The 132762-nt window shown below is 39.9% G+C and overlaps 6 protein-coding genes across 10 annotated transcripts; 3 read left to right on the top strand and 3 right to left on the bottom strand.

Moving 5' to 3' along the window:
* Window positions 1-28142: 28142 nt before the first annotated feature.
* LOC135479046 (uncharacterized) lies at window positions 28143-55581 on the top strand. Of its 2 annotated transcripts, XM_064758757.1 has the most exons (11): window positions 28143-28377; window positions 35064-35244; window positions 35830-35958; window positions 37212-37393; window positions 39884-39998; window positions 43384-43553; window positions 44223-44353; window positions 51365-51480; window positions 51760-51877; window positions 52210-52703; window positions 54062-55581. In XM_064758757.1, exons 1-11 carry the CDS (start codon window positions 28234-28236, stop codon window positions 54574-54576), a joined length of 2295 nt encoding a protein of 764 aa, XP_064614827.1. In that variant the 5' UTR covers window positions 28143-28233; the 3' UTR covers window positions 54577-55581. The 2 variants fall into 2 exon arrangements, with proteins under 2 accessions (XP_064614827.1, XP_064614828.1); XM_064758758.1 differs by lacking the exon at window positions 35064-35244 and having other exon boundaries at window positions 28243-28377.
* Window positions 55582-57319: 1738 nt separating this feature from the next.
* LOC135479517 (putative serine protease K12H4.7) lies at window positions 57320-69720 on the bottom strand. Its single transcript, XM_064759384.1, has 10 exons — window positions 69505-69720; window positions 68123-68304; window positions 66703-66842; window positions 65661-65756; window positions 63438-63585; window positions 62801-62915; window positions 61798-62002; window positions 59765-59858; window positions 58775-58989; window positions 57320-58316 (listed from the first exon to the last, which is right to left on the bottom strand). The coding sequence occupies exons 1-10, from the start codon at window positions 69718-69720 to the stop codon at window positions 58204-58206; spliced, it is 1524 nt and encodes a 507-aa protein (XP_064615454.1). The 3' UTR covers window positions 57320-58203.
* Window positions 69721-74870: 5150 nt separating this feature from the next.
* On the top strand, window positions 74871-94169 carry LOC135479200 (UBX domain-containing protein 7-like). 2 transcript variants are annotated; one of them, XM_064758989.1, is made up of 12 exons: window positions 74871-75034; window positions 75949-76010; window positions 76923-76946; window positions 79023-79091; window positions 80091-80200; window positions 81292-81438; window positions 84256-84346; window positions 84809-84862; window positions 87285-87358; window positions 89813-90209; window positions 92330-92409; window positions 93624-94169. In XM_064758989.1, the coding sequence occupies exons 1-12, from the start codon at window positions 74895-74897 to the stop codon at window positions 93780-93782; spliced, it is 1407 nt and encodes a 468-aa protein (XP_064615059.1). In that variant the 5' UTR covers window positions 74871-74894; the 3' UTR covers window positions 93783-94169. The 2 variants fall into 2 exon arrangements, with proteins under 2 accessions (XP_064615059.1, XP_064615060.1); XM_064758990.1 differs by lacking the exon at window positions 76923-76946.
* A 2288-nt stretch (window positions 94170-96457) lies between these two features.
* On the bottom strand, window positions 96458-102739 carry LOC135479567 (peroxynitrite isomerase THAP4-like). The gene is made up of 5 exons (XM_064759457.1): window positions 102495-102739; window positions 100173-100323; window positions 98677-98786; window positions 97925-98028; window positions 96458-96972 (listed from the first exon to the last, which is right to left on the bottom strand). The coding sequence occupies exons 1-5, from the start codon at window positions 102511-102513 to the stop codon at window positions 96859-96861; spliced, it is 498 nt and encodes a 165-aa protein (XP_064615527.1). The 5' UTR covers window positions 102514-102739; the 3' UTR covers window positions 96458-96858.
* Window positions 102740-102998: 259 nt separating this feature from the next.
* Window positions 102999-122107, top strand: LOC135479899 (cysteine protease ATG4B-like). 2 transcript variants are annotated; one of them, XM_064759806.1, is made up of 12 exons: window positions 102999-103028; window positions 105315-105413; window positions 106645-106716; window positions 108971-109069; window positions 109633-109731; window positions 110693-110765; window positions 112998-113077; window positions 113691-113938; window positions 116550-116628; window positions 118022-118161; window positions 118492-118654; window positions 119981-122107. In XM_064759806.1, the coding sequence occupies exons 1-12, from the start codon at window positions 103013-103015 to the stop codon at window positions 120037-120039; spliced, it is 1227 nt and encodes a 408-aa protein (XP_064615876.1). In that variant the 5' UTR covers window positions 102999-103012; the 3' UTR covers window positions 120040-122107. The 2 variants fall into 2 exon arrangements, with proteins under 2 accessions (XP_064615876.1, XP_064615875.1); XM_064759805.1 differs by lacking the exon at window positions 102999-103028 and adding an exon at window positions 103229-103334.
* A 643-nt stretch (window positions 122108-122750) lies between these two features.
* On the bottom strand, window positions 122751-131394 carry LOC135479900 (pleckstrin homology domain-containing family B member 2-like). Of its 2 annotated transcripts, none has more exons than XM_064759808.1 (6): window positions 131258-131394; window positions 130022-130101; window positions 129328-129473; window positions 128731-128837; window positions 128004-128248; window positions 122751-126548 (listed from the first exon to the last, which is right to left on the bottom strand). In XM_064759808.1, the coding sequence occupies exons 2-6, from the start codon at window positions 130068-130070 to the stop codon at window positions 126403-126405; spliced, it is 693 nt and encodes a 230-aa protein (XP_064615878.1). In that variant the 5' UTR covers window positions 130071-130101; window positions 131258-131394; the 3' UTR covers window positions 122751-126402. The 2 variants fall into 2 exon arrangements, with proteins under 2 accessions (XP_064615878.1, XP_064615879.1); XM_064759809.1 differs by having other exon boundaries at window positions 131253-131377.
* Window positions 131395-132762: the final 1368 nt, after the last annotated feature.

Here is a 132762-nt window from a genome sequence, read left to right as displayed (position 1 = left end):
GATGACTAACGTAACACTGGAACTCGCTGCAATATTACTGTGTATATATAAAATCTGTAAACAGAAAACAATCAACAATTCTGACCGCGCTTTGTATGAAAGGTTTGTGAGTGCATTTTCATCTGTTCATGCGACCGGGTTCATATTTATAAATCGATACTGACCGGCTTTTGTCCTGGCAGATGGTGTCTTCTTGACGATTTGACTGATAATATGCTCTCAACGGACTTTTCAATTGTCTAAACGACATTCTCTATTTCCCTTATCTTTAGATTAATAGCCAAAGACACCAGATAATTCCAGTTTGACGCCTGTACGTATACCATCGATAGGTTTATCTCGCCGTCTACATACATGTATATAGCCTATATATGTGGATTCTGACCTGTTGGTATATAGGCCTATATACACAGAGGCTAATAGGTCTAACAAACCAAACCATACAGCGCATCCTCGTATTAGATCTAGGATTATTTCGTGGTTTAGTGTTAAAACGCGATCAAGCAAAATGAAAAATGAATTTAAAAAAGAAAATAAACTTAAAGAAAGGAACAACTATACTATCACATTTTTAATGTAAAAAAGCCGGTGTTAAGCTAATTAATATATATTTATGTTTAATATTCAACAGGGCACTTTCATTCATGATTCAATAATCATTCATTCAATGAAATGTGATGTTTCACCAGTGCTGCCACAGACATGCGCACTAGGTATATTCCTTTCGGAGATGAATTCCGCCCAAACACAAGGCATGAACAAGGTTGTTAATTATAACGTGAAATGTTTTCACTGGGTCTCAGCACAGCGGCACTTCGTTAGAATGCATGTCTTTGTATTAGTAAGATACAGTTCCCATAACAACAGTCCCCTCCTCCCACCCCTTGTCTATGCCTTGTCTCTGAAGGCTTCTAATTATCCGCTGCAGCACTCAGCCTAAATTCCTCACAGGACACCGATGTGGTTAGAATACAGACCCGAGTTTCCTAGCACCAGTGGAGCATGTAGCCGTTGGTCAGTGGGCGGTCAAGACGCGTGTTTGGCCTCGATCCTGAGGTGACTGGACCTGTATGTGTGTAGGCCTAAAGTCTGTATAAGCCTACACTCGCAGCTGCATGATACTCTCATTTCGGATCTCCTTCGCGTTCAGTGTATAAGCGGTTATACTATCTCCATACCCTGATCTAAAGCTATATATATATATATATATATTTATTTATTTATTTTTGTTATTTTCAAGGAATATCCTTGAAAATGACATGAAGTTTGAAACTGAAGTTGGAATATAACAGAATGTAGAAAGTTAAGAAGGCGGTATATATATATATATATATATATATATATATATATATATATATATATATATATATATATATGCAGACCTATATATATAGTTAGGGATTTTGTAAAGGCTTGTATAGATGTGTATTCACAGTTTGTCTTGTTGAGCTTGAGTGTGAAGACTTGTGAGATAAACATCTGAGTTGTTACAGAGGCGAATATTAAGCCGCGTGTTTCCGGTACATACATGAATTAAGTCCACATATGTGTATACAAGATAATGAAATTTAAACTATTTGTTACGAAATGAAAAGAAACAACGCTTTGATTCTTTATGGATGTCTTTCTGTATGCTGCACGTAAATGCAAGTCTGCTAATGTTAAGAAAAATGTATAGAGGGAACTCGGTTAGAAAAATCCCATCCTGAAATTCGCTTTTGAAGTCAAAGCCTTAAAGGAGAAGAAAACCTAAAAACATGACACTATAGGCTAAAAAAAGCACATTTTTTTTCTGTCTGATGGTGCCTGCTGCATAATTTTGCCATTTTTCCTCGCCATACACGTAAAGCCTGAATACAGTGTTGCCTCTCTCAGCCAATGAGAGTCGTCAAAACTGCCGGCTTGTTCTTGTAAGCTCTGAACCTACGTTCAACATTCCGGTTTCCCGATCGTCGAGCAGAAAACGAACTGTAGGGGCCTACTGTTCGTTACCTTCTGGGAAGAAGAGTTTTACCGGAAATGTACGAACTGCACATCGTCGGTTCACGACGGCAATTCTCCTCCTAACACAGAAGATTTCAGGACTAGTTCTTAGGCAAAATGGAGTCGCCCACAGCGCATTTTGGCACTGACTATATATATTTTTGTCAACTTTACGTACATATTAGAATTTTTTATGACATGCACCCGCAAGGAGAAGCATACTCTTTTCATTGGTATTTGATTGATATTTAAATTTTTTTCTCCTTTAATGCGACTTGTCCTGTGATGGCCGCGGGGTGTTCGCAGATCCAAATAGGATCAACTGTTGATCGGCCGCAGACTTTATTGGATATTTTGCAACCAGATGCTTGGAAAGGTAATTACCGCCATACATTATATGTTCCGGAACACCGCTCTAAATTTAAAGAGCCCAAGGTTGCTATGTTGCTAGAGGCTTGGAGTTTATCTGAAATGATGCAGATGGTTTACATCCTTGAATTTTGTTGTCCTGGAGACACGCGCGCCGCCAGATCAGACTCGGCCACAAATAGCAGCCATTCCCTATTGACGTTTGTGCGTAGAAGTCGAGGTGTAAGAGTATCTGATTTGTGTTGGTGTAGTAATTCATATATAAGCTACATCTCCCCATATATCCATACTGTACCCTATATCACTGATTTATTTGACCACATATTATTCTTAGACTGGAGATTTCGTATATATGGGCTCTATATCAAATATTCCTTGATGCAACGCACAGTCTCACAACTAATGGTTCCAGCACCAGGCTGTCCGCTCTTTATACACGTTAATTATACATAGCCCAAACTCTATTTGACACTGCTATCAAATAGGGCCAAGTCACACTTCACCACGATCCATTATTGATGCTCTAGTCGTTTTCTCATTCACTGTTAATAAATCTGTCTCGAAATCACGAGAGCCTCGTTTTCAAACACAGATCTGCTATTTATAGATGAAGGCTATGTAGGGAATTCCCTCGTAAGGTTGACCACAGCACATTAATCACTGTTAGACCCATCCGTCCTTGACTTGACCTGCGTGACCTTTGTCCTTAAAACGAAAATAAGTCTCTTGTGCTTAACAATTGCAAAGCAAGAAATACTGAACGGATTTGGAATTAAACACCAAATCATCCATTTACTCTAATTATCGTTTATAAATGTTGTAGGAGCATATACTTTTGAGGGGAGAGTCTCACCCGATTTTCCCTCCCCCTGGCAGTTCACAATATGGCAGTTAAAGCATATGAATGGAGAACGTCTCAACAAGCCAGTGGAAGACCATTAGTATACAGAGCAATGTGTGACAGTAATATGGTCCAAACGCTTGATCTGATTACCATTTAGTGATGAGGTCCCCTTCGCCACTATGTATGGCGGCCCAAGTTGTTTTCTTATTGGTTGTTAATAAATCATGCATTAAGATAGCCTCGTTTTGGCAAACAGGTTAGATATTTATAGACGAATGCTGTAGGAGTATATCTATCAGTAATATCATGCACCGTACTTGACCTGAAATTCTACCTTAAAACCAAAAATAAGTCTGCCGTACAACATCATAGCTAGAAACACAAAATTTCTAACTAGGCAGTATAGGGTTTCCTTTCCTGCTAAATGCATACTCTCACAGCATAGATATAGATAATAGTTCTGTTGTGAGCCTTTCGATAAAAGTTCGATCTGAATAGAGAATGTCTCAGCCAATGAAAGAACAGCAGTTGAGCAATGGCTGTAAGCGGGACTGGGCCCCATATGTTGTTGAAACTAGGGCGGTTAATTAACTAGGGCCCATTCGCTCGAGTGAGGCGGTAAACAGCACTGAGCCCCGGATTTTTTGGGATCGAGGACGGTAAAAAGGATCCAGGCACTGGAGTGAGGTAGTAAACAGTAATTGGTCCCAAACGCTTATTATATGGAACCAGGGTGGTGACAAGGATCCAGGCACTGGAGTAAGGCGGTAAACGTTGCCGAGTCCCATATAATGTTGGAACTAGGGCCATGAACAAGAATCCAGGCACTGGAGTAAGGCGGTAAACATTACTGGGCCCAATATGTTTATGGAACTAGGACAGTAACAAGGATTCAGGCACTGGGTTATGGCAGTAAACATTGATGGGCCCAATATGTTGTTGGAACTATAGGGCCATAAACAAGGATTTAGGCACTGGATTATGGCAGTACCATATTACCAGACCCCATAGGGTTTTTGGAATTAGGGCAGTGACAGGAATCCAGGCATTAGAGTAAGGCGGTAAACAGTACTGGGCTTCATGTGTTTAAGAAACTAGGGCGGTAACAAAGGTCCAGGCTCTGGAGTAAGCGGTAAACGGTACTGGTTGTTGGAACTAGAACCATAAACAAGGATCCTGGCACTGAGGTAAGGAAGTAAACGGTACTGGACCCCATATGTTTTTGGAACCAGAGCGGTAACAAGGGTCCAGGCAGTGGAGTAAGACGGCAATCGGTGCTGGACCCCATCTGCTTTTTAGAACTAGGGCTGCAAGAAGGACACAGGCACTGGAGAACTGTTATGTACGAATGTCTGTTTAGACGCATATATTCCTTGTTCTCCCAGAAAACTTGTCTGTAAACTCTAATGAAATTCACTTTTTGGCGAGAAATGAAAGAGAAGAATATAGTAGGTAAACGTATCCTCATAATGAGAGTAATCTGACCTACAACTGTCATGGGGAAACCCATGACCATCAGCAGGTGGCTGCCAGACCTTCTCAGGTACAGCCGGAGAGAAAGCCAGTATGGGCTGGACTTGACCTCACACTACGACTGCATTGGTGAGAGGCTCCTGCCACGAAAATTGTGACACTCTGGCACGAGAATTTTTAAGGCATAGACATGTTATTATAATAAAGATGTTTGTGTCGCTGATGTTTGATTGGATGTCTTTCACAATGCCATTTGCATACACGAGGAAGAACAGCATAACTAATACTGAGCCTTTTAGTAATCCGGCCTATTGAGATTCCCTGCCATGAAGTATCAGGCACGCGTTGTTTCTTGTTTACTCAAAATTATCGATTGTTGCATGCATTCTGTCAGATAACGCAGATATGTGATAATTTAAGCAATTAGGGATCATTATGTAATAATCTGCTGAACGTCTTGCTAACATGACAAAATGCCATGCAACATGATCTCTCCTCAATTACCAAGAGCGAAACAAAATGTAATGTAAATATGTATATGTCAACTGAAAAATTTGTATTGTCTGAGCCTTAATTTTAAGTCAGAGATGCGATGTTCAACGCATGGTTTTCCCAAAATGCTAGTTACCTCATGTGATTAGATGGGCCTTTTTCACCCAGGAATGGGTTCTGGTATATACTAAGTTAACCATATTAACAGCTATGATTTCACTTCCAGCAGCAATAATTTTCATGCTACGGAGTTGAACTTTTAATATATGGGGAGAAATATGATGGCATAGTGAATAGCGAAAGTTTAGTGTTCTATATTTTTTGAGCTGATGTTGACAAATCCATGGGTTACATAAATAATAAGGAAAATCAATTCACCGGGGTAACCCATATCAGCCCATGTTAATACTGACCTATATGTAGTAAGTGTGACGAAATTATGTTATGTTAAGATGCTGACCCCGCCATACACACATCGACCTCTTCAGGCATTTCATTATGTCTGTTATCAGTTACTTACACCAGATGGATTGACGGATGTGGCTCGATCTCTCACAGAGAAGTGTTCCTTTCCATATTTGTGGCGCTAGTGTGACCTGGCCGACATAAGTACACGTATATACAATGTTAAGCAATGTCAAAATCACAAGTCGCGACATAATCTACGGCTTGACCTGTGCGGGATCGGTGGTGGCTTTAAGTCAGGGGATTGTCGGAGACCTAGCGAAAGGGGGTGGTCTTCACCTGGAATCTTCATGTTGGTTGATCGCTTTATGATATATCTCTGTGTGTGGTTTTCTTTTGTCCGTCGCTCGCTCGATCTGTACGTGTGTCTGTTTGTCCGTCGATCGCTCTGTCTGCGTGTCTGTCTGTCAGTCTGTCAGCCGCCCTGTTTGTGCGTGTGTCTGTCACTCGGTCGCTCGCTCTGTCCGTGCGTGTATCTCTTTGTCTGTCGATCGCAGTGTATGTGTGTCTGTGTGTGTGTCTGTTTGTCTGTCGGCCGCTATGTCTGTGCGTGTGTCTGTTTGACTGTCGGTCGCTCTGTCTATGAGTGTGTCGTTATCTGTCAGTTAATCTGTATGTGAGTGTGTCTGTTTGTCTAATTGTCGCTCTGTCTGTGCGTGAGTCTGTTTATCTGTCGGTCGCTTTGTCTGTGCGTGTGTCCGATTGTCTGTCGGTCGTTCTGTCTGCTCTTGTGTCTGTTTGTCTGTCGGTTGCTCTGTCTGTGCGTGTGTCTGTTTGTCTGTCGGTCGCTATGTCTGTGCGTGTGTCTGTTTGTCTGTGGGTCGCTCTGTGTGTGCGTGTATCTGTTTGTCTGTGGGTCGCTCCTTCTGTGCATGAGTCTTTTTGTCTGTCGGTCGCTCTGTCTGTGCGTGAGTCTGTTGGTCTGTCGGTAGCTCTGTCTGTGAGTGTGTCTGTTTGTCCGTCGGTCGCTCTGTCTGTGTGTGTATCTGTTTGTCTGAGAGTCACTCCTTCTGTGCGTGAGTCTGTTTGTCTTTCGGTCGCTCTGTCTGTGCGTGTGTCTGTTTGTCTGTCTTTTGCTCTGTCTGTGCGTGTGTCTGTTTGTTTGTTGATCGGTTTGTCTGTGCGTATGTCTGTTTGTCTGTGGGTCGTTTTGTCTGTGCGTGTGTCTGTTTGTATGTCGGTCGCTCTGTCTGTGCGTGAGTCTGTTTGTCTGTCAGTCTGTTTGTTGCTCAAAATTGCGATAAAAAACATACAAGGATTTTTCATCTTCCACATCAGATGCTGGTATTTTTTACATAATGCGAACATCTGAGAATTTTTATTACCTACCGTGCCATCTGTTTACACCATTGCAGATGCCATCTGCTTACCATTACAGATGGCACCACGTTTGATCATACAAAGATTAACATCGCTTTCTGTTATAATCTGAATTGTCATCGCTTTCTCTTAATATCATCTGGAATTTTATTATCTTCGTAACTGAGCCATGTAGCCTGTAGAGGATACGGGGAGTAAACTAAAACGAAGACCATATAAACCAGACGTTAACATCCGTGGTGCCCCAGAAGCGTTTTGTAGGAATGTTAGTTCAGGATATCTGGTATACTATGGTCATATATACGCATACATACACTTCCGCACAGATGTCACACCATTATGGGCTGATCACACATGATACTGACTCACCGCATTTAGATGCCTATTGTAGAGAATCAGAACAAGGAAATTTTTACGTGTTTAAGTCAGACGGAAACTAAGCGAAAGACAATGCGTTACAGTATGGAAAACGGATGCGGCCATTCGTGTTCTGTAATATAAAAACCGCGTGATTTTGCCTAATCTCGTCCCGCGGGTTTTCTGACAAAACGCGCAAGACGCGGCTCCAGAATGCGAGTGGCCGCATCCGTCTTCCATATTATAGATACATATTAGCCTATGTCTCGTTTTCAGAAAGGCACATATTGTGTTCCGTTAACGTGCAGCAAAAACCATTTGTATAATGGAGACGCCAGCGAGCTTCGTAATGTATACATATGTCTATTTTGTGTGTGTGTGTGTCTATATATATATATATATATATATATATATATATATATATATATATATATATATATATATATATATATATACACACACACAATGGCATGCAATCAGTAACATGTAAACCAAATATACGTCATCCTGTCCTACATATTTCTGGTTCATTTGTAATGCGATGAACCTTGCACTCACGTGACCAACTTATGAATGCGTTGCGTGATAAACCGTGCTAACATCCATTAACAATTCCGGGCCCCCCATGGCCAAGGTGGTTAGATTGTCAGCGCGGCGCGATGACCCAGAAGTCTCTTAACAATGCAGGCGATGTGAGCTCAAGTCCAGCTGATGCTGGCTTCCTCCCCGGCCGTACGAGAGTCGTGGTATTTGCCCCGGGTTCTGTCCGGTTTCTTCTCACCATAATGCTTGCAGCTGTCCTACATGTATAAGTGAAGTATATCTTGAGCAGGGCGTAAAACACCAAACAACAAATAAACCTAAGTGCTTGTTACACCTTCATAAGTAAGTTAACAGAAAAGAAAATGGCGCAAGAGTGTAAATTGTGGGTCAGAAGTCTTTGGGGTTTTTTTTTTTTTTTTTTTGGTTTTTGCTGGAGCATTTTGGAGCAAAACTTTTGAAACTTTTTGAAATGTGGCCATGAGTATGATGCTGCATGAGATTATTTCAGGAATATAAGGATATATTTTTAAAGTAACTGGCCACAAAAATGAGAGTTGTAGGTCAGATTTCTTTCATTCTGAGGATATGTTCGATTACTGCTTTTTTCCTTTTTCATTACCATACAAAAAAGTGAACTGCATACACCAGTGGGTATATGTATGCATAAACCACCAGTTAAGTTGATAAACAAATCAATTGCAACTCTCGTTTGTTTTGTTTTCTCAGAGTATTGGGTGAATGTGGTAATGTCACTAACAAGCACGGATGAATCCTGAGATCGCGTGGAGCTATCGGACGCGTCTGCTTTAAAATGTCCACACATTTATTTATCTGATTATTGTTTTCATGCCATACTCAAGAATTGTTCACTTACATGATAGTGACCCAGGAGCTTCTCACCAATGCGGTCGCTGTGAGTTCAAGTCCAGCTCATGCTGGCTTCCTCTCCGGCGGTAAGTGGGAAGGACTCCAGCAACCTGTGGATGGTCGTGTGTTTCCTCCGGGCTCTGCTCGGTTTCCACCTACCATAATGCTGGCCGCCGTTGTGAGTGAAATATTCTTGAGTACGGCTTAAAACACCAATCAAATAAATAAATACATGATAGCGATCTGTTTTATGCGTGGAGGAAACCGGATTACACGACGTAAACCACTGACCATTGGAAACGAACTGACGACATTTCCCACGTGCGATGTACACACATGCATGCACAACATACTCATGGAAGACAAGTGGGACTTCCGTGGCCGAGCGGGGTAGCACCAACACGGTGCAATGACCCTTGAGCCTCCCACTAATGTGATCGTTGTAAGTTCAAGTTCAGCTCATGCTGGCTTCCTGTCCGGCCGTACGAGAGAAGGTGTGCCAAAAAACTGAGGATGGTCTTGGGTTTCCCCCGGGCTCTGCCCGGTTTCCTCCCACCATAATACAGGCCGCAGTCGTATAAGTGAAATATTCTTGAGTACTACGTTAAACACCAGTCAAATAAATAAATAAATAAATGGAAGATAAGTGGCCTTCATTGAACGTTTGACTGCGCAAACGGCCAAAGGGAGAGTCTACAAAATCCCTGTCCAAGGGCGACAGTTACCTGATCAACTTCCTTCACAACCTAAAGCCCCAGGAAGTCGATCACACATGAGTGAGAGTTACGCTTTAGATCACACAGTCTGCCAGGGTCCATTTTATCCCCAGAATTCAGTAAGGAACCTCATTTCACGAGACTACTTTTTAAACAAATACGAAATGCATTTTCAGTTTGTGTTCGTCAAAGAAAGAGCTTTCAGATTCAGGTGTTAACTGCAACTATAGTCATGAAACGATTTTTTTTTTTGATTTGTTAAGTATTATTCTGGAACGGGTGGTTTGAAAGTAGGACTCGTTCGATCCTATTAGTAACAATTTTGTATAACAATTATGAAGCACGCACCAAAGGTGATCAAATTAAGTAGCCGTCAGATTACTTGTGAGAAAAAATGCGACCCAAAAAACACTTTGTACAGCATGATTCTATATTACAAGCTGTCGGTGAGTACTTTCAGATAAAGTACAATCAGGGTATATATACATACTGTGTGAGTACAACTCACAGACCCAAGCTGAAGGAACACAAAACAAGCCAACAGGACTGCCTACCTGTACAGAAACCAGTGCTATAACCCAACGTACATGATCCATAAAGTAGACACAAAGAGTCTGTATAACGGTGAACAGAACAGGTTTATTGATAACACATACACCATAGGGCCAGTCATAGGCCTGTCCAGTGAGAATGGACGCCATAGGATGATGTGACAAAACATAGTTTGTACATACAGATATCTATGTTTATATACATTATACGCAGACACTCGGACACTTGGCATAATGCGCTCAACCAGGATTTGACTGAATTCAAATGTTAAAGAGATATACTGGGCTGGATGACAACATATTATTTAAAGATGGTTTTTGTTGTGCTATATACAAACCAGTCAGTCTTGTAATATAGAGACATGCTGTACAAAGTTCTTTCTGTCGCATTATTTCTCCCTAGTTTAGTGATGCCTCCCCATACTCGAATCTACTCGTTAGATTATTCTGAATAAATATCCAAGCTGAAAATAGGTACTTGAAGCATCAACGAGGAAGAGATCAGCGATGGAGGAGATGACAGAAGATGACAGATGAATTTGGATTTTAATCATGTGATGAAGAAAATACCGAACCATCGATAGAAAAGGGAAGTTTAAGAAGAGCTGGTATATATAATAAAAATGCATTTGAAGATAATAGTTATTGCTATATATAAAAATATAGTCTTGAAATCACAGTGGAAGATTTTGTGAATGATATAGGTGAGTAAAACTAATTTAGTTGAAATACATACTGAGGATGCATTCCGTTTTCTATTATTCTAACCTAGTGAGAAAAGATGTATTTCAAAAAGAGTATTTTTGCAAGCTGCAGCATATCGCAAGTTGCAGGTGAGGTGGAAAGGTGTTACGATGGAGGGTATTCTAAAGGGTTAAGTATCGAGAAAGATATTGAATTCTGCAGAAAAGAAACTCGTGCAGAGTATATTTGTCATGTTTTTATAACAGCTTTTAAGTGAACCCAAGCCTTTGGGCCGATCCTTTAAAAAGTCATGTTGTGTTAAGTGTAAAACAGATTTTGGTTTTTTTCCATAAAGTGAATGGCAATAGCCTTCATGCAATTATGCCCTTAGGTGCAATTAATTCCTGCATGCTTCAGTAAGTCTAAGCTGTTCAGGACTATCTAGCAAGCTGTATTATATGTGTACTATTATGGCGTCATTTTACCCAACATTTTCTACAGACCTGTTATATGTCATAGACCCGTTTCTGTCTGTATATACAAGGGCATTCCGAGAATTTTGCTCGGCGCTTGGAGAATAAGCTGAGGGCATGACAAACCTTGCCACTAAGTTGTTAGACAAGGCAGTTTACAATTATCCGCAAAGGCTATCGCCGCCAGTTTTACTTTACCAATGAAGAAACGACTGTAGAAGAAAGAAAAACACTGCTCATGCTATACGCGGAGTGAAAATTCATGTGAAAGTCGTTTGTTTACTATTCAGACTTAATTTACGCCATTGTTCTGTAAATCTGAATAGTTCAGTTGTCATGTGGCTTACAACCACTGTATATATAATCACAGCTTAAGTAACTGAACGGTTCGAATAATATATAATATTTATAAAGCTGTCAATCTTGTCGAGTTCATTCAGGGGTCCATTCGTTTATCTGAGCGTGGTCAAGCACGATTACCGTCTGTTCTAACTCCAGAACTTCGTAAAATGGATCACCAAGTAAATTTAGCGTCTTCCAGTTCTAGGCCTGCATACGTCACTTTACTCTACATCTTACAGACAGATGCTTGTAACGGAATGCCAACTTTTTCGCGAGGCCGCCGCCGGCGCACGAGTTTGTAACGATGATTAATGGCTTTGTCGGCTGGTTTGTTTTCTCAAATGTTGCAATATTATACGGTCTCATGTAACACAAGACGATCTGCTACGCCAGTATATAAACTAAATACCTCTGCCATATCTTTCGTGCTAACTCACTAAAACGCCATGCTGAAGACACTACGCGTGATGCTCCAATATACTCTAACCCATGTCCAACAAGGTCTTGACCTTAGGTCGATTCCACAAAACGATTTCTGACTCGTCAAGATGTAAAACATCGTCATAGTGCTTTGGGTTGGTAATCAAGATTGGAATTTTGGTTCATTTATCTTTGTAAGACTGTCCAGTTTTTAAAGTTACACGCACACAAAATAAGCCCCTAAATTGTATTTAAAATCCTGACTTAAGTCACAAATGGTTTTGTGAAATCGGCCTTGGCATGAAAAGGGTAAAGCGCTCGTTCCGTTTGACCCGAATATAGGGCTCAAGGTCACAGTATATAGGGCACAGAACTTCCTGACTATTTATGTTGTAACTTTGTCAACTTCAATTCAAGAAATGTATACATTTAATCATTCTGTAGTACTATACTTGTCATACCACCACACGTATCTTGTATTTTTTCATTCCAGCTAGCATGACCCCCAGTTTTCTTAAAACTATATTTATGCTGAAGTGAGGTCATCACTTCGTCACCATCGTAACATCCGTACTGAGTGGTTAGCAATCTTGGGCAAAAGGCCTAAGACCTTAGTAAAGTCCTAAGGTCCTAAGGTCCTAAGGTCCTAAGCATGTAAAAGACAATTAAATACCCAACGTGTACTTCACATCAAACTTCATGCGTAAGGACAGAGAAACCTTCGGTTAAGATAGAGAACTTTCAGAGCCGACGGAGTACTTTCAGTGAAGACAGAGAACCTTCAGTGAAGACAGAGAACCTTCAGTAAAAACAGGGGCCTTTTAGTGAAGAGAGAGAACCCTGTTAAGACAAAGCACCTCATTAAGAAAGAGAACCTTCGCTCATAACAGAATGCGTTATTAAGACGGAGAACTTTCAGTCAGTACAGAGAAAATTCGGTTAAGATAGAGGAGACCCTGTTAAGACAGAGACCCTCTGTAATAGAGAGAACTTTTGGTGAAAACAGAAAAGCTTGTTAAGACAAAGAGCCTTGGTTAAGACGAAAACATTCGGTTAAGACTGAGAATCTTAAGACAGAGAACCTTGTTAAGACAAAGAGCCTTTGATTAAGACAGAGAAGCTTCGGTTAAGACAGAGAACCTACGATTAAGACATAGAGCCATGATTAGACAGAGAACCTTGTTAAGGGAAAGAATATCGCTTAAGACACAGAACCAAAGGGTTCACTGCGAAGTCCGATCATTCTTGTAAAAAAAAATCGGCACCCTCCATACATTCCTAGTTTGTCGCTCAGCTCGAGGACAAAGGCGTGGTACTGTATCAGCAAAATGATTCGCGCGATGTGAGTTTACTGTGACTGTATGGTATCATGTCTGGTGTCATGGCATTGCGTTACACTGAGACACCGGCCGTGACACGACCGGAAGAAGATGGTTGGACGTTCTACGCAAAAACCTGACTGCACCACCCACTGCTTCCTTAGTGAGAGCCCAATTTCTATAAACCTCGCAAAACAAATTTTTCGTAATTTTCCTCGTAAATATCGTCGTTTTAGAGCGCTGCAACTCAAGAAACATACGTCATTTACCAAAACGTTATTATATTTTTGACTTTATTAACGATGTGTTTTACAAGTGGCCCAAGAGCAAAAACACTTAGGGCTGAATTTGAACCTGCAATCACAATGGTATTAAAGGCAAGTTGACTTCAAGCAAACACCACTAGTCTGATCGCTCATCTAGGGATCCACGAGGTTGAGGCCAACGGCCGTGACCTCACTGAAGGCGTGACTCTGTGTGACATTCAGAGCAGACAGGGCGAGGTTAATTGGTTCCTGCATTCTGGAAAACTTGAAACCACCACATTATAACAATATATGCTTTACCTGAGAAACCGCCGAGTCCGTCATCGCTTAAATTCACATGTCAGCAAGAGTGACTTCGTCTGCAACCTTTTTTTGTCGGGTACATGTACACTGTGTAGACTAAGTAAGTATAATGTGACGGTAACAGGTAGTCATTCAGGTAGGACACACCGACAAGACGAAAAAAGGGAGGTTATTCTCATACATATTTATTTGCTTATTTTTATTTATTTATTTATTTATTTATTTATCTATTTATTTATTTATTTATTTATTTATTTATTTTTATTGATGCCTTAGACCGTGCATACTATTTCCAACTATATAACATCGAGCGAAGCTCCCAATTTTAAGCCAGAGTCGAATTAACCACGCTGGGTTTGAACTCCCGCCTACATTGATAATTTTAGCTATATAGTCGTCGTTCTTGAGAACTCATCAGACAACTCGGCCAGCCAGGGCCCTCATCTCCCACCCCATCTCCCAACTGTATGGCGAGAGTAAGGTAACATTTAAAACTATTCAAGTTTTATATTCAAAACTGGATTTGTTGTCTTGTCTTACATATATTCTAGGACAAAACACGCCTGATAATCACTCTGTTCCATATTTGGAGTTGGATCGTTCCGGATTTATGGATCTAGATTATGAGAGTAACTGATAGCGGAAGAAAAGAAATACTACAGTGATTTATCTATGTTCAAGCGCGTATACGTGGACAACGAAGTAAAATTCAGTATACGCGTACAACGGGGATACAAGACAAATAAGCGCATATCGGGAACTTATCCCTGCCTTATGAAAAATCATTTTTGAAAAAATAGATTTTGTGGGTTTTCTACAAATTTAGGTACAACTTTTTAAAAAAAATAAAGAATAGTTTTCTATTAAAACATTTTTTTTCAATTGCCTGTCGGTATGATGTTCATTAAAATTTATACTTTTTGTAATACGACTTTAAAGCATACAGAATTCAACAAACAATACCTCCTCAGACAAGTTCAAAAATGACCTACATATTTTGTACACCAGGTATGGTATAGTATGAGTGGCAAGCCAGAGACACACTAGTAAATACCGGAACTGTTGTCTTGTTAACCGGCTCTCTCGCTTTATCAAATAACTACTCTAATCCACAATTTGATCTGTTAAGCAGATAACCGACATACGTTCACAATCCAGGCCACAATTTCCAGTCGTCCGGTGTATTCTGGGTTTACCGTCGAACTTTTTCTCTGTCATATACACACACACACATATATATATATATATATATATATATATATATATATATATATACGTCATGATTGTTTCCGTCAATAAATAATACGACACAAACGTTTCCTAAATTTTACAGCTGAACAAACTGTCTAATCATCTCTACTTATATTCTTTTGTCATAATTTGGTCATAAATATATTTGTTTTGGCAATGTATGAAGATTTACTGCGTGCATATAAAAAAAATTAGATTACACTGGTGCAATAAGTGCAATAAGAAAAAATGGGTTTGAATTGTTTCCTTGATTCACAATGATTCCTAATAGCATACCAGAAAGGGTTTTAGTCCAGCTACATGGTTGTACTTAGGAATTACCAACGTCGCGACATAAACCTAATGTCTTCAGTAGGAAATGAAGACGAAATACTGGTTATACGTGGGTACACGTAGGTAGCAAGAATGTTATACTGGTTGTACGTGAATATAACAGGAAAACAATGGTAATGAAAAAAAAAAATTACCGGTACTCAACTTTAGTCTAACTCAGTGGAACTCCCCACTAAAATAGTTGGCCACCAATTTATTTATTTGATTGGTGTTTTACGCCCTACTCAAGAGCATTTCACTTATACGACGGCGGCCAGCATTATGGTGGGTGGAAACCGAACACAGCCCGGGGGAAACCCACGACCATCCGCAGGTTGCTGGCAGACCTTCCCCACGTACGGCCGGAGAGGAAGCCAGCATGAGACTCCTGGGACATTACGCTGCGCTAGCGCGCTAACCTACTGAGCCACGGAGGCCCCTGGCCACCAAGATATTACTCGTAAAAGCGCTCCTGTTAAATGGGAGAGTAACTTTATTGGAGTGAAGTCGCGAAACACGCACTTGATCTTTAATTTTGCCATGGTGAAGCAACATGCCGCCTTTCAAATCAGTATGAAAAAGCATTCGGAGAAAAGTTCGGAAACTGGACGAAATGTCATGAAGTTCGAACTGTATATGCAACTCGCTAACTCCTCAAACAATGTATGGAATTTGACTTCCATATGTTATGGAAAACAACTGGAAAACTAATCCGTAGCGGACTAAGACGAGAGTTAAACCTTCAGTCCGCTGCAGTACCTGCACAGCGCTAAGAATACGTTCTCTACTTTACAGAGGCATCTCACAGGATCTAAATGAACGAACTGAATGGACAGTGTGAGCTCCACTTCCGAACTGAATGGACAGTGTGAACTCCACTTCCAAATTGAATGGACAGTGTGAGCTCTACCTCTGAACTGAATGGACGGTGTTTTCTCCACCTGGGAACTGAGTGAACGGTGTGTGCCACCTGCAAACTGAGTGGGCGGTGTGTGCTCCATCTGCAAACTGAGTGCGTTCTACCTGCAGTGGGCGGTGTGTGCTACGTGCAAAATGAGTGAACGATGTGTGCTCCATCTGCAAATTCAGTGGACGGTGTGTGCCACCTACAAACTGATTGGCGGTGTGTGTGCCACCTGCAAACTGAGTGGATTGTGTGTGTTCCATCTACAAACTGAGTAGACAGTGTGTGTTCCATCTACAAACTGAGTGGATTGTGTGTGCTCCATCTACAAACTGAGTAGACAGTGTGTGTTCCATCTACAAACTGAGTGGACGGTGTGTGCTCCATCTACAAACTGAGTGGTCGGTGTGTGATCCACCTGCAACTTGAGTAAACTGTGTGTGCACCATCTGCATACTGATAGAGTAGGCGGTGTGTGCTCCACCTGCTAACTGAGTGGACGGTGTGTGCTCAACCTGCAAAGTGCACACCTCAACACTATGAAGAAGAGTTTCACTCAGCGTAAGGACGTTCTACAATGGGCATTCAAAAGATTATTTATATACTGAGTATTTTCACCTAAAACTTGTGTGAAATTACACAAGCAATACGAAGCGATGGCACAATAGTTCGACGCGACGATACGAGACGATGGTACGGTGGTTGGACGTGAAGATATGAGGCGATGGCACGATAGTGCGAAGCGATTATACGAAGCGATGGCACAATAGTACGATGTGATTGTGACGGTGGTAGAAAGTAAAGCTTTTTCCGGAACAGTGACACACAAGACCTCTTCTTGTGAAACTAGAAATAAAATACCTTAATTGCATCGGTAAGGTTATGATTGTCAAAAGACTGTAGCAGTTGTAGAGGTGTGACGATGGTACAGTGTTATAGAGGAAGTGGAACTAGAAATAAAATGCCATTATTGCATCAGTAATCTGACTATCAAAAGACCGAAAGATACGATGGCACGAAGCGATAGAAAGACAATAGGAAGCGATGGAAGTTGATCGACTGCAAGAAGTGAAGTGACGATGGAACGAAGCGATGATAAAATAACACGAAGCGATGAAGCAATGGTGCGAAGTGATGGTCATCATGTCATCGCTTCGTGTCATGGATTCAAACTATTTCGGGTAATACTGCGAAAAAGCGATGGTACTCTGATGGCCTTAACCGCCTTCCATACTGTCAGCTTTTGTTCTGAATCTGTCCTCTCATCTAAACGCAATTTTGGTGGAAAACAAGTGATTTTCAGCGAACGTAAAACTGAACAGATGACCTCTTATTGTTCCAAAGCCTCTGCGAACATCGAGAGCGGTTGGATCGAACAATCGATCTTAATTACTGGTGAGAAGTTAACGACTGACAGCGTTTTAGGGTTTGGGTCTGTAATCATTTGCTTTTGTACTGATACAATTTCCCGGAAGTTCTTCCCTTAAACATGGAAGTAGCTGAATGTGTATAAATAAAAGACTGATAACATCCCTTCACAAAATTTACCACACAACACTCCGTTATAACGGTATAATTATAGGATTTATGGAAATCTACCAGCCTGTTTGTCTTAGTCCTGTTATGCATACCACGTCCCGTGCAATGGAATTTATAGATCTCGAACTTACGCGTAATGGTCCCAATTTCCACTTTTCATGAAATGCACCGGAAAGTTTTACTCAGACGCTGTCCATTACCTATTTATACATTCCTTCGTCCATTCATTCATTCATTCAGTCAGTCAGTCAGTCAATCAGTCAGTATTTATTCATTCATTCATTTGGTTTGCTTTTAACAACATATACTTAAGAATATTTCACCTATGCCACTGCATTTGCTGTCAAGCTAAATCAGAACAACGTGTACAGTATAACACCAACAAACGGAGAGTGACAAAAACGTCGAGTTATTTGCTTATTTATTCGTGACCACACTCAAGATTTTTTCACTTGTTTTCCACAGACCTTCGACACAAACAGTGATAACGAAAAATCTGGAAATTCCTTGGATGTCCAGCAATGGGATTGAACCCGTATTTCGCCGTGAGCCGAAACTTAACTCATTGGTGATTCATGTCCTGCTGTTCAGATTGCGTATTTGTTTATTTTATCTGAGTTTTAGAGTTTTAGCACATACTCAAGAATTATTCCCTTATACCACGGCGGCCAGGATTATAGGGGAGTGGGGGAGAAATCGGACAGAACCCGGAGGAAACGTACGGCCATCTGCACGTTGCCGGCAGACCATCCCACTTACGAGCTGAGAAGATAGAGTATGAAGGGCTGCTTCCAAATATATGATTTTCAAGCTCCACACATTAGTTGAAACCGTTACATAATATAAAGTTTTAACTCGCTGTTGTCTCTTATGAGTTTGTATTTATATTTTAAAAAATGGTTAAAAACAATCGGGCTTGGCTACTTGGATACAGGCCCATACAAACACACGAAATACTATCACAGCTGACAAAATTGTAACAGGATTAGGGAGTGGAAACAACTACCAGTACAGATAAACAGTAAATATTTAAGATATGGACAAAACTATTTTTGTACTCAATAAAATATGAACGCCAATATGACCACTAACGCACAAATATGAGACAAGCTAGCCGAATCGACCTACATATACCTATTGTCGTGTGTTTTATTACGTGTGGAGATCAGCATATATACTTTTGGGTACAATAAATGTATCTTGTGCACAGACACCATTTTCTTTGATATATCGTTCGCAGTTTGTTTGTTTCCATAATCAGGGTTGAATGGACTGGTTGAGTGAGTGAGTGAGTGAGTGCTTAGGGTTTAACGTCGTACTTAACAATTTTTCAGTCATATGGCGACGAAGGAGTGCATGTGCCTCCTTGTTGTAGGACGGATTTACAGACGAAATAAAAAAATACAGACGAAATAAAACTGTGCAGAATTACAGGCGCACCCGTGGGCGCTGTGTCTAATCCCTGGATGACCCAGAACACGTTCGTAACAAACAAAATCCCAGTAAACTCCCGAAAGCAGACAAAGGGCATTGAACTCAGACCCGGATCGTGCGGTTGTTATGTTCCCGTCCGCGCTCAGAATAGGTGCTCAGCACAGGTTATATTGTGCAGCCCATTCTATGTCTGGGATTTTGACAGTGTAAATTTCCACTGTGAATTACGTAAATAATAACAAAAAATAAAGCCAAGCCTCTGGTCCAAGATTAAACGTCCGTCTACAGTCTTTCACTTTTAGAGAATCGCCTACATTCAACTCTGTAAAATCAGTCACACCGGCTACCAGAATTGTCTTTAGTCGGTTTCACGTAACAAGACAAACTCTACAAATTGATACAAAGAAACTGCAGTTGGAATACTTTTTTTCTAATTCTAAATTTTCTAATTTTCTAATTCATAATGTTAAGCTCCATAATCTTAGTTTCGACACCAAGAACTCATTGCTTCGGGTGGCATAATTATTCAAAAAGGTGCATGCTGGACAATGAGCGTAAAGAGTTATTTGTTTTACAATGGCTACAAATACGAGCGGTTAGAACGAACAAAAACACAGCCTACATTATTGTCCCTGTGAATGATTACATCGCTTTAATTTCCATTGCTAAAACTATACTGCCGTCAGATCATATACCACATGAGATAAAGTAAAATTCATTTATTAAGGTTATATCATATTAAAACGGGCGAACGATTTCAAATATGGCAGGGTCAGAAATAGCGTTTACACCAAAGTAACAGCAGTTTTGATAGTTGCTGTCACCCTCCTTCAAAACATATTGGACTCCGCCCAATACCCAGCATGCCACTTTTTTAAATAATTATGACGTCATCAGAGGCAATTCGTTCTTGCCGTCGAAACAGAGGGTATGGACTTTAACATTATGAATTAGAAAAAGTGTTCTAACTTCATTTTCCAGGTAAGAATATGAACTTCAAACACATCCATGTGTAGAGCTTGTCTTGTTACGTGACACTAAATAAAGGTAATTTTGGTAGCGAGAATGACTGATTTTACAGGCAGCTCAAAATAGACGACTCTATATTCTTAAAGAAATACGCTATAGACTTCACCATTGTATTATTTTACAATAATATGACGTTTAATTTTGTTGTGCAGACTTTCTCGAGTCCCAAAACCCTGGGACAAAGCTCGTTTTAAATAAAACCGTGCAAGAGGCTTCTGAACTCTTTGTAAGAGGAAGAAGATTCGAGGCTCATCCCTTGTGTGGTCATGTCTGTGACTGTAAAATTAACAATCTTACTTTTCCTGGGTGTCTTCGGCCTGATGATAAAGTAAGGTACCACTACTTATGTAGGAGTGCCTGCTAAAATCAAAGAGCCCTGTAATATAATAAAACGATAAAATCATGATAATAATAGCCTTTGTCCAATGAAATGTTCTTCATGTGTGATATACAGCTGAGTTTTCCCTTCTAGACGCCTCACAACCACCGTTTAATTGTCTGCTTTTACTGTGCAATTCAGTTATAACAGACATGTGGTGGGCTCAGGACCCTCAGGCTTTCATCTGATACTTTATAGCTTGTGACAGAGTGGTTAAGAAGCTTCCCTTTCAGTCACTACATTTGTTTATTTATTTCATTTGTGTTTTACGCCATACTCAAGAATATTTCACTCACAACGACCGCGTTGGTGACCGTTTTTGTGCCATTGTGCCTCGCAGGCACGCTAAACACCTCGGCCACGGAGCAATCAAACCCTGTTCACCCCAGACGGACAAAAATCTATGCTATTCATGAACAGTATTCTTCATCTATCCAGGCCGCTTAAGTAGGCCTAACTGAAGTATGCTGTGTTTAACGAATTTTTCACTTATACCATGGCGGTCAGGATTATGGGTCGAGGAAACGGTAGAGCTTGTGACGTAAACCATCGACCTGTGGCAAGTAAGTGACGAACTTTCTCACCGATGATGTACACCTATGCACACCACGCTAGTGGAAGACAAGCTACGTTCAACAAACAACTGCGCAAACTGCCAATCGAGTGTTGTCGAAAGCGTTCTATCACCAGGGCCCAACGAAAAGTGAGAGCGGGAGAATCCAAAAAATTTTCTGACCAAGACCGGGTTTGAACCCACACCTTGTTTGTCCTAGCAATTGAAAGACGAGCGCTTTTCACCACTCCGCCTGGGCTTTCTGCCGCTTCCAAATGTAAGCAGTGTAGGTCTACTTAGGTGTGACTTCCTGCTGGTGAAAATAGCTTGAAGTGGCATTGTCTTTGAAGAGTATTCTCCCTTTACTGTACACGAGAAAATTTATTTATTTGATTGATTTGATTGGTGTTTTACGCTGTACTCAAGAATATTTCACTTATACGACGGCGAACAGCCTGGTGGGAGTAAGCCGGGCAGAGCCCGGGGGAAACCCACGACCATCCGCAGGTTGTTGTCAGGCCTTCCTACTTACGGCCGGAGAGGAAGCCAGCATGAGCTGGACTTGAACTCACAGCGACAACATTGGTGAGAGACCAATAGCGCGCTAACCAACTGAGCCACGAGAAAATTAAAGATTGGTCTAACACAATCTTTATGTCGAAATTAATTAACAGGGGCCTCCGTGGCTTAGTCGGTTAGCGCGCTAGCGCAGCGTAATGACACAGGAGCCTCTCACCAATGCGGTCGCTGTGAGTTCAAGTCCAGCTCATGCTGGCTTCCTCTCCGGCCGTAAGTGGGAAGGTCTGTCAGAAACCTGCGGATGGGCGTGGGTTTCCCCCGGGCTCTGCCCGGTTTCCACCCACCATAATGCTGGCCGCCGTCGTATAAGTGAAATATTCTTGAGTACGGCGTAAAACACCAATCAAAAAAAAAAAAAAAAATTAATTAACAAAAGATGTGTGCTATATATAACAGAATGATATGCTGCAATAACAGAATACATACAAGCATGACTAAATGTTTAACAGAGTAATGTAATTGAGAGTAACTTCAGTTGTCGTTGCTAGTTTTGTATGATTCATTTAATTGTTTTGATTTAGTGCTGTTCAGTGACATAATCAAGGTCACTATCAAGTGTGGGGAAAACCAGAATGCCGGAAAGAAAACAATCGCCATGCAGAGCGAGCTCAGAGTTTTCGTGGAAGGAACTATTGAGGAGGAACCGGTTGTTGAATGAAGACGGGCTCATGTGGACGAGTTCTGTTTTTGACAGAATATGTAGAGAGAGAAATGTAAATGCTGACCAGCAATAGGAAAGTTGCTATAGCCTGTTTCCTCTAACCATTCGCTTATATTTTCGCCTTGTATGTCACTGTTTTTTTATGACGTCATTCGAGGCATAGTTCTTGCCGTCGAAACCGAGATTATGGAGGTCAACATTATGAATTCGAAAAAGTATCCAAATTGAATTTTCTTTGTAATAATATGGACGTCCAACACATCGATAGGCAATTTTGGTAGCGAGAATGACTAATTTTACAGACAACGAAATATAGTCGGCTGGCTACAAAAAACAGACTATAATGTGTCTGTGGTCTATTGTACCAGCTGCATAATGAGCCAGGTTGTAGAGTCCAGAATTTCCCACACAACACGGGCCACTGGCATAAAATTTATGCATAGAATTTTTCATAACATATTTCGCAATCTAGTGTCTCAGCATGATACTCTTACGGTGGCAGCGCTTTGACCACAAGAAGACACAGTATATGTATACACACACCTACATATACAGCTGAGGTCAGTGCAGAAATCCACAACTGGATTTTTGCCTGGTACCTGACAAGCTCCTAACATAAAGCCACTGTGGATATATGAAGTGCTGGATTCGAACCTCTGACCTCTATCTTCATAGACAGGGGGTTTACAACAAAATTTATTTATTTATTTGATTTGTTTTTTTATCCCATACTCAAGAATATTACACTTATGCGACGGCGGTCATCACTATGGTGGGAGAAAAACAATCAGAGCCCGACGGAAACCCACAACCATCCGCAGTTTGCTGGGAGACCTTCGGCTTGCGACAAAGGGCCGCAGACATTATTAATTTTCTTTAAGTGACAACGTTAACGAAAGCAAGCATAAAAATCTTGGCATAAGTTAACCGTCAAAATAAGGACCTTCCTATTCAACAAACTTGATGGGTTACCCATAAAAACTTCAAAGGGCAGTGACTCCCAGCCTTATCACTTCTTGACACCTTGTCATCTGTCGCCAAGAATTTCAAAATTTTCACTATACCTCATAATAAAACCCGACGGACATCACTGCGCATGATCGATAAGGAACGAAAAGGCCCGGAATCTTGTGGCAGATTAATTTTTTCTGCCGATCATTTCAGAAACGCGCATTCTGAGAATTTATTATATTAGTTTGTAACTCCATTCCATTGCAAAGAATTTCTTATAAAATGATCCTGTTAGTAAGAACACAGCTGAAAGTGCAAGTTAACTCAGCATGTGAACCCAATATACGCCCCAACAGATATATATTTATATAGTTCATTTAAACTAAAAAAATTTAAAAACAGCATATACCAAACAACTGGATTTCGTAGCTCGGACTTAGTCACACGGGAGCCTCCATGGCCGAAGTGGTTGGTGTCCCAACGTCGCGCAGTGACCCAAGAGCCTCTCACCAATGCGATCGCTTATCGGTCCAGCTTATTCCGACTTGTACATGTGCTTGTACGTGTGTGGCTTGTAGACATATATGGCTTGTAGGTGTATGTGGTTTGTGGTTGTCTATGGCCTGTAGGTGTATGTGACTTGTGGGTGTGTGTGGTTCGTGGGTGTGTGTGTGGCTTGTAGGTGTGTGTGGTTCGTGGGTGTGTGTGTGGTTGTAGGTGTATGTGGCTTGTAAGTGTATATGGCTTGTAGGTGTGTATGGCTTGTAGATGTGTGGCTTTTAGGTGTATGTGGTTCATGGGTGTGTGTGGCTTGTACGTGTATGTGACTTGTAGGTGTATGTGGCCTGTAGGTGTAGGTGTCTTCTAGGTGTATGTGACTTGCAGGCGTGTGAGGCCTGTATTTATATGTGGTTTGTAGATTTATGTGGTTGGTGTGTGTTTATGACTTGTAGGTGCATGTGGCCTGCATGTATAGGTGTATGTGCCTTTTAGGGAGTGTATGTGGCTTGTAGGTGTATGTGGCATGTAAGTGTATATAACTTGTAGGTGTTTGTGGCTCGTAGGTGTATATAACTTGTAGGTGTATGTGGCTTGTAGATGTGTGTGGTTTGTAGATATACGTGAATGTAGGTGTATGTGGCATTTGGGAGTGTGTGGCCTGTAGGTGTATGTGACTGGTAGATGCATGTGGCTTGTAGGTGTGTGTGGCTTGTGGGTGTATGTTGCTTGTGGGTGTATGTGACTTGTAGGTATGTGTGTGGCTTGTACGTGTATGTGGCTTGTAAGTGTATATGGTTCGCGCGGGGGTGTATGGCTTGTAGGTGTATGTGGCTTGTAGGTGTATGTGGTTCGTGGGTGTGTGTGGCTTGTAGGTGTATGTGGTCTGTAGGTGTATGTGGCTTGTATTTGGCCTGTATGTGTGGCTTATAGGTGTATGTGGCTTGTAGGTGTATGTGGTTCGTGTGTGTGTGTGGCTTGTAGGTGGATATGGCTTGTAGGTGGATATGGCTTGTAGGTGTATATGGCTTGTAGGTGTGTATGTGGCTTGTAGGTGTATGTGGCTTGTAGATGTGTGACTTGTAGGTGTATGTGGTTCGTGCGTGTGTGTGTGTGCTTTGCAGCTGTATGTGGCTTGTTGGTGTACGCGGCCTGTAGGTGTATGTGGCTTGTAGATGTGTGGCTTGTAGGTGTATGTGGTTCGTGCGTGTGTGTGTGGCTTGCAACTGTATGTGGCTTGTTGGTGTATGTGGCCTGTAGGGGTGTCGCTTGTAGGTGTATGTTGTTTGTAGGTGTATATGGTTTGTAGGTGTATATGGTTTGTAGATGTGTGGCTTGTATATGGCTTGTATGTGTATGTGGCTTGTAGATATGTGGCTTGTAGGTGTATGTGGTTCGTGCGTGTGTGTGTGTGTGCGGCTTGCAGCCGTATATGGCTTGTTGGTGTATGTGGCCTGTAGGTGTATGTGGATTTTAGGTGTATGTGGCTTACAGGCGTGTATGGCTTGTATGCATATGTGGCTCGTAGATTTATGTGGTTCGTGGATGTGTGTGGCTTGTAGGTGCCTTGTAGGTGCGTATGTGGCTTGTAGGTGTATGTGGTTTGCAGGTGTGTATGTGACTTGTAGGTGTATGTGGCATGTAGATGTATGTGGCTTGTAGGTGTATGTGGCTTGTAGGTGTATGTGGTTTGTACCTCCACTGAAGTATCATGCCGAAGACTCCAGGCATTACACCCGTCCAGTCACATTATACTGGTACAGGGCCAGTACTTTAGGGTTTGATATTTGATATACAATAAATGACTCTCTTCGTTATGCATTGTTTTGTTTTTGTTGGGTTCTTTTACGTGTTTTTTCACGTTTCGAGAGGCTATGAGTTCTTTGTATTGAAAATAAGCTTTTTATTGGTGTTTTATGCCGTACTCAAGAATATTTCCCTTATACGACGGCGGTCAGCATTATGATAGGAGTGAGTGAGTTCTTGAGGTTTAACGTGGTACTTATCAGAGTTTATGTAATGTGCCACCTTGTTGCAGGACAGATTTCCACCGCTGTTTTATCTGAGATGACTTACGGAAGGCAGGTAAGCCGCCTCGCCCGAGCAATTATACTGATACGGGTCAACGAGTCTTTGCACTATCCCCTTTATGCTGAACGCCAAGCGAGGAAGTTACAACTTCCTCTTTTAAAGTCTTAGGTGTGACACGACCCAGGGTTGATCCTGGCTGTACCTCTGCCCGAAGCGGAAATTCTACCCACTGTGGGGGCCGGTCATTATGATTGAAGGAAACCCACAACCACCCGCAGGTTGCTAACAGATCTTCCCACGTACGACTGCGAATGGAAGGCAACATGAGCTGAACTTGAACAGTGTGTGTTTGAGCTGAGCATGCCGACGCCCACGTGATTATGTTTACGTTGTGTTAAACCAACAGTTTATTTTATTTATTTGATTTATCATTTACGCCGTACTCAAGAATATCTCATTTAATCGACTGCGGAAGTGAACAATTAACCTCTTTCAACTATTAATTGTCAGACAGATTCTATGTTTTCTTAATTTTATTTTGATTTTCATAAAAAAAATCATAAAAAAGAAAAAATTAAAAAAAATCATGGCCTGCAACTTTTGTGTATACACATTCCATATATACATATGCCGTATATTGTATTACTCGAGAAAAAAACTGAATCAGTTTTTAAATCACCACATGTCTTTTTTCTTTTTTGGGTTTTTTTTTTTTTTTTTTTTGGTCTCGTACACGAGAGCACTGAAACATCCCCTACGGTCGGCAGTTTACATCCATACATAAACTGTGGCTCGTACGTGGCAGCCAGAAACCTGACCATGGTCGTTGGTTTCCAATCATAATGCTCGTCGCCGTCGTATAAGTGAAATATTTTTGAGTGCGCCATAAAGTACCATTCAAATAAATAAAGTGTGGCTTAACGATACATGTTAGCAGTAGTTAAAGGTCTCCAGAACACGAAGCCACTAGATCCATTAGGTTTAATTCTGTAAGATGAGTCGGAAGTTGGGGGTCACGTGATCACCCTTTCGTGTCCAAAACGAAATGGTCGCCCAATGTTAAAGCATTGGGGAAAAGGTCATTTTTTTTGCCACTTCGCCAGCGACCAGCAAGGCTTAGCTGTACAAAATAACATCACGAAAGCTCTGCAGAAATACTCAGACTATTTGGAAAGCTGAAAATTATACAAATCCAACAACAGGCATTTTCTTGTGCAATAATGTTGGAAAGACCGTTTTCTTCACTCACGGCGTTTGTTACTAAGAAGATCACGTGGACTCTAGCTTTAGATCTGTCTTACACAATAGTGACGATGAATTTTCAGCCGCATTGTTTTTCTTCTGCACCACTCAATATTGGCCGATGTCGCGTTACGTACTTGGTCCTAGTCCAGTTACGCTGTTTCTCACTTCTACCACCCGATGACGTATTTCTGGGGTATTTCTGAGGCAACGTCATCACATTTTGCGGTGCGCAGTGTTAACAGGACCAGGTTGAACGTACGGCCTTTTCTGGTCTCAGTTCACTTCTTACTCTTCGTATTATTTCGAAATTCGAGACATCCGGCCACTTCACTATTTGCACGAGGAAGCGGTAGGCAGACGACAGGGTGAAAGATTACATGTAAAGATACAGGGAAATGAACCATATTGGACGATATTCTGAGAAGTAGGCCCCTACGGCTGATAATAACAAGAAATTATAGTAAGACAACAGGCCTACGTGCACTGCCGAAGCATACAATTATTGTGAACGTCAACACAACCTGGTTTCAATGCAGAGTTTTGCATTTACCCCCTTGTTATTTATGCAATGAATTCACCGCCTGGGGTGAGCGAGTAAGCATACGTGTTGGCTCGATATGTAGCCTGTAATATTTCACATAGCTTGTGTCGGGTTGTATGTCTGAATCTTGCCTTAATAAAATGTACTGAAAGCATGGAATAGAATTTCTTGTAAACATAGTCTTCTTTAAGGTAGGAGATGTTTTGTCTCTTCGCCGTATATTCTCCACCAACCGCGTGTACACTGTTCATAACCGTGACTAACGTATACATGTATCTACGCAGGGTTTGATGACGATACGCCATGGATACCCTGTGATGAACGCGCCCCCTGGTGGTAGAAATAAGAAGCTATATGACTAGGTTAGGATGAGTGTTTAGATCTGGTGAGCGCAGATCTCGGCTAGCAGCTAGTCACTGACGAACATCTGCTCTGGCAACTCGCTTGTTAACAGGAAGTTAGTCGAGGCCATAGACTTCTCGGAGCAGTGCGAATAAGCAGGATCTATATCTGTTACGTTGAACCGTATTGTAAAAGACATGAATGGGGAAAAACAATGGGGCGGTCGGGAGTTCTGGGGAGTCGGGTTTGAGTTCGACCCGCAGTGGTTTCTGACCGAAGAAGATAAAGCTCTTCAGAGACAGCTAATGGAACTGTGTCGGACAATTCTGAGACCCAATGCAGTAAGTAAACATTTTCCTATCACATGTGTCCGGGTATGAAATATTCATAGATAATGCCGGGGTATATTTATAAATGCGTATAAAACGAGGGCTTTCACACGGAGATTGGTGGCAATAACATATAGTATTCTGTTGGCGATATGTTGATATTCTCACACCGTTGTATTTACTAAACACAGGAAGAGCTTTGATTTAGTAGGAATGAGAATATAGGAATACGGTTTACAATTAAAAGAATGCGTTGGTGAAGCGTTTGACAAGTCTGTCTAAACGTTTCTGACAACATTCTAGCTGTCATGTGCCACCAATGACATTCCAAACAGGGGGTTAAGTAAACCACGTAGTTATGGATGGGAAAGACTTGAATTAACAAGGTGGCTGAATGCTGGCTGGCCTTCCGTCCTCACAATGAGGGTCACAGCCGTGGTTATCGATCTGATGCCGGGACTGCCAGGCTGGCGACCCTCACCACAGCCTTATACATCATGTCTACACTTTCATATTGGAATACGTCTGAAGTTTTTAGGTCAAGAAAACGGACTGTAGCAGAGCTGTCTGCCGCTGGCACATTTCTTACAAGGGGCATAAACCTGTCAATTACAGCGCCTTTGTTTTGATACTTTCAATATTAAAGGAAACCATATCCAGACATTCTTTTCTAATAGCGCATAAAGATGCTTGCTGAAACCAAGTGATCAGGACCATATCACAATACAGTAAGCCAGTATCACTAAAGTTATTTCTGTAGTATAATAGTTTTTTTGGTTGTTTGTTTTGGGGTTTTTTTCTACCATTTTTACAGAGCTTTTATTTCTTTCTTTTTACAAAGAATATCGCATCGTTCCCGTGATCATAAAACCAAATAATAAATATCTCAATACCAGAGCAATGTCTCACTACAGTCACTCGCACATAGGAAGGCCTTGCAGTAACCTGCGGATGGTCGTGGGTGTCCACCGAACTGTGTAGGCCTACGTCTGTTTCCTCGCACATTAATGCTGGCCGTTGCCGTATAGGTCAAATATTCTTGAGTACATCGTAAAACACTTGTCTAATAAATAAACACTAATGTCAGATCAAGTAAGGTCGTTTCGTATCATGCACTGTGCTATTGTTGGTCCCTTTTACATGTTATTACGTATATCGGCATTCGTTTCTAATATTGTATTAGCTGAAACGAATATTGATGAACACGACACCAAAATGTAAGTCACTAAGTCAGTCTCACTAAATTCACCACTAGTACATATATTCATTGATTATTTTATTTATTTTATTTGGTTTTCTACGCCGTGGTCAAGAACATTTCACTTACACGACGGCGACCAGAATTAGTACATATATAACCGCTTTCTGACTTGTCGCTTGTTGGTTAGCTATAGGCCGGTATTTATGGACGCCATCTTTGGGCTCGGCATGTTGGTACCAGAAAGGTTGACCCTCAGCTTTACCACACAGTAACTCGTGGCCTCCTGGCTAGATACAAGTGAGGGATTTGCGGGATCGGCATGTTGCTACTAGAAAGGCTGATCCCCTGCGGTATAGAATGTTATCTTGTGAACTCAATTGATTGAAGATGAAGAGCGGCGGCTTGGTCAGACTTCCCGGTGAGGTTGCGCAATAGTCCTACTGGTGACTTGGGAGTACGATCATAAAATCCGTTTGTGGTACGTCTTACGTCCATGATTTCAAAGGCCAGCTGTTTCATTTTCTAAAATGACGTTGATTGTACCATAAACCAGCTTGGCTGGAGGATTTGGTTGGTTTATACAAAACAAGAGAAGGTTGCGGAGCAGCTGAATTGATTCGACCACGTGCTTGGTGTGCGGATGGCCGGGTTTTGTCGGCGGTGTACAGTGGAATGTGGAGATGGCTGAATGAGCCGGACATTCAGGGTTGTCGGTATAAAATCTGCACAGGGGCATAGTACAACAGAACTACTGGGTATAGAATTACACGTCTATAGATAACACGAGATACACGCGTAGTACACACGGGTACGGGACTATCAGACATATGTGATCATTCAGGCAGATATACCATAATTTATGTGATCGTGGAAGCCGTTTTGAACATACAAGTATATTAGACATTGACACTGAAATACTGAACAGTATAATGTAGTATACTGTGTCAGGGTTTTGGGCGCATAGAAATATATACAGTATAATTATCTGGACATATTGACTTCAGGAGCTAGGAAATGTTAGTCGTGGGCATTGAAATATACGTACACGACCAACGAAACATGGATTAAAATACAAGAATGTTTTTTAGATTTTACTCTAAAATACTGATAATCAGTAAATACCGCTCCTGACTGTGAAGTTGTGACAAATGTCCGTTGTTTTTCCATAGATGAAAACTATATATGGGAGTTAATAATAAACGTATTTCAATCTGAAATGGTAGTCATAAACATTGACTTAATAATAATGCCCTGGGGCCTCGTGCACAAAGCTTATTATATAGGCTAAGTCGACCGTAACTACCAAGGCAACATATGTGTTCAACATGTCTTGCCATGGTAGATACAATCAGCTTAGCCTACAATGGCTTTGTCCGAGCGGCCCCATAAGCTTTGTGGAATAAAGCATTAAAAGAAGAAAATGGCCTGACGTGAAGTCATCTAATGAACTACATGAAAATTTACCAACAGATGTCCGGTTAAAGTGTGAATGCGGTGTAGACTTTTCCGAACTGTCAATCAACAACGCACAGTTGACTAATCATAGGCAGTATTGTTGCAAAAAGGTGAGCCGGATGTCCCACATACTGGTTACAAGTAAATGTTCAATCTTTTTTTCACGTCATGACGTCATAATTGCTTTCACGGGCAATGGACTGGAAAGTAACTTTGTCATGTGAAGGGGTGATGGGACATCTGAAGTGTTGCATTCATCATTTACATCATCTTTTCGGTGGCATTTTTAAGCTGGTGGTAACGCTCAAAACCAGGTTGATTATTATAGGCCTAGCTATATGCCACTCAAAGAAATGTAAAATGAGATTGTGTGTCCATTATTGTCAGTAGTCTGTCTGAATGGATGTATGGTATAGTTAATCAAACTTTTATCGTCAGTCCAGTAACCGATGCCTTCTGGCGATCCGGTAGCGACAGTATTTATATGTATGTATGAGAGACGCAGATCAAGTGTTGTTAAAAGGCAGCTCTATAAAACACGAATTGCCAGCTGTGTGTGACTGAGTGAGTCATATCATATAACAGAATTACTGATCCACGGCGCGCGTCCGCGGGGGGGGGGGGGGGGATTTCAGTGTAAATAAGCCAGTCCCTTATGCAGTCCTTCTGTATGATAATATTTGGTATGCATCGTTAAACTTGATTATACAGCCTGGACAAAGTTTCTACACACGGCGGCGTTCAGATTCATGGGTGCATGTGTGGAAGGAGAAGGAGTTGGGGGAGGCAACTGTATTATATGTAGTAAACATGACCACATCTTGGCTAGATATATATGAGGACTTACGCTGTAATCGAACCAGCGAGAGCGGAGTTTGAATCTGCGACCTCACTGATTGGCGATTGATTCAGTGATGGTCGTCAGTGTAGTCACTCTTTTATATATGTAGGTCTACATCTAACAAATACAACAATTCATGAGTGGCCAGAAACTAAATAAAGATAAATGAAAAACACACATTTTAGCATTTCACTGCCCTTCAGTGTTAATGTATACACTTTCCGTCAATAAATGCGACAAGGGTAGTGGGTTTCCCCCGGTTTCCTCCCAAAATAATGCTGGTCGCCGCCGTATAAATGAAATATTCTTGAGTACGGCGTAAAACACCAATCAAACAAATAAAATAAATAAATGCCAAAAGGTGATCAATCTGACGTACAAGGACCGAGTTGCAAGTAGGCTAATAGTCTACTAGGCCTAAAGACACCATGCTGTCCCAGGAACCATATACTGAGGTAACGTAATGATATTCAAGGTCATGGTCGCTACATGTTATTACCTTTAAAGAGCAACTGTTATAGAGCACTTTACAGAGACCGACATAGAGCTGATTGCTTGCAGTCTTGGTGCAGTGCCAAGATGCGAGGAATAATGAAACCCAGTCCATTGAGCCCCGTTTAGTCTTGATCTCCATTTGTAAATTGTCACACTGAAGCCATTTACCTGGACTGAGCCGGTAACATAAATGGTTTAAGGCGTAGTGAAGTACCTGTAATGGTTCTATAGCGTCAGCCTGGCCGACTCCGGACAAGACCCCAAACACTATCATATTAGCTGCGATAGCAAATCATGTTTACATTTGTCGTCTTGGAGGACAGAATCCAGAGTGTGGAGAAAGCCAATAGTGGAACTTAAAAGCACAATATAAGTAAGAGACGTGAGTGCCCCTAACAAGATATGTAGTGTGGAGGAAAACTAATAATGCTTCTTAGGCGGGCAAGGGATAATCCAAAATTTCTTCTTAGAGGGACAACATTTAAGAAGGGAGGGCATCCTCAACAGTATACAGTATGTGAAGAAAAGCTCACTGACCAAACATTGCCGATTAAATTTAGAAGAAGCGTTGCCGATATAAGCTTGCAGAAAAAAACACTTCTGATAAAGTATACAGACGCTGAGACAGAAGAGTATCCTATATATATATATATATATATATATATATATATATATATATATATATATATATATATATATATATATATATATATCCTAATTAGGGCAATTACTTCCAGGTAATCAAGGATGTAAACTGCGTTACAAATAAAGTATATTAAACACTGCTTAGCTATATGTTATCAGGCCCTTTGGCTTTGTTCGTGAAGATGGCATAAAACCAAGATATCCCTGGCGCTAGACGCTGAAGAAATGTGTTAACGTCCCAATGGATAACAAGCCCAAAACGGCTTCAGTTGCTAAAAATCAATACTATGTGGCAGGTCGAGCCTATGGTTATGCTACTTTCCTCAGTGCGTGAAGACTGCATTGGGAATGAGACTTCACCGTTATATGGTTTCTCAGGAGGGAAGTTTTATTTCTGTCTACTAGGGCATATAACAGGAAATGTAAAACACATGAGATACATGGCATGACGCCGAGGGCTTCGGTGACTGTATAAGCATCGGGATCTGACGGAACCGCATAGTATTTACTCCTCGGAAAGGCGAGATCTTCAGTCTTCAAATTTGACAAGAACAACTTCCTGGCTCCAGCTCCCACTGCTCGGGCTACAGTGTTTATTTATTTATTTGATTGTTTTAACGCCATACTCAAGAACTTTTCACTTATACTTGTGAGTATAAACCTTTAGCAAGTTATATACTGACGAAGTTTTTCATATGTGATACACAGCACACTATATTCATGGAAGGCAATCTTCAACGAGCTGTAGACTACGCAAATTGTCCCACGTGGCTTCTTGTCAACAGGACCCCACAAGCGGGGTGATAGCCTGAAAATCAACTAAGTCACTGTCCACGACTTCGTGTGTGGCTACAGCTGTAAAGCAGGGAGTTTTCCAGGAAAATGACGAAAGGTGGTGGTTTTGTCCGAATTCTGCAAGCCATAAGCCTGACCACCCACTTATGTGAAAAATATTCTTGAGCATGGCGTTGAACACCAACGAATGATAAATGGATATAATATCTCGCTCATGTTGATCCTTTTTATGGTTCTCTGCTACTTTATGGGCATCAGAAAAAGTACAAAATGGCGACTGATTTTGGGTGCAAGTTAAAAGATGAGTTAGCAGTTTTATTTGATCATTTCATTTTATTGTATCAACCATATAATTTCTATGTAAATAAGGCGGAATTTGTCACAAATTCTGGCCAAAGCTGTATAGTCATTTTCCCTTTGGAACTACACTTCAAAAATTAATCAGGTAATTTTAACAGAAAGTCTGGTGTCTGAGTGATGCTAAAATGTATTCTGTTATTATAACGCAATACTTTGTCATATTCAACATAATATTCAGTTAGTTCAATAGAAACTTTACGTTGAATCAATAGAAGACGTGTGTTATATTCAACAATAATCTGTTGCAATCTGTTAATTTTTAGTGTAATGAATTGCTACCAATGTACGGTCACAACAACTGTCACTCCAGCGTGGACCCGTGTAACCATGGTGGCGGAAAACGTGCCCCATTGCTGGGAATAAATATCGAAATATGAAACCGAGTTCTGATCTACCCAATATGATAGATACGGGGACACTGGGATAAGTTCTCATATTTTAGGGTAGTCACGTTTCAGAGTCTGGGCATCCAAATTACGAGCGCTATTTCAACGTAACTTACAACGGCCTTCTGAAGCTAATCTTCCAGCGGTTTCCGAAGATAACTTACTAGCGCTTTCTTAGTCTCATACTACACAATCCTACTCAGAAACTTGATTAATAGCTTCATAACCCGAGACATTGCTTTCTTGACATAAAACAAATTTTATCAATAAAAGTGACTTATTAATAAAGTGCTACTATTTGTGCACTTACATGAACAGTAAGAATAAAGACCCTCACCGAGGTAAATTGACAGGAGTCCCTTTTTCGCCAGTTATGTGTGACTATTTAGCTGGTTTTACTCTCTAAGCTGTATTTTAATTTTATTATGTTACAAATGTATGTAAAACAAGAAACATAAATGTAAAAAAAAAAATGTAAACTAAAAGTATTTGACTGTATTTTTTTTAAAACTTTACCCAGGTTAAATCAGACGAAAACTATGTGTACCCACGTGCAAACCTCAACGCATTGTCGACCCAGGGGCTTCTGGGATTGATCGTACCCAAATCCCTTGGGGGTATGGGCGCATCCCACCGGACGGCTGTGATGGTGGTAGAGACGATAGCACGGTACGGCTGCCCCAGCACAGCGCTCGTCTATGGTATGTCTGTCCCCATGGACGTCTATCTGTTTTAAAATGAGGATAGTAGTAGATATTGAAACAGATATCTGACGATGCCAAGGGACATCTAAAGTCCCTACTTTTTAAGCATTTTACACAAGAGGAGGTAGTGTTAAAACATTAACTGAGTTCCCGAACAAATTATGGACGTTTCAAAGTTTTTTCCCGCTGCATTTTGGAATAAAGAATCAAAAGATCGTAACATTAGTTAAATCGCATTTTTTCATTGGAGTTTTACGACGTACTCAAGAATATTTCACCTATACGACGGCGGCCAGCATTATCGTGGCAGAAAACCACGATCATCCGTAAGTTGCTGAAAGACTTTCGCGTACACTAGATAAAATCGTAGTGCCTCCATGCTGGTATATTTTGCATTACTTATGTGTTACAGCCTATGTTAAGGTATCCGTGCCATCAGAGTTTTTTCGTTCTCCAAAGTCGAGAAGAATGGCAAATTATGACACATACCAAACATTTTCTTTGTAGGAATCGGCTTGTTGTTTAGTTTACATTATAATCCGTGTCTAATGTTACTAATGTCTACAACGCCATTCTTTTCAGTCATGCATTTGAACGCATGCTCAGCTCTGCTCTACCGGCATCACAACAACGAGACGGCCAAGGATATTCTGAGACGCCTGGACAAGGACCAACTAGTCGGCACTCAGGTGTCCAGTGATCCTTCAACAGGTGAGCTACTCAGCGTGTTTACAGACAGTGTCCAGCTACAGCAATGAAGTAAGCTACCAGGCAAACCATACACTTACACTCTCACATCCTACACTGACTCACAGACATCGTGCACACAGAAATGGCCTACAACAGTGAAGTGCACTACCCGGCAAACCATACACTGACAGACATTGTGCACTCTCACATCCTACACTGACTCACAGACATGGTGCACACAGAAATGGCCTACAACAGTGAAGTACACTACCCGGCAAACCATACACTGACAGACACTGTGCACTCTCACATCCTACACTGACTCACAGACATCGTGCACACAGAAATGGCCTACAACAGTGAAGTACACTACCCGGCAAACCATACACTGACAGACATTTAAAATGGTACATTTTGCTACATCGCTTGCCGCTCAGCACTGAGAGGTTAGAACAAGGAAACAGGACTGGGTGGCCCGGTGTCAGTATAATGTGTCTGGTTGGTGTGCGCTGTGTGGTATCTTTGGCATGATACTTCAGTGACGACAGCCCTTTGGTGGCATGGAATCGCCCTACAACAAGAATGTGTACACGCACTTACTGACTCTTCATCGTCATATGACTAAAACCCCAAGCACTCACAAACTCCCTGAACTCACACGCATAGTTATCTCATACACATGGTACAGTCAAAGAAATCCTACACCTGTGGTTTTATTGGAATATTATCGCTGCATATCTTATTTAGTTACCTGTATACACGTCATTCCACAATCAATAACAAGATAACATGAACATTTTCCAATTCCGATTTTATGCAGAGGGATATTGTTAGAGGAAGGTGCGCCATGGCACCATGGATATTGGTCAGCTCGTACACTGTTCAACTCGTATACTGTCCAATACTACATTGGTGCCGATGCACAGAGAGGGACTATAGTATGATTTACGACAGTGATAGATAGACTGACAAAACCAAGCTTAGATATGCGGATAGCCCACTAATATGATTAAAGGTTATTCCCATGGAGTCAATATAGAAGCATTCCTGTACGGGAAGCTAACAGCATGGGCATTTATTTGTCGGGAATAAAAAGCCAGCTTGAACTCCACTTAACCAAGAAGATAAATTTATTTATTTAATTGGTGTTTTGTGCCGTACTCAAGATGCTTTGCAGTGTAACAGCATATTTTTCAGTTTCAGAAAGGACATGTCCACAGTGCAGCCGCTATCTTGATTCCACCTGATATACACAAATGCTTTCTTTTTGGTAGGAGGTCATGTGTGGTATCCGCTGTCGTCCAAATGTTGGCAAATGGAAGACGGTACATTCAAACTGCTCAAGTTTGGTTCCTGGGCGACAAGTGCTGGTTATGCTGACTGGTACGTTGTCCAGACAACCAGTCCCGGCTTTAACGGAGACTTCTCCAACCTTAGCAACTTCCTGTGTATGAAGGTGAGGCTTGACAACTTCACCAAATGAATAACGTCACTTATTACCGATATAACGTTAATTCTTTGATTACCAAATAAACATCACTAGTCATTGATAACTGATAACGTCACTGATAACTGATAACATCAGTGATTACTAATAACAGCACTGATGACCGATAACAGGACTGATTACTGATAACTGCACTGATTACTGATAATTGCACTGATAACTGACAACTGCACTGATAACTGACCAATGTATTGATCACCTACAAATGCACTGATTACTGCACTGGACTCGAATTCTGACAACTGCTACAATGATTTTGGTAATTATGAACTGTTTACCTGGGCCCCCCCAAAAGAACTGCCTGTCCGTCATGGCACAGGTGAACAAGGTATGGCGTTAAACAACAAGCAAACAAAATAAAGAGGTGAAAAGTAAGTTATTGGCGGATAAGGTTATTCACGCGCAAAGCTTATTTGCACCACAATTGTTAGAACCCTAGAGGAAGTGAAAATTTCCTTGTAACCGTTATCACGGCTAAAACTGTACACTTAAAAAAATAATCTGTTAGTTGAAACAGAGAATCTGTTATCTGCGTGATGTTTGAATGTATTGTGTTATTATATCACAGTATTGTGTCATGTATTCAACATAACAGAATAATGTGTGTAGTGTTTAACATAATAATCTGCTGTAATAACAGAATACATTCAAACAATCACTCGGATAACAGAAATTCTATTAAATTTAACTCATGTGAAAGCCACCCAGTGAGTACACCTGCATTCACAGTTCGTAGGCTCGTCAGCACGACTGCTAGTCAGGACATCAGGGAGTTGTTGGACAGCATGTAAATACCCTATTCAGACACCGCAGAATTAATAAACTGCGGAGCCTGCCTTTGTCGCCCAGTTAATGAGTAGTTATTAACAATGTGTTCGTATATTTGCGCTGACGTTCTCCAAATTTTAAACTCACGTAGGCTACACGCCTTGACACTATCAGCATGGGCTATATGGTGATAAGAACACATCATTTTCAGTAGATCAAGAACGTCTAATAAAATACAGTTAAAATCACGGCAATTTTAACGTCATTCTGGTTAAGCCTTGTTTTATGGGGTCATATAAGTTGAGGCTAGTTTTTAAACATTTACAAGAAGTTAGAATATTTATTTCATTTATTTACTTGATTGGTTTTCTTACGCCGTTTTTAAGAATATTTCACTTGTACGACGGCGGCCAGAATTATGATGTGAAGAACCCAGGGGAGATCCAGGACCGTCTGCAGGTTGGTGACAAACTTTCCCACGTACAGCCGAAGTTTAATAAAATCTCACAACTGGGGTAAATTGACAAGAGGTCGGATTTCACCGATTACGTGTAATCATTTGCCATCTATCACACTGTGGTCACCTTATATGCTGATGTTTTTTGTACTGTCATCGTATTATTGAAGTTCGCCAGATCCGTGCTTTGAACTGACGTGGACTACATGCATTGCTACTTGCAGAATTTAAGCTATATACTGGCTTCCAGTGTCGGTATATAGACTGTAAAAATTATTGTGTGCTCATATTCATTTATTCTTCATACACCCCGTGGGTAAAACACAACCCACATTTTTTGTAACCTTGGTCATGCGCTCGCGGCACTAACGTTTAGGGTTAAAAGGTTTCTGCTTGCCTCGTAGACATTCAGCGACCAAGTATGCTGGCCGCGCTGCAGTATTTATAATTCCGCCATGCAATAAGAGGCAACAATTCGACGCCCAACCCTCCAGATGAGTATAAAACCGTCTGGGGAGGAGAGTGAGTGGGGATGTAAGGATGACACGTCACTGGTCGATTTAGTCTGTATATTTTAACCCTAGGCAAATACGACAATACGGCTCTTCTACTCCATATATGCCTTGAGACAAACACACGCCCAGACAAACACTAAATATGGCAATGCATATTCCACGGAAAAGCTTTCTACAGTCTTTCTATATGCTATAGGACATGAAAAGCGATGAAAACTGTATAGGCTTTGATACCAGCATGCGTACATGGAGACAACAAACCAGGGAGTAAAGGCTACAAAAAGTAACAGCATTGGAGGCGAATATCATTTACTGTTTATCTGCACCGCGCTGCATAGTCGGTCGACGATACAATACCTCACACATGTGTATATACAACACAAGTGTATACAAGGCAACATTGCAGCTCCAAACAAATAAGCCAAATATATTGTGAATTAGACTTTAGCTTTAAGTTCATATTCTTCTTTGCGTGTACAGGGATTGAGTTTTTTCCCTTAAAAACATTTCATTCTTCAAGACAGGAGACCAATCAAACATGTTTAATAAATTTGCATTTTTTGTTCGATGGGGAGACCAGTAATGTATTCTTTTCACAAACAGATCTCTTCATGGTAAATTAGATATTAGCCAGCGCACATTTTATTAGCAATTCCAAACTTTCACATTGATTTCAATTTCCGACTCTGTGGGTTGCAGGATGAAGTCAGAGCGAGCTGCGGGGAATGGTCTTCACTGGGCATGCGCGGTAATCAATCGGGGCCTGTGGTCGCAGAAGGGCTGCTGGATGCGGAGCGTCTATTAGGACCCCCAGGTAATGACTCTAGTCCTGTCCAGATCTGAATACTATTTTCACAGGTGTTTTTACATATGCTAAATGTTGTCTTAAGTCAGGATCGACATATTGTCCGTAAAGCTAGACGTTTGGATTTATAATGCATTTGTCTTTAGGAATCATAATCAAAATCATTCGGCTTCCAAGATACACTCCAGTAGCGGAACCTTTAAAGAGCTTAAAATACAACAACGACAAAACACAGTGAATAAATACACATGCGTAAATACATTCGGATTGACGTGTTGATGCCTGCAGGCGCTCATTAACTTTCCATAAACGAAAATGTTCACGTTTATTGCTAGAATTCAGACCTAATGGGTCGGTGACCAATAAATATTGGTGTCTGCCTTGCTCAAGCCTCGAGAAAGCAACCGTAGAAATCCTGACAAAAGTTGGCCGTCAAAATGTAGATGTCCCTATCCCAGCAGCTGGGATTTGTACCAAGCAACGTCAAGGGGATGTCACTCACGTGCACATCACTATCTTACACATTGTACCCTCTCGCCAAGTATTTCCACCTTTCATCAAGAAAATCATGGAGACTGTTCAGGTAATTTGCATTATTTTCACACTAAGCGCCGAAAAAAATTGCCACATAGTTGCAAAAAAAGGAAAATAGGAAAAATACTAATAATGTCCAATTTAGCTTGTTTACACTGTACAGCGCTTTTGAAGCCGGATATCGAAACTAACCTGTTCAATGTGACCATGAAGTTCGCCTGTACCTCACCAGCTGAAAAGTGGAACTGTCCTGCGCACACTCACCGGTTACAGGAGACATTTATTAGCGGTGGCACGTGCATATGACGTATGTTTCACGTGAGAATTGTTTTTCACTTAGGCTTATATGATTTGCAGAAGTATAAACTCTGTCTGAAGTGGAATTCCCAAGACAGTTGCCGAAAAATTTGTGATATGATTGTGTTAATATGAAAAACACATATTTCTGATGTGTACGGCACGTGCTTGTCTATACACTGGTACACAAGTAAACAAATAGACTTCTTAAATATGTGTTTCAGAAATACACAGTATTGGTTTGTTCATCTACATAATAGGCGCATAAACGTATCTGAAGTATTTTTGTGAAATGTTTCAATATTTTGTGAAAGCAGAAGTCTAGGGTTTGTGTGATTATTTAAAATACTTACTCGATATCAAATTTTACTCTTAAATACACAATGGTTTTATGCACGCAGTTGGCGCTTCTATACTAAGTAGAGTTTTATTATGATTCGGCTAGTCAAGGAGTTGAAATTACAAAAGGTTTATGGTGTATGTGAAAGTATTTAATTTGCGTTTTTAAAGAAAACATAAAAATACGTAATAAATTTATTTCAATGTAAATTTGTTTTCATATCGAAACATATGCATTTAATCTACATTGTTATAATATTTACGAATATATTTAAAATATAAATATGATCCAAATTGAGGTTTAATATATTTGTTGGCTAAAAAGAACAAATTCTACTGCAAAAATATGTATTAAACCTGTGTTACATCCTCATTTATGACATTTTTAAGCAAAGACTATGAATACAAAAGGTGGTCCCAAATACCCACCATATAAAAATTATTTTCGAGTGTCTTTTTCTCCTTAAGGAAAAATCGGGAAAAAAAAAGGACCACATTTAGGAATAACTTTTCGCACTCTTTCATCTGAACGTTACGTCATTTTTATGTTTTCTCCGCCTTTAAAGCATGTAAAGGTACACATCGCAAAAAACTTCATTCAAAGGCAGTCAGGTGTGAACACGTGTTCGACATAAACTTCAGACACAATGTAGTGCTTCTTCAGAAGATTTAGCCTGGAGCCCTGCGTATCTAACATATCCTAATTCTTTATATTTTTAGGACAGATATTAGTGCTGAAAGCAAAGAATTACATTCTAGTTTTGGGGGAAAAGTAAAGATATGGATATGTTTTTCATTCGATTGACTAACCATGTGTAAAAAAGAAACTATAACCTACTACTACTATTCGTACTACAGTTACACGTTCATTGGCTAAAACGAGAAGACTAGGTGTACCAAAAATTACAAGAATTACGGTATTTTTTGTAAATTTTTCTAAATTTTCTAAATTTTCTAAATTTGTATGTTAGACTAATATGATTTAAATTGCAATGGTTAGAAATGCATGCAGGCGCTGTACGTGTGTGGTAGTGGCAGTTAGTGTGTTAAAGCATTAGCACGATGTTTGTGCCGCAATTTGGCGTCCATGATATGAAATGTGGACGAGTAACCTCTTTTGCAGTAGCTGAAACTGATGAACATTTAGATAGTCAAATATTTGGATATAGTTACACTCGAGTAAAAAAAATGTCTTGTAAGTTTATTTCTTTTGACGAATGGAATGCTTAAGGGCGTTTGATTTTTTTCGGCGAGTACACATATAAGTGGATAAAAAGTTATCTGATCGCAGGAAAAATAGCATTGGCGACCCATGACACTGTAGACTAAAGCAGGGTGTCCCATGGTAAAGGGAGATGTTATCGCATCAGTAACAGCCAAAGTGTAAAGAAAAAAGCATTATGGAACAGAGCGTATGTATTATATATTATAAAATAAGAGAAACTTCCTTGAAATGTGATGTGTTAGAGAGGTGTTTTTCTCTGATGTTTATCTGTACAAGATGAAATAAAAAGCATTTTAAAGCCATGTGTGCCGACCTAACGGCAAGAGAACGGCAACGGCATCTAGAATATCTGACATTCCACTTAACCCGGTGCTAGAGGCTGTATATTCATCATGTTGAATTAGATCGCCACGTTGGAAATATAAACAGAAGCAATCAAATCACAACTGAAATATAGTTTGGCCACTGAAAAACATATCGTGAACTTGGCTTGGTTCACGATTTGGGTTAAAACTGCATGAATCCGTCCTAATTTCTTAATTCATATATTTCCATAGGCCTTTGGTAATTTATGTTGAACGGCGTTGTTGTGGAAATTGGCCTCGCGATTATTGAGCCGAATCGTCCATTATGAGTGACGAATTTTATACAAATGTCTGTGTTGACACCCAAATTCTAAACAACTAATCTGATCAATTGACGGATTTCTCTGTTTTCTGAGAGGTGACAGAATATATTATTACATTATTGCTTCAAACTTGCTTTGTTATATTTGGCAAAATTGTTCTCTTATTCCACCAGAATGTTTCTCTTAGTGCAACGGAGTATTGTGTTGTCCAAAATATAATATTGTGATGTGGCATTAACATGATCTATTCAAGCTTCACTCACAACACATGTCATTATATTAAATTTAACGCATTAGTTTTTAACGTGTATTTTTCGTAAAATCTCGATGAAGGTAACGTCGTAATTTCTTTGGGAATTTTGCGTCACTAGGGGACGCTGTCCAGTCTACACGGGAGTGTTCGGGCGCCATGTTCCTGCTGTTGTCCTCGTGCTGCTGGAATGGTATCGCCATGGGCTGTGTGGACATTGCTAAGAAACACGTGACCAAGAAAGGCCATGCGGACGTTGGGCTTAGAGTATGCGACTATCCCACCATTCAGGTACGTGTCAGTTATTTACGTACTTGACTGCATGGCTGGTGTTTACCACCGACTTCAGTGAGTTTGTACTTAATGATGGCAGTAAAACTGACCCTTTTCAGACCAGTGCAGGACCTACTGTTTTTGACTGAGTGTCAGTCCATGAAATCACCAATACTGCTCCATATTAATTTCACTATTTCCAGATGAAACAAGCATTCTGCAATTATCATTTTCGCGCTATATATCTACTACCGTCTTGAGTCTTCAGAATAAGACCTGCAACTAGGCCTTAGTGAACAACAGAACAAAAACTGCCATAATTTTGTTGAAAATAGACCAAACCACCCGAAATCCGAAGATGCTCTGTAACTCGTCATGGTGAAACCATTTATTAAACCTGTGTTCAGTGCCACGAACCTTCATGAAGCAAATCCGGAGAACTGTGAAGGCAAGACACAAAAGTCCATCAACTTTACTAAGTATACTTTTATATAACTATATTGTCTTAGTATGGAATCTAGATAAGATTTGAACCAATCTGTACTTATATAATTATATACGTCGCCTGATTAACGGATTAACAGGTTAATGGACATATATCTGTGTATTACAAACAGCTTGTTTAAAGGAAAGTAAAGGTTAAAAAGATACGGCTTTTAAAATTTTCGTGTGCACCTATTTTTCCAGGATTATTTTGGAGAATCTATTGTCTCGACCAACTCCTGCCGACTGGCTGCCTTTTCATTGGCCCATGCTTTGGACCAAGTCACCGAGAACAACGATTGGTCCATTTACAGAGAGTCGCAGATATTGCCAAGGTACTGTAAAAGTCAACTCGTTTTCTTTTTAAAAGCAGCTTGTTGGTTAATCAGTGTCTAAGGCTTTTTTTTATATTGATTTGATTAACGTGAAGGTTGACCGCAATAATTGCAATATACTGTTAATTGTAGTAAATCGACTTCTATTCCCATTGTTTCCTGTTTTTTTTTTTTTTGGTTTTTTTTTTGGTTTTTGTTTTTGTTTTTCTTTGCTCATGAAGCTTAAGCCTTGCACTTACTTTTCTCTCACTGCAAATAGTCGGTAAAACATTCTCGTGTGTTTGCTTCGTATTAATTTTTCAAAGAATCAAAACAATGAGTCTACTGATGCCTAGATTTTTAATTTTCTGTTAGATAACGAATATTGTTTGCCATAAATTCATTCATGCTAAACTGGAATGTGTATTGTATGATGGGCAATGCTCTATGTAATGGCTGACCATGTATTATTGGTTGTAAAGCATTTAGCATTTAGACATGTTGACATACCGGTACAAAATGAACTTTTTTTAGGGAGGAATAGGTGTTGAATATGATACGCTTAACGCTGTGTCGTATGGAAGTGTTGAGAAAAAGCGCAGTTGGCAGTTCACTTTTTATGTGCTTGTTTCAAATGGTACGAATTCATGGTACAGAGGAGTGACTTTCAAACTGGATGTGAGGGACGAGGGGTGAGGGGAATGCGTTAACGGAAAGGAGTGGCGTGGGTAAAAGGACTGAGTGGTGAATCACTGTGTTGAACCGCAAACTGGATATAAAACTGACGCGGTTGGGGGTGGGATGTGGAGGGTTTCACTTGTGCTGAAAAGGACAAAAGCTTTTGTCATGGATTTTTGTCTAATACAATAGTAGTTATCACCAAATACAGCTTAGTACAATACCTCATGGCTGTCAGATACCAAGTCGAACGTCTTTTCCTTCGGGATAGGCTAGATTTGGGTGTTATAAGAGATGCAGGCTGCTTCAGCCTGGCAACATGTTACCGATGGCTTCCGAGCGAAGCGCAAACCGTAAAGGGCATCTTCATGTTTGTGCTGTAAAATTGTTATCTATTCGCTGTAATTATGTGACATGCCTGCAGTGTCAGGCTTCTCCCTTATCTAAGCACTACCGTAAACATGCGATTTTCCCCAGTAAAACTTGTCTGTGACTGCCAGTCTCCTGGAGTGTTTTATGGTATAGTGTATGTGATATGGACGCCTTGTTGTTGCAGCTTTGGCTTGACTGGGGAGGTTTGCTCTTCATGGTTATCGAAAATGTAGTTATTTTCAGGTCGCGGTTAATTTACTGAATATATTAATAGACCTACCTTTTATACGTCGACGACACCTGACATTTGTAACCAGTAACGACTGCGGCTGTGAATCAATGGTTGTTTGTCTGGATATTATTAAAACATTTTCTCACTACCTTGTGGATATGCTTAAAGCATTTTCTCACTGCTTTCCTCGTGAAGTCCAGGTATTTCTTTACTAGTGGTATTAATTAAGTTAAATGAATGTTGAAGTAGGCAAGAACCAGTCATTTGGGTATAAAGAACCATGGCAGTTGTCTGTTTGGTACACGCTGGGAGTCACCGTGACAGATGTCTGTTTAGTTCATTGTAGGAGTAACCGGGACAGTTGTCTGTTTGGTACACAGTGTACCTCGCTGTGGCAGTTGCCTGTTTGGTACATAGTGTGCGTCGCCATGGCAGTTGTCTGTTTTAATACACAGAGTCCGTCGCCGTGGCAGTTGTCAGTTTGGTACACAGTGTGCGTTGCCGAGGCAGTTGTCTGTTTGGTACACAGTGTGCGTCGCCGTGGCAGTTGTCTGTTTGTTACACAGTGGGCGTCACCTTGGTAAATGTCTGTTTGGTGCACATGAAGTCACCTTGGCAGTTGTATGTTTTGTATAACGTGGGAGTCACCTTGGCAGATCTGTTGGTACACAATGGGAATCACCGTGGTACTTATTTATTTGTTTACACCGGAAGTCTCCGTACCAGGTGTTTGCAATGGTACACAATGATAGTCATCATGACACTTTGTTACACAGTGGGATATCGATGAAGTTGGTACGCAAAAGGAATCACCTTGACAATTGTCTGCTGGGTAAACAATAGAAGTCACCGTGGCAGTTGTCTGTTTGGTATACACTGGGAGTCACCGAAGAAATTGTCTCTTTGTTACACAGTAGAAGTCACCTCGGCAGTTGTCTGTTTGGTACACAATGAAGCCACCTCAGCGGCTGTCTGTTTGGTACACAATGGAAGTCATTGCGGCAGTTGTCTGTTTTATACACAATGGAAGTCACCGTGGCAGTTGTCTGTTTGGTACATAATAGAAGTCATTTTTCTGTTTGATACACAATGGAAGACACAGCGGCAGTTGTCTGTTGGATACACAGTGGAAGTCACCGCAGCATTTGTATCTTTGCTACATAATGGAAGTCATTGTGGCAGTTATCTGTTTGGTACACAATGGAAGTCGTCGCGGCAGTTGTCTGTTTGGTACACAATGGAAGTCACCGCGGCAGTTGTCTGTTTGATACACAGTGGAAGTCACCGTAGCAGATTTCTCTTTGGTACATAATGCAAGTCATTCCGGCAGTTGTCTGTTTGGTACACAATGGAAGTCACCGCGGCAGATGTCTGTTTGATACACAGTGTAAGTCACCGTAGCAGATTTCTCTTTGGTACACAATGGAAGTCATCGCGGCAGTTGTCTGTTTGGTACACAATGGAAGTCACCGTGGCAGTTGTGCGTTTGGTACACAATGGAAGTCACCGCAGCAGTTGTCTGTTTGATACACAGTGGAAGTCACCGTGGCAGTTGTCTGTTTGGTACACAATGGAAGTCATCGCGGCAGTTGTCTGTTTGGTACACAGTGGAAGTCACCGTAGCAGTTGTCTGTTTGTTACACAATGGAAGTCATCACGGCAGTTGTCTGTTTGGTACACAATGGAAGTCACCGTAGCAGATTTCTCTTTGGTACACAATGGAAGTCATCGCGGCAGTTGTCTGTTTGATACACAATGGAAGTCACGGTGGCAGTTGTCTGTTTGATACACAATGGAAGTCACCGTAGCAGATTTCTCTTTGGTACACAATGGAAGTCATCGCGGCAGTTGTCTGTTTGGTACACAATGGAAGTCATCGCGGCAGTTGTCTGTTTGGTACACAATGGAAGTCATCGCGGCAGTTGTCTGTTTGGTACACAATAGAAGTCATCGCGGCAGTTGTCTGTTTGGTACACAGTGGAAGTCACCGCGGCAGTTGTGCGTTTGGTACACAGTAAAAGTCACCACGGCAGTTGTCTGGTACACAATGGAAGTCATAGCGGCAGAAGTCACGGCGACAGTTGTCTGTTTGGTTCACGTGGAAGTCACTGTGGCAGTTGTCTATTTTCTACACAATAGAAGTCACCGCGGTATTTGTCTATTTGGTACACTATGGAAGTTACCGTGGCAGATGTCTATTTGGTACACAATGTAAGTCGCTGTGGCAGTTGTCTGTTTGGTACGCAGTGAAAGTCACTGTGACAGTTGTCTGTTTGGCATTCAAAGTGGAAGTCACTGTTACAGTTGTCTGTTTGGTACATTGTAGGAGTCATCTTGGCTGTTGACTGTTTGGTACACAGTGAAAGTCACCGCGGCAGATGTCTGTTTGGTTCACACTGGGAGTCACAGGGACAGTTGTCTATTTAATACACACTGAAGGTCACCAAGGCAGTTGTCTGTTTGATACACAGTGAAAGTCGCCGATGCAGTTGTCTGTATAGTACGCTCTGGAAGTCAATGTGGCAGTTGTCTATATCTTTTAATTTATGAGTTTTGTCGGGCAATCATACCTCGGCATTTGTTCGATAAATGCGGTTGGATTGGAGTCAGTTGTTTTGATATCAAGCATGGTGTTTTTCGTTATAATTGACAGAATAGATACCACGGCGTGTTTTCCCAGTTCCATCGCTATTTGTATAAAGCGCATACAATATTGGCCTATAGACCGTATCGTATATATGTTAATTAAAGTATGTATATTATAACGGTCGGATAAAATGTGCTAGTATCAGGTATTATTCTCTTGGTTTTATTATCTAGCGCTCATTACATTCTGACGTGAGTGGAGAGGTAGATCTAAAGGATTACTGTTCGTCAAGGTTAAATAATTATAGATAACACCTCAGGAGCACCCTGGTGTGATAAATCCACCCTGGATGTGTGGAGGCAGTTTCAATGGTTGGATAGGTCCACCCTGGCATGTATGGAGTATTCCGTGTATAGGGGGTAATTTGGGCACTGTGGGAGGATCGTAAGTACAACCTGTTGTAAAATATTTATGCGTTGTCTAATTGACTGTGAATATTTAATAGGCTTTGAATCGATATAGAGTTGACAACAGGGGAACATCTGTTTCGTTTGAGATTAGCTTCCCACGCCCTTGATACGTGTAGAGGATGAGCGTTGTTGTAGCTAGACCTTCTGAACTTTTCACATCAGCATTTTGGTGGTGCTTATGGAATGGTTAAAAAAAACAAGAAAAGAAAAACAAATTTGTGTCTATGATAGATAAATTTTGATATCTATCCTGCCATTCTCAAAGTTAGGATGGCTGTTTTCATTTTTTTCTCTTTCCACAGTTCAACAAGTTTTCCAATGGAGGGCAATATGCACTTCCTTCGATTCATCGATCACGGCATCTCGTTTGAGGCAGATTACAGACCTGGTATACTTTGTAGTAGGACTATCCTTTGTAGTATATTCATCGACAAACCATAAAACTATTGTATACGCTTACGGTCTTTACCAGAACGTTTATTCACCAACAAAAGAAGTCCCATGTTTGTCTCATCTAAGAGTGTAATTGGAAACCACTGCCTTCCAACTCAAGTATTCTTTGCTTTACGTTGATACACGTTGTGGTAGAGGCCTAAAGGTGATTTAATAAAAGTCAAAAACTACAAATAATAGCGTTTTCGATTTAACTGACCGCTGATATTCATGCTGTTGCTACTGTTGGATTTACATAGTTATCGAATGTTAAGGACAATGAAAATAGTTACAATTGCAATATATCAAGTGTTTTCGTTCATAAAATAAGCAGGAGGATTTAAACGCCAAAGAAATATATACAAGAAGCGAGCTAAACACTATCAGATTTAAAGTCTGAGAAGTAACAAAAGCAACCATTCCAGTTTCGGCCGTCATACGGAAAACGGGAAACAACGTTACGAAATTTAATATGCGTATTTAAGATCAGAAGATGGAGCCTAAACGGTTGGTCTGACATCAGACGTCGGTGAGACATATCCGTTTGCAAACCGCGTTTGCTTAGAAAACGTGGCGGTTTCATTCCACTTATACACTTATAAGGAAAGACAATTGTGACTTTATTTCGACAAGCAATTAACGAACATAGTGGTAATTTTGAATAGTACTTGGTAATAGTTACTTGGTTTTCTGTCCTTTTAAACTACGCTGGAATGAATTGCGGCACGTTCTGGGATCATTTGCTCGTCAGTAAATCTGTACTCCTCATTTGCAAAGTACTCCGGATTTGTTCGTCTCTTATCTAATCACCGTGGCTGAGAGTTACGTATCGACTTGGTGTTTTATATCCTAGCATACACACCAGGGATTCCCCAATACGCATTGTGTTTCTGTGGTTAAAGGTATTGTGTCAGAACGACATGGAGTATCTACAGCTGTTCCCCACTGCAACAACATCGTTATGTCCTGAGCGATACTAAGCCAGGACCCGATACAGACCCGTATTTATATATACAACACAAATATGTCTCTGGTAATCGGTAACTCAGACAATGTGTACTGTATCCGTTTTTTTTTTTTTTTTTTGGCACATGAGAAAACATTCAGAAGCTGATGATAGTACTGCGCATCCGGCGAAATCATGGGGATCGTAGTCAACCAAAGAACTGTAATCATAGATTAAGTAGTCATGCGAAAAACTGAAACCATGCACATAGTCGTTATATGAAACACTGAAAACAATGATATCGTTGTCAGCCAAAAACACATTAAAATCGTGCACATCGTAGTCAACCAAAAAACTGTAATCATAGATTACGTAGTCATACGAAAAACTGAAACCATGCACAGTCGTTATATGAAACACTGAAAACAATGACATCGTTGTCAGCCAAAAACACATTGAAATCGTGCACATCGTAGTCAACTAAAAAACTGAAATCCTAGACAACTTAGTCATACGAAAAACTGAAAGCACTGACATCGTTGTCAGCGAAAAGCATAATGAAAGCATGGAGGTCGTAGTTATCCAAAGAATGGAAATCACAGACAGCGTAGTCGCACGAAAACTGAAACCATTCACATCGTAGTCATCTGAAACACTGAAAGCATGAACATTGTTGTGATCCAAGAACAAAATGAAATCGTGGGCATCGAAGGTTAACTGAAAACCTGAAATCATGAATATCATGGTATGCCAAACAGTGATATCATGGGTATTTTAAAAAAGTTCAAGGCATAGATATCGTAGTTACGATAGAAAATTATGAACAATATGAAACTGAAATGAAAGACAGCAGTCAGGCGAAAACTTTAATCATCGACATCGTAGTCTTTCAAAAATTAAGTTATGGACATCTTGGTCAGTCCAGACATCAAATAATGGTGACCTCATAGGCTAGCCGAAAAGTAAAATAATGAACGTCTGTGTTATCCAATAAAAATTGAAATCATAGTCATCGGAATCAATCTATAATTCAGTTCAGCCTTTCCGGAACTTTAAGAGAATGCATTCGAGTGTTTAGTCAGACTTAGTCTGACTGTTGGAAGAGAAAATGTTCACACACGCACGCATGCACACACGCGCGCCCTTCACGCAGGCACAACTGAAACGGTAGACATGAATATCGGCGAGTCGTTAAAAGGAAAATGCTATGATTAGACTTGAAAAAAAATAAACAAAATACCAGTAAATAGATAAAACACATAACAAATTATACACCATTGCCGAGAACTAACAACATTCTTTGTTTTCTCAACAGATCCAATTTCACACGATGGTTACAGATGCTGAAGTTTGACACGTCCAGAAATGTGACCACAGTTAGTCAGCATATGCTGCACAGCTGTGGCGGGACCGGCTACAAAACTGACCTAGGTACGCACAATAATGGATGGCAGATCACTTTAGTGATTGGAGACAACAGCTTTTTCATATCATGATTTTTGTAAAATATAAATGTAAATATGTGGGCCATTCTCACCGATTTTGGTCGGGTACTGTGATAATCAATGCTATTTAGAGTTAAGCTCTAGTCTTTAAATGATTTTAAATTGGCAAATTGGATACATTCCCAATTGACATTAAACCCCAAATATATTAACCCAAAAATGTTTTACACGTGGTAATTATTCTAATTTTTTTTTTTTACATCAGGTCTGGAGAGATTACTCCGCGATGGTTTTGCCGGCTGGGTGATGGGGCCGTCTAATGAATACATCCGCCAGACTATCGGTAAAACGGCACTACTTGGGCCGGAAGCTGTCGACCCATGGTAAGCCCATGAACTCAGATTTCGTCCCTAAAATATATTTGAATAAAAGTAAAACCACATACAAGAGAAATGCAATGGGGAACCTTCTCTTGCTCAGTAGCGGCTTGGGCCTTTTACCATTGTTCTCTGATAATACATGGGTTAACGGTTACCAGTTTGCCCAAAAATCTCCATTGCAAAGGCTTGATTTAACAAAACACTACAGGGCTTTGGCCCAAATTACTTTAGGCTTTAAAGATTCTTCATTGATTAGTAAACGACACAATTTTATTTTTGAATTTGTTAAAATTTATATTTGTCTTAATGTTATATTAATGTGTTTTGCTTCTTAGGGCGGTCAGAGCTGATGAGAGAAAGCTGGCCACGGAGGTGAAACGCTTGACCAAAACTCAAAAGGAGGACTTGGTTCAGAAACTCTTGTATGAGCTACGCTTGGAAGAGGAAAACAGCCAGAATGATGCCCAGCCGAACGGCATGGATGACTTCGAAAACCCGTTCAACATAAGCCCTCCGCGGATCTTCGACGATGGCGTAGACGGCGTGGTTTTGTCTCCCATCAGGGCGACTCCGATGAAGCTGATCAGCGTTAAACAGCTCACGGAGGACGGCACCGTGGCTAAGATGCTGTTCGAGTCGCTGGAGAAACGTAGTCACCTTGGGACGTATCCGGGTCAGTACGTGAAGCTGTTGATACCTGATGAAGCCAAGCCTTCCACCCGGTACATCTCGCCGACGTCCCCTCCAAACCTGTCCGGCAAGATGGAGGTGGTGGTCCGATATGAATCTCAGGGGGTCATGGCAGAATTTCTGCGCAATTTGGAGATAGGTAAGAAATCTATGTGCTGAAGCACACATTCGCGTACCAGCCGTCAAACAAAATGAACATTCCGGGTCAATAATCGCAAGGCCAATTCCCGAAATGACATTTAAAACATACCAAAACAGAATTAAGCAAGTATATAAAGTAAAACTTTGGAACTGAATTATGAAAGGACAAACAGTCTATTCCAGCTAAAGATCTACATTTGGCAAAACACCAGATTGAAGGTTTGGCGATTTCATAAATTATCTTGCTACAAGAGCCGCCGTTATAAAAACAAGACAAACTGGATTTGTTTCCGTGTCTCCTCAGTCAAATACCCTTGAGAAATGCCAAATAAATGGAATACCTGGAAAACTGCCAAGAATACAGGAAATATACCATTCAAGCTTTGTACACTTCGTATGAGTTTGGCGTGCCTCTTTGTGTTACATTCTGTCAAGTCTGGCGGCCAACAAAGGTGCGAAAATGCTTGATTCATGGCGAAATGCCCAGACTATAATTTAACCAGTCATCCAGAACTCTGCACCGCGCAGTTATAACCTGCAACACTTGCGCTATTCACTGTATCAGCCTCTCAATCTTGCCAGAAGATACCATATTTCTTCTAAAGTTTGGGACACCTGGTCTACTCATTTTGGCCAGTATATATGTAATTCTAGTGGGAATACTGAGTTTATTTTTTTCTTAAATGATAAGACCATCTATTGAACTAGATACTCTTATCTTTACTTTTCCAGAAGACTGGTAAAGAAATGTAATATTTTACTTTCAACACTACTAATATCTGTGCCAAATTTTAGAAGAATTAGGGCTGCTCAGTAAATGGATATATTTTGAAAAGATACTTAAGCATTAAAACCACAACGCCACATTTTAATCACGCCACAAGATCATATAGCTAAATATGATATTTAATAAACTCCAGTATGCACTACCTAGGGCTTTATATGTATGAGGTTGAATAAATGTAAACAGTTGTAGTTAGCGGTTATTGAGCCTTATATGCGCTATGATATGGTATATGTTATGACACTGATCAAATGTATGGGCCTAGAACATTTATTGCGTCTTTCCGGCTTAAGTGAAAACGGTTGATACTGTGTCACTTCACATAACTCCGTACTTGGTGGATTTTCTTATTTCTTTAGTGGTTTATGATGCATGTTGTCTTGGAAATTGGCCTTGTCATCATTGACATGTAGCTTCCATTATGGTGGACAGTGAATGTTGTAGTATATGCCATGGTGCCTAGATCTAATACAAATTCGAACTCCAACGATGATTGTAATGAAAGAGATAGACACCCTGTCAAGCTAAACATCAGATGCTTTCACTGATTCGCATTTGCGATATCGTTGCAGGTTCGGAGGTGGAATTCGAGGGACCGTGCGGTGGGTTTGAGTACGAACCAAACGGCGTTTCCCACCTGATCTTGCTATGTGGTGGCATCGGCGTCACTCCTGCCATCCAGATTCTCCGGTCAGTCTCCATGGACAGCTCCGACCTCACCAAAGTCACCTTGCTGTACCAGGCTCGGGATTTGGACCAGTTAATCTTCAAAGAGGAGCTGGACGAACTGTGTCAGGACAGTCGGATTAACGTGGTCTACACCCTGCAGGAGCCGGATGCGAGTTGGACGGGCGCAGAAGGATCTATTGGTAGAGAGCTCATGTGCAGCAGCCTTCCAGAACCGAACGGTATTACGCGCAAAGTGGTCGTGTGCGGTGGAACAGCATTCTCCATGTCCGTTCTGGAGGCGTTAATGCAGCTCCGATACCGCAGCCAGGACGTATTTGTGTACGGTCCGTTTGGGGTACAACAAATACAGGCCGTGTACGGGAGGAACGCGCGACTATCTTCCCAGTTCGTGAAGTGAACGACAATCCGGATGACCAGGGAGCCTGAAGTCTCCATCACCTAACATGGGCTAAACGCATACAGTGATAATATAGTGATATAACCTGATGGTCCACTCGATATGTCTTCTTGTTCTTCTAGAATATACATTCAGTCTTCTCGATTTAAGCTCCACCGCGTCCAGAAACTCTTCCAAACTTAATGAAACCGAGCTGAAAGGGGGCGGAGATCTTCTTGAAGACTATCTTTTATTCAAGAGGCTGCAAATCGAGTTAGCCTCAAGTGTCCATAGAGCCTCGATCTGTTCCGCTCGCTTGTAAATGAGGTAAAAGGGCAATTTTTTCCAGAACTGAATCTTCCCACTGCTTGATACTTAAAATCACTACTAACTTACACAATGACCAAAATATGCACTCTGATGCTTCCTCTCTAAACTTAACAATCGGAGTGGTTTACGTAAGCCCTTGTGCCCATACCCTTTTATAAATCATACGTTTTTCTGGTGGGATATGTCGGACAATGAACCCAGATTTTATAGGTGGTTATGAAGCTATGAACGAAAACAGCCCTTTTACATCCTTTGCTAGAGAGCTGAATCTTGCTTACCCCATAGACACAATGGCGCTCAAGTCGTATGGTCTAAATATACAGCCACAAGCCTGGAATGCTTAATGTAAACATACCCCTGGATACATAAAAAAACATATCTGATCCTACAGCTTTCTGGTAACGGAAAAATCTCACAGTATGTAAATATGATGATGTCACCTGGTTATGGGTTTTCGCTGCATACAAGGGTGCATATGATATTTTTGTTAAAGTAACCTACCGCCTTTTCTTATTGTGCACATAATGTTTGTCATTATGCAAAATGTACACGTTTAAAAATATTTTTTCCATATAGAAATTTGTACCTAAAGAAAATGTTCTGCGATTATTGGTAGATAAGGAATATATGTTGCGTTTGTATCATGGTAATTATTCCATTTAATTACAGGTGTAAAACATTTGTCAATATTTAACACCTCAAGATATTTCTTAAATTTCATTTTCAAATTTTCAGAGTTTTAGGTAACAAGACAGGTAACTGGGTTTTCTTTACCGTTTATTAATGCCTTTGTCAGATGAAAGTTTCCTTTGCATTACTGTAGCTAATCATGCTAAAAATATATGTATAACAACGTGATAATGGTTTGTTGTAACACGCCTGGGCGAAGTGATCCATTTTTTACAGCTGTGACATATGCAGTTTTGCTGTACAGATATTTGATACAGACTTTGCATTTTGCACTATTTCACTGAGTGTTTGTTAAGCCTTACAGCACAGGAATGAAAATAATTTAACCTGCACGAGTGCGCTCGGAAGCATAATTGTCCGTTGTTTCAGTACAATTTCCCCAGTAGGACGTTAAATTAGGCAGAAATGACCTGGAACGCTCTTTTTGCTTATATTATCTGTATAGCCTATGTAGGTGATTTTGACGCAATAAATTCGTGTTAGAGAGCGTCAAGTGGGACGTTATAAGTTACTTGTTTTTTTCTGAAAGCTACAAGAACATTTTTTCGGCATTGTCCTTCAAAACGATACCCAGCAAATCGAGTTTCATCATTTTGTACTTTGTTTTTGAAAACGCAAATTAAGGTTTTGGAACTGGAGTGGTTCTTTAATTAAACTTTTTATGTCCATATTTTTTTTACAATGATTTGAAGCCGATGCCGGTCGATCCGGTTTAATCTATCAGTCGTCGTGAGGTTGGGAAATCCCATGTATTTGCCTCATCTCCACACCATGTATTCACCATTCGTTTTGTGTGAACGTATTCGGTTTTTTATGATGTGCAGGGTCAGGGGCTTTTTGTATACTACTGTATAATGTAAAGCTGCATCGATGGCTTTTAATTAAAAGTTACTTCTACTGGTCGATTTACGCTCATTTTGTGAGTTATTTAGAGATGTACATTATTTTTTTTTTGCAGCAACACTGGAGAAATAATTCATTTCACTGATATTTGATATGGTCGGCAACATTATCAGCTTCCTTCATATTTGCAGCGTTAAGGTGCATGTGCGCGCAAAGTGAGACTACAGGTTATATAGATGTCTTTGTTGAATATGCTGGACGTTTGACCGCACAATGCAATACGCAATTTGCTGTACTAATGACCACACATTATAAAACAGCTTTTGCGTCGTAACTATAATATACTTCATGTTTTGCCAGACACATTAAACAGCATGCTATGACATTAACAGTATACCGCACCGTGATACATGAAACACCTTTTGTACACTGGAAAGATCTAAGCGCATATTTTGTCTGGTTTTCTTTACCCGTTAAGATCCTAAATCCGTAACATGTTTTGTCCTTTAACGTAACCCTAAAAGCGAATTTTGACTCTCTCTAGAGGAAAACATGTTTATCATCTAAACACCTAATCATAAGGAAACCAGTATATCAAAGAATGACTAATGAAATTTAAAGTAGGAAAATATTTCATCTCACAGTCACTCCGTATGGTTCCCTACAGTCTGTGTTCATACAATGTATTCTGTAACGAATATCCATATTAAAGTAAAACAAATTTTAGACATGTATATAATATATAAAATTAAGCTGAAACTTAACTTGGTATTTTACAAGAGTGAGTGCTTGGGGTTAACGTCGTACTCAACAATTTTTCAGTCATATGACGACGAAGGAATCCTTAGGGTGCATGTACGTGTAATGTGCCTCCTTGTTGCAGGACGGATTTCCACAGCTCTTTTATTTAGTGCTGCTTCACTGAGACGACTTACCGAAGGTAAGTAAGTCGCCCCGCCCGAGCCATTATACTGATACGGGGTTAACGAGTCGTTGCACTATCCCCTTCATGCTGAACGCCAAGCGAAGAAATGGCAACTTCCTCTTTTAAAGTCTTAGGTGTGACTCGGTCAAGGATTGATCCTGGATCTACCGGTCCTGAAGCGGATGCTCTACCAACTGTGCTATCCGGACCGGTAGGTATTTTACAAGAGAGAGCATATGTATCTATGATAACTCATGACATGGGTAACATACAAAAAGGAAAAGCAAGATTTATTTTTTCATCGTGGTATAAGTGAAATGTTCTTGAGTATGGCGCAAAACACCAATCAACTAAATAAATATTTTTTACGCGTAACAAAATTTGAAGTTTAAGGTATACTAGTAATGTAACGGACAGAAACAATACTTTATAAAACCATTGTGTAGTGATATATACATTATACCTTATTATACAATACACGAAGGCCATTTAAATAATATTTCACCATACAACATAAAACACCATTTTCATTCTTTTCTCGGTATGCTAGACTTTCGGTGACTCACTATAAAAACATTCTCACTATTGTTCGGGTTTGCTAGACTACTGACTCTGCGGACGAGACTACAGACTACACAGACGAAAACTTTTGATTATGCAGACTAGACTACTGACTATTTAAGACTAGACTACTGAATATGATACACTGTGATGTGCTCCCTGGCGCTATTTATCTCTGTCACCAAACGAGTCCGAGGCCAACATAATTAATCATCTGTCTGGGTAATAATGAGTATTGAGACTTTGTGAGACAGATATTTCATCTGCTATAATAATATGATCAATCCACATGACAATGTTTAGTCTTCTTCCAGCCACCGTCCAATCGTCTTCTGAATCATTTGGCGGGCGTCCACAAGCTGTGGGAGATCCTTAGGCGAGCTGGGATACATGTCCGCACAGTGGGCAGTACCTGGCAACAAACGCGCATGCGAATTGGAACATATGGAACAACTTCAAGAACATCGTTAGCTCTGTTTGTTTGATTCTTGACCGCTTGGGTGGCCTAATGGTTGGATGCCTCGAAGTCAGGAGACCCGAGATCAAACCCGGGTCGGGTCATACCAAAGACTTTAAAAATGGTACTTGTTACTGCCTTATTTGGCTCTCAGCACTGTGAGGAATAAGCGCTCAGAATCTGTCGAGATAAAGCCAGAAATCGCTTTGAATTTGTGAAGTGGTCCCGAAATCTCGTTGGGTCAACAGCCGCATTAAGTCAGGAAGTTTGCCAAGTACCTGTCGAGAGGCGGTGGTTTAATCCGCTCTATCCGTTCAGCCTATGAACCGAACCACAGTCATACAAGTGAACACACTCATCAGTGCAGCCTTAAAACAAATATAAATAAATGAGACACAGATATTACGACTCACCGTTGATGAATATTGGAGTTATATCGTCCATATTGGGAGAATTCATCGTGATACTGATAGTATGCCACGGGTCTAATGATCCGTTCGGAAAAATCACTTTAGATCCTTTGAAAAAGATGCCTCCGTAGTTAAGATTTGTCCGTTCCACGCCCCTTTTCAACAAAGTTTCAGTGAACTTTGATCCAAAGACATCCGAGCACTGCTGTAAGAAAAAGCTGAAAGAAGAGAAATATACTGCCCATGAGTTTGAATGCTTGAGTACAGAAAGGACTTTCCTGACCCGTGCCGAGATGTCGAACGCACGTAGGTTCTAGACACATTTGTCAATCATTTGAACAAACATTATAATATATCAGTTTCTAAAAACTTTCAGCTTAAAAAAAGTCAAAACACTTTATTAGTAACGCGTTAATCCAGTACCATTCAAAGCATAAGTTTTCAAAACTGTTGATAAAGTTCGTACGGGTGATATTCCCAGTGTGTATTAATTCGCGTCTTTTTTCAATAAAGAATTGTTTCCAACCCACACACCATGATGTTTTTCGACAAATGCCTACACAGCCCACAGTCATAATTTAACTTAATTTAACATTGGCAGAGACAGTGGAATTCCTATCTGTCAAACTGAACTGGTTCTCTGTTTGTGTTGGATGTAACCTAACTTTGGTTAATTACGTTTATTATTCTGTGTCGGGAAAACTTGTCCTAATACCAACAAATCTTATAGTGCTGCCTCACTAACTCTGTAACATGTCACACACAGTTCACTGGACACTAATATATATGTGGATCCTTTTGTTCTTAAGCGCCCAGGCATGACGAACAATTAATAGCAATTTAGAGATCTTGCAGGCATTACCCGAGTGGGCTTTGAATTCCAGACAACATGAGAACTCGAAATAAGTTGTGTGAATACATGTATGTATAGCAATGGAAAACAGTCAACGTGGATGTTTGCCTAAGAGGAGACAACTCCAAGTCACCATTTACCTTAAGGGGAAGTCGTTCCCAAATGGCTGCGCGTAAGAATCAGAGGTTTGATAAAAACCAAACTCCGTGCAGGTCTGGAACATCCACTGTCTATCTGTAAACAACCAGTAGTTAAACATGTGAACATTCGCATTGTGCTTTTGATTGGAGTGAATGAGTGAGTGCTTGGGCTTTAACCTCGTACTTAACACTTTTTCAGTCATATGACGACGAAGGAGTCCCTAGAGTGCATCTACGTGTAATGTGCCCCTTTGTTGCAGGACGGATTTCCACCGCTCTTTCATTTAGTGCTGCTTCAATGAGACGACTAACCAAAGGCAAGTAAGTCGCCCCGCCCGAGCCATTGTACTGATACGGGTCAGTCGTTATCCCCTTCATGCTGGACGCCAAGCGAGGAAGCTGCAACTTCTTCTTTTAAAGTCTTAGTTGTGACACAGCCCAGGATTGACCCTGGATCTACCGCTCCCCAAGCGGAGGCTTTACCAACTGTGCTACTGAGGCCAGAGTATTGACTGGAGGTAGCGCATCCAATCAGCATTCACTGAAAATGGATGCATTTTACCACCAAAGGTGATGGTGTCGGTACCCTAGTGGTTAGAGCTTCTGCCTAGAAGTCTGGAGACCAGGGATCAAATCCGAATCGGGTCATACCAAACAACTTTTAAAAAATGGTACTTGTAGCTACCTCGACTGACGTTCAGCACTGAGAGGTTGGCCCGGTGTCAGTTTAATGTGACTGGTTGGGGTGTTATGTTTGGTGTCTTCGGCATGATTGGTACTTCACTGGCGACAGCACTTTGGCAGCATGGACTCGCCCTGCCACAATAAGACATAGTATATGTACATACACCTAATGACTCCTCGTCTTCATATGATTGAAGTATACATGCATATTCAGGTAACACCTCTTGTGTAGTTCTGCTGTGCAGGTATAGAAGTGGGCAATAATGCCTTAGAAAAACTCTCAGCGAAGACGCTGTAAATATGAAAAAAATTCCCTATTGGGCCAAGGGTTATTAGTGTCAAATCCCGATACGCTTACACCACTGTATAGCGCAACCGAAAGTTGAAAAAATGATAATCGAATGACGCTGTAACTCCGTCACAACCTAAATTATCTTACTCTGAGCGCAAAACTTCGAAAAAAAAACCAAGATGATTGATTACAATGTTAATGTATAATAAATGGTTTTACTTTGTCATTTCTTATACCACGACCTCTTTAGAGTTATCGCCCCTTCTTCGTTTCCCAAATATACAGGTTTACTTATGTCCATTACAATACCCTAATATATTACACCATGTGGATTCATAAGTACCATCACTATGTTGACTGTGCATCAATGAGTAATGAACCACCAATGGTTAGGAACGGCTCCGCTAGCACAATTGGTAGAGCGTCCGCTTCGGGAGCGGTGGATCAAGGTTCAATCCTGGGTCGGGTTACACGTAAGAAGTGGCAGCTTCCTCGCTTGGTGTTCAGCATTTAGGGATAGTGCAACGACTGGTTGACCCGTATCAGTATAATGGTTCGGGCGAGGTGGCTTACTTGCCTTCGGTAAGACGTCCCAGTGAAGCAGCACTAGAAAAAAGGGCGGTGGAAATCCGTCCTGCAACAAGGAGGCACATAACACGCATTCTAAGGACTCCTTCGTCGTCATATAACTAAAAAAACTGTTAAGTGCGACGTTAAACCCCAAGCACTCACTCACCCAATGGTTAGGAATGTAGCGGGAAGATAGTCTAAGGATTTCCATAACCTCTCCAGCAAGTCTCGTTCCCTTGCATATACGCGGCTGAAGCGATCGGGAAGAAATCTGGTTTTATGGCGGCTCAACACAACAAGGGTCTGGAGGTGCGGGATTGAAGGCGCTGACTTTTTAGCCTGCCTTCACGTGTGTACGTCACTTAAGTTTCGCCAAATATCCGCCAAATACACACCATACAGTAAGCTTCGGTGTTTGGCGTGCAAAAATAATGCCCCATATGGATGAAAAATAAGCAGCCAGGCCTCCTAAAAAAAACCGTCTCACCTCCGCCGGCACTCTCACTGCTCCAGTCCACTTGTTTCAGTCGGTCAATCATTTTAGTGTATTTGAAATCCAGACAGGGTTCGTTGTATGCCTTGAGTAACATTTTAACTACGTCTCCGAACGTGTCAGTCAAGGTCTTTCCGGGAGAAAAATCCGTCAGCACTTTACACATCTTCTCTATGTTGATATCCGTACCGAGAGCTCCCTGAGAAATGAACCACAACTCAGTATACAGGCTTTCAATTTCTAACTGGTCGAATTCATTTTGCAACTGATATTAGTACACCATGTGCCAACAGTGACATTCGAGTATAAAATGATTCATTTATTTATTTGATTGGTGTTCACTTCTACGACGGCGGCCAGCATTATGGTTGAAGGAAACCTTTCAAAGCCCGGTGGAAACCCAAGACCATCCGCAGGTTGCTAGCCGACCTTCCCTCGTACGGTCGGAGAGGAAACCAGCATGAGCTGGACTTGAGATCACAGCGACTGCATAGTATAAAACGAAGCTTGTAAAACCCATTTCAGCCCTAATCTAGTGTCTTAATGAAGTGTCTAAAAAATTAGTTTTTCGCTACTTTGGCTTGACTGATCACTGTTTGACAACTTTTTGTTCAGACTTTGGTACATGAACACTCCAAAAAACTTCCCTTCATAAGGATTTGACTGATGAATTCAGTTCATTTAGCCATCTGCCCTATCTCTTAATATATAACAGTCATTTATCCAGATTAATTATAAAATAATCGTGCGTTGCCACTGGTAATGTAAGCTACTTGTATCATGCCGTGAAATGCCGGATACATCCAATCCCAGATTCACCCGCTCTTAACGTCGATGGAGCCTTGGTGACAAAAGTGGGTCGTTGGGCAATTAAACACTACTTCTCTTTCAACAGTATGGTGTTATATTGGCTTGCCAAATGCTGCTGTGGTCCGATCTGCGTGTGTTGCACTGCGTCAACATGGTGGAAACAGAAAAGCTTGCACTGTTGCCTTACCTCAAACTGTCTGTTGTCGTTACTGTACTGTACGACAGTCTCAACGAGGCTCGCCAGCACAGAAAACAGGTTGGAGACGTCATCCATATTTTTAGGATCAATTTTGTCACAAACTCTGAAACCAAATTCAGAAATAATCCGTCAAACTTTGTCTGGTTTAACTTAATACTGGTAGCCACTTTTTCACAAGTCTAAGACTGAGAGTTCCTATAAAGGTAGTTTACTGCTGGCGTATAATACTCGTTCAAATTGCTTCGTGATATCATTAGTTCGAAGAATTTCGAGACAAATTATTCTAATGCTACCAGTGTGCTCTTAAACCCGATCACTTTAGACCGCTTCGGTGGCCTAACAAAAATAGAGGACTAGTTAATTGTCGCGGTGTCAGTATGTGACTGGGTGGGGTGTCATATCTGGTGTCTTCGGCATGATGCTTCAGTGGCGGCTCCCTTCGCCGAGCCAAAAAAAAAACAACAAAAAAAACCCACACACACATACACACAAGAAGACCTTGTGTATGTACACACATCGAATAACTTCCCGTCGTCATATGACGGAAAAATTGTTAACTACGACGACACAAATGCACAGATACATTTTCTTCAGAGTCAGGGTAATCAATATAAATCAATCTTACTTTAACAGCTGTTCCGCTTTCTTTGTTTCATATGAAACCATGCCGTTGATTATGCTTGTACCGTTCATAAACCCGCTCCAGCAAAACCAGCCGTTGTACCAGCTTGATTGAGTGGCATAGATGGACTGAGTTGCTGCCACCAACAGATCTGTCAAATTTAGGACAGAAGGCCTATGTAACGGAGGGCGTGTTGTTAGGCGACATGTATGCGTGGAGGTGGGCTGAATAAGGGAGTTTGGAGTTCACACTCTTTTGTCGATGAAGGTAGAAAATGTGTCATGTGGCCAGTCAAAAATGTTAGGCAACTATTTTTGATCACCTTTACTTTAACTTGGGCGTCTGAAAAAAGTTTTCATAAAAGTAATTTAGAGCAGACGAATGAAGGAGAAAATTAAGAATCTTAACTTTTGTGAATGTGAGAAAATCCCAAAGGAAAGAGGTGTGCATTGTGCCTCCGGAAAAGAGCGAGACAAGTGATCGGTAAATTAATGTCAAGAAAGCTTGGCTAACATTTTTTACAACTCCCATGACATAGGTGGGCTGCTTTACGGTTGACAAATCTATCCTAACTCCCCTATTGTAAATTGCCTTATTATAACACTGCACACCTTTTCTTTACCTCACTGTGTTTACGATGAGGTAGGGTTGTACACGTTGCAACAATTAAACCATTTACATCAATTGTTAGAGTAAAATCTCACTGATTCACAAAAGACGGAATTTCATCCGGTAAATTTTTATATCACAGGCTTGCCTGCAAAAACAAATAGGTTAAACATCCCCAAAACCCTACAGTTCCATTGCGCATTCGTAGGCCTATTTATCGACATTGCAGCGATTTGAAAATTTCTGAGCGTTTTTCGATTTAAACACACCTTTATAATCAACTGAAATTATATCTCCAGCAGGTCCAAGCTTCGGTATGCCCTGCTCATTTTAACAATGTTCTGACATTTTTGGGCTGAACTCAGTTTGTACTGATATTTGTACCGGTGCGCTACAACGCGATAGGGATCCTTTACAACCTAAAGCAATTCGAGCCAAATTTGTGTATAGTCTATTGGTCATTGCTTCCTTCGAGATGACAATCTGTGGGCAACGTGGTACTGTAGTACTTATGTATCACACGGGAACACTGGTCAGTCCAGCTTGGACCCGAGTCGCCATTGTTTGGGAAAAGGCACCCAAAACTCACGGAACGTCTGTTTTCCTTGGGTGTCAAGTTTAAGATTGAAGGAAACGTGGCTGACACCTAAGAAAACGTCACAAGTAACCTATCAGAATAGAGCATCGGTGGAGCCAGTCCGAGATGGAATGTTACACAAGATATCATTTACACTTTAGGAGTTGCAAAAACTTTCGTTTTGTTTTGTTGTTTTTGCTTTGGTAACTCCGTCAGTGACCAGCATAGGAGAATTGCATTCAAATATATGAAACAATCATATCACTTTAGTTTCAAGGAGGCACTGTGACGTGACATGTTCACACGCATGAAGCGCTAGTAGACACGCTGAAAGCATTGACTCTGAAAGTTTGTTTTTAATTTAGTTATTTATTTATTATATGATTGGTGTTTTTTTTTTCACTTAAATGAAGAAAACAAAATGTAAGTTTGTGGAGGAGATTACAATGTAATCCACCGACCTTGCCAGGTAACTGACAGCCCTTGGCCTAATGACGCAGCAGAAACAGCGAGAGCTGGATTCGAACGCGCGACCTAAAGTGACATAGAAATGTCAAGACCACACGAAATATAAACAGGCAAAAATTGGAAAGGTCACGCTCAGAAACAAAGTTCGCACGAATTATGAACAGGCAGAAAGTACAAATGTCACCCTAACAGGAACAAAACTCATACGAACTATGAACAAGCAGAAATTCGAAATTTCAAACATAAAGGAAATAAATTATGAACCATTAAAAATACAAAAATTTCAAATTCACATGAAATGAAGAACAGCAAGCTTGATTTGCCAAGCTTACATACAATATAAACACTTGAAATTTGGAAATATCAAAATCACACTGAATGGAAGCAATTGATAAAAGCAGATCCAGCTACATGTTTACCTCGCATATATACACACACACACAGACACACACACACACACAGACACACAGACACACACACACACACACATATATATATATATATATATATATATATATATATATATATATATATATATAGTGCTTATGATATCCTCTACATTTCAACCTTACCCTGAAAGTTCATTATGGCGTACATCGGAGCCGAGGAAGCCACGGCCCCATCCACCAGATGAGGATATTTAAGGCGGTACCAGGCCGCTAGGGAACCTGTACAATAAGGACATGACATAGCAAACTAAATGTTAAATAAATGAAAAAATGTGTTTTCAGTGAATGAATGCAGCTTATGGAAGTTTTGGCTGTTTCATAGAAAGCTATATATAGTTAAGTATCACTACAATATCGAGCATTTGGAACGGTTTTTTTTTTTCATTATTTTAAACAAGCTCAAAGATACGCATGGCATGAAGACATGAGCATGCTCAGAATCCTGCCTTTGCTTTAAATTTAAAGTTTCCTTTAATACTTTATTTATTTATTTATTTGTTTGTTTATTTATTTGATTGGTGTTTTATGCCATACTCAAGAATATTTCACTTATAGACGGCGGTCAGCATTATGGTGGAAGGAAATTGGGAAGATCCAGAGAGAAATTCACGATCATCCGCAGGTTGTCCTTTAATAAGTAATTGTTATTCGGAATGTTTTTTCCCTGTAAAGCCCAGTTTCGACGAAACCGCTTGTGGTAGGAACTTGGAACTTACACCATTGCGAATTCATTTCTATATGCTGATGCAGCACTAAATAAAAGAGCGGTGGAAATCCGTCCTGCAACAAAGGAGGCACATTACACGTGCATGCACCCTAATGATTCCTTCGTCGTCATATGACTGAAAAATTGTTGAGTACGACGTTAAACCCCAAGCACTCACTCACTCTTTACAGCAGGTCTTGCAATCCGAAGACCTACCTAGTAATAATGCTGCCTCTCTGGAAAGCTACGCTGAAGACATCCCAATGGCTGCAATATACCAACTCCGGGCGAACGAGAACTTGGCTCTTCCCCTTAATCTGTTTGGATGTCAATCGGAAATCAACCAAGATTACCAGTTTTAAAGTTTCACCCGCCCCGGGATCGAACCTCTGTCCCCTGTTTACGGGGCATATCAACTAACTAATGCAGTTTAATGAGACGTCCACGTCAAAAATTTACCTGAATATGATCCGCCGAACACGATCCACTTTGTCGTGTTTAGCTCCGGCATCTGATCGCACATGAATTGTCTGAAGCTAGCCACGTCTGCGAGAGCTTGATCCACGCTTAAGTATTGTAGATTGTCTGTACTCAGATCACTGGGGACAAAAAAAAAACATGAAATACTGAGACAGTGCACTCAGGATAAAAAATAAATGTCGGCTCTTCACTGCATGAGAGGACGTTAAATGTATGTTGTATGTTGTGTTCAGTGCTTTTGCGAAGCGTTTCTTATTACAAATGTTGAAAATGTCTCCTGTTTTTTTTTTAATTACGCGGAGCAAAGATGTTAAGATATGGAACACACTGTGTACGTCATTCAGTATGGTGCATATCACTGACGTAGCAAATCTTTACCTTTTAAGACGGAAGGGAATGTGGAAGAGATTTGATCAATTCTTGATTCTGTCACATGACATGGTTATAAAACTCGTATGTATACGTTTGTATGCCATAAAGGCGAGTTCCAAGTCCATAATCCCAAAACCCACCTCCAAACAACATAAGTACACTTTAACACCAACTTAAAGTTAAAATGTAACTCTTTTGAATGTTGTCTTAAAACTGAAATGTTACGTTAACACTTAAATAAAACATTTTACAAAACAATTAGAAATTTTTTTTAACTAAATCTATTTTAAATTCAAATTAACACTTTTAGGTGCTGTGTTAAATGATTAATAAGTTAGAAGCTTACAAAGTATTGTAATTTAACACTATCTTTAACTTTCACTTGTGTTCCACATTATAAAATGTTAAAAATACTGTTATTTTTAATACTATGTTGCAACCTGCAAACAATCATTACGCAGTGTCGAATTTTAATATGCTGCCACTCATATTTTACAGTATTTAACATGTTGTATCATTATAACACATTTGGCCTCTTTAAGAGAGTATAGCACTTCAAAGACTTCTGAAGTGGACCCTTGCTGACCAACCCATCTTAGCGGTATACAGGGAGAAACTTACCCCTTGGCCCTTTAGGTCACAAGACCGAATCCAGCTTCCGCAGTATAGGCTGCGGCTTCAAGGCCAAGTGTTACTCAGATATCCAGCGACATGTGCTGCAAGTCTTTCTATTGCAAATCCGTCACGCGTTTATATCTAGTCGTCGGATCGGACATTTGTGCACCAGATGTCAACCATATATAAAGCACGTTAATTCCGGGTAAGGAATCGCAAGACTAATTTCCAAGACAACGTTCAACAGAAACCAAGTAAGAAATTTAGAAGGAGTTCTGTGAAAAGAAGCATTTAACAGTCTTAATTAGTGCCGGAAAGGCGCAAAAAACTTTTCGGCGGATTAAATTAAAATTTAAAATAAAATTTAATTTAAAATTTCTTGAACAAACTTCATTTTCATTTGATACCCTACCTCGTTGGTCGACTTTTTCCGTAGTAGCGATGTTCCAGCATAAGTATTAGAGCGTTGTAAGAAGCAGCATAATTGATCCACTGCCCCTGGACCATCCATTGAGGGTTAGCCTCTGCCTCTCCCCCCAGCATCAGAAAGACAGGACCATTATCCTGGTAATACTGGGTGCTTATAAAATAGCGCTGAAGCATAGAAATAGGGCCAATTTGTGCTATAAACTGATTGGACTCAAACAGTTGTGTAAAAGGTGAACTAGGCGGACGCTTTATACATCTCGTCAATCCCAGTGTCTTACATATAATTAAACGCATATATTATTTATTTTCTCTTTGAATCAACTACGAAAGGTAATATATAATTGCCTTGAAGTATTACAGTTACATTTCAGTAAAACTAAGAAATGTTTCAACGGAGATTAGCTTGAGATATTTTGTGAAAATTGAGTAAAAACTACTACTGGCCATGCACCGGTACTTTTTTTCCCATTCCCGGTGCAATGACCCAGGAGCCTCTCATCAATGCGGTCGCTGTGAGTTCAGGTCCAGCTTACGCAGGCTTCCATTCCGGCCGTACGTGGGAAGGTCGTTCAGCAACCTGCGGATGGTCGACAGTTTCCCACGGGCCCTGCGCGGTTTCCTCCCACCATAATGCTGGCCGCCTGAGTATAAGTGAAATATTCTTGAGCGCCGCGTACCAATCAAATAAATAAATAAATATTTTGCCATACCGGTATATAACTTAAATCCCAAGATCTGAAGTGTTAAACAAATCCACATGCCAGCGAAGGCAGGGTATGTCTATCCACATATTGTTGAATGCTCATCAAAATGTATGCAAAAACAGTGTGAAAGATATTAAACCTTTATGACACAAATATTCTGTGAAATGTATCCTCTTTAAATTTCGATCCTTTTCGTCCCGGCTAAAAATTAAGTCACACCTTTCGGGTTACATTTAATTTGTTAACATTTTCAACATCTTTAAGCCGACCGGAAATTGAAAAAAGGTAAAGTTTTTCAATAATAAATGAGCTCGAACATGCCTAAACAGTTTTCAATTAAATTTTTAGTAAAATTTGTTTAATCAAGTTGTTTTTGTTTATGTTTTGAGGCTTCAAAATCTTAATTTCAATAATTTTAAGACCTTTTATAATTTTTCTTTCTATTTTTTCTTTGTATTTTATTAACAACTAAACGCTGTACCATAATATACCCACGACCCTGATCTTCTCACGTAAGGCCGGGTGAAAGCCAGCATGAGCTGGGCTTGAGCTCACAACAACCGCATTGGTGAAAGGCTTCTGGGCCATTACGCTGAGCTAGCGCGCTAACCAACTGAGCCACGGAGGCTTATAAATAAATAGATATACATAGGGCCTACACCTGTTGCCAGGACGAATCATCGATGTAGTTGAAATGGTCAAGCTTTTGTGAAAAATACTGATCCGGTGGAACCGCTCCAGTCTTCTCAGATGCAACCGGATTCCCCAGAAATCCACCATCATGGCGCCCCAGGAATACCGGAGGTCTGAGGGCGTGACACACCGGGTTGGCAGCAAGCAGAACGGCAATCAACGAAAAGGTGAACACAGCATCCATTTTGAACAATCAGTGTCACATGATTTGTATTCCGTCACGTGCCGTGGATAGGATTGGAGTGTGTACACTTTGTGTTTTGAGTATCGGTATGCAGTTCTGATTATGAAATACAGGTCATCTGATAAAAAGAAACACCTTCGTTAGAGCACACCAACATTGTTACATTAAACAAAGATTGCTGTGACACGAGTATATTTTATAGATTATTTTTTAATGTCTCCCAGGGAATCTCATTTGAAATGTTATCACAGATGAAAGCAGTAGAGTGAGTGAGTGCTTGGGGTTTAAGATCGTACTTAACAATTTTCAGCCATATGACGACGCAAGAGCCCATAGAGTGCATGTTACGTGACTCCTTGTTGCAGGACGGATTTCCACCGCTCTTATGTCTAGTACTAATTCACGGAGACAACCTACCGAAAGCAAGTCAGACGCCCCGCCCGAGCCTTTATAACCTACTGATACGGGTAAAGCAGTCATTGCATTATTCCCTTAATGATGCACGCCAAGCGAGGAAGTTATAACTTCCTCTTTCAAGATCTTAAGTTTGACACGACCCAGGATTGACCCTGCATCAATCTCCTCCCGAAGCGGAGGCTCTACCAACTGTAGGCCTACCATTCGGGCCGGTAAAAGCAGTATAGGGCCTAGGTGTCATGCTAGTTTAGACTACCGGTCCATGCCCAAAATAACTTGATGTATGTCAATCGCAGGTCAAAAACAACAATTTTAAACGAAAATATATATATACATGTACTTGATGGTGTACGCATAATATAGGCCTACAAGGCCAAACTTTCAAAGCTGTTGACCTACTTGCATTTTACTAAGGGTAGATATTCCGTATCAGGTCATCGACTATATGTATACATATAGTTCCATATATAATGCTGATCTCAGGCACCTAAAGTGAAGTTTAACCTTTGATCTCCATTTCAACACTATATTTCTTCATTAACCTATACGAATTAGCAAAAATGGGAGTTTCATTGTAAATTGTTTAACATTCCTTATACGTGTTTGAAACAACTGGGCGATTTTCGACATGTATAATAATTTCAATATAAGTTAATAATCCGAAAATAAATCATTAATTTTTAAGGAGAATAATTTTGAGCTATATGAAACCATAAATAAACCGATTCCCCCATGATAGTATAAAAAAATTTTTTTAAGTTGCGGGGGAAGGGGGCTTCCTGTACCGAGGTGGTTTGCGTGCCAGCGTGGCACAATGGCCCGGCCAGGAGCCTCATGCCAATGCGGTCGCTATGAGTGCAAGTCCAGCTCATGCTGGCTTCGTCCTTACTGGGAAAGGTCCTCAGCAGCCTGCTGTTGGTCGTGAGTTTCACACAGGCTCTGTCCGGTTTCCTCCCATCATAAATCTGGCCGCAGTAGTATAAGTGAACTATTCCTGAGTACGACATAAAACCTCACTCAGATAAATAAACATACCTTGTGTTTATATACAAATGTTTATTATGTAGGCCTACATATTTTCTGTGTACCTGCATGGTTAGTGGGAATTTCCGAAAATGGTTTTAATTACATAAGTCCTATAACACTCAGATCTTTAACTGAGGTCGATCGGCGGTAGAAAATCTGTGCGTTACACGTGCCAAAGACTAATGCATTGTTAATCCAGGCTGGTTCCCCCACCCACAAATTCTTCGTGGGGCACAAAAACATGATACGAATCCGTCTTAGATAATTATTATATTTATTCACCTTTGATAATTATATTTAGTTCACCCACTCGTTATTTAGGCCTACATAGGGCCTATGTCTTCTTCAGACAAAGACACTAGAGTTTTTGTGTGATTATTATTGGAAATTATCTCATCAAAAATGTCTTGAGCTCTTAATTCAGATAGAGAAAGAAATAAAAACAGTCGCATGCGTCTTCCCGCTATAAAATATTTTTCAAACTGTTTCCTGTCATGTTGGCAGTCGTGAAAGTAGTCAGATATCAAAAGGTTAATAGCTTAGATTGCGATGAGTATATTCATACCATGGGTGGGTGCGAAAGTACGAATTATATTCTAATGTCTTTGAGCCACCCAACCGGTACGCCCTCAAATTGTAAGCACTCTACGCCTAGTTCTTAAAAAGGTGCACTGGTTGTTTGAAGCTAAACCATGGAGTTAAAATATTCTACTTCCATGGCTAAACCTAGGTTTTCCTGAGCATTTTCATGCAAAACAGTTCATTCCGAAACACACAAGTAACTAACACGTTCAATTTAACCTAAGTAATCACTTGTCCATTTAGTGTAGAATATCAATTTATCATTTTGACTTCATCTTAGAGTTCTAGAATAAAAGTATCGTCCACCCAAGATTTAGTGTTGTAGCTCTTCTTCGTGTGGAGGTTAGCCTACTCCTATTGAGCCTCGTTTTGGGTTACCGCGAAAGCGACATGGCGACGTCTAAGGAAAGAGACACTGAGTCGCTTGTCGAGCAATTCTGCACGATAACAGGTAAAAGAAATGGGATAAGATAACTGTCTGACAATAGAAATAATGCCTAATGTTTCAAGCTGATATCTGTGTTGTAAGATCGTTCAGTTATTGTTGTTTTTGCCGTCAAAACGTAACTTGAAGTGGGGCAGGTTACACAGTATTTGATCCGAGGTGACAGCCGGCTGAAAAAAAAAGGGGGAGATGAAATGCATTTTTCTCTGAGCATGGGGCTCGTAAATGCCTGCTAATAGCTGACAGCGCTCCAGGATTAGCCAGACGCATAGTTACAGCGTAGGTTTACTCTCATCGAGCAACATATGTGTTGCGAGAGTTACAAAGAGAAACAAATGTGTCGCATTCACGGTAAGAAACATTTGCCTAGCATAAATCGACGTCATCCGTGTGATCTCTGTTTTTTATTAACCTGGTGTGAGACTTGACAAATCCAAAAAGTCCATGACAATCACGTATGCTCATGAAAAATAATTACATTTTCCGAACCTATGCCATAGCAGCTTTATGGCCTTTAGAGTTATGGAGATGGCGGCCACAGTAGGGTAGATCCCAAAGATGTCCTTTTTTGTCATTTAGTGTTTAGGACAACCTAAGAACAGGTTAGCCCTAGTTAATTTGAAAGAACAGGAAATTGACCTCGATTTATGCTTGGGAAGATTTAATGTGAGTGTGAACAGCAGTAAATGTTCCTAACTTTCAATTCGACACATTTGGGGCTGTTTCTCTACGTAACTCTTGCAACTGCAGTGCGTTGCTCGATAAGAGTTAACCCATTCCGCAACTACCAGATGCATAGCTCACTTTAGTTTGTGAAACAGGAAAAACAGATCTACTTCATTTATCACGTTTTTAACCGAAATATCTGTCTTGAAGCATAACTTAATAAGTCACTTTCGCATTTCAAACGGGCGCCATTTTTTTAATAGAAATGTCGCAAGATGTTGCAGTATATAGAAATTTAGTGCTAATTCTCACTTGGAAACCTCAACTGTAACCTAGCGACAGTATGCTGACAACCTGAAATACCTGTTTCATGGAAAATTCTGCCTTGGAAATTGTGCCCACATTGACAGTAACTGATGGTAAAATGGATAGAGAAAGTGACCAGTAGAAAGTGTTACTTTGAAATGTTGCGTTTTTATTGGCCGTGCATATCAACTACAACCTCAAACTTCAAAGGCCACCCTCCTCGACTGAGTGTTAATTTAACCATGGCTGCTCTGTTGTGGCAAGTTTGGTCAGATAGTGGCAAGCATCCTGAAATGTGAATGTGGCTTATTGGAAGGCTGCGATCACTTCAGTGCGATCTCACTTACCACTAAGTTAGAGCAGAGTGAGATGGCAGTGTTCGTGCATGTCCTTAAAATCATGGAAAGTCCTTGATTTTAGATAAAGTTATTTTCAGACCTGGGAAGTGTTAAGGGAGTTGACTTTCAACTTGCCAGCATTTCCGTTGGCACTGGTGCCATGAACTCAGTTGGCATGAGTGTGGGATCAATCTCATGGTTTTTATTCCACCGATATGACATGCTAATGCCGACTCACCCATATTGGCAATATCAAAAACTTTACAACAAACTTTGAATTGTGCTACATGTTTATTACCTGACATGAACTGAAGCAGTCTATGAAATTTGTAGCCAGACAGCCAAAGGCTGCTAAAGACACACTTTCTTAGGATGGTGAAATCTGGAGTAACATGTGAGAGTCCGTCCTCATGAAGACGAACTTTGCTTCTCTCCACACAAGTTGTCTCATATCGTACTGTCACTGATGTACAAAAAGATAATTCTTCATGCAACGGGAGAGCGATATTAGATTGACAGGAGCGACATCTAGCAGTGGTTACCTCCTTTAAGCATTTTCCAGGCCTGGAAATAACTATTTTTGATCCCATTCACCATAACATAGGCGTCTGAAAAAAGCTTTATGAAAAGTAATTTAGAGTGGAGAAATAATAGAGACGATTGAGAATCTGAATGTTTGTGAACTTGAGAAGTTCCTAAAGGAAAGAGGTGTCATCTGTGCCTCAGGGAAAGGGTGAGACAGGTGATCAGTAAATTAATGTCAAGAAAGGTTGCCTAACCATTACCATTCACATGACAGGAGGACCTCTTTTACCTTGGAGAACAAAGGAGTTTCAACATGAAACTCCCCTATTCTGACAGCCATCGTCACTCTTGAGTGCTTTCTTGTAAAAAAGAAATCGCCACACATTCCAAACTTTTATTTTAACACGATTTTAGGTATCATCATAAGGTGCAGTAAGAGATGGGGCTGGTTTGAGAACGTAGTTTACAAGGGCGGAGAGTGTTCTGCTGAGTTGATGGCTGGCAGTTACTTGTTACTAAAATCTTTCTCTTAACATTCTAATTTTTAAGTAAGATTTCTAAAACCAAGCATTTATTCTGTTTTATACAGTGTAACAGGCCAGGTTTGAGTGTTCCGGTCTACTTTTTACTTTTCCTGTCCCATTGTCCTCATATGCACTTCTCCTATCTCACAGACGGGAAAACTCCCATCAGGCTAACAGCCTGTACTGCTGTGTGAGAAGTAACAAATACAGACATTAGTCAGCAGATAAAGATTCTGCTGTAGTGTTTCAGGTAGCATGAGTGAAAACTTCAAAAGATAGGGTCTCCTTGATTGACTATTGTTGGTGTTTATGTTGACAGGAAGCAGCCAAGATGTGGGTGTACGCATGCTGGAGGCCTGTAACAACAACCTGGAACTTGCCATTGATATGCACATGGAAGGAGGGGCAGGTAACTCAGGACTAGCTCGCTCTGAGGCTGCCGCTACAGCAGGACCCAGCTCAGCATCATCTTCCTACATTACCAGGTTTGTAAAGCGACCGTTATATTGTGATATTTCTGACACAAAAAGATGGAAAAAATAAGTACTGTAAATCCTCAACCTTTTCAACCACGAAAGAACTAATTATTATGAAAATGACACCAAAAATTATTTTGTTTGTGATTTACTCTGGTTTCATCAGTTTCCTACACTGGTAGAACTGGTCAGTGTTATATATTAAGTGAACAATTCTAAAGCGCAGATTTAATTTTTAGGTGCACATAAATGCATTAGTAGTATCACTATGTATTTCCAGTTGGATATCACCCTGCCTTCCAAACAAACCTTTGTACATGAGAAGGTCTACCAGCAGCCTACGGATGGTCGTGGGTTTTCACTGGGCTCTGCTCAGTTTCCTCCCACCATAATGCTGACCGCCGTCGTATAAGTGAAATATTCTTGAGTACAGTGTAAAACACCAATCAAAGAAATAAATAAATCCAAACAAACCTGAAAACACGTTTCTAATAAAAAAAGTTGGGCAACGTGTAGGTCATCTCCCGTACAATGTTGATACTGGATATGACCTAAAAATTTGACCATATAAGTGCATTTTTTAGAGGCACGTCAATGTTATGAAACACTGCTTTTGGAACTGAGACTTACATTTTTCCAGTGGAATATCACAAACTTCCAAACAAGCCTCACAACAACTTTCTGTATGTGTAAGATCAGTAGAACTAACAGAATCAGGCAAAATGAAAGCCATGACTGAAATTTGAGGTTCATACAGTGAATGAAAGCATAAATTCTGGTTTAACAGTATCCATGGGTGGTTCTAAGCTCAAGAGTAGATTTAGTTTCTGTGGTGTGTTGCTTTTTCTGCCTGTAAGCCCTGTGTTAAGAAAGCTATCATTGATTGTGTAACCAAGACCTTCACGTGTCCTGTGTACTTACAGCGAGGTCCGAGCTCCCATCCCACAGAAAGAGGAAACCCTCGTAGAAGAGACACCAGTATACGGTAAGCTGTAATAAGGCAGACTGCATTCAAAGACTAAACACGATCTACTCAAGGCATAGATTTAGCCGTTTCGTTTCCAATTTTCTCTATCTCTCCCATGTTAATTTCGTCAGAATAGGGCGTCTCAAAGACGCTTTGACACCCTCCTGGCTAAACCTATGACTCAAGGTCAATTCAAGGTCAAACAACCCCAACACTGCTTTTCCCAGTATTTACTGAACAGTGTCTTCAGGGGGCAAAAGCCTTCAAATTGACTAAAATTGACCCCTTTCTGCTTTGTATAGTGCCCTTTGAGAAAACATGGTGCGTGCACCCAATATGTAGATTAACGCCTGTCAAGCACGTTAGTTTGAGTTTAGGAAATGTAGCTCTTCTTCTTGAACGACATAAAACACCAATCAGATAAGTAAATTAATAAATCTTGAGCAAAGCAGGAAACTGGGAACTAATCACAAATTTGCAGCAATAAATATGGGTGTGGACGGTCAGATACCAGAAATCACTTAAATATCGCTATTGCGGTATAACATTATTACTATCCATTCATTCAGACATTTGAATGTCATAAAAATAAAAGTGAATCTAGAAAAGTTAACAAAAATTAAAAGACAGAGGGGTTGCACGTGACGTCATCACCTTGGCAGAACAATAGCAAGGTAGCCATTTTGGAGTCTTGTTTACATGGGCTGCTATAGGTACAGAACTCCAGTATGGCTACCAGAAGTAGGTTATGTAACTCCTCTGTAGGTAGTTTGAAACCGTGTGATATCTCTCGAGACTACATGTATGACAGAACCTTGTCGCGCTTTATGGTATATGTTAGTCAGATGTAGATGTAAGTGTTAATTTCCTGTTGCCAAAATAATTCTTCAGTGAATCCAAACATCCAACCATTGCCTTCCTATTTTGTAGTGCACAGAGAGATCTTTGATGCAGGTAAATTGATTGGTTGGTGTGTCATGTGCTGTATATTTTTGCGCTGCTGTTTTATGGCTGCATGCACCTGTCCAGTGACAAGTAGGAGCTACTGCCTGGTCCTACCTGTACGACTAAGTGTTTATGACTTATTTGTGTTTGTACCTGATGGTTGCTTTATCTCAAATGTCAGATGGGGTCATGGGTTTTCTCCCACCTAATGCTGGCCGCCATTGTATAAATAAAATATTCTTGAATACTATGCAAAAAGCAAATCCAACAAATAAATCAAATGTCAGACATCATAAATGTAAATTTAATGTCTCTGGCCTTGACAGGAAAGTTAAAAAAAAGTAACTTACTAAATAGAATTTCCCAAAGTGTTGTAATAAACAACAGACAAGTAGCTTTCACAAGTAATAAGTAGGATGCCCCCTTTGTGAGAAGTATAGAAGGTTGTCTGAAAATTTAGGTTAACTGTCAGGTACATATATCTAAGGTTAAGTCAAATGGTAGTCTGCTGATAATGTGGGAAAGAAATTGGTATGAATGGTACATGTACTACAAATGGTAATTAAACTCTTGTGGATTAACGTGAATAATATCCAGATTCAGGTAATCATGGAAAAACACATTCAGACTTGTTTCGTTACAAGTTTGGTTAATAGAAATCACCCGATGTGCCTTGAAAACACTTGGCTCAAAATCGTGAAAATGAAGTAAAGTATCCCTGGCACGTTTCTAAAGGAAAGAGGTGTCAACAGTGCCTCAGGGAAAGGGTGAGACAGGTGATCAGTGAATTAATGTGAAGAAAGGTTACCTAAACTTTACCATTCACATGACAGGAGGACCACTTTTACCTTGGATGACAAAGGAGTTTCAACATGAAACTCCCCTATTCTAATACTCATCATCGCTCTTGAGTGCTTTCTTGTAAAAAAGAAATCGCCACACATTCCAAACTTTTATTTTAACACGATTTTGTCTTCCAGACTAACTTCTGAATTCTCTATTCACACTGGTTCATCAGAAATATCAATAGGTATCATCATAAGGTCCAGTAAGTGAGGGGGCTGGTTTGAGAACGTAGTTTACAAGGGCGGAGAGTGTTCTGCTGAGTTGATGGCTGGCAGTTACTTGTTACCAAAATCTTTCTCTTAACATTCTAATTTTTAAGTAAGATTTCTAAAACCAAGCATTTATTCTGTTTTATACAGTGTAACAGGCCAGGGTTGAGTGTTCCGGTGTACTTTTTACTTTTCCTGTAAAGTAAAGTGTCCCTGGGACGTTTCTATCGTAGTTATTGTAATGATTCTGAGACATGACCCTCTGACAACCTTGATGAAGATGTTTAGAAGAGCTTCTGGTTTGAGATTGCATGTAATGCATGATTAAGGCTCCAAAGCGAATCTTTTGCAAAGGTTTGTGGATTCCATGCAGTATTTTGCTCTGCTTTCATAGCTAAAAGTTTAAAGCTGTGAAGTGGTTGATGTGATTTCTGCTTTTAGGGCTGTAAATGATGTGATTTCATTTTTCAGGGCTGTCACTAAGATGGCTTCAGCTTTTTGGGCCGTAAGTGATATGAGTTAGCTTTTAGCACTGTTAGTGATGTGAGTTCAGCTTCTAGGGCTGTGAGTGATGCGAGTTCAGCTTTTAGGGCTGTAAGTGATGCAAGCAGCATTTAGGGCTGTTGGTGATGCGAGTTCAGCTTTAAGGGCTGTAAGTGATGCGAGTTCAGCTTTTAAGGCTGTGAGTCATTTAGAGCTGAAAATAATTTGATTCCATGATCAGGAAACTATTTTAGACTTAAGTCAGAGTTTCAAATCTCTTTAAAATTGTTATTTGTTACATACAGGAAAATACCAGGTTTAATGATTGATATTTTGAGTTAAAGTTTAAGATGGTTTCATGATCCCACTGCCTGGGAAACAAGGAATTGTTGAGTATTTGTCAGTAATACTGCCAGTCACACTCTTTAGTACTTTTTCATCACTTTTTTCCTGTACATAGATGAGTATTTAATTGTTTATTTTTGTTTTCCACTTTGTCTAAGAAGAAAATAATAACTGTCTCCTTTATTTTCTAATTTGTCCTAAGGCTTTCGGGGAAGGAGAAGAACAGCCAGATCCGTGTTCGATGGATTTCGAGATTTTGAAACAGAAACACGTAAGTATCAACTCGTGGGGAAAGTAAAAGGGATCACGGTGTGAATGACAAAAATGTGTCAGAAAGCAAACTGAGCATCATCATGTCCATATGTTACAAGCATAGGATACTTAAAGTCAATATGAACCCAAACAGGAAGTAACTAAATAAGTCATATCATGCCTGTCGTCGTCGGATAAGTGAAATATTCTTTAGTATGGTGTAAAACACCAATCAAATAAATAAATAAGTCATAATTATGGTTATGCATGTTTGTTCAGTTGATACCCAAGAGGCTTGACAGTATGTATGATAATCCAGTAAATCTTTAAAAGGAGAAGAAAAACTTCAAAACATGACACTATAGGCTGAAAAGAGCACTTTTTTTTCTATCTGGTGTTGCCAGCTGCATAGTTTTGCGATTTTTCCTCGCCATACACGTAAAGCCTGAAAACGGTAAAGCTGGCATTTATCGCCAAGTCCATCATGTCCTCCATCTTTAACACCCTGTAATTTATTCTAAGGGTGTGTTGCCTCTCAGCCAGTGAGAGTTGTTAAAACTGCCGGCTTGTTCGTGTAAACTCGGAACCTATGTCCAACATTTCGGTTTCCCGATCGTCAAGTGGAAAAAGGAATGTACTGGTCGCCACCTTCTGGGAAGAAGAGTTCTACCAGAAATGTACGAACTGCATTTTGGTGGTTTCCGATGGCAATTCTCCTCCTAACACAGAAGACTTCAGGACTAGTTCTTAGGCAAAGTGGAGTTGCCCACAGCGATATATATAAGAATTTTTTATTTATAATTTATGACCTTTAGGTACATATTAGAATTTTTTTTATGGCATGCACCTGCGCGGAAATGCATACTCTTTTCAGTGGTATCTGATTGATATTTAAATTTTCTTTTCCTTTAAAGCACTCATAAGCAAGAAAGAGTAAGACATCATCATTATAACATTTATGAACATTATTTACCTGTGCTTACTTCTCATGTGGTTTGCATTTCAATTTTCTCCACAGGCCAGCAGGAGGCTATGCGCTCTGTGACGCGAAGCAACAGTAAGAGGAAGACGTTAGAAGACCTGTTCAGACCTCCCATAGATATGATACATAAGGGCTCCTTTACATCAGTGAGTTATCTCTCCTTTTGATTCGATACACAAGGGCTCTTTTACGTCGATGAGCTATCCCTCACATTGATGCGATACACAAGGATTCCTTTACGCCAGTTAGTTATCTCTCCTATTGATCCGATACACAAGAGCTCCTTTACATTGGTGTGTTGTCCCTCCCATTGATACAATACGTTGAGTTATTCTGCTCGTTTACGTCAGTGAGTTATCCCTTCCATTGGTATGATACACAAGGCTCCTTTACATCTGTGAGTTAGCCCTCCCACTGATACGATGCACAGAGACTCCTTTATGTTGGTGAGTTATCCCTCCCATTGATGCTATGCACAAGGGCTTCTTCATGTTGGCGAGTTATCCCTCCCATTGATGCTATGCATAAGGGCTTCTTCGTGTTGGTGAGTTATCCCTCCCATTGATGCTATGCACAAGGGCTTCTTCATGTTGGTGAGTTCTCCATCCCATTGGTTCTATGCACCAGGGCTCCTTCATGTTGGTGAGTTATCCCTCCCGTTGATGCTATGCACAAGGGCTCCTTCATGTTGGTGAGTTATCCCTCCCATTGATACTATACACAAGGGCTCCTTCATGTTGGTGAGTTATCCCTCCCATTGATACTATACACAAGGGCTCCTTCATGTTGGCGAGTTGGCCCTCCCCTTTTATGCAATGCGCAAGGGCTCTTCCACTGATGCGATACCCATGGACTCCTTTACATCAGTGAGTTATCCCTCCCATTGATGCTATGCACAAGAGCTCCTTCACATCGGTGAGTTATCCCTCCCGTTGATGAGGTATACAAGGGCTCCTTTACAGCTGTAAGTTGGTCCGCCCATTGATACGAGAGACAAGGTGAGTTACCCCACCCATTGCTGTGAGATTAAAGAGCTCCTGAGTTATCACTCCTATTCGTGTGATGTACAAGGGCACCTTTACGTCAGTGAATTATCCCTCATGAAGTAGATCAAATGTAGTTTTCGTGGTTAATTTCAAATCACTCAAATCATTCAATCATTCAATGTCTAGATCCGAAGCAACATGCTGCCATGGCTTGGTATGTGGTGTGTTAAGTACTGTTGTTTGATTGACAGGCGAGAGACAGCGGCACGACTGATGGGCGGTGGCTAATGGTGAATGTTCAGAACGTTCAGGAGTTTGCGTGTCAGGCCCTGAACAGAGATGTATGGAGTAACAGTGCTGTCAAGGCTATCATCAAACAGCATTTTGTCTTCTGGCAGGTATGTGTCAAGTTCCTTATTCTTTACCGCTCTTTGAACTTTCTTCACATCACTCTCATCACTAGACAAGATTGACCTTTATGCCAAACATGGTGGCCTGTTTAGGCTTAGCCTCACCACTGGTGTTCTTACGCGGAACTATTTAATCAGCTTTCAGCAGTAAGGCCGTTTCAGGTGTTTGTTAGAAAATGTGTGTGTATAAGATATTATTAGAAATTAAGATGGAGACAAGAGTTTTTGTGTTTTCTCACATCGCTTTCTGTTGCATCGCCATGACCCTAGTGTTGTTAAAGATTTCTGTAATAAGTTATTGTTTTGTAATAGAGCAAGGTGGCAATAAAGTAAGCTTTATTACATGTAATGATAATCCGATAAGGTGAAATGTGGCTGTCTCATTGTGCAGTTACCCAAATTCATCAACATTTTTGCGTATAAAAGACCAACTTTCACTGCTGTTTATGCACCTTTTTAATTTCTTTTTAAAGACACAGCTACATTGGCTTGGTTGGCCAATTTCAAGGCTTCAAGAAAAGTATAATTGTATCAGTCTGTGCAGAATAAAGCCCTCAAAGTGTGCTTGAATAAACACAATGCAATCATGCAAAAAGGTTGAAGAATTACAATTTCATACCAGTAGACATTACAAGCTGCCTGATGCTAAATCATCAGGAAATCCTACACAGGAGCTGATTGCAAGCTGCCTGATGCCAAGCGGAAACCCTACACAGGAGCTGATTACAAGCTGCCTCATGCCAAGCGGAAATCCTACACAGGAGTTGATTACAAGCTGCCTTATGCCAAGCGGAAATCCTACACAGGAGCTGATTACAAGCTGCCTCATGCCAAGCGGAAACCCTACAGGAGTTGATTACAAGCTGCCTTATGCCCAGCGGAAATCCTACACAGGAGCTGATTACAAGCTGCCTCATGCCAAGCGGAAACCCTACACAGGAGCTGATTACAAGCTGCCTTATGCCAAGCGGAAATCCTACACAGGAGCTGATTACAAGCTGCCTGATGCCAAGTGGAAATCCTACACAGGAGCTGATTACAAGCTGCCTGATGCCAAGTGGAAATCTTACACAGGAGTTGATTACAAGCTGCCTGATGCCAAGCGGAAATCCTACACAGGAGCTGATGACAAGCTGCCTGATGCCAAGCGGAAATCCTACACAGGAGTTGATTACAAGTTGCCTTATGCCAAGTGGAAATCCTACACAGGAGCTGATTACAAGCTGCCTTATGCCAAGCGGAAATCCTACACAGGAGCTGATTACAAGCTGCCTTATGCCAAGCGGAAATCCTACACAGGAGTTGATTACAAGCTGCCTGATGCCAAGTGGAAATCCTACACAGGAGCTGATTACAAGCTGCCCGATGCCAAGCGGAAATCCTACACAGGAGCTGATTACAAGCTGCCCGATGCCAAGCGGAAATCCTACACAGGAGCTGATTACAAGCTGCCTGATGCCCAGAGAAAGTCCTACACAGGATCTGACAAACGGCTGGCAATAACCAGAGTGACTGGGGAGCCATGTGCTAAAAGTCGGGGAAAACAACGAGATATCAGAATCCACTTTGAGAAGCTGGCTGAAGACTGAGGAGAACCTGAAAAGTTTCATTGACACCATAAATGAGGAGAGCAGCTTGACAAGGGGGAAAAAGGCATGCTAACACCACATACCTAGACAAATCTCCGTTCATATGGTTTTCCATAGTGAAGCCGACGTTTTCCCATATTTCGACCTATTCTAAACATACATGCTGAAAAGTTTGATGCTTCTCACGGGAACAAATTGTCTACATGTCATTAGCCTAGTTCACTTTGCTGGGAAAAGTTACCAGTAGACGTGGAATATGCCCACCAGAATCCCGCCATCCTCGAAGCATAATTTCATGATGGAGGATTATGATGAGCATTAAATCTACAATATTGCCCAACAGTACACTCATTACCAAGATCGTTGGATTCATGACCCCGAAAATTACAGTCTTATTTTTGTGGGAAGAAAGCTGATGAATTCGAACTAAAATCTGTGCATCGACAAGTTGATCAGTTATCTGTCCACAATGTCAATTATCCATTCACAACATCAATTATCCATTCACAACATCAATTATCTATCCACAAAATCAATTATCCATTCACAACACCAGTTATCCATCCACAACATCAATTATCCATTCACAACATCAATTATCAATCCACAACATTGAACACAACACGAATTATCCATCCACAACATCAGCTATCCATCCATAACACCAATTATCCACACACAATATTAAACACAACACGAGTTATCCATCCACAACATCAGTTATCCGTCCATAACACAAATTATCCATACACAACATTTAACACAACACAAGTTATCCATCTACACCATCAGTTATCCATTCACAACATGCACTATCCATACACAACATGATTTATCCATCCACAACATCAAACACAACACGAGTTATCCATCCACAACACCAATTATCTATTCACAGCACCAGTTATCCATCCACAACATCAATTATCCATACACAACATTAAACACAACACGAGTTATCCATCCATAACATCAGTGAGCTGGAGGAACTTACCAAAAAAGGACCTGGAAACGGCAGTTGCGACTTCATCTAAGTAAACCAGAGGCAGAGGTTGAAGACAACTGGACTGAAGTGGATTGTGCGATGACGGAACCGTTACTTGACAATGGAGTCTTGGCCAAACTAGCCTATCTATACATTACTGAGTGGTTGGTGTATTCCCATGTTTCTATGGTACATGTACATTTGTTCAGTAGAGCATTTTGCTGTTGCCAGGTGTACCATGACAGTGAAGAAGGCAGGAAGTACATGCAGTTTTACAAAATCACCACATGGCCGTATGTAGCAGTGCTGGATCCAAGAACAGGTGTGTCCTTATAATGCAGCCAGCTATCTGGCTGTTACAGGCCTTTCTCTTTTGCATTCCAGGTTGCACTTTACTACAACGAGCAGTCGTTGTCAAATTAACACCCACTCGTGGACAATGGCTGCACCTGCTTCCCTCAACCAATAAAATGGCAACATTTCAAAGTAACACTTCTTACTTGGAATTTTCAGTTACTGGGAATGGGGATAAAATTTCCAATGTAGAATTTTAGTGAATGAATATTTAATGTATGTACTAAGGATGTCGTTGTTAGGTTAAGGCACAAGGCTGTCAAGTGAAATTAGCTGCCAGCTCCCGTCTACCGCAAGAGCTTACAAATCTAAAATTGCAGCCATCTGAGATGCAAATGTGACTGATTTAAACCACAGGTGAATGGGGCAACTTCTAGTTAATTATAGTTATTAACATCATAGTTAATATTGATGTGTGTGTTTTGTTCAGGTGAAAACATGGCAGTGTGGAACAAACTGGATAATGTGACGTTCTGCGATTTAGGTAAGAAGTCAGCCCTGCTAAATTATAAAGCTGGGTGGAGTTATGGCCCTTGTCTGTAAAAGAAAGGAATGTTAATACTGTTTGAACTTTCTGACATCCGTGTTTTATGCATGAATTACAACAGCGTTGATTGTCTAATATTGACCCTCAGGGTCACTTCATGGTTACATTATTCTGGATACCTTTGACTCGTAGCTCATCTGGCTATAGCTAATGTAAACCTTTCCCTTCCTGAACTTTTTCTCACTGAAGGTGTGTAGTCAATGGTTTATTCCTTTTGTTGTTAAACTGGTAAAGTAGTATTGATGTATTACAAGAGAGCAATGTCAGTCCCACTTGGGACCAGGTAGGAAAGTAGTATTGATGTATAACAAGAGATCATTGTCAGTCCCTCTTGGGACCAGGTAGGAAAGTACTGCCGATGTATTACAAGAGGGTAATGTCAGTCTCACTTTGGACCAGGTAGGAAAGTACTACCGATGTATTACAAGAGAGCAATGTCAGTCCCACTTGGGACCTGATAGGAAAGTACTACTGGTGTATTACAAGAGAGCAATGTCAGTCCCACTTGGGACCAGGTAGGAAAGTACTACTGATGTATTACAAGAGAGCAATGTCAGTCCCACTTGGGACAAGGTAGGAAAGTACTACTGATGTATTACAAGAGAGCAATGTCAGTCCCACTTGGGACCAGGTAGGAAAGTACTACTGGTGTATTACAAGAGAGCAATGTCAGTCCCACTTGGGACCAGGTAGGAAAGTACTACTGATGTATTACAAGAGGGCAATGTCAGTCCCACTTGGGACCTGGTAGGAAAGTACTACTGGTGCATTACAAGAGGGCAACTTGGGACCTGGTAGGAAAGTACTACTGGTGCATTACAAGAGAGCAATGTCAGTCTCACTTGGGACCAGGTAGGAAATTAGTATTGATGTATTACAAGAGGGCAATGTCATTCCCACTTGGGGCCAGGTAGGAAAGTACTACTGATGTATTACAAGAGAGCAAAGTCAGTCCCACTTGGGACCTGGTAGGAAAGTACTACTGTTGTATTACAAGAGAGCAATGTCAGTACCACTTGGGACCAGGTAGGAAAGTACTACTGATGTATTACAACAGGGCAATGTCAGTCCCACTTGGGACCAGGTAGGAAAGTACTACTGGTGCATTACAAGAGGGCAATGTCAGTCTCACTTGGGACCTGGTAGGAAAGTAGTATTGATGTATTACAAGAGAGCAATGTCAGTCCCACTTGGGACCAGGTAGGAAAGTACTACTGATGTATTACAAGAGGGCAATGTCAGTCCCACTTGGGGCCAGGTAGGAAAGTACTACTGGTGCATTACAAGAGGGCAATGTCATTCTCACTTGGGACCTGGTAGGAAAGTACTACTGGTGCATTACAAGAGAGCAATGTCAGTCCCACTTGGGACCTGGTAGGAAAGTAGTATTGATGTATTACAAGAGGGCAATGTCAGTCCCACTTGGGACCAGGTAGGAAAGTACTACTGCTGCATTACAAGAGAGCAATGTCAGTCTCACTTGGGACCTGGTAGGAAAGTACTATTGATGTATTACAAGAGAGCAATGTCAGTCCCACTTGGGACCAGGTAGGAAAGTACTACTGATGTATTACAAGAGGGCAATGTCAGTCCCACTTGGGGCCAGGTAGGAAAGTACTACTGGTGCATTACAAGAGGGCAATGTCATTCTCACTTGGGACCTGGTAGGAAAGTACTACTGGTGCATTACAAGAGAGCAATGTCAGTCCCACTTGGGACCTGGTAGGAAAGTACTATTGATGTATTACAAGAGGGCAATGTCAGTCCCACTTGGGACCAGGTAGGAAAGTACTACTGCTGCATTACAAGAGAGCAATGTCAGTCTCACTTGTGACCTGGTAGGAAAGTAGTATTGGTGGATTACAAGAGAGCAAAGTCAGTCCCACTTGGGACCAGGTAGGAAAGTACTACTGATGTATTACAAGAGAGCAATGTCAGTCCCACTTGGGACCAAGTAGGAAAGTACTACTGGTGCATTACAAGAGGGCACTGTCAGTCCCACTTGGGACCTGGTAGGAAAGTACTACTGGTGCATTACAAGAGATCAAATCAGTCTCATTTGGGACCTGGTGGGAAAGTACTATTGATGTATTACAAGAGAGCAAAGTCATTCCCACTTGGGACCAGGTAGGAAAGTAGTGCTTTTGTATGACAGGAAAGCACTGTCTTTCCAGCTTGGATGCAAGTTGCAATTGTGTGGTTTTGTAAACGTTGACTTTGTAGGGTGTGTTAAGTGCAAACATCAAAGTTATAATAAAAATGTAACATCTCTAAGGTTTGAAGGAATATGAATACAGTTTCTTAATTCTGATTAACATTTAAAGTTTAACTAAATTTGTACTTGTCCCCTCTTTTTCAGTCACAGAATTTTTAGCCCTAAATCCTTCACTAGATGGTTTGTCGAAGTCTCCACCTGCTAAGAAAACAAAGCGAGTAAGTCGCATTACACTGCATCTCTCCCTCATTTTTTATTTATTTGATTGGTGTTTTACGCTGTACTCGAGAATATTTCACTTATACCACGGCAGCCAGCATTATAGAGGGAGAAAAAAATGGGGGAAACGCACGACCATCAGCAGGTTGCTGACAGACCTTCACAGATACTGCATCTCTGCCTTATCCTGCCACCTGTCCTAAATGGTGCATGTTGGACTGGGCACAGTGTTTGATTTAATTTAAATTTCAGTCCAGATCAGCATAATATCATATATTGTAGCTTTTAATGAATAAATACAGGATAACCAAGACTCTGAGATGCAAAGTTTGAAGATCTTCAACATAATTCTTGAAAGTGTGCCTAGATGTTTCAACAACTTAGCGAAAAATTTGGGAGTCACCCATGTGACTGTACGGTACTGAATGGTGTGTCTTCGTGTACAGTTATTTAACAGCTTTTTGGTACCGGTTCAGATTTTTTTAGATCATGACTAAGTCCATGGTTTACAGTACTGGCCTTGGGATCAGGAAGCGATTTTAGACTTGATTTGAAAAATTTTGGATCACTTTAAAATTTCTAATGTAACCAGATAAAAGAAAATATTGCTCGGTAACTTAAATTGTACAAAAAACTTTCAGCTAAAACAATGGAAGAGGACATACCAAATTTAATGATTAAAATCCCGATTTATGTCTAAGATAGTTTATGTTCCTTGGGCCTGGCACTTAACAAATGTTTTATTTATTATTTGATCAGTGTTTTATGCTGTACTCAAGAATATTTCACTTACACGATGGCAGCCAGCATCATGGTGGGAGGAAACCGGGCTCTTCCTATGACCACCCACTGTCATGTTTACTCTAGATCTCTAACGTCGTAGTGATTTTCCATATTGTAGTCAATGGCAGATTAAAGTTGTGGACTTCAGCGATGAAGGTCCAAGTTGTAAATAGCTGTCTCGGGAATTGGACATACTGGAAGAATATTTCATCCACCGCTTGAACTGTTGATACAGTAAGCCTGCTTTATCATTTACAGTTTAAGTAGCCTGTAGACGCAAGGCCAGAGTATACTGGTTCAGGTTGTAGCCTCTGGCGGCGTTGTGCTGCTGATTATGACCCCTATTAAATTTAATAATTACAAAATTACAATAGAATTGTTGTGCAACTAGATTCATGCTCAATTCTGAAACAAATGAAAATAAATCTAAGCACCACTGAGGCTGATCTAGGCGTTTGACTGTCACTGGATTTTATGCTTCACTTTTGTGGTGATGGCTTCCGAGATGAGGGCAGTACTGACCTAGTTATCGCAGACATCTGAGAAAGCACTATAGCTTATCACAGCGTTTCATTAATATTACTATTTTATAAAAGAAAACAGAAAAAAATTATCTTTGTATGCAAGAAAAACAAAGGAGCAAAATTTAAATTCTTCAATTCTCATAAACTTTGAGGAAAAAAAAAAATACCATAAGTTTAAATTAATTTGGAGGTGAGATGCCGTTTTCCCCTTCTCATCAGCCTTCTGCACCCCTAATGAATTTTTCACTGACGCTGATATTTGTCATTTAAAAACTGTTAACTAAACGGTAAACTGCACTTTAAAAAAAAAAAAAAGTCTCTAAGTAGGCCTAGGGTGTACTGGGGTGATGAATGCGCCTTGGGCCAAGACGGTATGCTACGGTCTGGCATAATTTGTGATACTGTAATTGAGTATAGCTCAGCTTGGAAATCAACTAATTTTACTTCTGTGGTGGTTCCGTAAATCTGTAAATCTGTTCTGTAAATCTCTCGGACCTCTCCCACAGCACTGTGTGACATGGCCCCTGGGCTGTGGTATATGTAACTAAATCATTGTAAACAATCTCAAAACGATGTCTTATGCAGTAGTTCTGTTTTATCACGTGACTTCATGGAGTGAATGGGTAAAGGCTACGTCACAGCTTAGGCCACGCAATCTTATAGCAATGTGTTTGATTGGATAAACTTTTCAAGATGTCTGCCTCGATTCACACCAGCTATTTGCGCAGTATTGAAATGAGCTTGGGAATCCTGCTTTCGATTGAAATATGTTTTAGCCAGGTGCTGTCCTTCAAGTGGTGACGCAGTAGATATATTTTCAAAACAGGTCACTTGGTGATATATGACGATGCTGCAATATTGAAGACTTCAAACATAACCCAGTTCTATTTTATTGTAGGTGTATTTTTTTGCAGTTTTCAAGTTGAAACTGTGCTTGAGTCGATGTTAAGCTTCAGGGATTGCAAAGATTAACTTGGAGTGGGCAAAATTTGTCAAATTCTGCGTAACTTGTGAAGGTTTCAGTGCCTCAGTATAGCCACGTTGGTTGGTTGCCCTTCAGCAAAGCAATCCTGACCATGCTACTTCAAACAGTTTGTCTCCACTTTTCTGATCTGTCATGTGTGTCGTTGTTGTTGTTGTTCACAGCAAGACAGTATAGTTGATGCCAGCGAGGATGATCAAATGATGGCTGCTATTCAAGCTTCTCTTGAAGATAACTCTAAGAGTAAACCCAACTGTGTAACAATAGACAGCGATTCATCGGAGGATGAGGAGCTGGAAACATTTACTGACTCCGATGACGTGAACTCAAATCCATCCCCTGTGAAAAAACCACGAGTTAGTAGGAAGAAATCCCCGATCAAAAAAGACAGTTTGTGCTCAAAACTTACAAACTCGGCAAACTCTTGTTCTTCTGCCAATCATAAAAACTCGGCGGGGAAAAAATGTGCAAAACGAAGGAGATCTTCTGAAAAAGAGGAAGAAAAGAGTGCAGTAGTGGTAGAGCCAGAACGGTGGAGAAACTACCTTGGAGATGAAGGAGGTAAGTAGAAGCAAAATGCTATTCTGATTCTTTGCCCAGGGCCCCATCACCTTGTTCGATTGTAAGATCAGATCTGTCTCACATGAACTGGCCTGCTGCAGACAGTATCTTTTCTCAATGATAAAGAAGGGTATAAAAAAATAAAATGAAACCGAAAACTCGCGGATTTGGTGGGAATTGTGGACTATCCCAGCTATTGTGCCTGTGAAAGACGTATTGACATGTACATGAGCCATAAAATCAGAAAAGAAATGATCAGGCAAAATAAAGACGTTTATTTTCAGGGGTTGTTTTAATCAATTTTTTTCATTTCTCATTTGTTGGCTTGTCGGTGAAACAAAAAATAAAATTGAGGTTGCCTAATGGAAGAGTTTAATATACATTAACCTTCTGCAGTACGATGCGAAGATGTAGGTCAATCGTCATTGGCTTATTAGTGTCTGTAAATATACAGCAACAACTTTCAGCAGTACGAAGGGAACATCTAGGTCAGTTCTCATTGGCTTATTAGTGTCTGTAAATATACAGCAACAACTTTCAGCAGTACTAAGCGAAGATGTAGGTCAATTCTCATTGGCTTATTAGTGTCTGTAAATATACAGCAACAGCTTTCAGCAGTATGAAGGGAAGATGTAAGTCAATTGTCATTGGCTTATTAGTGTCTGTAAATATACAGCAACAACTTTCAGCAGTACGAAGGGAACATCTAGGTCAGTTCTCATTGGCTTATTAGTGTCTGTAAATATACAGCAACAACTTTCAGCAGTACCAAGCGAAGATGTAAGTCAATTGTCATTGGCTTATTAGTGTCTATAAATATACAGCAACAACTTCCAGCAGTACGAAGGGAACATCTAGGTCAGTTCTCATTGGCTTATTAGTGTCTGTAAATATACAGCAACAACTTTCAGCAGTACCAAGCGAAGATGTAGGTCAGTTCTCATTGGCTTATTAGTGTCTATAAATATACAGCAACACCTTTCAGCAGTACCAAGCGAAGATGTAGGTCAATTCTCATTGGCTTATTAGTGTCTGTAAATATACAGCAACAACTTTCAGCAGTACCAAGCGAAGATGTAGGTCAATTCTCATTGGCTTATTAGTGTCTGTAAATATACAGCAACAACTTTCAGCAGTACCAAGCGAAGATGTAGGTCAATTCTCATTGGCTTATTAGTGTCTGTAAATATACAGCAACAACTTTCAGCAGTACCAAGCGAAGATGTAGGTCAATCGTCATTGGCTTATTAGTGTCTATAAATATACAGCAACACCTTTCAGCAGTACCAAGTGAAGATGTAGGTCAATTGTCATTGGCTTATTAGTGTCTGTAAATATACAGCAACAACTTTCAGCAGTACCAAGCGAAGATGTAGGTCAATCGTCATTGGCTTATTAGTGTCTGTAAATATACAGCAACACCTTTCAGCAGTACGAAGGAAACATCTAGGTCAATTGTCATTGGCTTATTAGTGTCTGTAAATATACAGCAACAACTTTCAGCAGTGCCAAGCGAAGATGTAGGTCAATTGTCATTGGCTTATTAGTGTCTGTAAATATATGGCAACAGCTTTCTGCAGTACGAAGGGAAGATGTAGGTCAGTTCTCATTGGCTTATTAGTGTCTGTAAATATACAGCAACAACTTTCAGCAGTGCCAAGCGAAGATGTAGGTCAATTGTCATTGGCTTATTAGTGTCTGTAAATATATGGCAACAGCTTTCTGCAGTACGAAGGGAAGATGTAGGTCAATTCTCATTGGCTTATTAGTGTCTGTAATTGATCTTGTCTTTATAGTGGGGAAACAGAAAAATGAATGCAAATCAACCAAAGTTCACTGAAAGCATGCACAGTGTATATTGGCAGTCCTGGCCATAAAAAGCCAGTGGTCACTCTCCTTCACCCGAGGTCAAATGTAGACAAATAACTTGTTACTCACTATGAAATGGGTTATCCATGTGCTGGCATGTGCAAATGTATGATTTGCTTGCCTACTGCTTACCTAAAATGATAAGGAAAACAGAAAACTATTTGCAGTCTATTCTGTCTTGGCCAGGGCTGTGCTGGTGTTAAATAAAAGTTAAATATGTTTTGATTTATAGTTTCAATTTTTCATTGTAGACTCGCAGGCCACATTGATGTTCCGATACCCAGACGGCAGCCGCGAACAACTCGCAATACCTCATACTTCACAGCTCTGGGTAAATAGTTAGAAATAGATAAAACTGTCAACACATCGTAATTAAAAATTCTTTAATTTCAGCGTTAAATTTGTACTAATGAATACATAGCAATTGATTTATTTATTAGATTGGAGATTTATGCCACAGGTGCTCAAGAATATTTCACTTATACAGCATTATGGTTGAAGGAAACTCCTGGGGGAAACCCACGACTGTTTGCAAGTTGCTTGAAAACCTTGTGACATATGACCGGAAAGGAAGCCAGCATGAGCTGAACTTAAACTCACAGTGATCGCATTGGCAAGAGGCTGCTTTTGGACATTTTGCTAAGTCAGCACCAAATTAATTGAAGATAACCCCTCTTAAGATTAGAAAACAGACCAATTCTTGAAAAAAGGGGCTGACAGGATGGGCATTTCCTTGTATCGGGAAGAGGTGGGGGTGGTTTACAGTGACTGTAATAATTAAACACGTTGGATTCCATTGTTATACCTGTGTCATTTAAGGGATTGTAAAAAAACAACTAAATTAATAAATGTTCCAAACCATTGCTGCTTTAGAATATATTTACTTGTGTTGTTTATCGCCATGCGCAAGAATTTTTCACTTGTACAATTGTGGTCAGTGTTAGAAGTGAAAGGAACCAGACGTATGTTAGATAAAAATACTAAAATGCTGTTTATAGATTGTAAATATATGATCTGTTAATCTACAGGTAAAGGCAAAGAAAACACTAAAGTGAAGTTTTTTAGACCATTAGACACAGTCCAGGAAATTAGTTTGATTTATTTTTTTTAGAATTTTTTCAACCGAGTTAAATGGGTTCAAAACATGAGATTGTATGGTAGTCTGTAGTGACCCAGAGGGTATCAGTGACGTCGCATCCATATTTTTGGCTTGAAATAGTTCATGTCAAGGTCCATTCAGCGTATACATTCATAAATCTGTAAGAATCTGCATTTTGGATGATGAAATATAGCAGTCTGTGTGTGATAAGTGGTAAAAACCTAATGTGACGTCACTGGTTGCATTATGGTCATAAAAGGTCACCATAGAATCCAAAGTTTCAAATGCACTTTAGCAGGTTGAAAAAAATCTAAGAAATTAAATCAAACTTTTTTTTTTATGGGCACTGTTTAATAGACTTTCTATCTGACATAAACGTGTACTTCTGATCACATAACTGTTTCTTTGCATTTAAATGGTAATATGAATTGTTCTCTTCTTTGCAGGCCTTGGTGTACTTTGTTATTGGAAAAGGCTATTCCAATGAGCAATATGAATTAGTCACCCAGTTTCCACGGCGACGCATTTCCGATCTGGACCTAGAATCAACGTTACAACAGAATGGTTTGCATACACGAGAAACAGTGTTTGTGCAAGCCAGGTGATGCTTGTTAATTCCATCATATATTTTTTTATAGCTGCTGGACATTTTAAAACATGGAATACATTTATGAAGCCAGGACATTGTCTTTTCTCAGGGATTCCACTTAATCTGGGATTGCAAATTTAAAATTTAGAATTTACATTTTTTTGTAAAGAATCACCAGGTATTTTTAATAGGTAACAGGATTTCCTCACTGCCACAACAAATGTCCGGAGAACTTGTTATTAAAATGAACTTCAGTAAAAAAAAAACCTTTTCAGCTGAAACAAAATTTAACTTTATGTATTTTTGGTGCAAAGCAGAATTTACCTCCCTGAATTGTTTGCATATCTGTCGCATGACCTTGTACATACCACTCATTGTTCTCATGATATACTTGTATATACACTGGGGTTTTTATGCACATTCTTGCCTTGGGCTTCTTTTCTTCATGTCTAGAATTAATTTATTTGTTTTATTGATGTGTTACACCTCAGGGTGTGGTGATATGCCTGAAAAATTGCACAGTTAAGTACGATATTGAACCTCAAGCACACATACATACATAGTCTAAATGACCTAAAATTACGCTCACAAAAGTGCATTTTTAAATGACAAATAAATGTGATAAATTTTTTTTTTTTTGGTGCTGATACTTACAATTTTCCATGGAAAATATTATCCCATTTTCCAAGCAAATCTCAAAACCTTCAGAATCAGAAAGAATGGGCAAGTTAGTCATGGACAGTCAGTTAGGGTCATTTAGGGCACATACATATTACCACAGGAAAGTGGACCTTGGCCAAGTGGTTAACACGTCTTTCAGTTGCTAGGACACGCATATATTGGTAAATTGTAGGTTCAATCCCAGTGTCTGTAGAGACACAAGAAAGTGCTGAATTTTGACATCAACCAAAATGATCAAGTGCCAGATGTCAAACATATTATATTAAATAGACGATTTGTGAACATAAGGAGAGGCGCAAATTTGCCATACATGTAACTGTGACGTCCTGCAAAAAAGGTCAATGACCTGTTTGCCATGTTAAAGGACACACTGCATGTCAATTTGACTAGCCCAGAGATAGGCAGAGTGACTGAAGGAACAGCTAGTCAGAACAGGGAAGAGCATACATGACATACTACATATAGTTTGTTCAATCTATAAACCAACCAGTATGAAGAGCATACTGGTTTCATTACTATACCAACCATTACGAAGAGCATACCGGTTTCATCACTAAACCAACGAGGATACTGGTTTCATCATCACCAAACCAACCAGTATAAAGAGAATACTGGTTTCATTACTATACCAACCATTATGAAGAGCATACCGGTTTCATCACTAAACCAACGAGGATACTGGTTTCATCATCACCAAACCAACCAGTATACAAAGAATACTGGTTTCATTACTAAACCAATCATTATGAAGACCATACAGGTTTCAATGCTAAAACCAACCAGTGTGAAGAGCATACCAGTTTCAAGGCTAAACCAACACAGGGATACTGGTTTCATCACTAAACCAACCAGTATGAAGAGCATGCTGGTTTCATCACTAAAGCAACCAGCATGAAGAGCATCCTGTTTTCATCACCACACCAACCACTATGAAGAGCATACAGCTCAATTTGATCTTGATTAATTGCATCGTGGAACAGTTAACTGAAAACAGGACACAACAAGCATGTTATGTGTTGTAAAAGTATATTATCTGTGAATTGACAGACAACATTTGTATAATTCAAAAATACCTGTGTGACATGAAATGATTCATATATTGTAAAAAATACTTTCATGTTTTCTTACAGAAACCAAGGCCTTTATATACCTGATCCAATATATATTTGCCTATGCATCAACAATTCCATCAGGGAATCCTTGCAATTTTACAAGCTGCATAGGCCATACTTTTAAGGATCCTGTTGGACTGCCACTTTAAATTACAACTTATGGCATACATTGTGTTCAGGCTCTACAATATGTAAGCAGCCTGCGTAGACATTTTAAATATAACCCTGCTGTACCTAATATATGTGGCTTCTGTCTCCAGCTCAATTTCACTTGATTCCCGATACTAATGAATTCCCTGTTATCCAGAGAATACACATAACATACCAGTAATTAACAAAAAAAAAAAAAAAGAATGCTGACTGCCACAGTATAAGTGAAATGTTCTTGACAACGTCCTAAAACTGCAATCAAATAATTAAATAAATATTAATAGTGAGGCTAAACGTGTAGCATGACGATCAATCTGGTCTAGTGGTGGTACTGATATAGAACAAAAGTCTGAACACAAAGTGTGCATAGTTATCTGCCCTTGAGTCATCCCTAACTGGCAAGTGACTTGCATCTACAACATACCCTTGATCCATTAAACATTCCATATGAAACATCATAAACCTAACAAACTGTATCTCTACATCAACAATACCTTGAACACCACATGACTCGCTTGATGATGCTTCAGATAGATATATTTTTCTGCCTGATAAAACATAGGCCATCATGTTCATTACATTTCAGATACTAAATCTTGATATGTGTTGGATTTTAATATCAAATATAACAAAATTACCTGAAGTTAACAGTTCCGATACATGGTACAGAATATCCCCACACCTCACCCACCCCCTAACCCACAACAAACACACTTCCACATTAACCTAGATATAACCTAGAGACATCATCATTGTCCCACTCTCCTATATCAGGGATGAGACAGACACTGGGATGAAAAAGAGGAAACGATATATCACACTCATAATTTGGACATTTTTAGCATTTCTGAATTAAATTCTCAGAATTTTTCTGATGCATTTTTTGTATAGAAAAATCCTCCAAAAAGAGGACAACTCTCATGCCTGCTTTGTTCACCCCATGCACTGTACCGCTCATCTCTATCTGACCACCCTCCCTTACCCCCCCAGTATTCCCAATTACACCTGTACGCTCCTATGATCAATCTCTGTTCCACTCTCCTGTATGACACTCGGGTGTCCCTGTAAAGCTGTAGTATTCGTCTATCTGACCTCCCTCCTTAACACCCAGTTTTACCAGTTATGCCTGTAGGATGCTTTGATAAGTCACTATTCAACTCTCCTGTAGGTAACACTCAGGTGTTCCTGTAAAGCTGTGGTACTTGTCTCCATCTGTACCGTCTGCTTCAGTACTCCATCCTTAAGCTCAAATCTACGGCAAATCTGAAACAATTATGGTGCAGCTAGGTACACATGTGAAATGAACTTAAGGCTTTATAGCCATCTAAGATGTTGATAATTATTTAGGAATTTGAGACTAAATTTGTTACCAGTGACAGGTGAAGTTCAGACTTGTTCCCAGTATTACCATCTTCCTGTCAGCCAGATTGATAAGTGCTATAGGCTTCATAATCACCCTTGCTTTATTGTACATGCAGAAGTCTTCAGAAGCCTACTGTTTCAACAGCCAATGGCATTGGTGCCCCAGTACTGCATTTCAGCCAATCAATGATCATCCCTTAAAGGCGTGTATTTCCTTCTTTCAAGGCAAAAGCATGTATGTTCGGATCTGATTTATTCCTTGACACAACATTATACAATGGCATTAGGCAGTGCTATGAATGGTGATGTGCTTTTATTGAAACTAGCATGTAGACAAAAGTCACTGTGCTATCAGGCAAGTCAGGTGATAGCCAAAGAGGCCGAACAGCCGATCGACGTAGCTTTTGCTGTTGTTTTGCCACTAATTTCTATCAAGCCTATTTGGCCTCAAATGACAGTCTCCACCCTAACCCTCCCCTTTCCAACCTCCCCCCACCCCCACCCCACCCCCAGCACAATCACCCTTAACACGTCAATGTGCAAGGAGTTATTTTTGCACTGGCACTTCTACGTCTTGTGTGAAATAAATTTATTCCATACACCACATACTTCTCACTACAGTCACATCCCATGTTGTTTGATCTCCTGCCAATGTCATTAATTAAGGTGGAATCTGATTGGACCATGGATCATGTATATTTACGAAGGAAAGTTCAGAGCTTTGAAGAGTTAACATGGCTCAGTAAATCAAGGTAAATGATGTCAGACATCACTAGCTGATTAAATGAAGATGAATCTCAGGTAAGTTAAAACTTATCCATCACCAATCAATATTTAAAGTTGAAGAGCCAACCTTTCTCGTTTCTGGTTCCTTCCCAAAGGACATTCGGTTGACATTTTTAGACTGCAGGACAATGCACTGTCCATCAACCGTTCCTTCCTCTAATGAGCATAGACCTGATAGAGAAATAATCAAATCAAATTCCAAATCCAAGTTATGTCACATTTCAGATCACTTGTATTGACAAGGTCCAAACCAATGTAACTTTAGATGCTTAATAAACATACATGTCCCTCCCTGGCCTTCAAGTAAACTACCAGTATATCAAGAGATAGCACTGTTGCTAGTGCTCCATGCATGTGGCTGTTGCTAGGTTCTCCTTACATCATCAGAGTCATCGTAAAAGAAAAAGGTATACCATTTGGCATTTAAATCAAATAAACTACTGTCATTCTTTAAACTTTTCCCATGTTTGCAAGGTGTTTATTCAAGCATATTGTGATGGCATTATTTTGTGTAAACTGATAAAATTATATGTTTTTGTGATGCCCTGAAAATTGGTTGGCTAATGTGGATTTGAAATCAAAAACAAGTTAAAAGGGTTCACCAGAGTCCACAAAGTGCACTGAAAATTGCTCTTTCATGTGCGATAAGCTTGAGGAATTATGGCAAAATCATTCAACAAGGGCTAATACTTGGCTAGCAATTTTGTATTATTATACAAAATGATTAATGATGGAAGATATTAATTAAGAACACTGGCAATGTACTTTTTAAAATCGTCACCTGGATTATAGATTATAGATTAGATTGAATTATCTTACCTATATTCATGGCAAACATAAAGGCCACTTTGTTGGAGGTGGGGTCAATTCTGATGAAGCCTGTCTCCTTGTGCATGGGCTTCTTGTTTTCAGGATTACACGAGTTAAAACTGTAGACAAAGGTAATCCACGAGGGAAATCAAACATCTTAACACTTTGGTCAAACACCGAAACATGTACACCTTCAATGGGAGTCTTAAAGACGAGCTACACAAGGTCCAAATCACAGTAAAACAAATTGTTTTCTTCTGTGACATTGCAATGTTTGTGTACATTTAGTTTAATGAGCACACCTACACAAATACATGTGACGTAATAAAGAAAAAAAACAAAAGAGATCATAGGAGTCTCCGTGGCTCAGTTGGTTGGTGCGCTAGCCCAGTGTAATGACCCAGGAGCCTCTCACCAATGCGGTCGCTGTGAGTTCAAGTCCAGCTCATGCTGGCTTCCTCTCCGGCCGTACGCGGGAAGGTCTGCCAGCAACTTGCAGATGGTCATGCTGGTTTCCTTCCACCATAATGCTCTCCGCCGGCGTATAAGTGAAATATTCTTGAGTACCAGGTAAAACACCAATCAAATAAATAAATAAATAAACAAAAGAGTTCATAGCTTGGACCATTCTGTTACAGACAGGAAGGGGTCTTACAAGTTCCCCATTAAAATCTTTTGCTCTAGGAAGTTTCAAATTTGCATTGGTACTCTCATTCTTTACTGCAGAACAATCTACCAACCGTAATTCTAGTTCTTTCTGAGTTAGGCTTTTCAAGCACTGGCAATTTATGACTTAAATGTTAAGGTGCTTGATAAATACAATCCCCACATTAACATTTCCTGATTTCAACATTAAACAATGCGAAAAACAATTGTTTCATTACAAGCTAGACTAAAACTTCCTCCCAGTGGTTTGCCTTTGGCCTGTCTGTGGTCAGCCAATATAAAGGTAGTGCACTGGTTGTCAACAGTTACCCTTTGCTTTGTGTTCAGTTCATGTTGGCTTCCTAACCAGCAGAGACAACTGATAGTGTTTTACGTCATACTCAAGAATATTTCACTCATTCAACAGCTACCAGCAATATGGTGGAAGGGAAACCACGCAGAGCTTGGTGGAAATCCACGACCATCCGCAGGTTGCTGACAGACCTTCTCACATATAGTTGTGGGGATTCCGCTGGCCTTTGCTCAGTTTCCTCCCAACATATTGCTGGCCGCTGTCGAATAGGTGAAATATTCTTGAGTGCGACACAAAACACCAAACAAATAAATAAACAAACACGGTTTGCACTGTGGTATACACACATCTTAACATGAGCTGGGAAGGCTGGATGACAGTCAACTACTATAATTGTCTACTGAACAATTTGCTACAGTGATGAACAATTAGCAAAGCATGGTTTAATTACACTATTTTCAGCCAAACACAATATCCAGCTTCGATGAAAATATGTGTTTTGAAAAAGTTTGTGTACACGTAAACACTAGACAACCTTTCTACTCACTTAAACTGTATATTAGGCTGTCCAGTTTGAAAGAACTCCAGCTCTTCTTGGTACGGGAACAGTTTCATGGTGGGGTAAACAGCCTGACCCTCATCACTACGCCACTTCCCCAGGAGCCAGGCCAAGGGCTGTAACTGTGGAGCTACCTCACCTGAAGGATAACACAAGTTGCCAAATGCCGATGACAGTTAGCATCCTGTACATGCATGTTTTGATTGGGGTTTCAGGACGTGAGAAGGTCTGCCAGCAACCTGCGTATGGTTGTGGGTTTCCTCTGGGCTCGGCCCGGTTTCTTCCCTCCATAATGCTGGTCATGGTCGTATAAGTGAAATATTCTTGAGTACAGCATCAAATACCAATCAAATAAATAAATGAATAAATAAAATGATTTGGGTTTGACTTGACTTTCACCCTTATTTTGATTTATTGATTTATTCAATTGGTGTCAAGAATAATTCACTTAAACGACATTGGCCAACATTATGGTGGGAGGAAACCCGGCAGAGCCTGGGGGGAAACCCACGCCCATCTGAAGGTTGCTGGCAGACCTTCCCAAGTATGGCCAGAGGGGAAGCCAATACAAGATGGACTTGAACTCACAGCAACCACATTGGTGAGAGGCTCCTGGGTCATTACGCTGTATTAGCTCACTAACCAACTGAGCCACGGAGGCCCCCCACCTTATTTTGATCATATCACAATGTAGTCTCCTTCTAGCAGGCTGGACCCAAGGTATATTAACAGTGCTGCCTGACTCACTGGCATGTCACGCCAAGGACACCAGAAAAGATGTCCCGCCCATGCAGTCCCATTATAATGGTTATTTTTCTGGTAATTTACAACTTCCACTTTCTAAATTACATTGTAATATTTAAATTTTGAATGAATCACAATTGCACAGCTGGCATTTCAAGGACTTAATTAAGCCAATGAAGAAGCTTGGTAGGCAACGGTTTGGCCCAATGCTTTCAAATCCACTCAAATGTAAATCTATAGCTGTTAAAAGCATGATTCATTGTGGAATGTCATTAAAAAACATTCATAGAGCCTATAAGACCAAAACCAATAAAACAGTAAAACTTCCATCAGTAGTCCTTTTGTAGATGTACACCAGTGAAAAGAAATATATAAAAAAACACAAACAAAACATAATTTTCTATCGCTGTATGTTGGAGATTCACGTACGATTATACAGGAGCAAAAAAAAAAAGCTCAACCTGCCATCTGAGAATGTGCATTTATATATATACATGTATAGGCCTACCACTCCACACAAAGAGAACTGCCACTCCCTCTAGCCATTCAAGAAATATGCTTTTAAATTTCAATCAGCAATATATCTAATTGACTTGTCAATACAGATATTGCAAACTCAATTGTTATTAATTAGCCAGTGCATAGTTTGGATAGACTATATTATCTCATACCAGACAAAATACTCCGCTTATTATTGGACAACAACGATCACAACAACAGATGTATTCTCGAATCCTGCAGATGACGTCAAATGTATTTGCTGAAATGTTCATTTTGTTTTTGTTGAGTTTTGAAAACAATGGCCACACCGCTGAAGTGATTCACCTGTATACATCGATCTTTTGCACCGAATTGATCAGTCTTTGCAGGATAAATTCGTTACATGGTTACTCAGTTAGAGGATAGAGAAATTTATGGTTGGGCTCGGTGTATGAGGATTACTGACACCATATATTTCCTTATCCTATCATTGAGTAACCGTGTAACTAATACCATCTCATTTGAGTCTGAAAGGTTAAATTTACACAAAATCTGCTTATGGTGCAAATTTGCACATGCAAACTTGTGCATATCTACCACAAAAATAGCAAGTAGTCTGTTTTAATACTCTAGCAAACAGATGACAATCCTACCAGCTGATGGCTGACCTTTTAAAATTTGGTAATGAAACCATATAAATTAGATTCAAGCCATCCATCTTTATATAGGCATACAATATAGGGTCCGCTCTTCTAGTTCCCTCCCTCACTGTGTAGCAGGGGTAAAACTGGGAATTTGACATTTAATGGTAATGAAATAATATCAGTTCGAATCTCTTGGCTTTTCACTGTTGCCTGTCTGCAAAATTTTCTGTTAACTGAAACTTTGATGTAGGCCTCCGTTACTCAACTGCCGTATATCTATTACCCCAATTAAGTGCTTTTGAGTAAGTTTGCTTGATGTAACAGCCAGTTCGACCACAACTTTGAGTAGCAAGGCACAGGCCTATAAAGGTCTGAAACTAGCACTTCTGTCATATGACATTACAGACTACATGTTACTTGTACACAAGCAATATTCTTTTACATGAACTTGAAGATGACATTATGCCGGCTGGTTGCTTTAGCACACAGTGGCCAGGCTATGGTCCCACGATATGGCGCTATCTTCGCTTGTCAACTGTTCCTTCTTGAGGAATCCCTACAAAGTGAATTAATACACGCCGTCATGGAAAGAAGTCTAGACTGGGTGCATGGATTCAGAGAGGGGTGGGAAGCACATCCTCAACTAAATATTCGAAAGAGTAAGCCTGCAATAACTTTTTATTTACTTTAAATTTATCCTCTAAACTCTCTGCATCTCACTATGTCTAAATAAACAAGATATATCTCGTGTTATAAGAGAGTTAATTCAAATATATTTCACGACTCCCCATGGGGTAAGGAAATGGTTTCGTCTGGGGGATTCCCTGGAATGATTTGCACTGTCAGCCACAACGATTAGTCAGTATTTTTCTAGGTCACCAGGAATGGCCAATGAAATGGGGCGTTAGAAGAAGTTCGGACGCATGTGCGTGGCGTTTGTTATTGTTGAGCTGGATCGCAATGGATTTTGCTGATGGTAAGATCTGACTTGAGGCGTTTCACACATCACTTTAGATTGTAATGTGGGACACGATTCATTTGACATCGTCGGCAATGTTTTCTTTGTCGTTTGCTCCATTTCAAAACGGTTAGTCCATCCAAGCCGAACCTGGCAAAGACGCTGATTCTGCGCACATCAATTGGCCTGACATTTAATGACACTTTACTGAGGAAGTTTACATTGTCAGTTGTCACATGATAAGAGCTTGTAAATGACATGGAGCTTGGGTGTGTGGCTTGTCTCCGTGAATTTTTGTTACAGTGATGTGGCCAATGCCAACTGGTGATTATTTTTTTTTCTTTTAGCCTGTAGAATACATGCAAGAAACTTTGAAAATCTCCAATCCACACCAAAGGATAAAAAAAAAAACACGTCTCGTCGACTGACACTCCGATCATCTGACAAATTCCGGTGTTGTTGTACTGTTAAATTTCGGTTTAGCCCTGTCTTAACTGGTGGTCATTGCGTAGATTTACATTAAAATTTCATATATCTGTATGCAAATCGAATAGCTTGTTGGTAATTAAGCCTGGTAGGTCAGAATTCTTGCCACTTGTAGGTTAATGGGTCAGTTAGCTGTTCTACATGTCCCTCCTTCTGCAGAGTGTAATATAGTATAATAGCCCGGCTCAGTTTCTCCTTAACAGAGGGTTAGCAGCGACTTTGCTTTCTTGGTTACATAGAAAGGTAAAGTAAAGTAGGGTAATTGAATGCATGGGGGCATAGAAGGGTAAAGGTGTTTGTTCATGTCGCTGACATAACTCTTTGTATTATCCCCTTTTTTTATAGACACAAGTGATTATTCGAACACAGACAACCTCTTTGTAAATGCCGCCACCATTGGACAGATGCAGCTGTCATCATATTAGTGGCTCTTCAAACAAAACAGATCTGATTCTCTGCACATCACTGATCCAAGCTGTAGCATTTAGTTTTGTGAAGGAACCTAACCTAGCTATATATCCACTGCTATAGGCAGGGTGGGTGTTTTGGAAGATCTATTTGTTTGTTATCTATTTGCTGTCTAGGGGTAACATTAATTTGAATGAATTGAAGGGAAGTGAAGAGAATTCAGAGGATTTATGGTGTCAAGCAGCTCCCAAAAACAGAAGTTATGAAAACCTTGAGGGCTGAAATTTTCCTTTCCAAATGCAGACTCGCTCATTAAATTCTCAGATGATAGTGCCTGTACACTTGAGTGTTGTGTGTGGCTGTGCGTAAATTATCTTTCAGACACGACACCCACCATTTTTTGGCCAGAATGTAAATGGATTACCATAGGTTTGCTGTGCAGGAATCCAGTTGAGATCTGGTATTACAAAACAGTCCTCAAAGTGAAGGTTTTAATACAACAGGTGCATGCACAAGTGTTTTTGGGGATGCCATTTTCATAACTGTAACAATGTGAAGCAGTGTGTATTCTATTGTAATAAAAGTATGAGTTAGAATTTCTCTTTTTTGTGAGAATCCAACCAGATTGCCTTAATTTTGGTTTACTGATGTGAAATCAAGCCCTGTGTTTGAACCACAGGTATATATTTGTTTAGTGAAAAGCATACATATAATAGAAAGTATTTCAGTTAGATGACATTGTGGTTGTTGTGTCTAATGGAAATGTTAATCAGGGTGCCCTTCGCTGTTGGCTCAGTTGGCTGAAGTGTTTTTACTCATTGCAGCTTATTAGCCCCTGACCAGTGGGCAACATTTACAGTTCTTACTGGTTGTGCTACTGCTTTGTTAAGTCGAGAGCTTTGTACAGATTGGTAGTTTATGTTGGGCACTTAAGTTTCCTTTACTCAATCAAATAAATCAAAAATTAAATGGTAAGCCCAAACCTTTTTAAACTTGTCGCTATACATTAATGAAATAAATAAAATATCAAAAACTTAGCCAATAGTGTCACATAAGAAGTTTGAAAGGGTATGATTATATACTTGATATAAGTATGTTCAGTGTAAAGTATGTTGCAAAACAGAGCTGTTTGCTGAACAAGATATCGTTTGATTTTAATTGATTGATGTTTTACAATGTGCTGAAGAATATTTCACCTTTAATGGTGGATATCATTTGAGTTTGCAAAGGAAAAAGACCTGATGCATTTGATATTTTTAAAAAGTCTCACTGTATGCGAGGATTGTGGGATATCTGCTGGGAGAAGTTATTAAAGTAACCAATGGGAGCTCAGCAAATGATCACATGATATCGACATGGCAGAAGTGAAAGGTGACTCTTTAATTAGTCATATATGCCCATGTTTTTCAGCTTGTATGACATATGAAAGTGGTCCATTTGAAGTAGAAGACTTTCCTCAGACTGACGAACCAGTGTGGCTTCTGGGAGAACAGTACAGTACATTGTATGGTAAGATTGACAGAAATCATTGTTATTTACATGTACATGTGTTGAAATGAAAGGAAAACTGGATGTACACAAGGAATTTAATTTGTATATGATATGTAGTCTAGTTTGAGTAGCTGATAAAGCCCTTAATTACCATGTTATTAAAAACAGAAAAAAAACTATGCATTGTAGAGTGCCATAATATAAGCTGATTTAACACTGTGATTATAATTAGCAAAATTTTCAGTGTTTTATATTACTGCCGTATTTGCCGTGGTAGATTCCGGTAGGGAGCAGGAAGATAGATTGAAGTTATTACATTATTGTCCAGTGTTCTAAATTCCTTCTCATTTATGATAACATTGTGATAAATGTGATAATCTTCACATTACTTTTGTTTGTATTAAACAATGTTTCTCTCACTTAGGATTGTAAACGCTACTGTTAGTTTACACATTCATGGTGATCTTAGGGTACAGGTGTCAGACAAGGAGCAATAATTCCTATAGACTCCACTACATTTCCACTTACATGTAGCTACATTTGGTCTCCTCCTGGTTCCCCTGGTTTACTCATGGACTCATCGAATTTCCTCTGGGGCCCACCTGGTTTCCCTGAGGAAAAGTTTTTGTTCTAGACTGCATCTTGTTTTGCCTGGAGGTCAGTATAGTTTCCTATGAGGTCAACATAATTTTCTCTGGGCTACATCTGGTTTCCTCTGGGGTCCACTTGGTTTCTTTGGGGTCCACATGGTTTCTTTGCGGCTACACCAGGTATGCGCTGAGAGCCACCTGGTTTCCTTCAGCTTCACATTTTTTTCTCTTAGCTGGATTTCATTTCCTCTAGGTTCATATGATTTCCTTTTGGCTACATTGGATTTCCTCTGAGGTCTACTTGGTGTCCATTGGGGTCCTCATGGTTGCCATATCCTCCTCTGAGCTTCTTCTGAGGCCTTTGAGGTGTCCTAAGAGGTACACATGGTTCTTCCTGCAGGATTCTTCCTGATTTCCTCGACCGATTAATACCTGTCTGTTTTCACATTTGGATTTATCATAGTAGAAATTTACCAATTATCTAAGGCTACCGAACATGATAGCACAGTGTTCTTGAACTGTGCCATGTTTTGAAGTGATCTGTTAGAATTTTAAAACAGCACACTGAGTCCATCTTGATGGATGATGTCTTCCTAGGCATGTTTTGTTTTATTTTCATGGATGTTACATTTATGTTCAGTTGTGTTCATGTTTGACAGATTTAGATGAACTCCGGGAAACAGTGCTGTCTAAAATATGGCTGACATATCGCAAGAACTTCAGTGCTATAGGTAAGTATGTTAGGTTTTATCTCCATTTAGCAAGCATGAAACATTTGGTTTTTATTTCTTAATATACAGTTTAGGATGTATCTTAACATATGAAAGAACATAACAGCTTCTTGTCTTTCTTTGACATAAAAATGGTATTGAGCAGTTAACAGTTTTCCTAAGGCCAGAATAGTTTCTCAGTAAAATAAGTAGCTTTTAGTCATGGTAGTTGTGATGTGATATGTCAAACATGATACATGTAACTGTCAAAAAAACTCTCCCATGAAAGAGTCCAAATGAGGTCACTAAGCCGGTATAGTGTTCCCTGTAAGTTTATGATGACGTCATTTCTAAAAATGTCCAACTTTACAACAGAGTTGAAATATGCCTTCTGTATGTGTCTTCCTTTTGTATATGTCCATGCAGTTTGTAGCTTATGTATGATCAGATAAGAAAAAAAATACCTACACAAAACTAGACAGACTGTAATGTGCTGAAAATTATGGAATGTTGTGACTTCAAAGTGACCGTGTTTCATTTAGTTTACCCTCAACGACCTCAAAAAAAAGAAAAAAAGTACTTCATTTTTTTAAACATGAGTTTTGTTTTCACATTTTTGTGATTTTACACCCAGACACCATGACTAGGAAAAAGAAACATTTGTTCCAATCTGACCTCAGTGGTATGACGTCATAATACATGTACAGGAAACTCTCAGATTCCTACGTCACTCAACATTTAGACACATCATCATAAATTCGAAGCTGTGAGGTATCTGGGTCATCTCCATTGGCCAAAGTTTGTGGTTGATTGGTCTAAAATGCATGACCAGTGCTCAGGGAGTGACAAAGAACGGCACCAAAAAGGGGTGGTGTTAAACCCTTAATCCAGCTATGGGCAGATTACTTTTGATCATGCACATGCGATGATATAACCCTTCCAAACTGAGAGAACAGTCTCACACAGGCGTCACCAAGTGTTTGCTACGTTTCATTTCACGAGCAAAAACAGCGAGGAAAACAATTCAGTTATAAAAGTTTTATGGTGTTGACAGACGCTCTTCTGTTTCCCTGAAACTTGAGATTAGGTCAAGGAGGTCAAGTGCTATTGTTTTAGGTGTATTACATACCAGTCGTATAAGATGTTTTGATCGAAAGTCCTGCATGTAAATTTCAGGAAGTTGCTTAAACCACATTGTGCTATAAAGCAAAAGTAGTCAAGTCTGCCTTGGTCATTTCCGACCCCTTTAATAGGAGTGATGACTAATCTTGCATGTGCTGTTTTCAAATATACAGGTGCCGATGACATAATATAATATGAAGTGTAATTTAATTTCCTTGTAATTTGAACTGCTTCAGTTCAACTGTAAATGCTTAACAAGCATTATCATAAATTGGACATAAAACTGTATGAGGAAGTCATCAGGAAACAGTGTCCCGAAAACTAGCGTTCTTAATTTCTTTAAATTTTTGCCATATAGACCATTTGAAGTAGGATAAAATATGGTTGCCCTTCTGGACCACATATAAATTGTGTGACGTCACATCAGAATTTCCCCTGTTTGTCTGCAGAATGTTTTGTCTACAGAGTTATTTGCTGTGAAATCATCGCCGAGGGTCTAGTTTAGTATCATTCTAGTAAATTTTAATTGAGTTTTTAACAAGTGTTCAAAATAACCTGTGGAAAGTATTATCTCAAAAAAAAAAAAAAGATAAAAAAAACTTGGTCAAAAATAATTGCTCTAGTGGAATTTGTTGGTAAGAAAAAATAAAAAAAATATTTTAAAGTATTTCTTGGACCATACATTGCACATTAAATTTTAACATGAGTCAAAACGGACCTTGTGGAATGGGTCTCAGGTGCCTCTGGCTACGCCATAGCCTTATGTCGGGAGGTTTGTCAGTAATTTCCTCTAGACTTTCACTTGGCATAGTTAGCCCCACCCATTAGTCCTGCCCATTAGCCTGACTGGTGAAGTATTCGTGAGTATGACATTATATTCAAATGAAAATACAATTACATAAAGGATATTGTGTATTGAAAGTTAAATACGAGAAATATTTTTCAGTTCAATTGTGCAATATTCTATTTCAGTTGAGAGGTGGAAATCTGGGTTATCATTTCTGCCTTTCATGAGAAAAATATTTATGATATTCTACCTCCATTGTACAATATTCAGCCTGTGACTTATATTTTGACAATGTCTGGTTTTTCACCTTTATATGAACTATAAATGGCTGAATGTAGTATGTATAAATGTATATGTGTTTTGCAGGAGGCTTGGGTCCCACCAGTGACACAGGCTGGGGATGTATGCTGAGATGTGGACAAATGATGTTGGCAGAGGCACTAGTCAGGCGACATCTGGGCAAAAGTAAGGCTTAGATTTACCTGTAACGAGCCCTTCACAGGTAGCAGAGGCTCTAGTCAGGCGACATGTGCGCAGAAGTAAGACTTTCATACATGTCAAATATCCTGTCATTTGTAGCTTCCTTCACCCATAAGCCTGATGGCCATTGTACAAGTAGAAAAAATTTCGCTTAACACCTGTCAAATATAAAAAGAATTAGGAGAATGGTTGGTTAGGTGTACCATACATCGACCTTTACCATACATATTTATTTTTGTTCAGTTCTCATCAAGGTAGTTTATTTACACATGCAAATGCCATCGTGAGTACTTACCAAGGGAGACAACTGCAGTGAAGTCTTGCTTTTAGCTACGTGTTCATGTATGTTATTGTAAACGTGAGATTGTTCTAGCCCTGAATGTCGGGATACAACATTAAAATGATTTGTATCAGTTTAAAGTTTAATTTGCCACTAATAGGTAGATCAAAGATTTCAGCAAAAACCTTCCTAATATCATTGTTGAAACAACAATGCACCTTTGCTTAGGGTATATTTCTCTGACTTGTCTTTTCCTCATTCCTTACAGAGTGGAGATGGAGAAATGGTCAGAAAGATGATGTATATAAACAACTTCTCAGGCTTTTCCAGGACAAAAAGAAAAGCTGCTTCTCCATACACCAAATTGGTAAGTGGATATTTTTTTTTTTTTATGCAAGAATGATTTATGTAGGTTTTATCGTAAGTTTGGGAATACACCATGAAACGTGTGTCTGAAACATGGAGTGGTCTCAACACTAGATTCTATACCTTGATAATACTGTCACATAAATCACTTTTGATCACTTCCATTTATTTATTTGTTTATTGGTGTTTTATGCCATATTGGTACTCAAGAATATGTCACTTCTATAAACCACTTCTAAAATATTCTTACGAACCTGACAATATCTCACTGATAAAATTAGATGATAATAGTTCAGTCTCATTCAGCTATTTAGTCACTCACTGAAGCCAATTATCTTTGAACCCACAAGGTCTCCCTGTTCAAAACCTGCTAATGTTGCAGGTTTGGTTGTGGAGATACATGTAGGTCAGAATGTTTGTTAAGTACCTGTTCAAGGCTGATGGTTTTGTATAGGCTCTGCACTGTTTCCTCCTCATAACTGTTGCCTGCCTATCCTATTGGTAAAATTGTCTTTAATAACACTTACACAGTCAGCTCAATCAGATGAATAAATGAGCGCTTAGTGTATTGTATGCCTACTTTGTGTATTATATTCATGCATTAGGGGTTGTATTACATTGTGGTCTCTGTCTGTCCGTCTGTACGTACCTGAGCATTTAACTTTACCACCCACTATATCTGCACAACCACTTCACTTGAAGCTATGTATAAAATATGATCACTTTAATGTCTCTTCCATCAGAGCAGAAGCCGATTCATAACAAATTACACCACTTTAAACTGTATAGAGTTATGTCCCTTTGTGTAATACAGCGTGTATTGGTTTTTCATGTCAACACTGTATTTGAAAAATTGTTTCACTTAAGAGTTTGAAATAGGACACTGACCCTGTGTATTTCAACACCAAACTTGACATTTTCTGTTCTTCACTTTGCCATAACGTTGTAAAACATGTTTTCAGCTGCCATGGGAGTGTCAGAAGGAAAGGCCATTGGCCACTGGTTTGGACCAAATACAGTCGCTCAAGTCTTAAGGTAAGAGTCACTTTCTCTGAAGCTTAAATGAAAAACTCATCACTACATGACAGTGTCAATTCTACATGTATTAACATATAACTTTTTGTCTTAAGTTATTTTTGTTAAATCTGCGCGAGCGGCGTATAGGGATACATAAAGGGATACAGAATCAATTCTGATTGGCTGATGTGAAAGATGGACCAAGGTTATGCCTTGCCTAAGCTGAATTTTAGGTATGGTACATTTATTCAAGCTTGACTAAGGCTGCAAGGTTTGACCCAAAGAACCATATCTTTTCTTGTAGTGTTTATCTTTGATTACGACATATGAATGACTGCAAGTGTATATATCATTGTATGCCGTAAACAGGTTCAAGACTAGCACGGCACTGAGTGCAGACAGACATGTTGTGATATTGTCATAAATTGCCACATGCATTTGTTTCCATCATAGCACGTGTATGTTGACATCACATGATCAGCTCCCCTTTGTTAATATTCATGAACATTGCAGCATAGCCATTCGCTAATATTACATAAGTAACATACTGCGGGACTGCTCAATGTGATGGAAGTGAGTTGAATAGAGTGACTGTCTGAATGGAGACGCTGCTTCGAGTCCTTTATTTATTTATACTTTCTTACGTCAAAAGACGTTAACATAAAAGTAATATATTACAGTAAGTAGTGCTCAGTGTCATTAAATCGAAGTTTTTTTTCTGACTAAATCAAAGAGTCTATAGTTGGATATCTCACCACTGTGAGCCAATCTGCGTCAGTTCTGTATACTTATAATCTTTACATGCCTAAACTTTATGACCGTTTATTGTTCTCTTTACATGTCACATGTGTCTGTTAGTTTTGCGACTGGTCTGTCTTATTAAGCCATCAGCATTCATTCCATTATTCCACTTGCTGTATTTCACCTAACCATATGTCTGTTTATTTATTATTTCACAGGATGTATATTTAGCAATATATCATTGACTGTTTAAAAGAATGGAATAGAGGAGTTTCGAGTTCAAGCTCTTTTGTTCAATGAAGGTAGAAAAAGTCCAACCGTATCATGTGACCAGTCAACAATGTTACACAGCTGTCTTTGATGACATTTACAATAACATGGGTGTCTGAAGAAAGTTTCATAAAATGTAATTTAAATTAGACGAATGGGGAAAAAATTGAGAATCTGAACGTTTTTGAACCTGAGGTGTTTCTAAGGGAAAGGGGTGTCATCTGTGCCTCTGGAACAAGGTGAGACAAGTGATTGGTAAGGTAATGTCAGCAAAGGTTACCTAACATTTTTCACAATTAACAGGACGCAAGATGACTGTTTTTACCTTTGACAACAAAAGAGTTTCTACTTGAAAGCCTCCTATTGTATATGTATGTACTGTTTCTACTTGTTCATGTATTGTAACAGAGAGACTCAAGGAAAAGCCAGTTGTCCAGTTTGACAGAGTTATGCTCTTTAAGTAAAGGGTTCATTTATCATTTATTTCTTGGTACTCCTATCAATAATACTGAACCTTGTTTAGCCAAGGATCTCGGCTTTGTTCTTTTAATATGAGGTCAGGTGTAGATCACAGCCGAGGAATCATCCATGTTAAAATAGTGGTATTCAAACACAGCTTAGCGCGTAGAAACTCCGTGTCACAAAAGTCCGTGCAAAATGGGCCAATATGTCTATTTACCAGGCAAAACTGCAATAAATTATGCTCTCCAAGACATTCTCTGTTCTTCTGCCAAGTTTTGCCACATTCCTTAGCTGTAAAAGCCAGTAAATCGAAGATAATTCACAGTTGTGACCTACGTTCACATGCCGTGTTGACATCCTGACCTAACATAATTGGGTGTTGCTCGACATGCATGACACATGGCAGCGCGCAGTAACCTGCTAAATACAAGCCTATTTTCGACTTCAGCTAAGATTTACAGGAGAATGGTGATGTCAAGGCAAGTAGCGATTGTGGCAAAATGCGGGTAAATATTTTAGCTTTCAGAATTGCCATGCTATATGTGTATTTAGGACGAATCTAACCCAGATGCCTCAGAATTGAACAAGGGGGTAACTCATTGTAAGTGTTATACCCGAATCGGGTCCATTTAACTCTTGGGCTAAGTGTGGCCAGCAGTCCCAACGTTTCAGTATATATAAGCCATCCTTAGACCAAGGTCTCGGGTTAACAGTGTTGATTTTTATTGGCAAGATAGCATTGAGGAGTGGTGATCTCATGTTACTACTTTTTAATAGGAAGCTTGCAGTTTATGATGAATGGGGCTCTCTGGCAATACATGTGGCCATGGACAACACAGTGATAGAGGAAGATATCCGTAAGAATGTTAAGATCAAGTGGAGGAAGCTTAAGTAACATAACAAATTTATGGACCAGAACTTTTGATTATTCTGTGAGGAAGGCTTCGGTATAGGTACAAATACCATTATCAGGCATAACACTTGATACTAACACTGTTATCAAGCATAATCTTATGCCACGTTATCATGATGCTTGATAACGGTCTTAGTGTATATGCCGAAAAATGTCTTTCGCTGAATAAATAGAAGTTGTGATTCATATATTTGCTATGTTATCCAAGCCTACATGCCATCGAAAGATGGAAGCTTAAGTGTAAGAGCGACTTCATGATAAACGGAATAGTCTCGTAAAGAAAATTGTCAGAGATTACATGTAACTTTATCTTCTTTTCCTTGTGTAATTTTGATGCAGTTTGTTGTGAAATTTTGCAGTGTTTTGAAACATGAAAGTTTTGGAACATGAAAGTTTTGGAATCATAAACGGTGAAGTTTTACATGCCACATTATTTTAATACTGTGCTTAAAACTATTTTCAGCAGTCATTTCTAGTCATTATTAGTTATATAAATCATCCCAGGTAATAAAGCATGTATACAATTAAGCTTTATATCATGATTATTTGTTTTGCAGGAGCAATATGTTTATGTCCAGATGAAGGCCAGAGTAAAGATATAAAAGTAGAAGACAAAAAAACATCACATGGGACCAATAAGAGATTAGATAAGAACCACCCTTTTGCCAATCACAAGACCTGTTCTTCCAAGGATTCGGCTTTAAGGTCAGAGGTCACAGCAGTCAGATGGAAACCTCTACTTCTGATCATTCCATTACGGTTGGGCCTGAGTGAAATCAACTCTGTATATATAGACAGCTTAAGAGTAAGTAATACACAATGTGAATTGTATCTGTATTACATCAATTCACCAATTTACCATATGACCACTGCATAAAGTAATCTTTTTAAACCTTGAGAATGTTAAGGTTAAGAAACAAGATGCAGGTTCAATCCCAGTCTTAATTTAGGCAAGGAATTTGTAAATTCCCTCAGTCTCTGTGTTTATGGGACTTGAACACACATGTGGCCATTTCCGCATTAGTTTCTTTGAAGGTGACTTGTCTTCCACCAACATGATGTGCATATCTGTGGGAAAGTTTCAGTAACTTGCCAAAGGTCGGTGGTTTCTTTCATCCATATAACTGACTACCATTATACAAGTGAAAAATTCTTAATTATGGCATAATGAACAATCAGATAAAAAATATTAAGGCTAAGACTTGTGCAATGGTAACGGTCTGTTACAGGTGTGTTAGTGGTTAGCTAGGGGCTTGCTTCTCCCTGGATAATGATGTAAATGGCTGTGTTACAGGTATGTTAGTGGTGAGCTAGTGGCTTGCTTCTCTCTGGATAATGATGTAAATGGCTGTGTTACTGGTGTGTTAGTGGTGAGCTACTGGTTTGCTTCTCCCTGGATAATGATGTAAATGGCTGTGTTACAAGTGTGTTAGTGTTGAGCTACTGGTTTGCTTCTCCCTGGATGATGATGTAAATGGCTGTGTTACAGGTGTGTTAGTGGTGAGCTAGTGGCTTGCTTCTCCATGGATAATGATGTAAATGTGTTACAGGTGTGTTAGTGGTGAGCTAGTGGTTTGTTTTTCCCGGATAATGATGTAAGTGGCTGTATTACAGGTGTGTTAGTGGTGAGCTAGTGGCTTGCTTCTCCATAGATAATGATGTAAATGTGTTACAGGTGTGTTAGTGGTGAGCTAGTGGTTTGCTTTTCCCGGATAATGATGTAAGTGGCTGTATTACAGGTGTGTTAGTGGTGAGCTAGTGGCTTACTTCTCCCTGGATAATGATGTAAATGGCTGTGTTACAGGTGTGTTGGTGGTGAGCTAGTGGCTTGCTTCTCCCTGGATAATGATGTAAATGTGTTCCAGGTGTGTTAGTGGTGAGCTAGTAGTTTGCTTTTCCCGGATAGTGATGTAAGTGGCTGTATTACAGGTGTGTTAGTGGTGAGCTAGTGGCTTACTTCTCCCTGGATAATGATGTAAATGGCTGTGTTACGGGTGTGTTAGTGGTGAGCTACTGGTTTGCTTCTCCCTGGATGATGATGTAAATGGCTGTGTTACAGGTGTGTTAGTGGTGAGCTAGTGGCTTACTTCTCCCTGGATAATGATGTAAATGGCTGTGTTACAGGTGTGTTAGTGTTGAGCTAGGGTCTTGCTTCTCCCTGGATAATGATGTAAATGGCTGTGTTACAAGTGTGTTAGTGGTGAGCTACTGGTTTGCTTCTCCCTGGATGATGATGTAAATGGCTGTGTTACAGGTGTGTTAGTGGTGAGCTAGTGGTTTGTTTTTCCCGGATAATGATGTAAATGGCTGTATTACAGGTGTGTTAGTGGTGAGCTAGTGGCTTGCTTCTCCATAGATAATGATGTAAATGTGTTACATGTGTGTTAGTGGTGAGCTAGTGGTTTGTTTTTCCCGGATAATGATGTAAGTGGCTGTATTACAGGTGTGTTAGTGGTGAGCTAGTGGCTTACTTCTCCCTGGATAATGATGTAAATGGCTGTGTTACAGGTGTGTTAATGATGAGCTAGTGGCTTGCTTCTCAATGGATAATGATGTAAATGTGTTACAGGTGTGTTAGTGGTGAGCTAGTAGTTTGCTTTTCCCGGATAATGATGTAAGTGGCTGTATTACAGGTGTGTTAGTGGTGAGCTAGTGGCTTGCTTCTCCCTGGATAATGATGTAAATGGCTGTGTTACGGGTGTGTTAGTGGTGAGCTAGTGGCTTACTTCTCCCTGGATAATGATGTAAATGGCGATGTTACAGGCATGTTAGTAGTGAGCTAGTGGTTTGCTTCTCCTTGGATTAATAATGTAAATGGCTGTGTTACAGGTGTGTTAGTGTTGAGGTAGTGGCTTGCTTCTCCCTGGATAATGATGTAAATGGCTATGTTACAGGTGTGTTAGTGGTGAGCTAGTGGCTTGCTTCTCCCTGGATAATGATGTAAATGGCGATGTTACAGGTGTGTTAGTGTTGAGGTAGTGGTTTGCTTCTCCCTGGTTGATGTAAATGGCTGTGTTACAGGTGTGTTAGTGGTGAGCTAGTGGCTTGCTTCTCCCTGGATAATGATGTAAATGGCTGTGTTACGGGTGTGTTAGTGGTGAGCTAGTGGCTTACTTCTCCCTGGATAATGATGTAAATGGCTGTGTTACAAGTGTGTTAGTGTTGAGCTACTGGTTTGCTTCTCCCTGGTTGATGTAAATGGCTGTGTTACAGGTGTGTTAGTGGTGAGCTAGTGGCTTGCTTCTCCCTGGATAATGATGTAAATGGCTGTGTTACAGGTGTGTTAGTGTTGAGCTAGGGGCTTGCTTCTCCGTGGATAATGATGTAAATGGCTGTGTTACAGGTGTGTTAGTGTTGAGCTAGGGGCTAGCTTCTCCCTGGATAATGATGTAAATGACTGCTCTTATTTGTTTCAGAAATGTTTAACCTTGAAACAGAGCGTAGGCATAATTGGAGGCAAGCCAAACCATGCCCTCTGGTTTATTGGCTGTGTCGGTAAGGTTTGAGCAGTTTTATTAGATAAGTAAATATAAAATTAATATTTTCCAATTTTTTTGTGAAATATATTTATTCATTTATATGACGACAAAAAACCCCACAACCATCTGCAGGTTGCTGCAGAGCTTCGAATGTACTCAGTGTATTGTGTGTTAGAATCACGGTTTAATAAACAAAATGGTAGGGTTGGAATCTTAAAAAGTACTGTATATATTTGCCTGAAGTTGATGCCCTGAGAGCATATTAATTACCGTAAATTACAAATTCACAATTTCAGTTCTTTATGCATTGAGCTGAAGTAGACGAGCTCTTTGGTAGCCTTGCTACCAATTCTAAGTATTGAAATATATTAAAGGCAAAGAAAACACTAAAATCAAGTTTATATCGGATAAAAGACCATTAAACACCGTCTAAGAAAATAATTTGATTTATTTTTGTCTTCAAATCAGCATTTTCTGTGCTTTCAAGACTGGTGTCTAACCACACTTAAGACCCAGTCACACCCACTCTTAGAACTAGTCAAGTTAAGCTGTGACCGAAAAATCGGGGTACTCCTCATAAACCTTTGATCGATTGTAAGACAAGTGGCAGGCGATCTTTGTGAATGGGATTGAAGGATATTAATTCCAAAAATTTATAGCTTCATCGATTTCCATTTGGTTTTGCCCATGTGATTTCTTGGAAATCTGCTTATGACGGACACAGTGAGATCCTGTTAAAAAGACTGTATGAATATCTCACTTATTGTAGTGATGGTTATGGGTTTATAGTCGTGCAATAAGTACTTCATCTAAAATATATCTGATCTTGCAATACTCACACAGAGCCTGTTAAACAGTCAGCGAGATGGATGCATTCACAATTCCTCTATGACCCTCATGCTGGCTTCCTCTCCGGCTGTACGCGGGAAGGTCTGCCAGCAGCCTGCAGATGGTCATGGGTTTCCGCCGGGTTCTGCCTGGTTTCCACCCACCATAATGCCGGTTGCCATCGTATAAGTGAAATATAGTGGAGTACGGCGTAATACATCAAACAAAATCAAAAATCAAATCTATGACCCTTAGCTAGTTACATATAGGTTACTATATTCTATTTGATGTTTTTAGTGAGAAAAAAGCATTATACAAATACAGAATTAATGTAATGGTGAATTAGTCAGATCAATGTACACACTAGGTGGCTGAGTGACGAAACTGTTTAGCCAATCACATCTAAATGTTGCTCATCCCCATCTTTTCATCCTGTAAATTTTACATATATACATATATGTACGCTAGTTTTCGAAACCTGTCACCAGCTCAAAGGATATTTAGAGTGCTTACATGACCTTCATCAACTTTGATAGATAACCTGTTTTCTATTTTTTTTTTTTTTTTGTTTTGCTTCTCAGGAGAGGAGATGGTGTTCTTGGACCCGCACACCACTCAGCCATTTGTAGATTTAGAAGCCAAACAGTTCTGTGATGAAAGTTTTCATTGTCCACGAGCCTCTCGCATGAAGGTTCAACACCTGGATCCGTCTATAGCTCTGGTATGTCAACAATCTACCTCTTTGTTGTGATAGTAGACTTCAATAGAGAACCCAGTTTGAATGATTTTTATCATTTGGTGTGATATTTGAGCTGTATATGACAGTCTCAGTACTTCTTTGAATAGTGCGTTACACAGACGCTCCACCTGCAAAAATATGCCATAACTTTAATGCAAATAACTATACAGTTCACCTTTGAAACATTGCTTGCAAAAGGTGTTGGTGAGCATAAAATTTATAAAATTTTTTGTGATGGGAAATGTATTTTAAAGTAAATAGCTAACAAGGTCAAACCAAGTGGTGCTTAGTCTGTTTTCCTTCTCCATGCAGGGGTTTTATTGTGGCACGGAGGCAGAGTTTAATGACCTCTGTGTGGGCATCAACCGTCTGCTGATACAGCCTATCAAAATGCCAATGTTTGAGCTGCACAAGGAACGCCCCGCCCACTGGCCTCCCTTTCATATGAATGCTGAGGCTACAGCTGTCAACACAGGTATTACACTACCCAATCAAACTTCAGTACCTACTCCTCCATCATATGCTTATAACATCAGCAGCAATATCTGACCATGCTCGGCCGTACATGGGAAGGTCTGGCAGCAACCTGCAGATGGTCGTGGGTTTCCACCAGGCTCTGCCTGGTTTCCACCTATCATAATGCTGGCTGTATAAGTGAAATATTCTTGAGCATGACGTAAAACATCAATCACATAAATAAATCTGACCCAACTCCTTCTGACGGCTGATAATTGTAGGCCCATTCTTAAAACAGGTTGATGATCCAGTTATCAGAGAGCCTCTCAAATGGACAAAATGCGCCGGAGACGAGAAAAACCTTTACAAAAAATATTTTTGGATGGTTTATGTCATCTGATTTAATTTAAAGTTCCGCAAGGACATGGCTGACTTAACAAACTGGACAACACAACTGTGACGGAGGTTAAAAATGAAATTCCAACATTAGTAAATTAAAAGATTTTCAGAAAGCTGGTCTGACAAACTTGAAAACTCGTGAGTGCCAATTGACAATGGAAAGTCACTGAATTTCAAACTTCCAAGCATTTGCACTGTCGAATACTCAAAGTCGAACCCACAACATCAACAGCCTATCAACCAGTTCATCCGAACTGATGCCATTGTTAATACCAAATGCCATTATTTAATTATTCCTATTGGTCAGCCTGATCAACATAGAAAAGGTTAAACTTACTGCCAGTGAATTTCCAGTCATAAGTGTGACGAGGAAATGTCAAGCATGTCACTGCCACTTCCACTGTCTAGGTTATCATTCTGTGCACTACAGCTGCGTTTCATTGGTTGAGGCAGCTTGTAAATTTCACCTCGCGTGGAATTCCTGAAGTTGGCCTATAACAGAGAATAAGCCTGTGTTTATCAGTAGCTAGAACAAGCATGGTATTGAAGCTGATGAGCATATTTCTCTGTTACTTATATGTTACCCAAATGGCACACATAGTGGGCTTGCACATGGTGTGAAAATTACTTGTGTTACACAAATCAAAGATAATTGTCATGACTGTGATTATTTATTTGATTGGTGTTTTACGCCGTACTCTTGTGTAACTTTGAGTTTACAACCCCTTTAGGGGTTGTAAATCTGTCAGGAGGTTTGTCAGATACCAGCCAAATGGCTGTGGTTTTTTCCAGGAGCTTCAGTTTCCTCCATCCACAGATCTGACTACTGTTTTATGATAGAAAAATTCTTGAGAACAGTGTTCGGCCTGTGGTCAGAGAAATAATCAGACAGTAAAGTGCGTCATATGAAGATGTACATGTAAATCAGCAGTTGTGTCTTTTTCAGCGGATTACGCAGTGGTGGGTGATGTGAAGGACAGTGATGATGACTTTGAGGTCTTGTGACCCCCGACTTCTGACTTCTGCTCCAGATTAGGTTATATATATGGGTTAGCACCGTTAATGTGGTCTGAGGCTTGCAGGTTTTAACATAACACTTGTGAGAGTTAAGAACACAACAAACCGTTAAAATAAAATAATGGAAAAAACAGTTTGCCTCTAATACTTTTTAATGGTGCCAAAGTCAAGTTAAATGCTTTTGAGTTTCAAATGGTGAATTGGACATTTTTTTAACTTCACAACTTAAGATACTAAGTTGTTCATTTAAATGTCTTTTAAATCACATAGCCAGATAAAGCGCGTACGTTTAGCTCATCCAGCTAAAACCGGTGTACCTGCCATGGCTAATTGGCCCCTGACCATTGAGATCACAGGTTCAAATCCTGCTCTCATTGTACAGCACTGTGCTGTGCATACTACAGCTTCCCCCACCCTGAAATCTGATGATCATCATTTAAGTAAAAAAAAAATCAAATATGGAAGTAGACATAGTTTGTAACAAAGTTATTAAAGAAAAAATGATTTGACGTTTTGTGCCAATAGGTATGATATTGATCTTTTGGAGAAAGCAGGGTAAGTGAGATATGGCATCAGGAGCAGAAATCCTGCCATACAATAACACAAGGCCTGTCCTGTGATCAAGACCAGACCTGATGCCTCAGAGCTTTTGTCAGACCATTTTCAGAAAGCAGACTGCAGTTTTAATGCTCTGACCACACATCAACTTTTCTAAACCCTGAACAAATTAGACCAGTGAAGTATGACCTCAGATGCAGCTTGAAAACAGAATTTATAAGATTTTGAAGACTTAAAGTTGTTGTCGAGGTAGCTAGGGTCTCATATGAACTTATAAAGTATATTAATGCAATTCAGAGGTTTTAAAAAATTAGAAAATGACCTAACCAGATGAGGCTACATTCCGCTAAAAATGTGTATGCCATGCGGTACGTCTCTGGTAAAATTTGTTGAAGATTTGTTGTACCTGGGTGATCACAAGCAGGTACACGTATGTTTGTTTTCCATGTGAATGTTATTGTCTACACAGAGCTGTGACATAGCCATTACCATAAGCTTTCACCATGTAACTAAGCCGTCAGGGTACGTGCAGTTCCCTCCCTTATATTGTTCATATTATTAGTATCAGCCTCTCTGCAGTTGTTTTACAAATTATTCAAATTTATTTCTTTTATCATCATATGCCCTCAGAAATTAAATATCACTAATCTAGAGATCAAAAAGTCATTTTGTATGAAATGCATACTATTTATTTGATGCCTTATGTGGAAATTTATGTTTGATAATGCATATTGTATCTATTGGTTCCATTGTGCATGTATTCCTACATGGCTTTACATTTACATGTACTTGTTTTCACTGTTGGTATTGAACTTCAGTCAGAACTGGCTAATGGTCCATGTACATGCAAGCTAACTTTGTCTTTATATAATGACATTTAGATTATGTTATTTGGTTATAATCTAAGCTTAAAAGTTCAGGCAAAAGGTAGAGCAGAGTTAGTAAAAACCTTTGGACAGCTTAGAGCAGGGGTTATCTATATCAAGAGACTAAATCTGTCCATTACCTACTAGCTATTGCATTGTCTGTGTTACAATATATGTAGAATGAATTACTGCAATATATTGCCATACAGTAGTATACATACACACATCTGTTAGTACACTGTAAATAATATCTGTTGGCTTTTGCGCTCTACAGCCCAGACAAAATATCCTGTGTGGCATGCTTCTAGCCCACTAGTAGGCAGCTTCCAGCACTCCACTCAAATTCACCTACTGTAATTCTTTAACCTTTTCACACTTTTTTTGCAAGGTGTTTATTCAAGCAAATTCTGTAGGCATTATTCTGTGTAGACTGATAAAATCATACTTTTTGTGAAGGCCTGAAATTGGCCAATCCAACAAATGTAGTTTTGTTGTTTTCTACAAAATCAAATGAAAAACATGCATAAATTGCACTGAAAGCTGTTCTTCCATATGCGAAAAGGTGGAGGAAATAGGGTAGCCTCCATCTCTGGAGATGTAGAGCTACTCTTGTTTTTTTTTTTTTTTTTTTTTTGGGGGGGGGGGGAATAAAGGAAAAGGTAATTAGTACACCTGTATTATCATACAGGTACGCTTGTGATTACAAAGTTTGTATGTACTTGCACCAATTATTACACATGTATACACTTACCTGACGTGTAGACATTTATGCCTTCATCACTTGTCTTTTAATGCGGAACTGCAACCCAATTCCAAAGTACTTGCTACTTCCTGTGATATAGGACTTGCGTTTTTTGCAAGGCTTTGGTTGTATTTTTAAGCAGTTTTTCCCCCACTGTATCTCTGTTGAGTAGCGCATGTACATTACTGGTTACATACATAAAGGATACTGTATGTGATGTGTGTATTGTGTTGATGCACAAATGTGCCTGTATATATTAAAGTGTACATGTGTATTTACTTATTTGATTGGTGTTTTACGCCATGCTCAAGAATATTTCACTTACATGACGGCAGCCTCATTAAGGCGGGAGGAAACTGGGAAGAGTCCAGGGGACACCGACGACTGTCCGCAGGTTACCGCAAGGCCTTCCCAAGTAAGGCCGGAGAGGAAGCCAGCATGAGCTGGATTTGAACTCACAGCGACCGCATTGGTGAGAGGCTGCTGCGTTAAGTGTTCATGTAGCCTATTTATAATTTACCAACATGCATATGTATATATACAATATTTTTTATTATTAAGTTAGAAAATATCCCTGTTTCTCGTTCTTATGACCTTTGACCTGCTGAGATGATCTACTAATAACATTAACTAATAAAAAAAAAAGAGGTGTTATATTAACTCTGAAAATTGGATCTGCAATGTGTTTCTTGTGAGTGACACCAGATATGTTCAGGATGCTATTCGTGTATTCCACTCAGCTCAACAATCTCTCTAAATTGCTGAAATACAATCAGTCTTTGCCAGGGAGAGCTACATGTATATACTAACATCTGCACTCACTGGTCAAAGGCCTCTGCTCTGGAGTAAGAGTGACTCACGAGACCACTTGGCCACACCAACATCCAGTAGTCCCAATCTTTACTCGTCTTTACACACAATGCTTCTGTTTACCAGTTTTCATTTTGTTAATCCATTTCTTACAAACGTAACTTTACAAACTCTCACCATAAGTCTGCACATTAAAATTATCTGCTTGTATCACAATAGTGTAATGATTTAACTATTATACCCAGAAACAAATATTTCAGAATATTCAGTACGGCTGTATGTGTATATGGTTACAAACCAGTTAAGTTCACAGACATGCAATAAGTTTTACCACATAGCAAGAGGCACAGAACAGTAGTTTTGAATTGTGCACAAACATCGGCCATTCTGAGTTGTGCATAATTATTGGCTGTTCTGAGTTTTGCACAATTATTAGCAAGTCTGAAATATGTACTATGACTAGCATTTCTGAAATGTGCACAGTTATCAGCCATTCTGAGTTGTGCAGTTATCAGGCCTTCTGAGTTGTGCATAATTATCAACCAATGTGCACAATTTATCAGCAATTCTGAGTTGTGCACAAGATGTGAGATGACCTGAGATGCATGTCAAACTTAACCAATGCTGATAGCCAATGCTAATTATACAGTAGAATAATGAACGTTAAACACTCAGCTGAGTAATTAAACATTTTTACTGCATGATAAAAATATAAAAGCTCTAGGAAACAATTTCTCCTGGAACAAAGATATCAACAAACATGACAAAATGAAAAAAGTACAACAAGCAAAACAATTTCAAAACAGTGCAATACTGTATCCAAACAGGGACTTATATTCACTGATATCAGAAGTAAAAATATCATCAAAATATCAGAAGCAAAAATGAAAAATGCATTTAGAAGTATGAAACTTGAATGCACTTAAAATTCATGAGTGAATTATGATTGCCACATAAATATTCCAGTCTCTGATTTATGCACTGCAAATTGAAAGTTCAGTTTTCCTATTTTCCAAAGACTGGAAACCTTACACCAGGACTAATAATTAATAGAAACATAGTGGTTGACATACAAGTGATTACACCTTTCATGCTGTCATAACAGTGGGCATCACAGATTTGTGCATGTAGCCTAGAAATGGCAAGTGTAAAGAATCAGTGCTTAAGCCAACAACAGAAATTAATTTTAACAATTTGATCCGTTACTTTCCATTTTTGTCCACAACACATGCACATTTATATGCGATTACACACCCAACTTTTCATAGCCAACCAATAACATCAGGAAAACAAGCCCACTAAACTTTCACGGCCAACATCACTATGACATATCTTAGCCGAGCATGTCTGTTGGGCCCATTATCACCAATTCATTCCTCTTATTATGGTCTTCAGTTTTCTTTCTTAATTGTTTTTTGTTTTTAAGGTTCTGTTTCGTATTTAAAACAGAGATGCTTTATGGCACATAATGTAAATCTTCAACCCTTTTCAACCATTAAAGCACTTTTTTCAACTGAAATTATGCATACAATTATTAGGAAAATGATGCTAGAAATGATCTGATGTGTGTCATTACAGATCCAAGCTTCATAAAACTGTGCAAATTATTTCTCTACAACCCACAGTTCTCTCAGAGTGTTTCAAAATATTGGTTGGTGATTGAAAAGGCTGAAGAATTTGGGTACATGGCTCCAAGAGTTGCCAGACATACTCATGTGTCCAAAATGTGGAACTGTTGGTAAATTTCAGTTTCCATTAAAACGATACATGAGCAGGAACTTTAAAATAAAGATCATATTTTTAAGGGAAATGAAAAAAGCTATGCATACATGCAATTCATATCTCTTAATAACAACTCTATTTTATGCACATTTTCTGTCACAGAAATTTTGGAAATGATATCATCAACAAACTGGCTCGGAATGCAGGAAGCACCCCATTGGGAATCTGCTTGGATTCTCTTTTAAAAGTCACATTTAAACTCATATATTTATTACATTAGAACAATGATTGTTTCACTTCATTAGGAACATCAAACAAATCACTATGAACATCTCAGTTTGGAGCAACTATTTTGTGGTTCCAGATTTAAACAAGATTTTGTTGGAGCAAATTCAAGGAAATCTATTCGATTTTGGTAGAACTTGGCAACATTACAAGCCTGTTAATTAGAACACATACTGAACTCTACATTCAGAAAAAAAAAACGCGAACATTTCATACATCCTTAACCTGTCAGAAAGGTTCAAAATCACAAGCCATGTGCAGTGTGGTACTACAGGGTGTGGGCAATACATACAAAAACACTGATGATCACACAAGAACTTGTAAATACATATACAGGAAATGTTCTTCAGCTAAAAGAAAGGGATAATATACAAAAAAAAATTATATTATACAAAATTTTTCTGATATGGCATGATGTAGACACTGACCAAGCTCCCCCCACCCACCCCCAAAAACAATTTCAAAACTACTGCAGCACAAGGCTTTAGATACATGTATAATGTAAAGCTTTTCGAGCTGTAAAGCCCTTATTTCACTGTAATTTATGCATACAATTATTATAAAAATGACACTAAAAATGATTGGTTTGTGTCATTAAAGACGCCAACCCAACAGTTCTCTCAGAATGATTCAAACTAATGATCGCAGAGATGATTGCAAGGGTTGGAAAAATTAGGTTACCTTAAAATACCAACATGGAACAAATTAAACACTGTGGTTATTTAAAGCTTGGGCTATTATACAAAAAGATACGAGTCTGCTGTTGATATTAAAGATGTTTCTGACAGCCTGTCTTTGATCATGAGCTATGGATTAGGTGATGGAGAATCACCTGTCAAAATGACTAAAATTTTAAGCAGAATGTACGTTGTTTGGGTTTGAACCTGCTGACAGCAAGATAGATTGCTTACCATAAGGGATGGCAATATATACATCCGTGTATATAATAGTCTCAGTTAAAAGATGAATAATTCAAATTGAATGATCACAACAGTTCTCAATATTTTTAATAAAATGGGTGGGGCCAGAAATAGAAAAATGTTAACAAGGAATATCTCTCTAAACAGAACCACATATGATCAAATTATTCAAATTTCAAACTTCATGCTGCACCCGTACACTATAATAGTCAAGACCTTCACTTCAGTACTGACACTTGTCAAGGCGCAACAGAGTTTATGAACAAGACATAACAGGAGAAACCGTTCAGATTATAACATTAGATAAACACAAGCAGAACGATTTCTATTATCTCAGCAAACCACAACCATGGCAACGTGAGAGTTATGAGAGACATTGTAGATGCCCGAGACCTTTAGATTGAAGCTTTCACGATGATAGCATAGAGTCTCTGAAGGTGTCCACATTTCACCAGAACAGCATGGGGGTCCACATCATGGTACCAAGGGCAGCACCCGCCACAAACCCTGTAGCCATGTCCCCGTTTAGCCCGTGTCTACGCCGGTAGTCATTGTCCGTGTACACAATGGTGGTCTGGGGACCTGGTGGATACGCTGGTCAACAGGAGAATATTACATGTTAATACTTGATGTCTGATTTATTTGTATACTTAATTGATCAGTGTTTTATTGATTTACTTAATATTTATTTCATTGATGCTTTATCCCGTACTCAATAATCATGCTCAGGAAACCTGAGTGCCCAAGGTAAACCACCAACATTTGGCAAGTTACTGGGGAACTTTCCCCACATGTGACACACAGACTCACACACCATATCGGTTGTTATACCTTAGACTGTGCAAACGGCCACATGAGCACCATCGACTGCATGTTGTCATCAAGGCCCAACAAGCAATAAGAGGAGGAGAATCTACAAATTTCCTTTCAAAGACCTGGTTTGAACTTACAACCCGCATGTCCTAGCTATTGAAGGGCAAGTACAACTCAAAGTTGACTGAGATATACTTTGTATATGCAAATATACCCTATTTCTTACAATTTTTCGTAAAATTTGGAACACCTGATCTGCTCATTTTAGCCAATATATATGTAATTCTAGCCAGAATATTGTGTTTGTTTTTTCTCAGATGGTTAAACCATCTAATGAACAACATACTCATATCTTAAACGTAATATTCTATTTTCAACACAACTAATATCTGTCCCAAATTTTAGAAGAATTAGGGCATGAAGATATAAACATGTGAGGTCAACGACTAGTTGGTTAAATCAAGTAAATGAATAATTTACTTATCCATTTATTTTATTTGTGTTTAGGCGACACCAATTTTACTTTGTGTTTTACATGCACTGAAAAATACAAATTAGAATAAAAAAGGCTTGAAAATCCCCCTTTTTATTTTGTCTGATCTTGAAGTTATGAATTTTCTCTTTTTTCAAGGAGATATGTCTTCAACGGGAAAAATTGTTGGAAGAATGCAAACTTTGCACAAAATTATATGATTTTCAATTTTTATTTTCTCTGCAGAAATTGATAAAAACTGTGTCCGTAAAACAGCAGTTAAAATTTAAATTAGCATTATACTCAAGGATGCCAGTCATGTCAGATTTATGGGTGGAAGGAACTGGAGTGCATGGTGTAAACCACCATCCTTCGCCCGGTGTCTGACAAACCGCCTGACTTAAAGCCGTAGCAAGAGCTGTATTGATTTATTTTATTGATGTTTTATGCCGTACGTAAGGATATTTCCACATATACGATGGGGACCACCATCTTGGTGGGAGGAAACCGGGCAGAACCCAGGAGAAACCTGCGACTGTCAGCAGGTAGCTGACAGACCTTCCCACATACGACCAGAGAGGAAGCCAGCATGAGCTGTACTTGAACTCAGAGCAACTGCATTGGTGAGAGATTCACGGTTCATTACAACACACTGCCAGCTGTATTCAAGTCTGCAACCCCAATGGTAAGTGGCCAATGGTGTGCAGGGAGAAGACCAGTTTCCCCCATGAGGTTCCCCGTAAACAAACGCTGTGATGACTTACCATAAGGTACTGTGTTAGCTCCATATACAACCTGTCCAGGGTAAGCATAGGTCACTTGTTGACGAGGGTAGTTCACTGCAGTGACCTGCTGAGGTGGGTAGGGCGCTGTGGGGGGGTAACCTGCAACCGGTGGGGGCGGTGGCATCTGATATGCTCCAGGATATGGAGGGGGAGCACCCATCACAGCGTTGGCGGGGGGAGGGTTACGCATCACACGAGCATCCTCCAACAACACCTGCCAGGTTCTGAGAATAAAATGATATACTGAGTGAGTAAATGAAATGTTGAAAAACAGGAGCAATGTGTATCATCTTCTCTCACCAGATGGTGCTGTGTTTTTTTTTTCAATATCCAAATATTCACTATGGATTAAGTTTGAGTCTTTAAAATATTAAAGAAATATTAGGAAATAAAAATTTCCTAACTTTCACAGAAAAAAAGTCTCACACAAAATTGAATGACTTTCAGTTATAATTAAGTCTAAAATCAGATCATGAAATGACCATTCAGACAAAGCCAGAATTATGCTGAAGTCTAAAATAAGATCACAGACTGCCCATTCACTAAAAAACTGGATGGTTTTGAATTACCCTTAAGTTTCATTAAATCAGATTCTAGACAGACAATTCAAACAAAAATAAACATTTTAAATTTTCCTAAAGTGTGAAATCAATCTTAAAACCATCAAACACCTCCCCACACCCTTATCTCCCTCCCCCTAGCATACCTCATATCATCCACACTGTCCGCACATAAGTTTATCTCCCCTGTCCTTAGCTTCAGCTGTAACAGGTTCTCCTTAGGTCTGCCTTCAGGCGGAGACAGTGACTCTATCTGTCAAATTAATAACATACAAGTATGTGTAATATTTCAATAGTCAACAGTGAAAAGTCAGCTCTGTGTAATTCACCTTTCATTTGAATATGAATTTGTTTTCTCCTTTGGTTGCTGTTTACAGGACTGTCAACATCATTTCAGTCATACCATGGCTCATTATACATGTAGCAGACCTCAATGCTGACAAGCTGGTTTCCTCTCTGATCATACAGGAAAAGGTCTGCGGGCAACCTGCAGATGGACATGGGTTTCCCCTGGGCTCTGTTGGGTTTCCTACAACCACAATGCTGGCTGCCATCACATAAGTGACATAATCTTGAGCACAGTGTAAAACCCCAAACAAATAAATGAATAAATCAAAACAGACAGGCTTATGCTGCTGCCTCACTGGAACACCATTATGAAGACACCAAACAGGACACCCAGCATGGAGACATCATAATAAAGTCAGCTATACAATTCTCAGATGTGAATGACATGCCCATACCTGTTTCCCAGTCAGTATGTTGGTACACTCTGCTCTCACCACTATACACTCCTCTGGAACATGACTATCTGGATTCTCAAAGTACTTCAGGTCCCCATTCTGGTATAACACAAACCAGTTTCTCTTCCAGCGCTTCAATACAGATGCTTAAAAAAAAAGACAATAGAGCAAAATTTACAACAAATGGCAACATATAAATGAAAACATGAGGATCCACAAATATGGTATGTGACAATGCACTACAAATGAATACTACAACTGACTAAGGGTCTCCATGGCTGAGGTGATAAGTGGTTATAACTGTGCTATTGGGGCTATCCAACATTAAGTGGGAAGGTCTGCCAACAAATTGTGGATGGTCTTGGGTTCCCTCGCTCGGCCCGGTTTTCTCCCACAATAGCTGGCCACTACCAAATACGTCAAACATTCTTGAGTATGGTGAAAAACACAAATCAAATAAATAATTAAATAAATACAACTGACTAAAGACATACTTTAAAACAACTAAAAGTAAGTAATTGCATGAAGGCTTCACTTCTAACAAAGTCACTACTATATCACCTTACTCATACAGTTACTGTATTTTCTGTGGAACTTTTTACTCCAGACTGGGGGTTCTTACAACAGTCCTATTGACAACATTACACAATGAAGTGCAATAATCTATAATAAATAATATATAAGAGCATCTTACTCTGCCGCTGAAGCCAGCCTGCCTTGGCTATTTCATAGGGCCTCGCCATTTTCTATCGCCGTTTCCCTGCTTTGTTCAACCTATGTGTACAGAAACAATATCATTTAACAATTGCATTTGCTATACAAATAGTGGACCAGTCTCGGTAACACCCACCTGGACATCAAAGCATGATATTTATTTGACAATTGTTTGAACACCACATTCAAGAATCTTTCACTATAATGTTATCACACCAAGTTTTATGAGTGGAGTAACCTGGTAAACTGATCTAAGATGCACCGACGTGCCAAGTAGGCAGAGCCACAATGACTTCTGGTATCACACAAGATGTCCAACAGATCTGTGACTATCAGCAGCAGAACACTAGGTTTTTAACAATGTTATTTTGTCTTAACCTGCATAAAACTGGTTTCTGTGAAGACACAACATGTAAAGGGAAGTTTCAAAACAAATACGCACGGTCCCTACTCCAATATGTACAACAAAATTGTCTCCTCTTTAATGGGTTGGTCGTCATTTTGGCTGCCATACTCGCCATCACATGACCCAGGATTCTGGTTGAAAATGTCATAATCTGTCAAGCTATAAAACTGTGGGCTTTCACAATGTCATGTGACATGAAAATGATTAGTGTATGAAATTCAGTCCAAACATGGCGGAAGTATACCAAAGCAAAGACGTTTTGTAAAAACACCAAGCCTATACTCTACCAACATGTTGATCGCAACATAAAACCGAAGCTACAGTTGTATGCAGACATGGTTTATCTATTCACTGAAGCATTAATCTGCAAGGTCAGGGTTTAATACTTAAGATTTAAGGCTGCTGTTAAGGTAGAACAGCGAGCACATCTCGGATCATTGCAGGAGTGTGTGAAGCTGACCTAGCAGCTAGTACGGTAGTCCATTGTTAAATCTGCTGTCAGCTTCACTCGTGGAGCTATAACATAGGTTGCCGCTGCGAATATCATAACTCTGGCCGCCAGAGTATTTGAAATAGCCACCTGGGGCTAGGCTTATGCTACACTGACAGTGTACAGTTATCCTAATGCATGAAATAAATGAAACGAATAAATAAAGAATTAACGAAAAAGTATACAGTATGGCGACACGATTTCCTACTTGAAAGCTGACATAAACAAGGCAAACAACAACAACGAACAAGACAAACGTTCCACACTTTAACAGCCGTTGTTGTCAAAGACATTGATAGTGACATTGACACGTACTTTACCTTTGTGATCGTATATCTGAATCTCTCTCTTGTAACAGACAGACACACAAACAATAGTTTCGTTTTACTGCCCAAATCACGGACGGGTTTCGTTCTCTTCTCCTGTAAAATTTCGAGATGTCGTACGTCTCTGGTGTATGCGCATGCGTCACGCATGGAGAATTTTCTCTGCAGCATATCGACATCATTTCCTGCTTATTTTAGGCAATAAATAAGGTCTCTTCCTTTTTCTGTTGGGCATTGAATCTACGAGCGTTACAGTATAAGTTCAGATAAAAGCACAAGTGTACGATGCGGTGATGGTTTCATAGCAGTATTTAATTGGTAAATACGATTCGAACAAACCTGAGATTATTTCACGAAATATCACGTGATGTTTTTATTGACAGCTATCACAGTCACATGACGTTTACGATGATGTCGTACATATTCTACATGCGTGCCAGACGTTTCAAAGCGAAGGTGAGGTCGGCAAAGGTCATTGACCTTACAGTTATTATCAAAATCTTCACAATTATGTCGGGGAGAACCAACTGTTACCGGTGGGCTGTACGTACGGTACTACACACCTCCCTTCTTCAAGCGTCAATACAGTTGGAGTTATCTCCCCACAGTGCGCATATATCCTCCATTGTTTCAAGAACAGTTACAAATTTTATCGTTTTTGATAAGGAATCCTGAAACGTACAAAGATGGATTGACTCCACTCTGCTGGTTTTGTATACTTATTTATCTGCAGTTCAGAACCTGGAACCAGACAGATATTTGGCTTGTCCACCGAACATCTATATACAAGATTAGCCTCCGTTTAAATTATCAAGTGGTTAAATGAATTATGTAGGCTATTCTTCATGATCAAAAAGGGCGTTTACATCAAACTGGGCAGCCTTTATGGATTTAATCAGTAATTTGACATGACTGATTTATATTTCGGATTTTATTTTGAACAGGGGCCTCCGTGGCCGAGGTGGTTAGCGTGCCAGCGCGGCGTAATGACATAGGAGAATCCCACCAATGCGGCCGCTTCGAGTTCAAGTTCAGCTCATGCCTGCTTCGTGCGTGGGAAGGTCTTCCAGCGCATGATCCTGGGTTTCTTCCCACCGTAATGGTGCATGGTCACCGTTGTATAAGTGAAATATTCTTGAGTATGGCGTAAAACACCAGTCAGATAAATAAATAAAATAATCACCAATGCTCATTGGGCCTTGATGATAATTACAGTAGACCGACGGTGCTCGAGGAGCCAATTTGCGCGGTCTTACGTTAGCCGAAGGCCACTTAAGTGTAGCCTATTCCAGCGATCGTTATGTCGTACAGATTTGTGCGTCACACTTGGAAAAGGTTGTCAACAACGTCATCAAAGGTCGGTGGTTTACGCCGGTCTCCTCAATCCTCGTGGTGAATACCATCGGAAAAGTGAAAAATTGTTGAATATGGCGTTAAACAACAGTAAAATAAAAATAAATATATCATATGCAGTGGTAGTGGAAGTTCGCTGCATTCTG

The sequence above is a fragment of the Liolophura sinensis genome, chromosome 12 (assembly GCF_032854445.1).
Source record: "Liolophura sinensis isolate JHLJ2023 chromosome 12, CUHK_Ljap_v2, whole genome shotgun sequence".
Classification (NCBI taxonomy): domain Eukaryota; kingdom Metazoa; phylum Mollusca; class Polyplacophora; order Chitonida; family Chitonidae; genus Liolophura; species Liolophura sinensis.
This window is presented reverse-complemented; position numbering and strand designations above follow the sequence as displayed.

What these genes read in the sequence shown, in the direction of transcription:
- LOC135479046 (XM_064758757.1), top strand. Translation starts at nt 28,234, where the DNA reads ATGAATGGGGAAAAACAATGGGGCGGTCGGGAGTTCTGGGGAGTCGGG. An exon ending in CAATTCTGAGACCCAATGCA is followed by an intron (nt 28,378 to 35,063) that starts GTAAGTAAACAT and finishes AACTTTACCCAG; the next exon opens with GTTAAATCAGACGAAAACTA. An exon ending in CCGGAAGCTGTCGACCCATG is followed by an intron (nt 51,878 to 52,209) that starts GTAAGCCCATGA and finishes TTTGCTTCTTAG; the next exon opens with GGCGGTCAGAGCTGATGAGA.
- LOC135479200 (XM_064758989.1), top strand. Translation starts at nt 74,895, where the DNA reads ATGCTGGAGGCCTGTAACAACAACCTGGAACTTGCCATTGATATGCAC. An exon ending in AGAAGAGACACCAGTATACG is followed by an intron (nt 76,011 to 76,922) that starts GTAAGCTGTAAT and finishes CCTATTTTGTAG; the next exon opens with TGCACAGAGAGATCTTTGAT. An exon ending in TGTGACGTTCTGCGATTTAG is followed by an intron (nt 84,863 to 87,284) that starts GTAAGAAGTCAG and finishes CCTCTTTTTCAG; the next exon opens with TCACAGAATTTTTAGCCCTA.
- LOC135479899 (XM_064759805.1), top strand. An exon ending in CAAGAACTTCAGTGCTATAG is followed by an intron (nt 106,717 to 108,970) that starts GTAAGTATGTTA and finishes TGTGTTTTGCAG; the next exon opens with GAGGCTTGGGTCCCACCAGT. An exon ending in CAGGCGACATCTGGGCAAAA is followed by an intron (nt 109,070 to 109,632) that starts GTAAGGCTTAGA and finishes CATTCCTTACAG; the next exon opens with AGTGGAGATGGAGAAATGGT.
- LOC135479567 (XM_064759457.1), bottom strand. An exon ending in TATGTTTGCCATGAATATAG is followed by an intron (nt 98,029 to 98,676) that starts GTAAGATAATTC and finishes TTTCTCTATCAG; the next exon opens with GTCTATGCTCATTAGAGGAA. An exon ending in AGGAACCAGAAACGAGAAAG is followed by an intron (nt 96,973 to 97,924) that starts GTTGGCTCTTCA and finishes TAATTGTTTCAG; the next exon opens with ATTTGCCGTAGATTTGAGCT.
- LOC135479517 (XM_064759384.1), bottom strand. Translation starts at nt 69,720, where the DNA reads ATGGATGCTGTGTTCACCTTTTCGTTGATTGCCGTTCTGCTTGCTGCC. An exon ending in GGAAAAAGTCGACCAACGAG is followed by an intron (nt 66,843 to 68,122) that starts GTAGGGTATCAA and finishes TTTTGTCCCCAG; the next exon opens with TGATCTGAGTACAGACAATC. An exon ending in CAGTGAGAGTGCCGGCGGAG is followed by an intron (nt 59,859 to 61,797) that starts GTGAGACGGTTT and finishes GGTTGTTTACAG; the next exon opens with ATAGACAGTGGATGTTCCAG.
- LOC135479900 (XM_064759808.1), bottom strand. Translation starts at nt 130,070, where the DNA reads ATGGCGAGGCCCTATGAAATAGCCAAGGCAGGCTGGCTTCAGCGGCAG. An exon ending in ACATACTGACTGGGAAACAG is followed by an intron (nt 128,838 to 129,327) that starts GTATGGGCATGT and finishes TTAATTTGACAG; the next exon opens with ATAGAGTCACTGTCTCCGCC. An exon ending in AGCTAACACAGTACCTTATG is followed by an intron (nt 126,549 to 128,003) that starts GTAAGTCATCAC and finishes CCTGTTGACCAG; the next exon opens with CGTATCCACCAGGTCCCCAG.